This window comes from Pristis pectinata, chromosome 6 (genome assembly GCF_009764475.1).
Source record: "Pristis pectinata isolate sPriPec2 chromosome 6, sPriPec2.1.pri, whole genome shotgun sequence".
NCBI lineage: Eukaryota > Metazoa > Chordata > Chondrichthyes > Rhinopristiformes > Pristidae > Pristis > Pristis pectinata.
Window position 1 is genome coordinate 108,736,479 of NC_067410.1, and position 133,272 is coordinate 108,869,750.

The following is a 133,272-nucleotide window of genomic DNA, read 5'->3' on the forward strand; positions in this document are numbered from 1 at the left end:
TGGGCAGCCAGAACTGCACATGTTACTCCAAGTGTGGTCTCACCAATGACTTGTAATAACTTTCCCATGAACTAGAAATAAATTCATGCTTTGAACTATAGAGATTAATTTTTTTTGTTCTGTATCAACGATGGAATCTGGAATTGCCAGTCTATTGTTTTTCCTTCTGTATACACATAGCTTCCGTGAAGACCTGGGAATGCTGTGGGCTATTTCTGACCTCCTTATTGAGTTTCTCTAACTTGGCACAGAGAGTCAGGTTGGTGCCAAGACCAGGCTGATCTCTATAGGTCTCTAATCTCTGGAGACAATATGCGGAGAGCCCATGGGGAAACCCAACATGTTCAATGATGTGGAGGTCCTACTGAATTGGAAGATCTCACCCAATAGGTTTCAACCATTTCTGACTGATTAATGATCGGAATCTAGACATGAGGAGTGCAACCATAAATCCTTGGAGATACTTCCCTGTAATCAGGAGGGAGGGAGTTATAACTCTATAACACTGGTTAGGTGGAGGAATGATGTCGTGGGGAAGGGTTTGGAGGGAGGATAACCACGTTTCTCAGAGGGCCAAGCTAATCCTCCCTTGTGGGGTAGAATTTGTAGTAAGTGGGGATGAAGGGGTGCAGTTTCCTGCTCTTACAGACATACAAGCCACGGTATGAAAGGCACTTGGATTCTGTACTTGCAGTCCAACTACCACCACTCTGTTGGCAAGTTTCCCAAGTTTCATGTTATCCAAACAAAAGCTTCAACTTATGTAATGACTGAGTATCCACTGCCCTCTGGGTTGGGAATTATGATGATTCACAACTGAGTGAAAACAATGCTCCTCGGTTCAGTCCTAAGAGGGGGATCTTGTGATTATGATGGCCCTTGTAGTAATCCCTGGTATAACCTTCTCAAGAATTTTATATTCGTCAGTGAAATCACCTCTCATTCTTCTAAGATCCACAGAATCTAGGTCAATTCAACTCAATCTCTTCCCTCTCATCCTCGGGACTTATCCAGAGATTCTTTGATTTTACCACCTCTGAAGATTGGTTTATTATTGACACATGTACTGAGGAACAGTGAAAAACTTTGTTTTGCATGCCATCCATACAGATCATTTCATTACATCAGTGCATTGAGTTAGTACAAGGGAAAACAATAATAGAATGCAGAATACAGTTACAGAGAATGTACAGTGCAGGCAGACAATAGGTGCAAGGGAATAATGTGAGGTCAAGAGTCCATCTCATCGTACTAGGGGACTGTTCAACATTCTTACAACAGTGGAATGGATAGAAGCTGTCCTTGAGCATGGTGGTACATGCTTTTGGGCTTTTGCATCTTCTGCCCGATTGGAGGGGGGAGAAGAGAGAATGTCCAGGATGGGTGGGGTCTTTGATTATGTTGGCTGCTTTACTGAGGCAGCGAGAAGTGTAGACAGAGTCCATGGAGGGGAGGCTGGTTTCCTTGATGTGCTGAGCTGTGTCCACAACTCTCTGCAGTTTCTTGCAGTCTTGGGCAGAGCAGTTGACACACCAATCCATAATATATCCAGATAGGATGCTTTCTATGGTGCATCGATAAAAACTGGTGAGGGTCAAAAGTACAGGCAGTCCCCAGGTTATGGAAAGGTTCTGTTCCTGAGAATGGTTCATAAGCCGAATTGTATGTAAGTCAGAAATGTCTGTTTTCTACAGCTACCCACATCATCTCACTTTGCATACACTTGCTATAGTGCTTCAATTTCATTGAATAATCACACTACCCATAATTAAACTAATGTATCCAGTCACTAATAAATACCATGAAACATTTTGTTATCATTATTATTATTACTAGCTTGAAAAATGCTTTGGGAGACTTTATGCAAATTCTCCCAAAATTATTTGGGAGAATTTGCATAAAGTCAGATTTCCATAAGCCAGGACATCCGTAACCCAGGGAAGCCCATGTAATCAGAACAGAGGCTTAGTTCAACTATTGAACTTCTTGCTAAAATATTGTGGGGTGGGTTGAGCCACAGTTCAGAATTTTAGCCCAAAGCCAGGACTGATAATTTAATGGAGGACAGAGAGTCTCTCATTTTGAGAATTGTCACTGGATATATGGAGTGAAGTCAAGAAGTGCTGAGCCATCTTTCTGACATCGACCTCAGTCCTGATGCAGGATCTTGACCCAAAATGCCAACCACTCCTTTGCCTCCACAGATGCTGCTTGACCCACTGACTTCCTGCAGCAATTTTTGTTTTACTCCAGATTCCAGTATCTGCAGTCTCTTGTGTCTCCTCTTACTGTAGGAGATACTCTGGATTGTTGGAGCAGGCAGCTGGATACTTTAGGAAGAAGGAAAGGTGACCTGGTGAGGAAAATCTTTGTCAAGGTGGCTGTAGGGAGAGAGTGCTATTGCCTTTGGGTGTAAGTAGCAATGTCAGTGTCACCGAGCACAGTTTTGGTCCCCTTCCTTAAATGAAGGATATACTAGCATTGAAGGCAGCCCAAAAGAGTTTCACCAGGTTAATTCCCATATGAGAGGGTTGTCCTATAAACAGATTGGAGTTTAGAAGAATGAGGGGTGAACTTATTAAGACATATAAGATCCTAAGGTGGCATGACTGGGTAGATGTTGAGATGTTTTTACTAGTGGGACAGTTTCTCACAAGGGGACATAGTTATAGTATTAGGGACCAGTCACTTCAAACTGAGATGCATAGAAATTTCTTCTCACAAAAAGTGGTGAATGCCTGAAATTCTCTGCCCAAGAGGCAGTGGCTAGATCATTAGAAATAGTGGAAGATAGAGGGAGATATGTTTTTGAAAGATCAGAGAATTGAAGGTTATGGGGAACTGGCACAGAAGAGGAGTTGAACCATAGAACCATACAGCACAAAACAGGCCCTTCGGCCCACCATGTTGTGCCGTCCATCAGACCACCCTCACACTACCTAACCCCTTCCTCCCGCATATCCCTCTATCTCACGTTCCTCCATATGCCTATCCAACAAGCTCTTGAACCTGTTCAATGTATCTGCCTCCACCACCACCCCAGGCAGTGCATTCCATGCACGAACCACTCTTTGGGTGAAAAACCTCCCTCTGACATCTCCCCTGAACCTCCCACCCATAACCTTAAAGCCATGACCTCTCATCTTCAGCATTGGTGCCCTGGGAAGGAGGCGCTGACTGTCTACTCTATCTATTCCTCTCAATATTTTATATACCTCTATCATGTCTCCTCTCATCCTCCTCCTTTCCAGTGAATAAAGCCCTAGTACCTTAAGCCTCTCCTTATATTCAATACTCTCCAATCCAGGCAGCATCCTGGTAAATCTCCTCTGCACCCTCTCCAATGCCTCCACATCCTTCCTATAACGAGGCGACCAGAACTGAACACAGTACTCTAAGTGTGGCCTAACTAGAGTTTTGTAAAGCTGCATCATAACCTCGCGGCTCTTAAACTCAATCCCGCGACTTATGCAAGCCAACATCCCATTGACCTTCTTAACTGCTCTTTCCACCTGTGAGGCAACTTTCAATGAACTGTGAATATGAATCCCCAGATCCCTCTGCTCCTCCACACTGCCAAGTACCTTGCCGTTTACCCTGTACTCTGCCCTGGAGTTTGTCCTTCCAAAGTGTACCACCTCACACTTCACTGGATTGAACTCCATCTGCCACTTGTCAGCCCAGCTCTGCATCCTATCAATATCCCTCTGTAAGCTCCGACAGCCCTTCACACTATCCACAACACCGCCTATCTTAGTTTCGTCCGCAAACTTACTAACCCAGCCCTCCACCCCCTCATCTAAGTCATCTATAAATATCACAAAAAGTAGAGGTCCCAGAACCGATCCCTGCGGGACACCACTAGTCACTGCCTTCCAATCCGAGGGCACTCCTTCCACCACAACCCTCTGCTTTCTACATGCAAGCCAATTCCTAATCCACACAGCCAAGCTTCCTTGGATCCCTTGGCCTCTGACCTTCTGAAGAAGCCTACCATGAGGAACCTTATCAAATGCCTTACTAAAATCCATGTAAACCACATCCACCACACTGCCCTCATCAATCTCCCTGGTCACCTCCTCAAAGAACTCTATCAGGCTTGTGAGGCAAGATCTTCCCTTCACAAAGCCATGCTGGCTGTCCCTAATCAGTCCATGATTCTCAAGGTGTTCATAAATCCTATCCCTTAGAATCCTTTCTAACAGCTTACCCACCACAGACGTGATACTCACCGGTCTATAATTCCCTGGCCTATCCCTATTACCTTTTTTGAACGAGGGGACCACATTCGCAACCCTCCAATCCTCCGGCACCACCCCCGTAGACAACGAGGACTCAAAGATCCTTACCAGCGGTTCAGCAATCTCCTCCCTAGCCTCTCGAAGCAGCCTGGGGAAAATCCTGTCAGGCCCCGGAGATTTATCTGTCTTAATATTATTTAACAACTTCAACACATCCTCTTTCTTGATATCAACAACCTCGAGAACATTACCCCTACCAGCACTCCCTTCCGCATCATCAAGACCCCTCTCCCTGGTGAATACCGAAGAGAAGTACTCATTCAGAACTTCTCCCACTTCCGCCGCCTCCAGGCAAATTCTCCCACCTTTGTCCTTAATTGGACCTACCTTCACCCTAGCCATCCTCCTACCCTTCACGTACTTGAAAAAGGCCTTGGGATTTTCCTTAACCCTACTAGCCAAAGCCTTTTCACGTCCCCTTCTAGCTCTCCTCAGCCCTTTCTTAAGTTCCTTCCTCGCTACCCTATATTCCTCACGGGCCCTGTCTGAACCTTGCTGCTTATACCTCACGTATGCTACCTTCTTCTCCCTAACAAGTCATTCCACCTCTCTCGTCACCCACGGTTCCTTCACCATGCCATTCCTTCTCTGCCTCACCGGGATATATTTATCCCTAACATCCTGCATAAGATCCCTGAATATCAACCACCCCATGGTACATTTTCCTTCAAAAAGGACATCCCAATTTACACTCCCAAGTTCTCTCCTTATAGCCTCGTAGTTTGCCCTTCCCCAATTGAAAAACCTCTTGTCCTCTCTGCACCTGTCCCTGTCCATGACAATTTTAAAGGTTATGGACCAATGGTCACTGTCCCCCAAATGCTCACCCACCAATAGATCCTTCACCTGTCCTGGTTCATTTCCTAAAACTAGATCTAACATGGCATTCCCTCTAGTCGGCCTGTCAACATACTGCGTCAGGAATCCCTCCAGGACACACTTAACAAATTCCGTCCCATCTAAACCTTTGGCACTAAGCAGGTTCCAGTCTATATTTGGGAAGTTGAAGTCTCCCATTATAACAACCCTGTTATTTCTGCTTCTCTCCAAACACTGCCTGCCAATCTGCTCCTCTATATCTCTACTGCTACCGGGGGGCCTATAGAATACTCCTAGTAGAGTAACTGCTCCTTTCTTGTTCCTTAACTCCACCCATACGGACTCTAGAGATGATCCTTCTACAACATCCATCTTTTCCACAGCCGTAACAGTGTCAATATAGATCAGTCATGATCATAATGAATAGCGGGGCAGGCTTAAGCGGCTCCTATGTTCTTATGTGAATTTGAGGCATACAATTTGTAATGTTCATTGATCAAATTTAGACAAGTCACTGGGGAATGAGTGATTTAATTAGCCAGTGCTGCTACACAGTCACGGTTAGATGAGAACTGAGGAAATGCTGCATCAGGAAGATGTGCCCTTGAGGCTCAAGAAAAATCTTTGCATGGCTGAAGTCACCAAGAAAATATATAATGTTATAATTTACATTTGTACAGTTGTTTGCTCTGTTCGTTATATTAGGGAGGAAGAACAAGAAATTTGCAATGCAAAAGCAGGTCCTGTCAGTCACTCTGTAACAATTGGTGACCAGATCAAATAATATTCTTCGCTGATTCAGAACCTGCCTCTTGCCTTATTACTTAGGATGATAATGTACAAATGTTTCCAATAAGGTGGAAACTTTGATCAATTGTCAAAGGAATAGATAGGAAAAATGTCATCTGATTCTCCATGTTCATTTAAACTCAGCAGGGCAAACACAATGGATGATGAATTGAATTGTCACATCACAGCAGTGTGATTAAAGCCATCTCAATCCATTCTGTGTGATGAGCTGAACAGTGTTGGTGATTTAAATGGTGTTTTTCATTTTCAACTATTTTTCAGGATTTGCGATCAGAAATGATTCCTTTGTTTCCTTATGGTCAATTTCCTACATAGTTTCTCCAAACAAAACTATAAATATGAGGGCGGTGTATCAGAAATATGCCCTGTATATAGAATATAGAACATAGAACAGATCAGAACAGGCCCTTCGGCCCACAATATTGTGCCGACGTAACTAATCCCTCCTACCTACAGAATGCCCATATCCCTCTATTTTCCTCTCATTCATGTGCCCATCCAAACCCCTCTTAAAAGCCCCCAATGAATTTGCCTCCACCACCGCATTCCAGGCATCCACCACTCCCTGAGTAAAAACGTACCTCTGATGTCTGTTCTGAACCTACCCCCTCTCACCTTAAATGCATAATTTTATGGTGTGAATTTTCAAAATGCCATCTTAAGCATCAGAATGGTTTAGACCTGCAATTTACCACGCACTCTATAACCAATATATCTTTCCAAAGGTGTGACACAAAGAACATTATTTTTACCCCCTGGGATGCGGGTGGTATTCGCAGAGTCAGTACTTATTGCTCATTCCCAGTTGATTATAGGGAGCTGCCTCCTTGAACCACTTCAGTTAATGTGGTGAAGGGACTTCCGTTGTCAGGCAGGCTGGTGACCTGGTGCAGGTTACTTGAGTGAATTCTCTACCCTTAGTGGTGGAGTATTTCTGTAGCTCTGCAGTTCCACCAGAAACCCAACAATATCATTAACAGGAAAACATGCAAAAAAGATTTGCAAGGATAAGATAAGATCTCTTTATTAGTCACATGTACGTCGAAACACACACCTTTTGCATAGAGTGTTCTGGGGGCAGCCCGCAAGTGTCGCCACGCTTCCGGCACCAACATAGCATGCCCACAACTTCCTAACCCATACGTCTTTGGAATGTGGGAGGAAACCGGAGCACCCGGAGGAAACCCACGCAGTCACGGGGAGAACGTACAAACTCCTTACAGACAGTGACCGGAATTGAACCTGGATCACTGGTGCTGTAAAGCAGTACGCTAACTGCTACACTACCGCGCCTGCCCTATGCTACCGTGCCTGCCCTAACAAGGACTACCAGGATGTTACCAGGACTGGAAGGTTTGAGTTAGAAGTGGAGGTGGATAGGCTGGGACATTTTACCCTGGAGCATAGGAGGCTGAGGGATGAACTTATAGAGGTTTATAAAATAATGAGGGACATATACAAGGTGAATAGCCACAGACTTTATTCCAGGGTAGGGGAGTCCAAAACTAGAGGGTTAAAGTGAGACGGGAAAGATCTAAAAGGGACCTGAGGGGCAACTTCTTCACACAGAGGGTGGTGCATATATGGAACGAGCTGCCAGAGGAAGTGGTTGAAACAGGTACATTAACAGCACTTAAAAGGCACTTGGACCGGTACATGGATAGGAAATGTTCAGAGGGATATGGGCCAAACACAGGCAAATGGGACTAGCTTAGGTGGGCATCTTGGTCAGCATGGACGAGTTGGGCCAAAGGGCCTGTTTCTGTGCTGTATTGCTCTGTGACTCTACCTTCAAGACTTCCACATTCAGAAAGGGTTGCACAAAAGTCCAGAACTTACAGGGAATCATTCAGGGAAATGCTAGTCCTTCCTTGCAAGGTCTAAGCAAAAATAATTCCCCCGCTACAAACTGCTTCTGTAGGTTTGCAAGGAAATGCACCAACCGACTCAGTCATTTGGTGGATATGTATGGTTTTTTACTTGTGCTCCTGAATCTCTCCTATGTTACAGAATTGTCAGGCTAAGCCTGCAGTGCTGTTGATACTAAATGTTAAACTGAAGATTATGGGGCATGCGTGGGTGGGAAAAACAGTCCTGGTGTTGAGGAGCCTTGACCAGCTGGATGTAGAGAGGATGTTTCTTTTCGAGGGAGAATCTAGCATTGAGGGTCGCTGTTAAAAAAAAAGAGGTCACCCATTGGAGACATAGACGAGGCAATTTACTCTTCTGTTCTGGGGATCATGAGATTGGAACTTCCTTCCTCAAGGGCCAAAAGCAGTGGAATATCTTGAACTTAGAGGTACATAGAACATACAACAATACAGCACAGGCCCTTTGTCCCAAGGTGTCTGTGCCAAAGACACATATGATGCCAAATTAAACTAAATCCTTTCTGCCTGTACCTGATCCATATTCCTCCATTCCCTACATATCCATGTGTCCATCTAAAAGCCTCTTAATCACCACTATTGTATCTGCTTCCACCATTACCCCCAGCAGCCCATTCTAGACACTTCCCGCTCTCTGTGTAAAAAACGCCCTGCACCTCTCCTTCAAACTTTCCCCCTCTCACCTTAATTGCATGTCCTCTAGGAATGTTGCTGGGACTGGAAGGCATTAGTTATTAGACTGGAATGCAGCACAGTAGCGTAGGGGTTAGCGTAACGCTATTATAGCGCCAGCGACCCAGGTTCAATTCCGGCCGCTGTCTGTAAGGAGTTTGTACGTTCTCCCCGTGTCTGCGTGGGTTTCCTCCGGGTGCTCCGGTTTCCTCCCACGTTCCAAAGACATACGGGTTAGGAGTTGTGGGCATGTTATGTTGCTGGAAGCGTGGCGACACTTGCGGGCTGCCCCCAGCACATTCTCAGTAACGCAAAAAGATGCATTTCACTGTGTGTTTTGATGTACATATGACTAATAAATAAATATCTTAAATAAATAAATAACTTAGGACTGAGGCTGAGGCTGTTATCCCTGGAGTGAAGGAGGCTGAGGGGTGACATTATAGAAGTTTCAAAATTTATGAGAAGCATAGATAGGGTAGATAGTCATAGTCATTTTCCCAGGGTAGGGGAGCTTAAAACTAGAGGACCACAGGTTTAAGGCAAGAGGGGAAAAGTTGAGGGGATCTGAGAGGCAATTTTTTCACACAGAGGGTGGTGGGTATGTGGAACGAGCTGCCAGAGGAGGTGATAGAGACAGATACAATTACAACATGTAAAAGACATTTGGGCAGGTACATGAATAGGAAAGGTTTAGAGGACCAAACACAGGTAAATGGGACTAGTTTAGATAGCCATATTGGTTGGCATAGATAAGTTGGCCGAAGGGCCTCTTTCTATGCTGTGTAACTATGAATGTATCTATAATATGCTTATAGCTCTATATGTCTGCTGGTAATGAAGAATTTTAATTTCCGTCTGTCACACACATTAATATTTTCTGTATATTGGAAATGCACTTTTTGTCTTTTATAGAGATCATTCTACGAGTACTAGACAAAGAACTACAAAAATACCAACAGATTAAATAGACAGAACTATAGAAACTGTTTCAGTGTCATAACCATGCAGTACACCTATCATTATATATTAAGTATGCCACTCTGGGTGGCATATTGAACTAGTTCACCCCATTGTGAGGTCAATTGCCTCAAACAGCCATCTTTGTACCCTAAATGACCTCTCAGGGTATGGGCATCTTGCCAGGTCACATTTTTTCTCTGTACCTCCTCGGTTTGGCTAAGGTGCAGACCAGGTGTGTTTTTTTTTTATCCTCCTAATGAGTAACGTCCACAGTGACAGTCACGATGCTCATGGCCCAGTCTTCTATGCATGCAAACCTTTGGGGTTTGACTAATTGGCTTTAGTCACATCCTTTCTTTTTGTTTATTGACGAATAGATTTGGCCCAGATATGAGAGAAACTTCATATCTTCAGACTCGTTCTGTTCACCTGATGAGACTGGTGAGGAGTTGATTTAATGGCGATAAAGTTGATACCACAGCATTGTCATGAGCTCAAGTCTCTAGAGTTGGATTTGAACCCATGACTCTCAGATGAGCAGGCAGAGTCCCTCTGCAATATGACATCTGTATTGCTCTAGGTAGAACAAATTAATGTTTCCTTTATTATAATTTTAATCAAATTTCCTTTAATAATATTAAAACAAATAAGAAGTCAAACCAGGGTAGGACTTTCACAGTGAATGGTAGGGGCCTGGGGAGTGTTGTAGAACAGAGGGACCTAGGAGTATAAGGGCATGAAAGTGGCATCATAGGTAGACAGGGTGGTGAAGAAGGCTTTTGGCACACTGGCCTTCATCAGTCAGGGCACTGAGTACAGAAGTTGGGATGTTATGTTGCAGTTGTACAACACATTGGTGAAGCTGCATTTGGAGTATTGTGTTCAGTTTTGGTCACCCTGCTATAGGAAGGATGCCATTAAGCTGGAAACAGTGCAGAAAAGATTTATGAGGATGTTGCCAGGATGACAGGAACTGGGTTATAGGGAGAAATTGGGAAGGCTAGGACTTTATTACTTGGACATAGGAAATTGAGGGGTGATCTTACATAAAATCATGAGAGGTATATATAGGCTGAATGTACACAGTCTTTTTCCTAGAGTTGGGGGATTAAGGTGAGGGCATAAGTTTGAGGTGAGAGGGGAGAGATTTCATGGGAAACTGAGGAGCAAGTTTTTCACACAAAGGGTGGTCCATATATGGAACGAGCTGCCAGAGGAAATGGTTGTACAATAACAATATTTAAAAGGCATTTGGACAGGTACATGGATAGGAAATGTTTAGAGGGATATGGGCTAATCGCGGGCAAATGGACCAGCTTAGATGGGCACTTTGGTTTGTATGGATGAGTTGGGCCAAAGGGCATTTTTCCATGCTGGATGACTCTATGACTCTGTGACTAAGGCAAAGAATACTTATGCAATATTTATAAGTTTAATAAGTTTCAATCTAGTCTCACTTTCTGACACTCTTCAAACACACTAAGTGGAACACGCAAACATTCATGCGTTTCTAAGCAGCCCCTGCAAAACTTGATCCACCCTGTGTCCCAGTGACCCTTTCAAATACACCTCCAGTGATCTTCACCTTGCCTCTTCTTTCAAGGAGAAGCAAATGTTGGCAAACTCTGGGAAACCCTCACACCCCCTAGAATTGGGAAACCCCAGTTCTATATCTCTCAGTTATTGCATTATTGTCACTTCAACATTCCCTTTTGAACAACTTCAGGCTGCACTGCAATCTTCACACCATTCTGTTGTTTTGCACTCATCACTGTGTTTGCTGTTGTATTTATTATCTTCACGTATACTGTTTACTCTGTGAGCTTCATGCAAGCAAGGAATTTCATTGCACCCTGATGTATATGCCTATAAACTAATCTGAATCTAAACACTGAGCTTATTAATTGAAGAGAATTTTCCAGGGAAAGTCTGTCAAAGTACTTTTAATTAATATATGTGTCACAAACAAGCAACAAAAGAAACACACTGAGCATGATTCAGTGTTAAAAACTATTTTATTAATCACTACTTATGATAATACGTAAAATAAAAGTAAAAATGTTAGTATGTTAGAATTCAAAAATGTTAAACCTCGAACGTTAACCCCAAAACTAAACTCTTCGTGTGTGTGTGTGACAAAGTCCAAAACTCCCAGTTCCTGAATGGTTCTTAAAGTTCAGTTCCGCAAGCCATAAGGTGAAACATGAGCAAGGGCTTCTTCAACAACCACCGTTGTCTGAAGATAAGATGTAGATGTAGAAAAACATAGAGAGAGTACATACGAAATCCAAATGTTCCACGATGGAACCCAAACGACACTTCAGTGTTTACTCGGTAGTGACTTCCTCACCCCGAAAAGCATCCGAACCGTGGTCGTCCACACACAAATACCTGTTTCCTTCTACAGGTCAGCAACAAAGTGAACTCCACCGGATTACTTCCAACTTCCATACATGGATTTCAGTGGCAAACACAGTTATTGTTTCTCATCCATCGATAGAGAAAACAAGCAGGCTGGTGTCTCTCTCCCTTCTCTCTCTCTCTCCTTCTTCTTCTGCCTTCTTCAACAACGTCATTACGTCCTTTATCTTCTATTGACGTAAGCACGCCCCACACACACATACACACACTCTCTATCTTAAAGGGACTTTCACTGAGTCCGTAACATATGAGATAAGCATAATCTAATAAATCACCAAGTACATATATCAGATAAAGTCCAGACTAGACTGAGTACATGCTTAGAGATTTGGCTTTTCCTTCTCATTTCACATAGGCTAAGTACTCAAAGTATTGAGAAGGTCTTGAACATACTTGAACAGAATAGAGAACAAACCTATTAATTGGAAGAATGGTGAGACTTGTGAATTGAGACAAAGTTTCATAGCATACAGAGGGACATAATGTAAGAATTAACCAACCAATTGATTAGTCTATTGTGTGTTGGATGTTAATGTCACTGAAATAACTTCTGATGCCTTGCTGGGTACGAGTGTACAAGACTGCACATGAGATTTACCCTAACTGCTAACTGATCTGTGACTTGATAGGATAATGCGTGTCTAAGCTGCAGAGAATCAGACTGAGATGACCGCATGCATTTATTGGAATCCAGTGAGACCGTGATTGGAGGAGGAAAATTCAGGTTGGCTCTCAAAAGCATACATCTCTCTCACCCAGCTTTTCTAGATCCGACCTGAGAAACTGATTAGCTGCCACTGGAGGGGGAGATTATCTGTGCCAATGAGCTCAGTAATGTCCCCACACAGGCCAACCAGATGAATTCCTGCTCCACTACTTTGTGCCCCAGGATACAGAACCAGTTCATACTAAGCACAACCTATGCTTCAGGAAATATAGCAGGTGCAGTTATACATTGTTAATCAATGGACAAACCATTCCTTCACTCACTAAACGTGGTGGGATCACCTACCGATTCTCTGCACGCATTCTATATCTTCCTTGGTTTCTATGTGCAATGTGTCACCTGGTGCAAGGCACCTGATTTGGATTCAGTAGGAGGAAACATAAACCTAAATTGATGTTTTGGGACAGTTTCTGCCCATAAGATGTCTCTTGGTGTTTTGCTCTGGTTTTAACAGGATGATGTAACACTTGGGAACAAATATGCAGATGAGCAGGCCAAAGCTTGAGGCCAAGATGGCAAAGATCTCGACTGCCACGGCGTACTTCCCAGGGGAACTGGCGTAGGCCGGGACAAACGCCAGCCACACGACGCAGAAGATCAGCATGCTGAAGGTGATGAGCTTCGCCTCATTGAAGTTGTCGGGGAGCTTCCGAGCTAAAAACGCAAGGACAAAGCTGATGCACGCCAGGAAGCCGATGTAACCCAGTACACAGCAGAACGCGGTCACCGAGCCTAAATCACACTCAAAAATAATCTTGTCCTTGTAGTATTTGGTCTGCTTCACTGGGAACGGGGCTGCCAGGAGCAGCCACACCAGGCAGGTCACCACCTGGACGGCTGTGCAGAGCAGGACACTGAGGATCTGCTGCAGGGTCCCGAACCACTTCATCAGGTTGTTGCCGGGGAGAGTTGCTTTAAACGCCATCAGCACCACCAGGGTCTTGGCCAGCACGCAGGAGATGCAGAGGACAAAACTGACTCCAAACAGCGTGTGCCTCAGCACACAGGACCATTCCGAGGGCTGCCCGATGAAGGTCAGCGAGCACAGGAAACACAGCGCCAACGAGAAGAGGAGCAGGAAGCTGAGCTCGGAGTTGTTGGCTCGGACGATGGGGGTTCTCCTGTAGTACCAGACCACTCCTGCGACACCCACCGTGCTGGCCGTTCCCAGCAGGGACACAGTTGTCAGGGTGATCCCCATGGTATCCTTAAATGAGAGGAACTCAATATGTTTTGGGATGCACTCATTCCTCAGTGGGTTGGGCCAATCTTCCGGTGCGCACGGAATACAGTTGAGAGAATCTGAGATAATATTTAAAGAGATTGTTATACAGTTTACAATCCACAATTAAACAGTACATTGGTTAAATGCAATGGACGTTTCTTTGGTTTTTAACCTTTTTGCTTGTGGTTCAATCCAATGTAATAATGTGAGATGTTGGAACCTGGAACAACACATAAGATGCTGAAGGAACTTAGCCGGGTCAGGCAGCATTTGTCGAGGGAATGGAGAGTCAATGTTTTGGGTCAAGAGCCTTCATCTGGACGGAAAGAAAGAACATAGACCATTACAGCACAGTACAGGCCCTTCGGCCCACAGTGTTGTGCCGACATTTTATCCTACTCTAAGATCTAGCTAACCCTTCCCTCCCACATAGCCCTTCATTTTACTATCATTCATGAGGGGGAGGGATGGAGCAAGAGCTAGCAAGATCTCACCTGGATCCACCTATCGCCTGCCAGCTCTTGCTCCACCCCTTCCCCTTACCTCTCTATACCGGCCATCTCCCCCTCCATCTTTCAGTGCAGATGAAGGGTCTCGACCCGAAACGTCGACTGTCCATTTCCCTCCACAGATGCTGCCCGACCCGCTTGAGTTCCTCCAGCATCTTGTGTTACATAATAATGAGTCTATTTTGATGAATTATGGACTTTGATAAGCAAGTGACTTACTCCTTAGAAAACACTGTTTTATCAACACCTTCAGGTAGGGCAGGTTTGGCACCATATCCTAAACTAGTCCCAGGTGTGTATTCTATATTATTGCAGGGGAGCTTGCTCTTTGTGTGTTGTGATGTCCCTGAGTGTTATTTGTCTCCCAAACCCACCATTGAGAAAGACCAGGGCATCAGATACACGGGAACAGCACAGCAATGTTGTGGTGCCCAATACATCAATACAATGTCTGCACAATATGTCACGGGCACATCCCTCCCCACCATCGGTAGTATCTACAGGAGGCGCTGCCTCAAGAAGGCAACATCCATCATCAAAGATCCCCACCATCCGGACCATGCCATTTTCTCACAGCTACCATCGGGCAGGAGGTAGAGAAGCCTGAAGTCCCACACCACCAGGTTCAAGAACAGCTACTTCCCTTCAAACATTCAGTTCTTGAACCAACTGGCAAAACCCTAATCACTACAGTTTAGCAACTTTGCACTAAAGTGGACTTTGTTTTTTTTTGGTTCTAATTGTGTTCTTTCTTGTAAAACATGTATCATTTATGATTAATTTATGTTTTTCTTGTGAATGCTGCTTATCTGATGCTATGTGTCTGTGATGCTGCTGCAAGTAAGTTTTTCATTGCACCTATGCATCTGACAATAAACTCGACTTCGACTTTGTTGTACACCATCCTGACTTGGAAAAATATTATTGGTCCTTCATCATCACTGGGTCTAAGTCCTGGGACTCACTACCCAATGGTGCTGTGAGAGTGCCTTCACCAGAGGGACTGCACTTGTTCAAGTCGACAGTTCACAACCTCATCTGAGGGCAATTAGGGATGGGGCCTTGGCAATGAAGCCCCCACCCCATAAACAGACAAACTAAATGTTATATTGTTTGCAACAATTTAAATTAATTAGAGGAGATTTTAGGATAGGAAACACAAGATCTGAGGTGAATACATTCAAGCTCCCATCTAAGAAAACAAGTGCAATCTCTGAACATGACTTAACTCCTGATTTTAAATTGCATGGTGCAGCAGACAGAAAAATTTTACTTACACTGAAATGAGTTGGGTGTTGAGGAAGAATGCAGAATGCTTTAGCAAAAGCAGGGTGTGGAATAGGATTCGCAGAAGCAAGCCAAGTTCAAGGGAGATATCAGAGGAAGGTTTTTTACCCAGAGAGTGGTTGGGGAATGGAATGCGCTGCCTGGGGTGGTGGTGGAGGCAGGTACATTGATCAAATTCAAGGGATTACTAGATAAACATATGGAGGAATTTAAAATAGAGGGATATGTGGGAGGAAGGTGTTGGATAGTCTTAGGCGAGGTTTAAAGGTCAGCACAACATTGTGGGCCGAAAGGCCTGTATTGTGCTATGTTCTATGTAAGCCAAGTTCATGTTTCGTCTATGTGAGCTTATGTTGACTGTGGCCAAGTTATCAAACCAGGATGTGATTGCGCTGGAGAGGAGATTCACCAGGATGTTTCCTGGATTGGAGGACTTTAGTTGTTGGGAGAGATTGGATAGTTTGGGCTTGTTTACCCTGGAGTGAAGGACTCCGAGAGGTGGCCTGATAAAAGTATGTAAGATAGGGTAGAGAGTCAGAATCTTTTTCCCATGGTAGGAGAATCAAAAACAAGAGGGAATAGGTTTAAGGTGAGCGGAATGAGTTTTAAGGGGTATCTGAGGGGCAACTCTTCTTTACATGGAGAGTAGTTGATGTCTGGAATGTGCTACCAGAGGAGGTGGTGGAGTCAGGTACAATTACCACATTTAAGAGGCATTCAGACACTTAAGTAGGCAAGGCACAGCAGGAAAAGGTTACATTTGCCCCTCTATGTACATTAATCCCATAGAAGGATATAGTAGGACTGTATCCTTCTACAGGGATAGTCTAGATGGGCAGAAGGGTAAGCATGGACATAATGGGCTGAAAGGTCAATTCCTGTGCTGTACAATGTTCTATGATTCTATGACTCTATGACAAGCACAGGTACAAATGAACCAAATCTAGCCCTCAAAATACAACCATGTATATTAACTTTAGACTTGATTTGTGATTATATTTTTGAATCCTATTCAACTGTTCTCTCAGTACCACTCTTGTTGACAGCCTAACTGGGCTGAGCTAACATAGCACAGATTAAATACTGTGTTCAGTTCTGGTCTCCTCACTACAGGAAGGATGTGGAAGCCATAGAGAGGGTGCAGAGGAGACTCACAAGGATGCTGCCTGGATTGGGGAGCATGCCTTATGAAAACAGGTTGAGTGGACTCGGCCTTTTCTCCTTGGAGCGACGGAGGATGAGAGGTGACCTGATAGAGGTGTATAAGATGATGAGAGGTATTGATCGTGTGGATAGTCAGAGGCTTTTCCCCAGGGCTGAAATGGTTGCCACAAGAGGACACAGGTTTAAGGTGCTGGGGAGTAGGTACAGAGGAGATGTCAGGGGTAAGTTTTTTACTCAGAGAGTGGTGAGTGTGTGGAATGGGCTGCCAGGCAACGGTGGTGGAGGCAGATACGACAGGGTCTTTTAAGAGACTTTTGGATAGGTACATGGAGCTTAGAAAAATAGAAGACTATGGGTAAGCCTAGTAATTTCTAAGGTAGGGGCATGTTCGGCACAACTTTATGGACCGAAGGACCTGAATTGTGCTGTAGGTTTTCTATGTTTCTATGTTTAAACTCCAGACTACTCACTATACAGACACCTAGTAAGGATATTTTAGTCCACGCAAGACTGTAGCATTGATTTAGCAGAATGATAAGTGGGGAGCACAGAAACTGGAGTTCACATGATTAGGGGGGTGATTTGATCATAATGTAGGGTATTAGAGGGTACTGATGGGGTGGATTGCGGGGAACTATTGCTGCAGGTCAGGAGTTCAGGACCACAAGGCATAGCTAAAAAATTAAAACCAAGCCTTGTCACAAATGAAGTTCGGAAGATCTGCTTCACAGCGAGTGGTAGATAGTTGGAGCTCCCTCCCATAAAGCAAGATGTCGCCGGAGCGTGGCAACTCATTGTAAGCTGCTCTCTACAGACCTACTCATTACCCTTACTATAATCGTTCTACACTTTTTACTCTGTACTAACCCAATGTAACTGCACTGTGTAATGAATTGATTTGTACGATCGGTATGTAAGACAAGTTTTTCACTGTACCTCGGTACAAGTGACAATAATAAACCAATACCAATACCACAAACAGCAGTTCATTCACATTATGTTAATTTTAAATCTGAGTTTGATTTTTCTTAATCAAAGGTACTAATGAATTCAGGAAAAATATCAATCCCATCTCCTTCACCACCAGCTCGTAGAGCTGCTGCCTCACAGTGCCAGTGACCCAGGTTCAAAACTGAGCCAAATCACATGTGTATGTTATGTATAATTTATGTTAATTTAACTGTATGTTAACTTATGTTTGTCCTCAGCTAGTAATGTACTGTGCTACTGCTGCAATAAGCTAATTTTCATTGCATTTATACCCTGTGTATGTATGCCTGTGACAACGATAAACTTGAACTTGAAGATCTGCAAATTTAAACTAAGATCATTATTTGCAGAGCAGACTAAAGAGGACTTGAACTTGAACTTGAGGTCCAGTTCTGTCTGTGTGGAGTTTGCACGTTCTCCCTGTGACCCCACGGGTTTCCTCAGGGTGCTCCGGTTTCTTCCCACATCCCAAAAACATGTGGGTTGAGAGGTTAATTGGCTGCTGTAAGTTGCTGCCAGTGTGTAGGTGAGTGGCGGAGTGTTACAGTTGGGAGGCAGAGAGTTGACAGGAGTGTGGGAAGAATAGGTTACGGGAAAATTAGTGGGAGAATGGGAATGCTTTGAGAGTCAGCATGGATAAACAGGCTGAACGTCCTTCTACGTTAGAAGGAAATATAGAAATGTAGCCCTAAAATATATTCCTCCAGGCATCTGTCTAACTCCTTGAATCTGCATGCACTAATCTTTTAGGCAGCTTATTTCACGTCATAATGTAGTGCATCAAATGTTCTCTTCAGCTGTACTCTTGGCCGATAAATTGGCACCAGGAGTTATTACTGAGAGAAATACAGCATCAGGAGATAAGTCTTACCTGTTTCATTGCTAATCTCACCATCAGCACACGGTAGGCAGTCAAAGCAGCAGATCTGTTCTCCGCTCCGAGTCACTTTCCTTGTTGCCGGGGGACAACTTTTACTGCAGAATGACTCTGGAGCCTGATATATTAACAAAAAGGCAAAAGAAGAATGTGTGTCTGATTTTAGCACAGTCCGTAATCTGAAGAGCTGGTTAGTTTCCAGCAATCTTATGCAAAAACGGTGAGCGTAACGCTGTTACAGCACCAGCGACCTTGGTTCAATTCCTGCCGCTGTCTGTAAGGAGTTTGTACGTTCTCCCCATGTGTCTGCGTGGGTTTCCTCCAGGTGTTCCGGTTTCCTCCCACATTCCACAAACGTACGGGTTAGGAAGTTGTGGGCGTGCTATGCTGGCGCCAGAAGCGTGGCTTCACTTGCGGGCTGCCCCCAGAACACTCTACGCAAAAGATGCGTTTCACTGTGTGTTTCGATGTACATGTGACTAATAAATCTTAAATCAAACTTCATTACCGCTCTGCTGGTTGTAACTGGAATTGTTTGTTCACGTAATTTGTAAGTAACTATCCTCTGCACTGCATCTTAATGGAACAAAATTAGCCTGTTTCTTATTGTTGTAGTTTCTCTTTACTCTTACTTAGGAATAAATTAACTGCTGCTCAATAAAACAATTGCATCATGTGCCCCAACCCATTCCCCATTCTCTTCTCACGCAATGTTATTTCTGAAATTAATTTGCAGAATTTCAAATGTAAAACATCGTGGATCTTCTCAATCAGGAAAATTAATAGAATGTAGTCACTTCTTTTAACTTCTTTTAGTTAAGGTGTAATTCCCCAATATATTTGAACAATTACCTTGGCAAATTGATTAATAGTCCTGTAATTCATATTATTATTAAAACAAGTATTTTAATAAGTATATTCAGATCAACACCATGGGTAATCTCATTAAATTCACTCACAATTACTTCAATTGGATGATACTGAACAATTAAGATTAATTAGTGTAATCATTAGTTTTCTAGTTAATTATTTTTTAATGTGAGAAAGCTGTGTGCTTCAAAAACTGTCGAACTTGAAGAACTTCTCAGAATTCATGTAACCAGGGAAAGGGAAGCAAGAACTAGAGTGCATAGGTTTAAGGGAAGAGGGGAAAGATTTAAAAGGGGCCAGAGGGGCAACTTCACACAGAGGGTGGTCGGTATATGGAATGAGCTGGCAGGGGAAGTGGTTGAGGCAGGTAAATTAACAATATTTAAAAGGCATTTGGACAGGCAAATGGATAGGAAAGGTTTAGAGGGATATCGGCCAAATGCAGGCAAATGGGACTAACTGAGATAGGCATCTTGATCGGCATGGACAAGTTGGGCCAAAGGTCCTGCTTCCATGCCGTATAACTCTTTCATTCTGTCTATGCCTCTGCAACCAGCAGAACATAAGTTCTTGTCAACATAGACCAACCACACAAATTTTTCCGATGCAGATTACAAAAGAAGGAATTAAATTGTCAGCTGTATTTTTGTAGAGATAACAGATATTAGAGATAATCATGCTGCTCATCAAGAGATGGTTTAACCGCTCTTTAAAGTTAGCACGTCTGAGACACCTGAAGGAACATTCAATAGAATCAAACCATCGACTGCTACTGGATACCAGACCCAACATAAATCACACATGGACTCTGTAGGTTAATTACAATATTAATATACCTTCAAAATAGGTGAACACAGAACATAGAACAGGAAGCGGCCCTTCGGCCCACAATGTTATGCTGAACTAAGTAAACTAATAATTAAACACCAAACAAAACTATTCCCTTCTCCTACACAAGGTCCATATCCCTCCATTCTCTGCACATTCATGTGCTTGTCTAAGAGCCTCTTAAATACCTCTTTTGTACTTCCCTCCACCACCACCACTGGGAGCGCATTCGAGGCACCCATCACTCTCTGTGACCTGCGCATCTCCTTTGAACTTACCCCCCCCCCCGTCACCTTAAGAAGAATTAGAGTGAAAAGTTAGAGTGGTTTACCTCAGTCTTTCCACCAGTCCAAACGATAGCCTTTTCATTTAGTTCGAGATCACGGCCTGTGCCTGAAGCAGCATCAAAACGTCCAATCTGTACAAATTTGACTGAGCCATCTTCATTTCTCTGCCAGTTCACAATGTCGTACGTCGCCATAATATCACCATTTTCATCAAAGTAAATCTCTTCTCCAAGCTTATTGGTGTATCGCACTCCCCTCAGGTAATGTAAGAGCTTAGCAAAAAGTTAGGGCAGATTGACAATGTCTTTACAGAACCAACTGATAAAACAAAAAGTTACTGTTTCACTTTTCTTTGTCAATTCATTGTTTAAAACGTTTTCATTTCTACCATCATTCACAGAGCCACATGGAACTTACAGCGCAGAAACAGGCCACTTTGTTTAACTGATACACAAGAGTCCCCTCCTTCCACTTCACTCTGTGTATGCTTCTTCGTTTTCTCCTTCATCTGTTATCCAGCTTTCCTTATATTATCTACAGTATATTCTCTCAATGCTACGTTCTAGTGAGCTCCATGTTATTACCAGTAAGAAGCTGCAGAGAGTAGTGGACTCTGCCCAATACATCAGGGGCGCATCCCTCCCCACCATCGGTAGTGTCTACAGGAGGTGCAGCCTCAAGAAGGCAACATCTATCATCAAAGGTCCCTGCCATCTGGGCCATGCCATCTTCTCGCAGCTACCATCGGGCAGGAGGTACAGAAAGCCTGAAGTCCCGCACCACCAGCTTCAAGAACAGCTACTTCCCTTCAACCATTCGGTTTCTTGAAACAACCGGCACGACCCTAATCTCTACAGTTTAGCAACACTATGACCAGTTTGCACTAAAATGGACTTTTTTTTTTGTTCTAATTGTGTTCTTTTTTGTAAAAATTGTGTATAATTTATGTTTAGGTTCATGTTTTTCTTGTGAATGTTGTGTATCTGATGCTACGTGCCTGTGATGCTGCTGCAAGTAAGTAGGCACAATACTGTAAGCAGGCACAGTAGTGTAGTGGTTAGCTTAACACTTTACAGCACCAGCGACCCAGGTTCAATTCCCGCCACTGTCTGTAAGGAGTTTGTACGTTCTCCCCATGTCTGCGTAGGTTTCCCCCGGATGCTCTGGTTTCCTCCCACATTCCAAAGACGTACGGGTTAGGGAGTTGTGGGCATGCTATGTTGGCGCCAGAAGCGTGGTGATACCTGCGGGCTGCCCCCAGAACACTCTACACAAAAGATGCATTTCACTGTGTGTTTCAATGTACGTGTGACGAATAAAGATATCTTATCTTATCTTATCTAAGTATTTCATTGCACCTGTGTAATGTGCACATGACAATAAACTCAACTTTGACTTTTCACTTCAACTACCATACTGTAACTAGAGAGAATTCCCCTGGGGTGGCACAGTGGTGCTGCCAGGTAGTACCGTGACCAGCTGAACCCTGCCCCTCCAATTTCCAACCTGACTTGTTCCATTGTCTCCTCGTTCTCTCTGCCTCTTCTCAGTGTTATTGATAACATGACCCAGGTACTGTGCACAGACTTCAAAATTCTTTTAAAATTCCTCAAATGCCTTACCTGCCACGGTTGAAGATTGAAGATATTTGCACATGTTCCGATTGTCAAACGGGCCTCTATTACTTTTGCAGGCATGTAAATTGTGAAGGGCGTGAGCTATTGCATACACTGCCTTATACACATTGTATGAAATTCTTAATTCTGAAACATCGGAATATATATTGTAGGTACTGTTTAATTCTTCCAACCCAGTGCATTTTTTCGGAGATGACATTGCTTCTCCCTCTGCCCCTTGCGCTCAACCTGAGGTCCTGAGGGAGCATTTAAATATCGTCTCCCACAAACTCCTTCACAAAGAGATTGTTCGGAGTTTTTGAATGGATGGGCTTCAAGAAGGAAATTCCTCAGGCCTGGGATCTCAACCTCTGCGAATTGCGAACCCTATTGTCCCAGTCAGGGAGAGAGGAGATTCTCTCTGGCTGCGCTCAACGCAGAGGTGGACCCAGCCTCGCTTGCTATCCATTGTCTTCCAGTGATATTTTGCTTCACAATTTCTCTGATTAAAGGATACGCATCTCCCTCGATGGCAAACATGACGATGACCCTGGCAGTCGATGCTTTGATCACCTCTGTGATTTGAAGGATCTTTTGCCTGGAGTACACTTTTGGAATGACTTCAGTGAAAGCAATGCAAACACCCAGCCTTCTGACTTCGTCACTGAACGCCTGAATGCCGTTGCGGCCGTAGTCGTCATCGCTGGCCACCGATCCCACCCACGTCCAACCAAACCGATGCACCAGCTGGGCCACACCTTGGGCCTGGTAGGCATCGCTCGGGATGGTCCTGAAGAAGGCTGGGAATTTGTCCCTGTTGGCGAGGCAGGTGCAGGATGAGAAATAGCTGACCTGGAGAAAACACACGCCAAAGACATCATGTAACACTTCATGTACGATCGCAGAATTAAAATAGATATGCCACTTGGAAGTACAGCACCTAAATGTTAAATCTTTAATTTAAAACCACGTCAGTGGTGAAATGAGAAGGACGGGGTTTTGACCCGAAACATCGACAATTTACTTCCCCCCACAAACGCTGCTCGACCCACTGAGTTCCTTCAGCATCCAAACAAAGCAGGCTGCTTGATTCGCACCCCATGTACCACTCTAAATATTCTTTCCTTCCACCACCAGCTCACAGTGCCTGCAGAGTGTAGCATCCACAAAATGCACTACAGTTATAGTCATAGACCAATACAGCATGGATACAAGCCATTCAGCCCAACCAGTCCATGCCGACCACGGTGCCCACCCAGCAAGTCCCAATTTCCTGTGTTCGGCCCATATCTCTCCAAGCCCCACCCCTCCATGTACCTATCCAAGTGCTTCTTAAATGATACTGTTGTACCTGCCTCACCCACTTCCTCTGGCAGCTCGTTCCACATACTCACCACCCTCTATGCGGAAAAGTTACCCCTCAGATCCCTTTTAAATCTTTCCCCTCTCACTCTAAACCTATGCCCCCAAGTTTTGGACTCCCCTACCCTGGGGAAAAGACTGTTACTGTCCACTTTATCTATGCCTCTCATAATTTTAAACGCTTCCATAAGGTCGCCCCTCATTCTCCTACGTTCCAAGGAATAAAGACCTTGCCTGGCCAACCTCTCTCCATAACTTTAGTCCTGGCAACATCCTCGTAAAAGTTGCTTGCCTGGACCACTCTGACAGCACCTCCCAAACCTGTGATCTCTGCCACCAAGAATGACAAAGGGCAGAAGGTGCTTGGGAAAACCACAGGTCACGCATCATACTTACTTGGGAAAAGTATCACCAGTTCTTCATTATCAATGGGATGATAAGGGTGTCACAGAAATGGAGAGCCTGCAAAAAGATTTATGAGGATGCAGCCGAGGCTGGAGGCTTGGGTTATAAGGAGAGACTGGATAGGTTGGGACCGCTTCCCCTGGAGCGTAGGAGGCTGAGGGATGACATTATAGAGGTTTATAGAATTATGAGGGGTAGAGATAAGGTGAATAACCAAAGTCTATACTCCAGGGTACAGGAGTCGAAAACTAGAGGGTACAGGTTTAAAGTGAGAGGGGAAAGGTTTAAAAGGGACCTGAGGGGCAACTTTTTCACACAGATGGTGGTGCATATATGGAACGAGCTGCCAGAGGAAGTGGTTGAGGCGGATACAGTTACAACATTTAAAAGGCATTTGGACAGGTACATGGATAGGAAAGGTTTAGGGGGATACGGGCCAAATGTAGGCAAAAGGGATTAGCTCAGTTAAGCAACTTGGTTGGCACAGATAAGTTGGGCCAAAGGGCCTGTTTCCATGCTGTGTAGCTATGACTCTTATCCAGCATATCTCTCTCCAAGAACACTAAGAGAGGATCTACACCAGAAGCACTGAAATAAAAACAAAAAATACTGGAAAAACTCAGTGGGTAAGGCAGCATCTGTGATGAGGGTAGCAATTATAATGAAGGGTCTTCAACCTGAAACGTTAATTGTTTTCCAGCATTTTCTGTGTTTATTTCAGATTTCCAGCATCTGCAGTTTTTTTTTGGTTTTCATTTACCAGCAACACAGCCATGGGTCAGTATGCCAGCTCATCACCAGCTTCCCAAGAGTGTAATTGCTGGCAATCCCAACAATGCCAACATCCAAAAGAATGAAAAAAAATAGGATTTGTTGAACGGTTAAGGACCAATGCACATCTAATCTGCTTTCTGCAGCTAATGAAGAGATCATGCATTGATGAAGGAGTTTACAAAGTCAAAGTCAAAGTCAAGTTTATTGTCAGATGCACAAGTCCATGTGTGCACAGGTGCAATGAAAAACCTACTTGCAGCAGCATCACAAGGGTCTTTCAAGAGACTGTTAGATCGGTATATGGAGCTGAGTAAAGTAGAAGGCTATGGGTAAGCCTAGTGATTTCTAGGGTAGGGACATGTTCGGCACAGCTTTGTGGGCCGAAAGGCCTGAATTGTGCTGTAATTGTTCTATGTTCTATGTTCTATAAGCACGTAGCATCAGATAAGCAGCACTCACAAGAAAACAATAATTAAACAAATTATATGAAAATTTACAAGAAAGAACACAATTAGAACAACAAAGACAAAGTCCATTTTAAAGTTGTTGACCAGTCATAGCACTCAATGCCTAATACCTGGTTACAATGATCTCATGGCATAAGGAAGATCCCAGTGAATGAATGCAGAATTAGTTGCACATTTGCCCAACAACAATGACTACACATTAAAAATAATTGCTTTATGGCATCCTGAGCAAATTCTTTTCTTCTTTCTATGATGGCCCATGTTCTAAAGTTCTCACACACACACACCACACACACACACACCACACACACACACACACACACACCACACACACACACACACACACACACACACACTTGGAATCTTACCATTGGGACTTTGAAAGGCATCATTGTGTTTGCCACGACCAGAGACTGGGTTGACCCAGAGTCACCAACAATCACAGGAATGGATGAGGCTCCCTTGCAGTTGTAATTGGAGACACCTTCATTTGGTTCACTGGCTAACGTCAATGCTGCTCTCAGTGAATGAACTGGAGTAGTGCACGTGTCGTAAATATTATAGCCCAATGTTATGTTTGGCAGGAGGGACGGGTCTTTGTTTATTTCTTGCAATGTAAAGAGCATTGTCTGCATCCAGCGAAAGGACCTAGAATTAAAACTAAAAAGTAGATGTTCATTTGGTTGGACACTTTTATAATGTCCGAAGAATAGAGCATTTTAAATAAATTGGTAAATTGGTTTATTATTGTCACATGTACCGAGGTACAGTGAAAAACTTTGCATGCCATCCATACAGATCATTTAATCACAGTGCATTGAGGTAGTACAAGGAAAAACAATTAAGCGTATGAGAGGTCCATTCGAGACAACTATAAACCAATTACCAATTCATTTTGATCCCAAGTGCTGAACACATATCATTTGTGCTCATCTCCACACAGTCAGTTCCATTAAGTTACAAGAGGCGAGTACAATCTGCAATCTTTTAAATGTTTAGCATTTTAGACCAGAGGCAATGCTTTTCATCGATAAATGTTGAGTTTAATCGCCCTGGAGATAGTGAGGAAGGCTCAGTGGTGCAGCGGTTAGTGCTGCTGCCGCACACCTCTAGCGACCCAAGTTCAGTCCTGAGGCTCAACCCAGGTCCTGACACAGGGTTTTGACCCGAAACGACGACAATTCCTTCCCCCCCCCCCCCCCACAGATGTTGCTCGAGCCGCTGAGTTCCTCCAGCTGACTGCTTGTTGCTCCAGATTCCAGCGTCTGCAGTCTCCTGTATCTCCAGGTTCAGTACTGTCTGTGTGCCGTTTGTACATTCTCCCTGTGACTGAGTGGATTTCTGAGCATTTTGATTGTCTCCCACATCCCCAAGACAAGGTGATGGGTGGGTTATTTGGCCACTGTAAATTGGTATTAGTTTATTATTGTCGCACGAATCGAGATACAGTGAAAAGCTTTTGTTTGCATACCATCCAGACAGATCATGCCATACATAATTATGTTGAGGTAGTAAAAGTAAAACAGAATGCAGAATATAGTGTTACAGTTACAGAGAAAATGCAGTGCAGGCAGACAAATAAAGTACAAGGGCCACGATGAGGTAGATTGGAAGATCAAGACTTCAAGAGATAATCTTTTAGGATATGAGAGTCTGACAGCAGCGGGATAGAAGCTATCCTTGAGTCTGGTGGTTTGTGCTCTTAAGCTTTTGTATCTTCTGCCCGACGGGAGAGGGGAGAAGAGAGAATGACCGGGGTGCGAGGGGTCCTTGATTATGTTGGCTGCTTTCCTAAGGCAGCGGGAAGTGTAGATGGAGTCAATGGAGGGGAGGCAGGTGTGCGTGATGGACTGGGCTGTGTTCACAACTCTCTGCAATTTCTTGCGGTCTTGGGATGAGCAGTTGCCGTACCAAGAAGTGATGCATCCGGTTAGGATGCTTTCTATGGTGCATCTGTAAAAGATTGGCTGGAGTGTAGGTAGCTGGTAGGAGAATCAGGGGCAGTTGCTGAGCATAGAGTCATAGAGATAAACAACACAGAAACAGGCCCTTTGGCCCAATGTGTCCATGCTGACCTTTTCTCCCATCTACACTGATCCCATTTCCCCACATAGGACCATATCCTTCTATACCTTGCTTATTCTAAGTAGCCATCAAAATGCCTCTTAAACAAACTGATTGTATCTGATTCCACCAGCCCCTCGCAGTGCATGTGATAAAGAATAAGGTACAAGGAAGTAACAGAGAGAATGGGAATGCTCTAGGGACTGGCATAGACTTGATAGGCTGAATGGCCTCCTTCTGTGTCATAGAAAATACATATAAAATGTTTCGATTGACACTTCAGTGCCGTGCTAGAATGATGCTGCTAGAATCACAGAAAGTTTATGACATAGGAGGCAATTTGATGCATCGCGTCCAAGTCAGTCATAGATGTCTCCAGCCTGATCCCACCTTCCAGCACCAGGTCTACAGCCTTGCAGTTCCTGACACTTTGCCTGTACGGCCAAGAACAGTCTGAATGTGATGAGGGATTCTGTCTCTACCAACCTTTCAGGCAGTGAGATCCGGATCCCCATCGCTGTCGAGGTGAAAAATCTTTCCCTCATCTCCCCCCATATCTGACCAATTACTTCAAAACCGTTGCCCTTTGATTATTGATTCCTTACTGTGTGTGCTGCCTCTTGGATGAGTTGCTTAATCAGGGCTCTGTTCAGGAGGATGCAACTTTCAAAGACAACAGGTGAGTTATCCTGGACAACATCCATCCCAATAAAACCAAATTAACTAGCAAACCATCCCCCTCTCTGACCCCGGGCTGCTCTTGTGTGTAGATTATCTCCTACTTATATACGAAAACATATGAAAGTTGCTTTGAAGTGATTTGTGATCTCCTGAAGGAAATAATTGTGGCTTTCCACCTGATTGTATCAGGCATCCTAATAATCTTTAAGAAAATTCATCCTCATTTGCCTGTTCTAAACACACAATGTTGTTTCAGCTTCACAGTTCTGAAATTCAGTTCCATTAAGCCAAATTCCAAACCTGGCACATGATGTACTTAACACAAGTAACCAACAGCAAATTTCTACCTCCCCCAGTTTAAAGATCAAGGCCAGTGGAAACACCCAAAAGTTGTCAGAAGGAATCACTGCATAATACTGTAAAAAATTACAGATGGAAACAAATTATTCACCCCACAGATCATTACTAAAATTTAAGCTCAGCTTCAAACTTTCTTTCAGTTAACCACATGAAACTACCCTTTTATTCCTTTCCTCATAAATACCTCCCCAAAATTTCATCCATACTATTTTTATATGTTCAACAAGTTATTTTAAAATGGATAAGATATCTTTATTAGTCACATGTACATTGAAACACACAGTGAAATGCATCCTTTAGGTAGAGTGTTCTGGGGGCAGCCCGCAAGTGTCGCCATGCTTCCGGCGCCAACATAGCATGCCCACAACTTCCTAACCCGTACGTCTTTGGAATGTGGGAGGAATCATGGGCACATCCCTCCCCATTATCGGTACTATCTAATGATCTGCCTCAAGAAGGCAACATCCATCATCAAAGATCCCCACCATCCGGACTATGCCATCTTCTTGCAGTTACCATCAGGCAGGAGGTACAGAAGCCTGAAGTCCCACACCACTGGGTTCAAGAACAGCTACTTCCCTTCAACTATTTGGTTCTTGAACCAAACAGCAAAACCCTAATCACTACAATTTAGTAACACTGTGACCACTTTGATCACTTTGCACTAAAATGGACTTTTTTTTGGTTCTAGTTGGGTTTTTTCTTGGAAAAATTGTGTATAATTTATGTTTAATTTATGTTTTTTTCTTGTGAATGCTGCTTATATTGGACTATGTGCCTGTGACGCTGCCGCAAGTAAGTTTTTCATTGCACCTGTGCATACACATACTTGTGCATCTGACAATAAACTTGACTTTGACTTTAATGAAAGGTCTGCAACCCAAAATGTTAACTCTGTTTCTCTCTCCACAGATACTGCCTGACCCATTAAGTGTTTAAAGCATTTTCTGTTGTTATCTCAAGTAATGATACATCTTTTCCTTAAAATTCAACTTTCAAGCCTTAAAGTTGAGTTCACCCATTTCAGATTATGATCCTGCTTTTCAACGTACAGATTCATCCTTAGTTATTTTATGTACCCCTATTATCTACTTTTGCCTTGTATTACCATCACTTTTCCCATGTCATCTTCTCATAGACCTTCTCCTTGGCTTTTTCCTCCTAATCACAGTTTCTGCACCTCTTTGAACATCTTTATCACTAACTTTTTTCTATTCCTAATGAAAGGTTATCGCCCTGAATCACCTGTTCCTCTCTCCGTAGGTGTTACCTGACTTGCTGAATATTTCCAGCATTTTCTATCCTCACCAATTTCCCAGGTCTTCCCTGTCACTAAGTTGTTTCTACGACGTTATCACATATCTCTTTCCCAGTCACTTGCCGTAAAGAATTTAATTTCCTAAATTTCACTTGTGTGAAAAAATTTCCTTCTAACCTTTTCATTAGATGGACTCTTGGCCTCATAATCTACCTGAACATGACCTTGCACCCTACTGTCTGCCTGCTCTGCACTTTCTGTGTAACAGTAACACTTTATTCTGCATTCTGTTATTGTTTTCCCTTGTACGACCTTAATGCACAGTTGTAATGAAATGATCTGTATGGACGGCATGCAAAACAAGTTTTTCACTGTACCTCAGTACATGTGACAATAATAGACCTATTTACCAATTTAATCTCCCAATTTACCATTGTTATTAAGTGCTAACATTCAGCATAGAGGAAGTAATCTGTTGCAGTTTGTACTAACTTAATGTGTTAATGATCTTAATACCACCTAGAAGTATCTACTCAAATTAGTTGAGCTGATTGAATAGTTTAAGCAAATAGCAGCGCTCCCAGTTTCTGACTTACCCATGGCAGAATGGTTGTTCTGGTTCAGACCTGAAGGAGACATTGGGTTGAATTATCGTAAAATGAATAGGAAATAAGCCATTCAAGACAACATCCCCTTCCATGGAAACACCAGAAAGATCAAACTTCCCTTGGTGCCTGCACATCTTTTCACCCGTTCCAGCAGGGTGCTGCATCAGAAGGAAGAAACTCAAAGACAAAAGGAGATGCATTGTCATCCCAGTGTAGCAGTTGTGATTCTGCCCATTTCCTTCCCATTTTATACCCCCTTCGTTGATTAGTTAATGTCAGGTGAATAAATGGATGACTAAATATTGTAAGTAAATGGACGTGAGCAGCTTAGTGCAGGTTTAATCACTGAAGCCTTCATTACACATGAGAATAGATAATAATTGGGGAATGTACATTGTTATCATTTACGTCTCGATGGTTAAGGACATTTGGGAACTTGCCTTCACATTAGGTTTTAAAATCTCATTAAGTGAGATGTAAGACTTCTCACCCTCCCCACATCAGTCACAAACAGCCACTCCCCAAAGCTACCCACACTAACGCCAACAACATTGATCAACCACAAGAATAAGAGGGTTTACTCGACAGAACAAAGGCAGGAGAGGGCCAAAGTGGATCTGCATCCAAACGATTTTCCCAACTCAAGATGATTGCAGGGCTAAATTAGGAGGAAAGGTTGCATTCTAGGCTTGAATCTGCTTGAGTATAGACGATAAGGTAGTTGGATATCAGAAGTGTCTAAGGTGATAAAGGAAGTGGTAGGATAGATTGAGAGGAAGAAACTGCTTTTGAATGGCAAGGATACCCAGGTCTGTTGCCTCCGTCACTTGGGAAGTCAAAACAGGGGAGGATAACTCAAAGTGTTACGGACTCAGTGAAAGTCCCTTTAAGATAGAGAGTGTGTGTGTATGTGTGTGTGGGGCGTGCTTACGTCAATAGAAGATAAAGGACATAATGACATTGTTGAAGAAGGTAGTAGAAGAAGGAGAGAGAGAGAGAAGGGAGAGAGACACCAGCCTGCTAGTTTTCTCTATCGATGGATGAGAAACAATAACTGTGTTTGCCACTGAAATCCATGTATGGAAGTTGGAAGTAATCCGGTGGAGTTCACTTTGTTGCTGACCTGTAGAAGGAAACAGGTATTTGTGTGTGGACGACCACGGTTCGGATGCTTTTCGGGGTGAGGAAGTCACTACCGAGTAAACACTGAAGTGTCGTTTGGGTTCCATCGTGGAACATTTGGATTTCGTATGTACTCTCTCTATGTTTTTCTACATCTACATCTTATCTTCAGACAACGGTGGTTGTTGAAGAAGCCCTTGCTCATGTTTCACCTTATGGCTTGCGGAACTGAACTTTAAGAACCATTCCGGAACTGGGAGTTTTGGACTTTGTCACACACACACACGAAGAGTTTAGGTTTGGGGTTAACGTTCGAGGTTTAACATTTTTGAATTCTAACATACTAACATTTTTTTTTAACTTTTACTTTACGTATTATCATAAGTAGTGATTAATAAAATAGTTTTTAACACTAAATCATGCTCAGTGTGTTTCTTTTGTTGCTGGTTTGTGACAAAAGTTAGAGTCAGGTTATTTGGGGCTGTTATCAAGAAGTATAATCATGCAAAGGGGAATGGATGCTGGAATCTCACCCCACCCCTCAAGAAAATTGTTGAGACTGGGGTCAACTGAATAGTTCAAAACAGATTTTGAAATTTCTCACAACCACTCACTCACTCCACCACCAACACACAGTAACAGCAGTTTGGACCATCTAGAGGATGCACTGCAGCAACTCACCAAGACAGCACCTTCCAAACCAACAAGCTCTACCAGATAGAAGGACAAGGGAAGCAAAAGCCCGGGGAACACCACTCCCTGGAAGTTGCCCTCCAAGCAGAAATATATCGCCGTTCCTTCACCGTCGCTGGGTCAAAATCCTGGAACTCCCTCCCTAACAGCGCTGTGGGTGCACCCACACCTCAATGACTGCAGTGGGTTCAAGAAGGCAGCTCACCACCACCTTCTCAAGGGGCAACTAGGGACAGGCAATTAAATGCTGGCTTATCCTGTTAATGCCACATCCACAAATGAACAAAAAGAAGAGATTTTTGGTGGGTAAAGGATTAAGAAAAGCAGACAGTAGCTGGAACACCAGTACAAATCAAATTAAGTGCCAAAACAATCTCAAGGTACTGAGAACTCTCCTTAGGATACTGAAAGATCTCGGATTTAGAAGCAGTGAGGAGTCAGTAAGAGAACTGACCAGAATAGGCTACAGTTAAGATTAACCAACATGCGGAGAGTTTTGTAGCCTTGACCAACAAACTACAAGACGTGGAAGTCAAAGATGAATCAATTGACCCAACACCAATCCAACAGAAAATGCCAGAAATACTCAGTAGGTCAGGCAGCATCTTTGGAAAGAGGAATAGTTAATATTTCAGGTCAGAGACCCTTGTCAGTTCTGAAGAGGAACTTGAAGTGTGCAAGGAATGCACTCCGTGTGGGAACCAGTGACATTGGTCTAAGAAGGTGGACCTATTGAAGGCTAGAGTTCAAATTTAAAAGCAGGATTATAAAGGTAACATTTTCTGGATTGCTACCTGTCTCACATGCAAATTGGCAAATAAAAGCGGGGAGTTGAATGGCTGAGAGAATTGTGTGGGAGAGAATGGGTTCAATTCTGGCACCACCTTTTTTCATTGAGATGGATTTCAGTTGAATTGAACCAGACAAGTGTCCCAGAGACTCAGACACCTAGGGATGTAGCTAAGTCTTTAAACTAACTGGTGGGTCAGTGGGGGCAGGGAAACAAGATTGATGAACTGATGGCACAAGTAGACAAAGATGGTTGAGGGAGTGGTTGAAGCTGGATCGCTGAGAGCATTTAAGAACCAGAATCAGGTTTATTATCACTGACTTACATGTCATGAAATGTGTTGTTATGAAGCAGCAGGGCAGCGCAAGATATAAAAATCTATAAATTATGAAATAAATAAATAGTGCAAAAAAAAAGGAATAACGAGGTAGTGTTCATGGGTTCGTGGACCATTCAGAAATCTGATGGCAGAGGGGAAGGAGTTGTTCTTAAGTCATTGAGTGTGGGTCTTCAGGCTCCTGTACCTCCTCCCCAATGGTAGTAATGAGAAAAGAGCATGCCCCAGATGGTGAGGGTCCTTAGTGATGGATGCCGCCTTCTTGAGGCACCGCCTCTTGAAGATGTCCTCGATGGTGGGGAGTCTACAACCCTCTGCAGCCTCTTGTGATCCTGTACATTGGAGCCTCTGTACCAGGAGGTGATGCAACCAGTCAGAATACTCTCCACCGTACATCTACAGAAATTTGCAAGAGTCTTTGGTAACAGACCAAATCTCCTCAAACTCCTAACAAAGTAGAGCCGCTGGTGTGCCTTCTTTGTGATTGCATCCTCCTCTCTCCCATTGGACAGAAGATAGAAAAGCTTGAGAGCACGTACAACCAGGCTCAAGGACAGCTTCTATCACACTGTTATCAGACTCATACACTAACGGATGAACTTTTGATCTCCCAGTCTACCTTGATGTAGTCCTTGAACTTTATTTGTTTAGCTGCACTGCACTTTCTCTGTAACAGCAACACTATATTCTGCATTCTTGATGTAATTATGTATGGTAGGATCAGCCTGGATGGTACACATGGCATGCAAAACAAGAAGCTTTTCGCCGTATCTCAGTACATGTGACAATAATAAACCAATCCGGTACAAATCTGGCAGCAAGCAGGCTCAGCTTTATCTAGTGAGCTGCAGTAATGGAACTGCAATAATGTTCCATTTTGAATGTTTTGGCTTCCCTGCTGGTTTTTAATGCATGACCAAGATTATCGACTTCAGGGCATCAACACCATAAGATTCTCATTACAGCTGTTACCTCGGTGAGTACTCAATCAACCTAGAGCAAAATTTACTCAGCAATTGGAATTGGAATTCATTTATTATTGTCACCTGTACCAAAGTACAGTGAAAAAATTGTTTTGCATACCATTCATACAGGTCAATTCATTAGTCAGTGCTTTAAAGTGGTACATTTAGGTAAAACAATACAGAATACAGAGTAAAGTGTCACAGCTACAGAGAAAGTGCAGTGCAGGCAGATAATAAGGTGCAAGTCATAACAAGGTAGATTGTGAGGTCAAGAGTCCATCTTATTGTACTAGGGAATCATTCAATAGCCTTATAACAGTGGGATAGAAGCTGTCCTTGAACCTGGTGGTACGTGTTTGCAGGCTTTTGTATCTTCTGCCCAATAGGAGAGGGGAGAAGAGAGAATGTCCGGGGTGGGTGGGGTCTTTGATTATGTTGGCTGCTTTACTGAGGCAGCAAGAAGTGTAGACAGAGTCCATGGAGGGGAGGCTGGTTTCGTGATGTGCTGAGCTGTGTCCACAACTCTCTGCAGTTTCTTGCGGTCCTGGCAGAGCAGTTGCCGTACCAAGCTGTGATACATCCAGGTAGAATGCTTTCTATGGTATATCGATGAAAGTTGGTGAGTGTCAAAGGGGACATGCCAAATTTCTTTAGCCTCCGGAGGAACTAGAGGCGCTGGTGAGCTTTCTTGGCCATGGTGTCTACGTGGTTGGACCAGGACAGGCTATTGGCAACTTGAAGCTCTCTCACCCTCAGCACCATTGATGTAGACAGGAGCATGTGCATTGCCCCCCTTCCTGAAGTCCATAACCAGCTGTTTTGTTTTGCTTACATTGAGGGAAAGGTTGTTGTCATGACCTCATGTCACTAAGCTCTCTATCTCCTTCCTGTACTCTAACTCATCGTTCTTTGAGATACTGCCTACTATGATGGTATTTTTTGTCTGTTCTTTACTATACACACCAGTTGTAAGCTGGATGTGGAAAGACGGATGGAGATTTGAGTAGATCATAAAACCTGTCGGATTCCTTGGGATGAATGTGGAGTTTTTTTGCCAGAACTGTAAAAGATTTCAAGGCAAATTCAAGCCACACCAATTGAATTCAATTCCCGGTCTGTGATGCAATGTGTTCTGTCCACCAGATGGGTTTGCTGTCGTTTGAAGCAGAACAAATCGCCCAAGAGCTCCTGTTCCTACTCTCTGATCTGCGACCTGCAACTCCAATGCATTTTTGTTCCCCTCCCATTGGGCCTGGATGCTGAGGCCAGTCACGCCCCCATCTGAGGTCAGCTAACTCAGCAGTGAGCAATCCCTGCACCCATTCTAAAAGCTGGAAGCAGCGGAGGTCCAAGGAGATTTAAAGGACCAGGTCGGTAGGCCATGAAGTTGTCATGGACACCACAGAACAAAAAGACGAATGAAATGTTTTATTTCTGGAACACATGAACACATAAGAGCAGGGGTTTTAGTCCATCTGGACAAAGCCCACCTTAAACTCTTTCTCAGCTATCACCTCCAACACTGCTACCCTTCCAACTCTCAAGGTGAACTCCTTAGACAAAGAAACCCAGTGGAGTCGGACACCATCACAACCCTCCTCCCTCTCCACCCAGGTGAAAATCTCCATAAGACACAGGAGCAGAATTAGGCCATTCGACCCATCGATTTTGCTCCACCATTCCATCATGGCTGTTTTTTTCAACCCCATTCTCTCACCTTCTCCCCATAACCCTTAGCCCCTTTATCTTCTTATCCACTTTCATACAACTCAGTCAACTCAGTTCACATTGAGTCAAATCCTTGCACCTTAACCTAGTGCTCTCTGTTAGCCACAGGTCTACTTTTTATCAGTAGCCTATCCTTTACTCAAAGGGTGGATTAATGAGATAATACAAGATGAGATAAGACATCTTTATTAATCACACGTACATCGAAACACACAGTGAAAAGCATCTTTTGCGTAGTGTTCTGGGGGCAGCCCGCAAGTGTCACCACACTTCCGGCACCAACATAGCATGCCCACAACTTCCTAACCCGTATGTCTTTGGAACGTGGGAAGAAACTGGAGCACCCGGAGGAAACCCACACAGACACGGGGAGAACATACAAACTCCGTACAGACAGCGGCTGGAATTGATCCCGGGTCGCTGGCGCTTTAATAGCATCTCGGGTTTAATTCCCACCGCTGTCTGTAAGGAGCTTGCACATTCTCCCCATGTCTGCATGGATTTTTATTCCAGTGTTTCCAGCTGCTCAGTAATTTACCTTGTACACATAACTTACTTCCTTCATAAAGCCCTGTCTGTTACACAAGTGCCAAGAGGTTGCCCTGTGAATTCATCGAAAATCTGATTCAGAATATTCATTGGTCAGGAATGCACTGAGAGCTCAACAGGTTAAAGCTCAGGACCTGGAAAGCTACCACGATTCCACGAGGGTTCAGCCAAACCGTTCCTCCCCTGTGGTACACCTCTAATGAGCAAAGAGTGGACAGATGGTAAACCCACAGGGCCTTCCCAGAACTTTGATTAGGGTTGTTACAGTAGCGTAGTGGTTAGCGTAACGCTATTACAGCGCCAGCCCAGCGAGGTCAGTTCCATCAGGATGATGCAGGACTGCCTCTGCGGTCATGTGTTCAGGTCCGTTGAATGTATTTTAAGCGATCTGACCCATCGATCAGAAGCGTGCATGTAACAAGATGGATCACATTTCCACCCCCAGAGTAAATGACTTTGCTAACATTAAATAATATGATTTGTTAGTGTTGCATAATTTGTTAATTAGGGTATGCCACTTAAAAATAAATCTAGGAGAGGTAAATTGGTAGAATACGTGGGTAACATATGACATCTAGAGACACAAGAGACTGCAGATGCTGGAATCTGGAGCAAAAAACGAGCTGCTGGAGGAACTCAGTGGGTCAGGCAGCATCTGTGGTGGCAGAGGGATAGTCAACGGTTCAGCAGCTTCAGGTAAACTGCACTCTTGTTGTTTCCCACTGCTTAGGTCCCTTTCTCACCCTATTCTTTAAAATGCCTCACCAGCATAGGTCAGTACTCATGCTCCTTATCACTGATCTCCATGTTGTTTCTTTGACTTACACCGCAGTCCTGCCCCCAAACTGTGCTTCATAAACGGAAACCCCTCCACACCAACCCCCCCCCCTCAGTTCTGAGGAAGATGCCCATCTAAGCCAGTCCCTCTAAACCTTGACCCATATCCCTCTAAACCTTTCCTATCCATGGACCTGTCCAAGTGTCTATTAAATGTTGTTATTGTACCTGCCTCACTACGACACTGGAGGAACTCAGCAGGCCAGGCAGCATCTGTGGAGAAAAGCAGACAGTCAACATTTCAGGTCAGGACCCTTCTTCAGGACTGAAGATAGGAAAAGGGGAAGCCCAACATATAGGAGGGAAAAGCAGAGCAGTGATAGGTAGACAAAAGAGGGGAGGTGGGTGGGCACTGTGTCTTGGTGATCAAGTGCGAATCCGAGATCATGATTCCGGCACATGGTCCATGCAAGAGGAAGTAAATCCACATTCATAACCAGATCCAGACGGAGCGAGGGACACCTCTGAAGAACCGTGTGGATCTACGACCACAAGCTCCAACCCATGGCTGTGACCCGTCCCCTGTCAGTACACCAAAGGGGCCAGTATATGGAGAAAATGAACACGTGGACCAGAGTACCCAGGAAAACACCAATAGTAATGCAGCAATTGAAAGCAACACCCCTGCGAAAACAAGTACCAGACCAAAAAGGACCATTAAACCACCTCAGAGACTGATTGAAAGCTGCTGAGTGGACAAGGGTTCTTGGCAAAGTACTGTGTTTGTTTTTCTTTAAGGGGGAAAGTGTGTTATTATGTAGTTACAATAAAGAACTACAGTTCCCAGTAGGGAAAGCAAGGGGTCACATGGGGGAACAGGAGGTGGCTATAAAAAGATAAGGAAAGCGAGCCAGTCTGGTGTTGGTTAATAAAAATGTTCAGACGTTAAACCCACATGAAGTTTGTCCTTTGAAGAACAAACATAACAGGCACAAGGTGGTGATAGGTAGATGCAGGTAAGAGACAGTGATAGGCAGGTGCGGGGGAGGAGGGGAGAGCAGATCCACCGGGGGATGGGTCAAAGGTAAGGAGGGCTCTTACCCGAGCCCTTGACTGGTTTCTCTTCCCACAGATGTTGCTGGACCTGGCCAAGTTCTTCCAGCATTTTCTGTTTTTGTCCCGGATTCCAGCACCTTCAGTTTTATTTGTTTCCCCACCAGCTGTGGCGAGACAGATGTAATGTTTCAGCGTTCATCGGAGCTGGGAAAATCCGAGAGAGAGCAAGATCCAGAGAAAGTGGGCGGCAGAGCAGACGGCAAGAGGGAAGTCTGTGATATTGTGGCCGGCAGGAGAGATTAAATGACAAGGTTTGTGGCGAGGGACACGGAAGAAGGTCTTGAAGTCATCACAGATGACTTTTTGTTCTGCTCTTCCTTCCCCTTACTCTACGTAATACTGATGCTTGACTTTATAGAGGTATATTGGCCATATAGAGGTTTATAAACTCATGAGGGGCATAGATAGGGTGAAGGCATGCAGTCTTTTTCCCAGGGAAGGTGAGAGGGGAAAGACTTAAAAGGGATCCAAGCAGCAACTTCTTTACGCAGAGAGTGGTGGGTGTGTGGAACAAGTTACCAGAGGAAGCATGTTCTACATACCCACCCCTCCACACCCACCATGCCTCTTTTCTTCCTTTTCCTAATCTCTCTCTTTTTTTCTAACCTTGTACTGCACTTTCTCTGTAACTGTAACACTTTATTCTGCATTCTGTTATTGTTTTTCCTTGTACTACCTCAATGCACTCTTGTAACTGGAACTGGACTGGAAAATCGCAAAAAGTCACTCCACTCTTTAAGAAGAGAGGGAGGCAAAGGACAGGAAATTAAAGGCCGGTTAACCTGACTTCAGTGGTTGGTAAGACGTTAGAGTCCATTATTAAGAATGAGGTTTCGGAGTACTTTGAAGCTCGATAAGATAGGCCAGTCAGCATGGTTTCCTTCAGGGGGGATCTTGCCTGACAAATCTACTGAGGAAGTAACAAGCAGGAGAGACAAAAGAGAGTCAGCAGATGTTATTTACTTGGATTTTCAGAAGGCCTCTGACAAGGTGCTGCGTATGAGGCTGCTAACCAAGATAGGAGCCCATGGTACTACGGGAAAGGTACTAGCATGGATAGAAGATTGGCTAACTGGCAGAAGGCAAAGAGTCAGAATAAAAGAGGCCTTTTCTGATTGGCTGCCGGTGACTAGTGGTGTTCCGCAGAGGTCGGTGTTGGGTCCGCTACTTTTCACGTTATATGTTAACGATCTGGATGATGGAATTGGGGGCTTTGTGGCCAAGTTTGCGGATGATACAAAGACAGGTGGAGGGGCAGGTAGTGTTGAGGAAGCAGGGAATCTGCAGAAGGACTTAGACAGGTTGGGAGAATGGGCAAAGACGTGACAGATGGAATACAGCGTAGGGAAGTGTACGGTCATGCACTTTCGTGGAAGGAATAAAGGTGTAGACTATTTTCTAAATGGGGAGTGAATTCAGAAATCGGAGGTGCAAAAGGGACTTGGGAGTCCTAGTGCAGGATTCCCTAAAGGTTAACTTGCAGGTTGAGTCGGTAGTAAGGAAGGCAAATGCAACATTAGCATTCATTTCCAGAGGAGTAAAATATAAAATATCGCATGCAAGGCTTATTGAGAAAGTAAGGAGGCATGGGATCCAAGGGGACATTGCTTTGTGGATCCAGAACTGGCTGGCCCACAGAAGGCAAAGAGTGGTTGTTGAAGGGTCAATTTCTGCATGGAGGTCCGTGACGTCAGGGATCTGTTCTGGGACCCTTGCTCTTTGTGATTTTTATAAATGACCTGGATGAGGAAGTGGAGGGATGGGTTGGCAAGTTTGCGGATGACACAAAGGTTGGAGGTGTTGTGGATAGTATGGAGGGCTGTCAGAGTTTACAGTGGGACATAGATAGGATACAAAACTGGGCTGAGAAGTGGAAGATGCAGTTCAACCCAGATAAGTGTAAAGTGGTTCATTTTGGTAGGTCAAATATGATGGCAGAGTATAGTATTAATGGTAGGACTCTTGACAGTGTGGAGGACCAGAGGGGTCTTGGGGTCCGAGTCCATAGGACGCTCAAAGCAGCTGCACAGGTTGACTCTGTGGTTAAGAAGGCATATAGTGTATTGTCCTTCATCAACTGTGGAATTGAATTTAGGGGCCGAGAGGTAATGTTGCAGCTATATAGGATACTGGTCAGACCCCACTTGGAGTACTGTACTCAGTTCTTGTCACCTCACTACAGGAGGGATGTGGAAGCCATAGAAAGGGTGCAGAGGAGATTTACAAGGATGCTGCCTGGAATGTGGAGCATGCCTTATGAAAACAGGTTGAGGGAACTCAGCCTTTTCTCCTTGGAGCGACGGAGGATGAGGTGGGGCCTGATAGAGGTGTATGATTATGAGGCATTGATCATGTTGATAGTCACAGGCTTTTTTCCAGGGCTGAAATGGTGGCCACAAGAGGACATAGGTTTCGTAAGTTTTTTCACTCAGAGTTGTGAGTGTGTGGAATGGGCGGCCGGCAATGGTGGTGGAGGCAGATACGATAGGGTCTTTTAAGAAGCTTTTGGATAGGTACATGGAACTGAGAAAGATAGAGGGCTATGGGTAAGCCTAGTGATTTCTAAGGTAGGGATGTGTTTGGCACAACTTTGTGGGCCGAAGGGCCTGTATTGCGCTGTAGATTTTCTATGTTTCTGAAAGCAAGGATGTAATGCAGAGGCTTTATAAGGCATTGGTCAGACCACATTTGTTGCATTGTGAGCAGTTTTGTGCCCCATATTGGAAGGATGGATGTGCTGGCGTTGGAAATGGTCAAGAGGAGGTTTACAAGAATGATCCCGGGAACGAAAGGGTTAATGTATGAGGAGCATTTGATGATTCTGGGCCTGTACTGGCTGGAGTTTGGAAGGATGAGGGGGATCTTATTGAAATCTACCAACTATTGAACAGACTGGATAGAGCGGACATGGAGAGGATGTTTCCATCAGTGGGGGAGTCTAGGACCAGAGGGCACAGGCTCAGAATAGAAGGACGTCCCTTTAGAACAGAGATGAGGAGGAATTTCTTTAGCCAGAGGGTGGTGAATCTGTGAAATTCATTTCCAAAGACAGCTGCAGAGGCAAGTCATTGGGTATATTTAAAGCAGAGGTTGATAGGTTCTTGTGGGCGTCAAAGGTTACAGGGAGAATGGGGTTGAGGGGGAAAAAATAAATCAGCCATGATCAAATGGCAGAGCAGACTTGAAGGGCCGAATGGCCTAATTCTGCTCCTATGTCTTAAGGTAATGAAATTATCTGTATGGATGGCCTGCAAAACAAAGATACTTCACTGTACCTCAGTACATGTGACAATAATAAACCAATTCACCAATTATTTCTACAAGGTGCAAGTAAGGGGAGTGATGGAATACTCTCCAGATGCTTGCTCCAACACTGTCAAGAACTGCAACAGCATCCAGACTTAAGCAGCCTGCTAGATTCGTAACTCATCATCTGCCCTGAACATTCATTCTTACACTCACTGGTGGACAGTGGCTGAAGTGCGGACCATCGACAAAGTGTACTACATTTACTCACCCGGGTTGCTTCGACAGCACCTGCCAAACCCTGACCACTACCACTAGAAAGAGCAAGAGAAGCAGGCACAAAGGAACGCGACCCCGCTCCAAGTCACGCACCGCTGCGATTTGGAAACACATTGCTAGTCCTTCAGCGTCACCAGGTTGAAATTCTGGAACAACACTTGGAGAGAACCGTCACAAGGACTGCAGCGGTGAACTTGTGGAATTCATTATGACAGAGGGCTGTGGAGGTCGTCGCTGATTATATTTAAGGAGAAGACAGGTTTCCAGACAAAAATGAAAGTATCGAGGAGCATGGGGAGAGTGAGAATAAGATATTGCAGTAGACAATCAGCCATAATTGCTCCAGATACATCCAACATCTGCAGAATTTCTTGTCCGTAACCCCACTCCATTTTTTCTTCTCCCACTCCTCTGTCTTCCCTTATTCCCATAGCTCCCTTCCCCTGCCTTGATGACCTGCCCACCTCCTCCCCCCCTCCATCCTTTATTCCATGGTTCACGGCCCTCTCCCACCGGATTCCTTCTTCCTCAGCCCTTGGCCTCTTCTACCTGTCACCTCTCAGTTTGTTACATCTTGCCCTTCGATGTACATGTGTTACGGACTAGGTGAATGTCCCTTTAAGATGGAGCATAGTGGTGTGTGTGTGTGTGTGTGTGTGTGTGTGTGTGTGTGTGTGGCGTGCTTACGTCAACAGAAGATAAAGGACGTAATGACGTTGTTGAAGAAGTCAGTCGAAGGGAGAGAGAGAAAAAAGGGAGAGAGACACCAGCCTGCTAGTTTCTCTATCGATGGATGAGAAACAATAACTGTGTCTGCCACTGAAATCCATGTATGGAAATTGGAAGTAATCCGGTGGAGTTCACTTTGTTGCTGACCTGTAGAGGGAAACAGGTATTTGTGTGGAGAACCACGAGTCGGATGCTTTTCGGGTGAGGAAGTTACTACCGAGTAAACACTGAGGTGTCATTTGGGTTCCATCGTGGAACATTTGGATTTCGTAATTTCTCTCTCTATGTTCTCTCTACATCTATGTTTTATCTTCAGACAACGGTGGTTGTTGAAGAAGCCTTTGCTCATGTTTCACCTTATGGCTTGCGGAACTGAACTTTAAGAACCATTCCTGGTATTATCCTAAGTAGTTATTAATAAAGTAGTCTTTAACACTGAATCATGACTCAGTGTTTCTTTTGTTGCTGGTTCGTAACACGTGACTAATAAAGATATCTTGTTTTATCCCCCACCTACCTACCTTCCCCCTCTCACCTGGACTCACCCATCCCCTGCCTGCATGTGCTCCTCCCCCCACCTTCCTATTCTGGTTTCTGCCCTCTTCCTTTCCAGTCCTGATGAAGGGTCTCGGCCCGAAACATCGACCGTTTATTTCCCTCCGTGGATGCTGCCTGACCTGCTGAGTTCCTCCAGCACTTTTTGTGTATTGCTCCAGGTACATCCAGCATCTGCAGAATTTCTTGTGTCACCATAATTGTAAATGAAAGATTCACCCTTTTCTATCAGAACAATAAGCAATAGTTCCCACACTGTTCTTGCCTTTTAAACAAGAGTGCCATAAGCCATTAACCAGTCCACTGCCACTTTATCCAACTTGCATTAAACGTAACTGTGTCTTTGCTATCTCTTCACAATCTTTTTTTTAAACATACATGGACACAAGAGACAGCAGATGTCGGAACCTGGAGCAACACACAATCTGCTGGAGGAACTCAACGGGTCGAGCAACATCTGTGGGAGGAAAGGAATCGTCGATGTTTCGGGTCAAAACCCTGCGTCAGGACTCAGAGTTAGTACTATGGCGGTTAGTGTACTTGGAATGGCAGCCAGCAATCTAGAACACTGAGACATGAGTTCTAGTCCCACAACAGAAGGGAAAGAGGAGTTCAAGTAATTAAGTAAACCTGGAAATACAGTAATGGTGATCATGGAAATAGAGTTATTAAAATATCTGGTTCATTAATGTCCTTCAGGGATGAAAATCTGCCATCCTTACCTAGTCAGGCCCATTTGTGATTCCAGACTCATCAAGGTGGGTTGGATATTAAATGTATTAAATCCCTTCTCAGGTAGGTACACCTAGAGATATAGGTAAAACGCTGGAATTGCAGGTGATATCCACATGCTAAAAATAAATGTTAAAAATTTCTCATTATCAAGTTTCATAATTAAAACTCTCTCGCTTCCTTGTTCTGTGAATGGACTGCACAACTTTGACACAACTATCGAATCCCTATTTATTTTCTTCGCTGTCAGAAGAGCCCTGATGACTCCAGTCCATCCACATAGATCACCTCATCACTGGTACCACTCCAGTACATCTCCTCCGCATTTTTTCCAACATTATCCTAAAGTAAGGTAATGGAACAAAGCACCCTGTGTGTCCTTACAGTTGAAGGAATCTGGCACAGTTGTTTTGATTTTGTACTTGGTTATTCTATTTGTAAAACAAAGGGATTCAGAGGTTTTATTGTTAATCTTTTTCCTTAGCTTCTGACTTAGACCCAGGCACAGTAGTGTAGCAGTTAGCGTAACATTTTTACAGCACCAGCGACCCGGGTTCGATTCCAGCCACTGTCTGTAAGGAGTTTGTACATTCTCCTGGTGTCTGCGTGGGTTTCCTCTGGGTGCTCCGGTTTCCTCCCACATTCCAAAAGACATACGGGTTAGGAAGTTGTGGGCATGCTATGTTGGCGCCGGAAGCATGGTGACACTTGCGGGCTGCCCCCAGAACACTCTACGTAAAAGATGTATTTCACCGTGTGTTTCGATGTACGTGTCTAATAAAGATATCTTATGTACAACAGGCCCCATTGTTTTTGCTGGTACACTCTTTAAAACTTATATTGCTTTTCTTCATTTTTCACAGAAAATGTATCACTTCACCTTGCTGAATTCATCTGCCAGGTATCTGGCCATTTCATCAGTCCACATCGTCCTAAAGTATATTACTCACTCTAAGTCCAAGTTTCATATCATCTACAAATTTTCAAATGGTACCCTGCATTCCCAAGTTCAGGACACTTCTAAAAAAAGTGCTCCCTCAAATGAATGCTGGTAGACCCCAAAGCACATTTCCAGTGTAAAAGAAATGCAAATTTCTAGCCCTCAGTTAACTTGTTGACCATAGTCCCTGCCCTGTTAATGCCATTTGACATTTACAAACGAGCGATCTGGTTCTTCTGCAAATGCCTTTTGACAGACCACGTACATAATGACTGAACTAATCTCATCAGCTCTCCACAGGTCCTCACGAAAGAGCTCTATCAAGTTAGTCAAACACAATTTGCTTCAGACTTTTCTGGGTTCCTTACATTAGATGTGAAGCCCATGGAGATGTTACAGGAGAGAATCAATGTGAAACGGGATGGAGGACTTTCAGGATCAATGATTAAAAAAAATGCTGGTTTCATTCATTAGGGCTGTGTGCACAATTGCAAGGGGTTTTGGAGAAGCAAATCAGAAAAAAAAACAAATTTCACGAATTGGCAAATCATCAGAGGATATAAACACAAGGCTATCAAAAAAAATGAAAAATTAGACATTGTTTTAAAACATATGTGACTTTGACGTATTGGAATGACATCAGAAGCAGAATCAAGATAGCCATTCGAGGTAGGGCGGATCAGTATTTGACCAGGAAAAGGAATGGGAAATAGCAGACAAAGTGGGGGTATTGACTCTCTCAATGTTCTTGGCAGAAATGTCCTCCTCCTATAATTTAAAATGATGGCCCAGATCTTGCCAACTGGGTCCCCAGCTTGCAATCACCACCTTGGATCTTCCTACACTTGCAGTTATCAGGTCCAGGTGCGGACGGCTAGCTTGCTATCCTGAAGCCACCAAGTCTCCAGCGGCGAAGCCTGAGGAGCAGCAGTGCCTCTGGTGGAGTAGTGACAAAGTGGTGCACTTGAAGCTTTGACAGCCTGCAGAGCATTCCCCACACTTCGGCCGATTGTAAAAATTGAGTGAATGGGGAAGCGCGATGTTTTCAGTGCTGCCACCAACACCACAGATAGGTGAAGTTTTTAACTTATTCATTGCTTCATTTTCATTTTTTTTTAATATTACATTTTCCAGAAATTTGCACTTTTATTTAGTTTATTCTTTTTAAAAAAACTCAGATTGGGGTCTAGTTTCAGAAAATTCTTTGCAGGATTTTTAAAATTGTAAGCATTTTTATTGAATTCATTTGCAATATTAAGCAGGACAGTAACTATATAACCAGATGTGGCCATTAAAATATCACACAGTATAACTTGCAGAGATTTTCCACAGCCCAAGACTTCCTTCCATGCCTTCAGCCCTTCCTGTAAGGTTGGGAAAGAAAGCCCGCTGCAATTACTCAAGGAAGGATATTTTTGCCTTTGAGGGGTTTACTAGATACTCGGCATGAAAGAAAATTATTCCACTTGTTTCCTTGTGGTTTACCTGCCTGCCTGTTCCAGATTTCTCCCAGTGCTTCCTAGGGTGGTGCATTTTAGTACAAAACACAAACATTTAACTGCTACAGATATTCTCTGATAGTTTTAATCATTTATATTTCAGAACAAACTGTGCATGCAGCTTTATCTGAAATTGTTTTGGTTTAAGATTTTTTTTGTTGATCATAGTTTAAATACGGAATCATACAAAGATAAGCAATGTACAAAAATGTAAACTACTGGTTACATGCACAGCTTCAATGATCACAATTTTGGTTCAGTGTGCTGCTTATACAAGATTCAGGAAAATAAATACAACAAACATCTTACATTACAATAGCTAGGTATTGTACATCTGTAAATATTTTATGATTACCACTGCAGTTATATTGACAAGACAATAGAAAATCTCCCTTGATTTTGAGGTAAATATTGGGAAAATGTCCATGTAATAACGTAGTTGCGGGCAATCACAAGACTACTTCTTCAACCGGATGCCTCTTTGGGTTAAGGTGGTAGTGGCATTGTACGTGGTCAAGTGTATGTTGATAATGGGACAGACCATCCATCTTAAATTAAGATTGCTACTCTGTTCAACTCACTGAGAACAAAATACCTTTTTCTTCAGCTTTCCAGATATGTGTGGTCAAAATATACATATGTACACAATCTAATAACGAAGTACCTGATTCAAAACAAGGCTTTTTCCAGCTCCAATTCCTGACTTTGCATTATTTGAACCATATCCCTTTATATACAAGTTTAAGTATAAGCAACATTTTGAAATATTGCATAATAACTACATAGCATTTGTAGAAATTGTGTAAATCTCATAAAAGAATTACAAAATACAACAACTGGAATGGAAACATAGAATTACTCTTTATTTCACAGTATTGTATCTTTTGAACCTCTTTATATGGATTTTAATGTTTATGCTGTATCAACACTATACTAGTATTCAAAGGTTTAATTGGGCAAGGGGAAACACCCTACCCAGTTAAGCAGTGGGTTATTGGAAGCATTATTGCACTGTGTAGATACCACACCATGTACAGTATATCTTTTGCACAAAATGCGCATCAAATGTTCTTAGTTGTGTGGCTCATGTCCAGTGTCCTTGGATAACGTACACGGGAGCTGAGCTGTCACTGGCCAAACACTGCAGATGCATTACCTGACAACCAACAACAACCCTGGTGCCCACCACCCCCAAACCACTTTAAAGAAACATACAATGTTTGGATCATTATAGTCAAGTTTGATATCAATATACCTCAAAGAAATTGTTACATAAATCATTATTACTTGCAGGTCAAAATGGAACCATGATTTGAGTTGTTGGTAGTCACATTTCAGATAAATCCAGACACTATTTACTGTAGCCTTTTTAAAAACATGGAAACTACACAAAATGTACACCAGCATAGTTTATGAAATAAGCAAGACTTTAACACATTACCCTCCCAACACTTTTGTATCTCAAACCCCATGGGCATGCAAAGGTAAATAAGACAATGCATTGTTTTATTTTGGGGCAAAACTTGTGTATAACACTGATAGCTTTCCAATGCCATTAACTCCAAGATTCACATTTGCCATTTACCTTTTAATGCAGCAAGGTGACAGAGCATTTACCAAACTATTCACTCAATTCAGACATCTCTCAAGAACAGTATTCTATAGCCCTGGCTACTGACTTAGGCCATTTTTTTTTGTTTAATCAAAAAGACATAAGATTCAGATTTGTACAAATATGCACTGTATTATCATTTCAGCACAACTAAAACAATTCTCATTCACACAAAATGTCACAGCACTTAGTAGCTCGTGTTGTAGAAAATTGGTTCAAAATTAAGCCAAACAGTACAGCAAATACAGTATTACAAAGTTATGTATAAAACCACACAAAAGGCTCACAAATAAAAACAAACTACTATAGCAGTAGGACAACAACTGTGAAGAGAGAAAGAGGGTTAAACATTTCAAGTAGTTCACCATTAGTAGAACAGTTCTCAGTAAGGTTATTGACTGAAAAGTTAACTTTGCTGCTCTCTCCACAGATGCTGCTGATCTGGTGAGTGATTCCAGATTTATTTCAGATTTACGGCATCTGTCGTTTTTGATTTTTGAATAGATGCATAATGTTATCTCCATCATAACTGAACTGTTCGCAACAGAATTTAAAGCTATACAGGTTAATCTATCTAAATAAAGGAAGTATGTTGTGTACCTCATCTATAAACTATATCTGAGAAATTAAATCATTTCCCTAAAATCTTGCTACTCAATTATCCTACATGAGTACTTATCAGTTCCAATATAGCAGCAAAACACTTCTTAAATGAATATAATAAAGCTAATATTAAAAAAAGTGACACACAAGTAAAAGAAAGGAATGTAGTCAAAAAAAGAACAAAATGAATGAAAGGATCAAAGGATTAGCTAAAATATTAACACTGTATACATGGTAACACCATGAGGAAAGACCATGTCTGCGTGGGTTTCCTCCAACATTCCAAAGACGTATGGGTTAGGAAGTTGTGGGCATGTTACGTTGGCGCCAGAAGCGTAGCGTCACTTGCGGGCTGCCCCCAGAACACTCCACGCAAAAGATGCATTTCACTGTGTGTTTCGATGTACATGTGACTAATAAAGATATCTTAAATTTCAAAGCAATCTGAGCATGCAAGCATATAAGTACATTCTAATATTACATATTAATTGTAGGTAAATTGCTATGAATTTTGGCACAGCTAAAGCCAAATACTCATTAAAATTAGTAATTACTATTAATCATGTATCCAACAAATAGACTCACGTTATTACAAGGTCCAATGGTATCATATTAATGTTGCAGGTAAACAACTTCAGACAATTTCAATATAGTAAGTCAGGTGGGGAGATGCTAAAGTCAATAATATTAAAGCAAGCTGCTGAATGAAAATTAAAATAAGTGCTGGGATTTTCTTTTCCTCAAAAAAAACTGATAAATGTTTGGAAACATTTAGCGTTTAGAATCTAACTGAATGTGTTAAAGGGCATTTTAGGCTGCCAGAGAAGTGATCTTTTCCTTTCCACAGTTTTTCTCACCTGTAAAGAAATCTTCACATATGAAGTGACCACATTGAATCACAAACACTTGTTTGTAAATGTGTCCAAAGTGTTTGATATAACTAAGCCAAGAGTAAACAGGGTTACTATTTCAGCACAACATGTGACTGGACAATTACTGGTTAAATGATCAGATACAGAAAAAAAACTACTGCAGGGCATCAACTCATTTGACTTTACAAATTGCTTCGGACAGATGCAACAAAACTTAATACATCTTCTGCAAGATTAAGTTGTGCATCTTACCAGCAGGCTCTCCAATCCCTTGTTCATTGTACATTTATTGTAAAAGAAAAGCATACACTGCCTCATAATATAGGCCATTCAGCCCTCAAGTCTATGCCTCTCAGAACAGATTACTCCCCAATTCTATTAACTGGGTACAAGTAATACTCATTAATACTCATGCAGAAATTGGATTTAGGCAACGAGAAATGTCAAAAACTTGTTCATTAATGCAACCAAAACCACTTCATTTTGAGCCAGCCTTACAACACAAGGCAAGGGTTTATCTTTTCTCCAAGTAATGTGAAGCCTGACATATAAAAGGAGAGACCTTAGTGTCTTTTTGCCCCTCCACCAAAAATCAAATTATTTGATAACCTGACCTTCTGTAGTGGACTGGAAGTGGAAAACAAAACAACACACTGCTTGCTTTACCGACCAGGTCTGAACTTACACAATGATAGTGATAGGAAATATTTTTCAAACAAGTGAACATTTTGAATGATATAAAAATGTAATTATATTTTCAATGAATCTGGCAAATTAATTTATATACTTGGCACTTTAGATGCTTTGGCCTTGAATTTCACCGTTGCTCATTTCCCAAGGGGCCACATTTTCAGAGTACTGGATGATGCTGAATCTTTATAAATGCATTTATGAATTTTCTACAGCCAATCTCCTATAATGGAGACACAAGAGACTGCAGATGCTGGAATCCAAAGCAACAAACCTGGGGGAACTCATCAGGTCAGGTAGTATCTGCAGAGATGCTACCTGACCTGCTGAGTTCCTCCAGCTTCTTGTTTGAATTGCCTACGATCTGTAGTACTGATTATGAAAGGCATTTCTGGCAATGTAGTTTGTGTTCAATTACATTCATATGGGACAAGAATGTTTTACTTATTCCAACATAACTGTCCTAATGCAGGAAGGCAGAGAAATGAGTGAAGGCTCATTTATCACCTGATAAAAATCTAATGGACCCACTGAAACACAAAATGATTCAAACCCTTCATTGAAGTCTACTTTGAGCAGTGTAAAACTAACAATCCCATTCACACCCTAGTTCCAAAAATAAAAGCGCACTTGGATTTAGCTGAAAACACAATGCTCTTGTTTGCAAACTCTTTTGGATTAATGTTCTTACTCAAAAGAACTCTATTCTTGCCGGTTTGAAATTGGATGAACTAATTACTGCAGACTGCAAGGAACTTGAAACAAACTAAAGCTGCTTAAGCAGGAATGTGCTATAAAGGCAGGTAATGATACTGTCACGTAGGTCCAAATTTCTCAGCTCTACAAATGTCACTTTGTGTTCTACTGATGCTAGTGATATCTTCAATACTAACTAGCTAGCTTTAATTTTTTTTTATACGTGCATAAAGTTTCAGTAAATTGTTCAAATGTGGAGGTATCACAATTCAATCTAAACCTGTCGTCTTTCCATATTTCCAAGCAAAAAGGGATGTATAAAGATTCTAACACTTCTTTTCTTTTCCTGCTACAGAAAATCTTAATAGCAATTGCTGTATAAAACTTTAAATCAGGCCACACGTGGAGTACCGTGTGCAATTCTGGTCGCCCCATTATCGGAAAGATGTGGAGACTGTGGAAAGGGTGCAGAAGAGATTTACCCCGATCCTGCCTAGATTAGAGGGTGTGAGCTCTGAGCTATAAGGAGAGGTTGGACAAATGTGGGTTGTTCTCCCTAGAGCTTTGGAGGCTGAGACCTGATGGAGGTTTTTAAAATTATGAGAGATATAGATAAGGTAGACAGTCAGAATATTTTCCCCAGGATAGAAATGTCAAATACCAGAGGATACGCTTTTAAGGTTAGAGGGGGGAAAGTTTAAAAGGTGACATGAGGGGCAATTTTTATTATGCAGAGAATGGTGGATGCCTGGAATGGGTTAGCAGGGGTAGTAGTCGAAGCAGGCAGTTTGGTGGAGTTTAAGAAGCTTTTAGATAGACACATGAACATGAAGGGAATGGAGGGATATGGATGATACACAGGAAGAAGACATTTAGTATAAATTGGCTTCAAGATCAGCACAATATCATGGGCTGAATGGCCTTTCCAGTGCTATACTGTTCTATGTTTTATGTTGTCCCATGTTTATTGGCTAAAATCAGAAAAAAGGAATCAAATCTACGACCACCGTGATTTAAACGTTATCTCCTCCTTTTGATTTCCTTGCTGCCAAGCAGTGCTGATTATAACAGAAGAATTAAATTAGCTTCACGCAGAGAAAACAAGATTAAAGACATCAAAAAGTTTGTATTTGTGCTTTCACGGTACCGTCCTGCAACAGTCACTGTGCTTCCTGCCGAATCTTACAACAAAGTCATGTAAAATGTTAGAAGTTTTCACTGATGAACAAGGAATATTATATCTCCATACTACTTTTTCCACAAAGTAAATGGAAAAGCAAAGAATCCTATAACTGTGGTGTTCAATTTAACTCCAGTGTTAACTTTTAAGATAATGAGTTAATTTTGTTAGCTGAATAATCAGATTCAAAATTTGTGTCTCACAAACAAATCATTTGTTTTCACATTATTTTGTTGATTTAATCGTCTATCTGTATTTTTGAAGTTGTGGTACTTTTAAATTCAACCCACAAGTCACCGTTACACAGGAAAAGAATGCAACAGTAACTTTAGCAGTTAAGAGCACCCTTACTAACAGATAGTACTGTCCTTTAAATGCTGGTGTTAGGTAAATTTATGCCAAGAGGAACCTTTTATATACAAAAAGTCAAGTTCTTTTAATGGCAAAGAATCTATCTGAACTATAGTCATATAAATATTTGCCAAGTGATACAAATTTTCATATCCCTTCATGTGCCTTGGATCAAAGTACAGAAACCGTGAAGTAAAACATGAAACAATAGATCAAGCCAATAGGAAACTCATTCAAATAGCAGTCCTCCGTCTCTGTCACCATGAAAATCAAGACTGCCAAACCTCCACTGATTGATACCTTAACTGGTGTGGAAGGGACAACAAGGCATTAAGTTTTAAAACAATGAATTCTGAATAGGAGTTAAAACAATAAAATGGTTAGTTACTTATCACACCAGCATCCACGTGGTAATGTCACGCAATATTGAATCTGAATGGTGCAATCTAAATTTGTGTCACTATAGCAGCAGAAAAGAGGTAATGCTCAGATCAATAATTTTAAAGCAAGTTGACAATAAAATAATCCCTTTGTCCATGTGTATTATATATATTTAAGCATACAAGTTGTATCTGCAGTGAAAAGCCAGTGTACCAGTAGATTCAACAGCTGCATTAACACCAATATCGTTGAGTATTTTGGTTTCCAAATGTCCATTTATTCTTTTCTTTCAGTTTCAGCTATTATTTTAGAGAAGTGATCAAACGTTTGTCATTGGTCACTGTAAAATCAATTAAAGTGATTTGTTACAGACAACACACTCCCTGTCGTATAGACCAAGGTGCGAAACTGATGTTGCGTTGGCTAATTTCAACTGCCTCAAAGGGTCTGCAATTAGCCTTACCTCCCCCAGTTTACAAGGGGGCAAACCAGTCAAGGATCTACTTCTGATTAATGCCCAATGGCCCTTCAGTTGCAAGAGACATTTGTGGATCTCGAGAGCACACAACCAGGCTCAAGTGTGAATGGTTTAAAGAGTCTAATAGCACTCAATGGCATGGCTCCCATCCAGCAAGTTGCAAAGGAAATGGTATCCTCAGGCAACAGTGCCTCAGGAACCAGTGCAGTCCACTCAAGAAAGCGTAGGGAAATAAGGAAAGAACCTGTAGAAAAAAAAAAGCTTGTTCATATTAAATGAACTATTTTTTAAGAGGAAACTATGCAAAACCATAGCCATGCCTGCTACAGTTTATATATTTCACACTTTCTGGATAAATCGAATTGGATGTAATAATTTAGGGATCACATATGCCTTTTGAAAAGAGAACTCCAAGGCCTTTGTAATCTCTTTGTTTGCAAATCACATCCCTTTGGACCATCCAAAGTTAAACCTTCCCCTCCCCGCCCCCCGGCTTGCCCTGTATATTGGAGCGATCGATGCAGAGGAACTGAGGGGTAGGAGCAGCAATAAGGAACACATGCAAATCCAGAGAATAAAGTTTGAAGTTTTCTGAACAACCGAACTGCAATAAATTACAAAACAAGTTTCCTGCATATTGTGCAAATATGAAGTCAACAGGATTCGGCAACGAACAAAGCACTGGGACCGATGCAATTGGTGATTTTAACAAAAGCCATTTATAAAGGCAATGGGAAAGAGCACAGAGAACAAGTTCTGATGTTTAACTGGCTCTACATGCATATAAATTTTCAAAAGTTATCAAATAACATATCTCCCATGCTTAGCCATTTTATTGTGTAGATATAGAACGTGTGCATTATATATATATATATACAAAACTCAATTAGTTTGAACTTTGCTTTCTAGATTTTTGCTCTAAACTGAATTACAATTAACTCCAGTCTCTCCAAAACAATTGTTATTCAGTTGCACAGATTCCTTTCAGTGTAGATTTAAGACTTGAATTCACCAATCTCTTTTGTAAGTAATTCTAAAAAATTACTTCACATAAAATTGCTGGTGCCTCAGAGGAGATTTTGTTCTCATCAGTCTGCTACAGAGTTCACCTCAGTGCCAGCTTTATTTCTGGAAGTTTCTAAGATCTGAAGTTTCAGTTCCTTTACCATAGCTTCCAGTTTCTCTCGTGCTTCACGCTCACATCTCAGCTCTTCTTGAAGTTCTCGGCGATCTGCTTCTGCTCGGTCCAGCCTTTGTCTCAACTCGGCTAACTGTACACAATGAAGGAAGAAAGGGGAAGGTGTGGGGAAGAAAAAAATAAACTGATGTTAAAGCTGGACCTGTATTCACATAGGTTGACTTCAGCACCACCTCCAAGTTATTTGTCAAGGATATTCCAATCACCTCAAGTCCACAGCCTCTACAACCTAGAACAGCACTACATAACAAAGGTCTGGATCAATCATTCAAATGACTTCTGAGAATCACATATACAGTATGAGAATCACACACACATAACCTTGTACTGATAGCTTGTCCGTGTTTTTAAAAAGAAATACTAGAATTTATTGCCAATCTACTCCTGTTCAGATTGCTTCTTATAATAGTAGTCATCGATGTTATCATTAATTGGTAAAATGGCAATTGCTTTATTATCGTCACATGTACCAAGATACAGTGAAAAGCTTTGTTTGCATGCCAGACAGAGTAAATAAAGGAAATTGCTGCAAATAAAGCCTTGGTCCTGTCAACTTCCATAAGACCATAAGAGATAGGGAGCAGAATTAGGCCATTCAGCCCATCATCTGCTCCACCATTCAATCACAGCTGACTTGTTAACCCCATTCTTCCAACTTCTCGCCATAAACCCCTTACCAATCAAGAACCCTATCAACCCCAGTGGACTCGGCCCCCACCACCCTCTGTGGCAACAAATTCCACAGATTCACCACCCTCTGGCTGAAAAAATTCCTCCTCATCTCTGTTTTAAAGGGACATCCCTTTATTCTGAGGCTGTGTCCTCGGATCCTAGACTGTCCTACTAACGGACACATCCTCTCCACATCCACTCTATCCAGGCCTTTCAGTATCTGGTAGGTCAAGCTTTCTATCAAGTTTACAAATTGGCTGAAAGAGGTTGGGACCACTAAAATGCCAATCTGACTGCTGTCAAATTTAATCAACCTGGAATGATTCACAAAAAGAAAATAAAATTCTGTCTACTCCCAATGCCAAAAACTCAAGTGTCCTCAATAGTTCTGATGCTTCATAGCTCCAGCAACCTGGTTTCAATGATGATCTCCAGTTGTGTGTGGAATTTGCATGTTCACCCTGTGAGTGTGTGGATTTCTCCTGGATGCCCTGGTTCCATTCCAAAATGTGTTTGGTAGGTTAATTGGCCCAAAAAAAATATCAAAAGGGACTTTCAGGGGATGTGAGGGGGGGATCAGTTACAGGGAAATAAGAGAGGAATGGTTTTGATGGGATTGCTCTGCTGAGAGACAGCACAGACCCAACTGGCAGAAAGGCCTCCTCCTTTGCCCTTGCTTTGATTGCTCCTTCTCCCAACAGCCCTCCATGCTCAGACTGTGTGAACATCATTTTCAATGACATGGCTCAGCAATCAACAACGAAGATAGCACAACCCTCCCCACCATCAATGACATATTCAAGGAGCGGTGCCTCAAGAAGGAGGCATCCATCACTAAGGACCCTCACCAGCTGGGACATGCCCTCTTCTCAGTACTACCATCAGGGAGGAGGTACAGAAGCCTGAAGACCCACACGCAACGATTTAGGAACAGCTTCTTTCCCACTGCCATCAGATTTCTGAACGGTCCACGAATGCTACCTCATTATTCCTTTTTTTTTGCACTACTTATTTTGTAATTAATAGTAACTTTATGTCTTTGCATTGTACTGCTGCCACATAACAGCAGAAGTCATGACACAAGTCAGTGATAATAAAGCTCATTCTGATTTTTCACCTTCAATTCTCTATCTGGCCACATTTTGGACTAAAGCACTTTGTAGCTTTGCTTAATATAAAAGCTCAGCTTTAAAATACTACAAAATATCACCGATCATAACTATATAATTCCGCTCTGGTTTCCTCGCCTGACCTGTGCAAACTGACTTTTATCAAGACATGGTTAGACAATTCAGATTGCAGGTGACACTAAAAATAGGCGGTGTCATTGACAGTGAAGATGGTAATCAGGTTTTACAGAGGGATCAGCTGGGTAACTGGGCCGAGAAATGGCAAAAGGAGTTTAATTTGGATAAATGTGAGGTGTTGTATTTTGGGGAAGACAATGCAACAGCTCGCATTTATCCAAGTTAGTGCCCTGGAGAGTGTTGTAGAACAGAGAGACCTCAGAGCACAAGTACATGGCTCCCTGAAAGAGGCATCGCAGGTAGACAGGGTGGTGAGCTTTTGGTATGCTAACCTTCATCAGTCAGGGCATTAAGTATAGGAGTTGGGATGTTATGTTGCAGTTGTACAAGACGTTGGTGAGGCCACATTTGGTATAGTGTGTTCAGTTTTGGTCACCCTGCTATAGGAAAGATGCTATTAAGCTGGAAAGAGTGCAGAGGAGATTTACGAGGATGTTGCCGAGACTCGAGGGACTGAGTTATAGAGAGAGGTTGAGCAGGTTGGGACTTCTTACTCTGGAGTGTAGTATGAAGTGTAATCTTATAGAAGTGTATAAAATTATGAGGGGTATATACAAGGTGAATGCACACAGTCTATCTCCCCACCCCGAACTCAAGAACTAGAGGGCATAGGTTTAAGCTGAGAGGGGAGAGATTTAATAGGAACCTGAGAACCAACTTTTTCAACCACAAGTGTCAGTATATGGAAATGAGCTGCCGGAGGAAGTGGTTGAGACAGGTACGATAACAGTATTTAAAAGGTACTTGCACAGGTACGTGGACAGTGAAGGTTTAGAAGGATATGGGCCAACATGAACAAATGGGACTAGCTTAGATGGGAATCTTGGTCAGCATTGGACCAACTGGGCTGCAGAGCCTGTTTCTGTGCTGTATGACTCTATAATTCAAATCCCACAACCACAACCCCACCACCACCCTCCCTCCCCAGATATCCAAGTCTGAGATGCATCTCATTTGGTCCTCCTGAGTTAACCACTCCACCATTTGCATGCATATTGTCACAACCAGGGCTCCAAGCTCTGGATTCCCACAATGAACTTCTCTGCTCTCTTTTCTTTACAATGCTTAAAACCCAACTTTGGCCAAGCATTTGGTCATCTATCCTAATATTTCCTTATCTTACATGGTCTCAATTTATATTTGACAAGATCCTGTGCAGCAACTTGAGACATTTTGCTATATACTTCTTGTTATGGTGATAATCCCTAAATGCACCATATCTCCTTCCATAATCCCCCTTTAACTGCCGTTGCAAATTCTTACCAGCACTTTAATCACTTAATGTATTAATTTCAAAATCCTTCTCCATTAACTCAGGAATCAGAGATGGTATAAAAACAAAGCTACACAAAGAAACATTATGAAAAACTCACACTGTTCCCACATGTATGTTATACAAGAGGTTTAATATACTGAGAGATTATATGATTTTACTGACCCATCCTGTGACAGAGAACCTAAGCCACCAGCCATGCTAACTGATAAATACATAAATATACACAGAAGTTATAACATGCAGTCTGGCCCCTTAGTCCAACCAGTTGTGCTAATTGCCCAGGATGCAAGTAAACAGCTCCAATTTGATTCATCCACTCTGTTCATTTACACCATCAGTTTTTTTTTACCTTCATTGATTTATGCACTTTAACACAGTGGCACTTTTTGTAAACTCAACCAGAAACTCAGATGATGATTGCCTGTGAAATTCCAACCTTTTAGAATTAGGTAGTCTCCATCTGTATTCTGATGTAGACTTCGGAGATCACATTACAGTACATGCTACTGCACCTCTTTACTTTAGAAGGTCTTTTAAAGTATGGATATATAGATCCTGAATATATCTTAGATTGAGAATTTACAGATAGCCATATGTCCATCTGCAGGCTATCAGAAATTTCCGAACTGTCCCTTATACAGTGCGCTACATCAATTGAGTGTTTATATATTATTTTTAATGAACTGAGATTAATACACCCCGTTTTCTTATTTCTGCTGTGGGCAACACCTTCAACAAATATACCTGTGCAGTGTACTCAGCCTCTTGGCTCTTTTCTGTAGTACGATCACACAAACAGCCTTGCTTCAGCTGCTCCAGCCGCCATTCTAAGTCTGCCTGTTCATCGTGAGCTGCACTCATTCTCTGTGCATGGTCAGACTGCAGAGAATCCAGCTCTTGCTGCAGCCCGAGCTTCTCCTCAGTCAATTCTTTGAGTTTCATCCTCTTTGTCACTTGCAATAATTCCACTTCCTGAGCAGAAAAGAAAGCCAGACTTAAATCATGGTACCAATGGGCTAAGTAAACACAGGCTGGGTTTTCCTCTGCCCGTGACTTCTTTTGATTCATTCACAGGATATTTCTGTCTCTGGCTATGGTGACATCAGGGGACCTGTTTAGTTTTAATGTTAACCCAATAGCTTCATGATTAGGATGGACACTATGTGTCTTTCTACATGCTGTTTCTTGCATTTTCTGTTTTTATTTCACATTTCCAGCGAATGGCCAGGTCAGGTAAATTGCTGAGTTTGTTTACCAATTGGGAAATATTGCTTTAGTAATCGATAATAATCCTTAAATAGTTGCAGAGTGCATCACTCCTTGACTATGGGACCAGCATAGTCTCAGAGATTTGTCCCATTGACCATCTTTACTGCAGCAGTGGCGATTTCAAATACTAACATCAGTTTTAAAATATTAGTGTGCCCTATTATTGAACAGATTTCCTTAATATATCATCTGGAATCGGATGGTTTCCAATGATTTTTTAAATGTACAATAGCTCCATTGCACACAAGCTAATCATTAAAAATCAAGATGGATGAATAAGCTTCGGCAAAATCCTTAAAGTTCAGGATTTTTGTTTAAACTTATTTGTAGATAGGATGCTGCTACTAACATGGCTGCCATCCTGCTTGAAACTGTAAGTTGCTGCTGTGTTTTCCCAGTCCTTTGAAAGTATCCAGTGAAGTTTCCAGTTTCAGTTAGCCTATGCCCCGTGTTCATTCCGTCTCCTGTTGCAGTGGGGTTCTCCCCCCCCCCTCGGTCCACCTTTTCCATTGCCCGTCCCCATTACCCACCCGCCTGGGTTTCCTTTCACTTGGCCTACCTTTCCTATCCTCTCCCCCACCTCGTTCCATCTGCTCACAGTTCCTTCCTCATCTCGTTTCACTTACCATCTTCCAGCCTCTAACTTCTCCCGCCCCTCCCTCCACCTGACTCCATCTGTTCATTATTTATCTGTTTCTACCTATCACCTACCAGCATGTCTCAAAGCACCCACGTCGTTCCATTTGCCATCAGCCCTACCTCACCTTGTTCACCGACAGTTCTCGTCTCACCCTCCCTTTGACCTCCCTACACTCTACTCTCTCTCTAGTCATGATTGTGTGGCTGGGCAAACTTCAAACGCCATCCACAAATTCGCCAATGACACCACTGTTGTTGGCAGAATCTCAGATGGCGATGAAGCATCGTACAGGAGTGAGCGAGATTGGCTGGTTGACTGGTGGCACAACAACAACCTCACACTCAATGGCAGCAAGAACAAGGAATTGATTGTGGACTTCAGGAAGGGGAAGTCGGGAGAAACACGCACTGGGTCTTCATTGAGGGGTCAGTGGTGGAAAGGGTGAGCAGTTCCAAGTTCCTGGGCGCCAACATCTCAGAGGATCTATCTTGGGCCCAACACATTTTGCAATCATGAAGGCGGCACACCAGCAGCTCTACTTCATTAGGAATTTGAGGAGATTTGGTCTGTCACCAAAGACTCTTGCAAATTTTTTTTTACAGATGTACAGTGGAGAGCATTCTGACTGGTTGCATCACCACCTGGTATGGAGGCTCCAATGTGCAGGATCGAAAGAGGCTGCAGAGGATCGTAGACTCAGCCAGTTCCATCACGGGCACAACCCTCCCCGGGGCCTCAAGAAGGCAGCATCCATCAGTAAGGACACTCACCATCTGAGACATGCCCTCTTCACTTTACTACCATCAGGGAGGAGGTACAGGAGCCTGAAGACCCACACTCAACGTTTCAGGAACAGCTTCTTCCCATCTGCCATCAGATTTCTGAACGGTCCGTGAACCCATGAACACTACCTCGTTATTCCTTTCTTGCACTATTTATTTATTTTTGTAACTTATAGTAATTTTTATGTCTTGCACTGTACTGCTGCTGCAAAACAACATATTTTATGACATATGTCAGTGATAATAAACTTGATTCAGAACCTCTTTATACTGGATCTTCCCTCCACACTCTCAGTCCTGATACACCGTTTCAATCTGAAATGTCACCATCCCTCTGCCTCCATGGATGCTGCCTGACCCTCTGAGTTCCTCCAGTGGTTTGTTTTTTTGCTTTTAAAGTGTAGTCACTGTTGCATTGTAGAAAATGCAACGTCCAACTTATGTGGAGAAGTACCCAAGAACAGCAATGTTATACAGCCTATACACGGATTTAGTGGGTTGAGTGATAAAGATTAGCCCAGGCGTAGGGATAACTCCACTGCTCTTCCGAGTAATTGCAAAGCTGATAGCCCCGACTTCTCATCTAACCACTGGAATCTCCAACAGTGCAGTTCTCTCCCTGGTTTTATTTTCGTGCTCAAGCGCCAGGAATGGAAAAGGAATTCATAACTTTCTGGCTCAGAAATGAGAGAACTAACACTTCACCAAGGCTGATGTTTTCATGTGAACACCTTTGTATATTTGTTATTTACTTGACGCTTCCTTTCCTTTTGTGAAATACTGTAACATTGGCCATACCATCAAGTTATAAGAAGGGAAATATAAATGCTGCTAACCCCATAATCACATCAATAATTACAAAGAGTAAAGACAAGTTTATCTTTTTGATGTTAACACTTATAAGGACTATTTTCAAATACAATGGCTATATTCTAACAAAGTCTTACAGCAAGGAAACAGGCTCTTCAACCTACCGCCTGCCCTGGTCATCAACAATTCATCGACACTCATACTAATCCCATTTTATTGTCCCCACATTCCCATCAACTTCTCCCACCATTACTCCCCTCACACCCACATCAGGGGCAATTTAGAGCAGCCAGTTGAACTGCCAACCTATGTAGTTGGTAGGTCTTTGGTTTGTGGGAGGAAACTAGAGCACCCAGATGAAACGCATGCAATCACAGGCAGACAGTAGAAGTTAGGATTGAACCCAGATTACTAGCTGCACCACTGTGCCACCCATATCTAGCTTTTCTTCCAGCTTTGCTCCTTAACACCAAACGCCTTCATCAGCAACATTCCCAACAGATCTCATTTATCCTCTCTTTTTCTTCCCATTATTAGCAATAAAGGATTTCACAGGTTGGTTAACAAGGTTAGACCTTTTGGAGTGGAGAGTTATATAGTAACATGGATCAACAATTGGTTATCGGACAGCAAACAGAGGGAACGAACAGATCTTGCTCAGGCTATGGATAGGTACTGCAGGGATTGGTGTTGGGACACTAGCTATTCACGAACTCCATCAATGAGTCGCTTTAAGGGACAAAATGTCATATTTCCAAGTTCAATATACTGGGTGGGATTGAGAGTCGGGAATAGGATGTAAAGAGGCTGCAAGGGTACACGGGTACCCATCTAGTGAGTAGATGGGAATGTGGCAGATTGACTTTAATATGGGAAAATGCAAAGCTATCCACTAAAGAGAAAGGCAGAGTATTTTCAAATGCTGAGAAATTAGGTAATGTTGATATTTGAAGGGATGTAGGTGTTCTTGTCCAGAAGTCACTGAAAACTAACATGCAGGTACAGCAAGGAAAGCAATTGTATATAGACCTTTATTCTGAGATTTGTGTATGAGGGCAAAGATGTCTTACTGCAGTTACAAGGGTTTTGGTGAAACCTTACCTGGAGCATTACAACAGCTTTAGTCCCCTGACCTACAAAAGGATATACCTGTCATAGAGGGTGCTGGGATGGCAGGTTTGCCATATGAGGAGAGATTGAGTAGATTAAGCCTGTAATATCTCAAACTTGGAATCAGATCTCTTTGAAATTTACAAAATTCTTACAGGGCTCAACAAGCTGGATGCAGGGACAATGCTCCTCCTGGCTGAGCAGTCTCAGGATAAGGGTAGACAGACAAAAGGAGAAATTTCTTCATCCAAAGTAGCAAATCTTTAAAATTCTCTACCCAAGAAGGCTGTGGAGGTCAGTCATCGAGTTTATTCAAAACAGAGACGGAGAGATTTCTGGATATTAATAGAATTAAGGGATATGGGAATAGTGCAGTGAGATTGAAGATTAGCCATGGTATTGAGGAAGATCAGCCATGACCTTGATAAATGGTGGAGCAGACTTAAAGGACAAATGACTCATTCCTGTTTCTATTTCTTATGTATTCAAATTACCAGCCACATTTCCCACATTACAACAGTAAGGACATTTCAGAAATATTTTACTATCTGTCATGCATTTTGGGGAGCTCTCAGGTCATGTCAAGTACTAACATATGCATGTATTCCTTTTCTCTAATAGCAATGCAGTAAGAGTAGACTAAGTCTACAGCAGACCAAAACTGTTTGCTCACTAGAGTCCAGCGCCTTTTTCATTTTTCTTTTAGTGCAATCTACAGTTGAAGTGTTTATGTTTAAGATAGAACGTAGGACAGTACAGCACAGGAACAGACCCTTCAACCCATGATGTCTGTGCTGACCATGATTTCAAATTAAACTAAACCTATCTGCCTGTGTGTGATCCACATCCCTCCATTAAACCGTTTTGCTTCTTTACCATTTGCAAATGCTTCTTCTGGTGAACAGTGGTATTCAACTTCTCCTGCTGTTTACAGTACGTTTTCATGATTTGTTCCACTATTTTTTCATTCTCCTCTTCTGTGCTCATTCCGATGTGCAGAGAAGAATTACGAGTCTCTTTATCAATACTTGATGAATTGCAATTTAGGTCCATGAGAATCCCCTCCTTATTTTTGTTGCTGAAACTTTCAGATTTGATGTACTCTTCATCTGCAATGGAAGACTCTGAAGCTTGGTGACCTATTCAGGAGACAAAGAAATGAAAACTTTAATATTAAATCTTTAATTAGACAGTCTTATACACATATGTATCAAGGAATTATTTGAAAGAGCAATATAAAATAAAACCACTGAATGTATTATTTACAATAACATACTAAAATAAAAATTGAAGCTCCAAGATTTCATGAAAGCTCTTTAAAAAAATAATGCTTATAAATGACCAAACAAATAGAAATTATGGTAAAAATCAGAGTGAACAAAGATTCAAATTATAATTTGTGTTTCAAGGTGGGAACATAGGAATCAGCCTTTTGAGCCTGTCCACCATCTCAGTTTGACCATGGCCCAATTCTACTTCTACTTAAATGCACTACTCCCATATCCCTTGATAGCACATTTCTACTGGCTTCTATGTGGGAAAACTGCTTTCTCGTTTCACTCCCAAGTCACCCAGCTTTGATAGTAAGATTATGCGTCCTTTTGGTATATTCTCCCACTGGAAGAAACAGTTACCTTTATCATTTAAATACTTGAGTGGATAATTCCTTGGCCTTCTAAATGGAAAGAAATAAAATCTCTGTCCACTATTTAACCCTTAAAGTCCTGGTATCAACTCTGGTGGATATGCACTTCCCAAATCAGAGTCAGTGCCCAAAACACAAGATGTGGAGTCTGCCCAAGATTCTGCACCACTGAAGCATCACTTTTCACTGCTGAATTCCAACCACATTGAATTAAGGATTGGATTCCATCTACCTTTAAGAATGTTTCTTGTAACTGTGCACCACACTTGAATTATTTAGAAACTTGGATGCTTATATCACTTTGCTCTTCCATCGGCTCTTGTCTCTCACCAGTAAGAAAATAGCCTAATAGCCTAGAGTCATTCTCCGATCCAAGTAGATGTCTCACTACCTTACCTTGAACTCCATCTTCCATTCTTCTCCCGTCATAATCTAGGACCCTCCTCATTTCTACAAAATTTACTGTTCCTTCTAGTCTAATGTCAACTGCAAACTTGGATGTACAATTCTATACTTTCACCCAGACTATTCATACATGTAGTGAAAAGGCTAAAGCCCCAGAACACTGGCGAACATTATTTGTCACATTTCAGCAACTCAAGCATGAAACGTTTATCTTCATTATCTGCCTACCCTAAAATTTACTAGCCCTTGACAGCACATTCCAATTCCATACACTTATTTTTTGTTAATAGTCTCTTATGAGGTAGTTCCTGTGATGTGTTTGGTCAAAAACTACATTTTGCAAAGTTTTTAATAAAAAAAAGTTTGGAATCTTTTTGTTTTTAACGTTGTCAAAGAAACTGAGCTCAATCTCACAAACAAACTTTCAAATTCCCAGTTAAAGAGAGTCTTGAAAATTAAAGCATCCATAATGACGCTTAAAAAAGAAGTTAAAATGGTGCTTTACTCCAAGACATATTGCAATATCTAATCAACACATTGAACTCACATGAACTGTAAGAATCTGCAAGTGAAGTGTTGCTTCCTTCCTCCTCTGGAGATGATGCATAATAGGAATTCAGCTTCTTATTCACATTTTCCTTCTGATGTTTCACCTCCTCTTCCAAACTTGTTGACGTGTCCATCACGGATTCTTTATTCACCGACTTGGTGGCATCTCTGCATCGTTGTAAAGGTGGAGCCAATGAAACATTTGGAGCTATCACCTTATCGTACATATATAAAAGACAGCTGCAGAATTTCAAAACACAGGTTTAGTGAAGATCAAATACATGTATCATTGTGAAATGTGTACTTATACCTTCAATATAGTTCAGTGTGAAATTTTGATTAATAATGCTTCATGAAGCCTTTAGCACATTGGACAATATTAAAATATATAAATGCAAAAGCAAAGAAGTGCAGATGCTGGAGGTTTGAAATTACTGGAAATACTCATCTCAGACAGAACTATTCCAATACTGACCAAAACCTCCTCTCTGGTTCTCCCTCACCAGATACTGACTGATCTGTTCCAGCATTTTCTCCTTTATGTTTATATAAGTTCTTGTTCGTATTCTTCTGAATATTGGTTAAAATCTGATGTCTTCTTTATATTGAATCGTTAATAATTACATAAATAGACACTTTGCTATGCAGGTGTTAATTGCATTTAAAAATTCTGAAAATTGTTCCAGGATACTCACAATGTGGATTGTCCAACCCAAATACAGATGTTTTACTGTGTGCATTAGTTAGCTGGCCGGTATGCATACAGTGCCACATAATAGCCTAAAGTTAGCATGTCTTTTCAATTATTTTGCAGTGAAGTCTTTCAAATCCAATGATTCATACAAGTATAAGCAGACTAAAAGCAGATTCATTTGCAGGTTTTTTGGTTCTTACCAAATGCTGAAGGCTGGTCAAACAAGAGACTTCAAAGTATGTGGCACATAGTTCATATAAAATTTCTCACCCAAAAGATATGGCTCATTATTTGGTAACATTAATTACCACAAACCAGAGAAGATGAGACTGATAGCATCCAATGTGCCAATGTGCTGCCCTTGAGCTAGTGAGGAGGCAAGATACATTACAAATTCCTTTCCAACAGCGCTATAATCTTCTATTGGATTAAACTAAGAGGATATGTTTTCATCTTGGTACATAGACATAAAGCTGAAGTTACAAATTTGCTGCCAATTAGAGAGACCATCCAACCTTCATATCGAGAATCAAATCTCAAGACTCATACTGGAGGTGGTGTTGGCAATCCACAGCAAGATGAAAATTAACCAGAGGGTGCTTTGTAATTGTATTCAGTTACTTCACTGCCAAATGTATGTGTAATATTTTGTGTTTCTATAAGGAGTGTGGAAATACAAGACTGCATGGCTGTACTGGAGTTAGCAAATCCACAGATTCATGCAGTCTATAATTAAACAAAAAAGCCTTATAGATGTTGTGTTCAGGCCATTGAACTTGAGAACGGCACGACAATACCTGAAGCTGCAGCAGCCAGTTTTATTATAAGTTGAAATTTATTCCTGAAGGATTTATTTTGCAGTTCTCACTCTATAATATCTGAAATATAAGGTAACATCTTTGCATCTTATTGCAACTAACAGCCCCTCAGTCTCCGACCAACCGTAGAAAACACTCCAGGTTTGTCCAACCTCTCCTTATAGCTATTACACTCCAATCCAGGCAACAGCCCGGTGAACCTCTTCTGTATGTTCTCCAAAGCCTCCACATCCTTTGTATAGTGTGGTAACCAGAAATGCACACAATATCTTATCTTATATCCAAATGTGGCCTAACTGAGTTTTATACAGCTGCAACATGACTTGCCAACATTTATACTCATTGCCCCGACCAATGAAGACAAACATGCTGTACACTTTTTTTCACCACCCGATCTACTTGTGTTGCCACTTCCAGGGAACTATGGACTTGTACTCCAAGATCCCTCCGTACATCAATGCCGCTCAGGGTCCTGCCATTTACTGCATACTTTCCTCTTGCATTGGACCTCCCAAAATGCAACAACTCACATTTCTCTGCCCAAATTTCCAACAGATATATATCAAGCTGCATCCTTTGACAATCTTCCTCACTATCCACAACTCCTCCAACTTGTGTCATCTGCAAACTATCAGACCACCTACATTTTCACCCAGATCATTACATATATCACAACCGAAGTCCCTGCACTTGATTTTATGCATGCCCAGAAGCCAAGACACAAGCCACTGTCAACTCGTGCGCTGAAACGTACAAGAGATTTCCTCAATACACATGTGAGCAAAATCATTCAGGCTTCAGCCACAAGGGGGCATCCAAGTGCCATCATCTCATCACACCACATGAAAAATGTTTAAAATGAAAGAATAAACCAGCTTATTTAAATTGTCAGCAAGAAGCAGACATGAATTTAATTTATAAAAAACTACATGCATATGAAAGACTTCTGGTTGCATTAAAATGTGGCAGGAAGGTGTGGTAAAATCAGTACTGAAAATTCTGTTACATAAATTATTGGTATTGGTTTATTATTGTCACTTGTACCGAGGTACAGTGAAAAACTTGTCTTGCAAACTGTTCGTATAGATCAATTCATTACACAGTGCAGATACATTGAGTTAGGATAGAGTGCATTAAGGTATTACAGGTAAAAACAATAACAGAGTACAGAGTAAAGTGTCACAGCTACAGGGAAGTGCATTGCAGGTAGACAATAAGGTGCAAAGTCACAACAAGGTAGATTGTGAGGTCAAGAGTTCATCTCATCATATAAGGGAACTGTTCAATAGTCTTATCACAGTGGGGTAGAAGCTGTCCTTGGGCCTGGTGGTACGTGCCCTCAGGCTCCTGTATCTTCTACCTGATGGGAGAGGAGAGAAGAGAGAATGACCCAGGTGAGTGGACCTTTGATTATGCTGGCTGCTTCACCAAGGCAGAGTCCATAGAGGGGAGGCTGGTTTCCGTGACGCGCTGGGCTGTGTCCACAACTCTCTGCAGTTTCTTGCGGTCCTGGGCAGAGCAGTTGCCATACCCATCTAGTAAGATATAAAGCTCCTCAAGAAAACGTGCGTACAGGTTCAGCAGCACATATTGTTCCAACCAGGCTTCCACATAGCATGAAAAGAGCAAAATTACATTGCAAACTAAGTTATAAATGAAGATAAGATGTTGAATGTAATGGGATTGCCAGCTTGTGTCAGTCAGCAAGTATGGGCAGGTTATAAAAGAGGTATGAGTTATGCCCAGCAGACCAGCCTATACTGGTAGAGAGAGAAAAACTGAGCCAAAATCACTGATGGATGACTAGCAGAAATGGTCATTTTGACTTAGTTTTTCTCTTTCTACTAGTGTAGCCTGGCTTGCTGGGCACATCCCCACAGCCCTGTTATCAGCAGCATTTAATATAGACAAAGAAACATACAGTGCTTCCGAATGCCACATCAACTCATTTGGTCTCACCCTAACCGTGATGTTTCCTTTGTTCTACCAATCCCTTCCCTACCTTCGCTGCTACTGAACCTTGTTTCCTCCTTCCCAGTTCTGACAAAGGGTCTCAGAACTGACACTTTAATTCTGTTTCCCTCTCCACAGATGCTGCCTGACCTGAGTATTTCCAACATTTTCTGTTTCCAATCACAGATTTTTGGCATCTGAAGTTTTTTTTTATTTTCGAGGATTGGCATAATGTGTAAGCATTACAATAAAGAAGTGTACAAGAAGCAGCATTTTGAACAAGACACAGCTTATTGAGACAACAATAAGTTGAGTACTAAGACCAGAAGTGATAAGGACTTCCATTTCAGCAATGAATTATACGCAATACAGGCCACTGCTGTGGGATTGGAAGCAAGCCACCCAAGAAACAGAAAGGGTGTAGGAATCCAAGCTCAATTCTGATTTAAATATGCCAAGAATGCAAGTCATGCTCTTCAAAAATGGGGGAAAGTGTTTAAAAACAAAAGTAAGACAGTCAAGATGAAAATTCACCTCAAATGATGTGGCAGGAATGAATCAGTGACAAGGGAGCTCCATTTGTGGTAGAAATCAAAAACAATGGTTTTGGTCTGACTGCTAACAGGTCAAATTCTACGATGCCATCTGGTTCACTACAGTTCTCTTTTACTAATAGACGTTGAATGCTCTAAAACTTCACTAACAAGCTTTGAAGATGCGGATAAAAATCTGCATCAATTTACTGGCATCACACTTCTGTTATCTTATTATTTCTACCTGAGTAATATCATCAAAATCCCAAGTATATACCATTCCAAACTGAAGTTAAAATGCCTGAAAAAGTGGGGGTCTCAAGGTCATTTTCTATTAAGTGTACAAATAATCCATTTGGATTGATGGCCACTTGCTTGACCCAACAAGCAGGAGCTTCCAAAGACGGATATTGATGGAACATGATGAGTAACAAGTTCAGTTCACTGTCTTCTCTGCACATCTTAAAGAACTTAACGACAGCTTCTACCCCACTGTGATAAGACTATTGAACGGTTCCCTTATACAATGAGATGGACTCTGACCTCACGATCTAACTTGTTGTGACCTTGCACCTTATTGCACTGCAATCCCTCTGTAGCTGTGGCACTTTATTCTGTACTGTTATTGTTTTTACCTGTACTACCTCAATGCACTCTGTACTAACTCAATGTAACTGTACTGTGTAATGAATTGACCTGTATGATCGGTGTGCAAGACAAGTTTTTCACTGTACCTCGGTACAAGTGACAATAATAAACCAATACCAAGTTACAAGGATTCAAAATTCTTCCAACCTTCACTTCAGTCACTGAACAACTGACTTGTATCAACTCAAGAATACAAGAAGCTAGCACAACCTTGATAAAAACCAAGGTTACCTGAAATATTCACGGCAGATGAATTAAGGTTGTTGTATTTTCCCCAATAAATATAAACTGGTGAGCGCAGGTTACAACAGACTAGGTAAGTCCACTTTGATAACTCCTGCAGACTAAGTATTGGTGGACAATGGCATTATCTATTTCCATTATGAAAAAAACATCTTAACATTATCTTCTTCAGTGATCAGTGTACGAAGTAAATGTGTTCCGTATGATCTCTACCTTGGATGGATCACTGAAGGATGTGGCTGAGTCAGATGATCGACTTCTTGTTTGATGACCGGATACCAGTGCTGGAACGTCAGGGTGCGCTGAGAATCACTCTGCAAGAACAAGCGGGAAAGAAAGAAAATTAACCAATTCAGAATAAAATCAATGCAATTCATTTTTGTTTTAAATCTAAGAAATAGAAGCAGGTGTCGGCCATTCAGCCCCTCGTGCTTGTCTTGTATTTCAATGAGATCATGGCTGATCTTTTACCTCAGCCCCATTTTCCTGCACAACACCCTTAACCCTTGATTCCCTTAACATCCAAAATGTACTGATCTCTTTCTTGAAAATACTCAGCGACTCAGTCTCCACAGCACCTTAGGTAAAGAATTCCAAAGATTTATTATTTCTGGGTAAAAATTATTCTTCTCATCTCTGTCCTGAATGACCAACCCTTTATTTTGAAACTGTGACAGCTGACTCAAGTATCCCAGCCAGGGAAAACATCACCTCCTCATTTACCCTGTGAAGCTCCATAAGAATTTTGCACTTTTCAATCAGATCACCTCTCATTCTTTTGAACTCAAGAGTAATTGCCCACTCTGCCTAATGACCCCTCATACACCAAACCTATCATCACAGAAATGAACTTTTGATGCATTCGCTGTCTATCATTCGAGGTAGGGAGACCACATATGTACAAAATATTCACGATTTCTCCACGGATGCTGCCTGGCCTGCTGAGTTCCTCCAGTATCATAGTGTTTTTCATCTAGATTCCAGCATCTGCAGTCCTTTGTTTCTCTAGTATTACTGGTCCACTGTGAAGTCTCTTCAAGAATGCTCACTTTGAAGAAGTTTTCTTCCTCTTTTCTACTGGAGCTTTACGAGTCCCTCTCTCACTGCTCCACCTCGGTGATCTACTCTGCTCTCCGGCTCCTCTACCACGTGCTCACTCAGACTCAGTTCCACAGCCATGCACCACCAATGCTGCCTGGCCTGCTGAGTTCTTCTAAATAATTGGTGCAAGACATCTCTACTCTAGAACTTAAATCCTCTTTTAATAAAGGCCAAGGTAACAGTTGCCTTCCTAATTGCTTCCTCTACCCACACCAATGTTTAGTGATTGTTATACAGACACCTTGGTTCCTCTGAATATCAACACCCTTTAACTTCTCACCATTTAAAATATTCTTTTGACTATTTATCTTTTCTAAAAGGTAGAAGACCTCAAATTTTTCTACATTATGTTCCATTTGCCATGTCCTCGTCCATTCACTTAATCTGCCTGTATTGAACTTCCTCTGCATCCTCCTCACATCCCACAGCAAACTTGGATATTTTACACTTGACTCTTCATCCAAATCATAATCTAGATTATAAAAAGCTGGGGCCCCAATAAAAGAACAAATTTGAACATCACCTGTTATTTTCTTAGGGACCAGCCATTTTATGACTCTACAGTATAAGCATTTATCATCCAAGAAAAGTTACCGCTATCTATCAGCAATTCACCATATCTAATGGCACTATTTTATTAAAATGGTTATATTCTAATTGAATAGCTCAGCATTAATAACACTAATGTAAAACTGTGGGAAAAAGTTGTGCATATTTTTTGCCTTCGAATAGAATGATAGAAAAATATTTATGTAACACATTCCAGAGATTGCCTCAGTTACATAAAACAAAATTAATTACTGAATACAATTTTACAAGTTTAGAGAAAATTGAGGGACCACTGCTGGCTGTACAGGCGATTTGACACACGATCCATACATCATTCCCCAACCACCGGTCTAAATATGATTGATTTTCCCTCAAGTTTTTTTAAAATATAGAAAAGGAAAATTAATGAAAAAAAATCACGGAACTCTTGAAATCTTCTGTCTTCTCCCCTCACCAGTCCCCACCACTGCACTAAAATGAATCAGGAGTGCAGATACCTTTCTGTCAAAGCTTTTCTCAGACACTTCATCTGGAGAACCGGCATGCTCTAACTGTGCCTTCTTCGGTTGATGTTCTTCCGAGACAGACTGCTGCAAAAGAAAAATTCAAAAACTAAATCTGATGAATTTATTGAAGATCAAAACCATGCAATTCTTGCCTTCTGCAACAAAATCCCCAAGTAAATCCAAAAAAGAAAAACATATAGATCCATTAGAAGTATATTGGCAAAGAATTGCTACCACAACTTACCTCTCTTCCAGAGCCATTACCTAGGACAGGACCTATGTAGTTCTGTCTTTTCTCATTAAACAAATCAGCACACAGAAACATTGGAGAGTTTATCCACTGTTACCATAGTGTATTCATAAAAGTAAAGTACGTCAGCGCTGGGAATTTAATTTACCTTTCATTTTGGGCCCCCAGTATCAATGTGAAGTGCTGCCAGATGTGCATAAACTCTCCCTACTCAATCAAGGTCGGGATTTGCAGTCAAAGCACCTGCAGCTTCAAAGCGAGCTGCCACAAATATCAGCTATTTCTGTGGCATGGCCTTCCAAGTTAGGAAACAGTTCACTGACGTATGATATGCTGCTCAGTAAGCTTGATGCCATCACATGGAAGGCAACAAACCACAAAGTAAAAAAAAAAGCACAATTTTTGACTAATATTTTTAAACACCTTACAGAACACTTAAAACAAAAGACTGTAGCATCCATAACATTCAGAATGAAATATGAACTTTCATTTAAAAATCAGTAATATTTTGAAGTATTTACCATATAAGTGTGCATCTTACAATTACACATATGTAAAATTATTTTTTAGGAGCAGATGGCTTGCTAATTAGTAATTACGGCTTTGCATTTTGAAGTGTTGCATTTCAGTTCATGAACGTTGTCGTTTTCAGTACAGGTTATAAATAACAGATGTTTTCATCAATTCACCAATTTCTGGCGACTGTGCCAGAGAAGGCCACAAAACACCCTGCAGAGGGGCAAGGTATCTATGGCAACTACTCCTCAATTTGCATGTTTTACTGCTCAACTTCGGAATTCAGAAGTTGGCTGGCGGCAGTTTCACTTGCAATGGCAGGAAAAGGCGAGGATTTCACATCATTACAACCACAAAATCCAGGCCTATGCAGCTCAAACTCATAATCTAGCCCATTACTGCATTGATTTGGTTTTGAACTTCCAACCCTAATCATCCCAATGGCTTCTCCAGGTTAAAACAAAAACTTTGAACATACATCAAGTTACTGGAGACACAAGACACTGCAGATGCTGGAATCTGGAGCAACACACAAAGAGCTAGAGGAACTCAGCAGGTCAGTCAGCATCTGTGGAGGGGAAAGGACAGTCGATGTTTCGGGTCGAGACCCTTCATCTGGACTGAAAGATAAAGGGGAGGTAGCCGTTATAAAAAGGTGGAGGGAAGGGGTTGAGCAAGAGCTGGCAAGCGATAACTGGATCTAGGTAGTTGGTGGGGGGGTAGTGGGAGCAGTGATAGGCAGGTGGGGGAGGGGGGAAAGTGGGAATAAAGTCAGAAACTGGGAGGTGACAGGCGGAAGTGACAAAAGGCTGAAGATGATGGAATCTGATCGGTCAAATTATTAGTCAGTTTATGACTACGGTGCTGCATTTATCAATGGCTCTATTGAAACCGCTGGAGATAAGACAGTTGCAATTACCGGATAGACTTTTTGCAACAATCTGGCCTCAATCTAGTTCAGGTACACATGTTGACAAGGAGTACACCAACCCAATTATCCAATTGTGTATTGCAAATCCACAGGAGATGTGAAAATGCTTGAAATGTAGACAGAAAATTCTTCCAGAAAGTTTTATCTTAAATATAATAATTCACAATGCATTTGGGTACATAGCATAAAACTTAAAACATGTAACATATACACAACCATGATATTCAATTTCAGCATTTCGCTAAGTGAACCAAAAAATGTACAAACTGCATTTTATGGATGATGACAAGGGAACAGAGGAGAACCTTGCAAAGGTGACCTGAGTTTTCCAAGGGAAGTAACACTGTTTTCACATACTAAATCATTGTTCTTGGGGAGGGAGAAAAATTGGACAATTATCCCCAAAATGCTCCTATTCAGCCTCCGAGCAGATTAAAAAGCTTGTGAGTAACCAGTTCTTAGTTCTATAATCAGTAATTATAGCACAATAAATCTTAAATGGAAATGCAATTCCTATGATTTTTTTGACAGATTAGAATTGGATGGTGACTCAACATTGTAACGGAGTACAGGCTAAAGTTAATGGTTAATTGTAGGCAAAGGTGGTGACTCAGATTTCAATTTAGGTAATGAAAGATAATTCAAATGCTATATATCATGAAATGCTAGGTCATCTCATAGGCAGAGATTAAACTTGTTAATCAAACCGTTAATGCACTACAACTGCAATGAATGCTTGATCAGATTAATCCGCTAAAGTTGGTGTGTTAAGTAGCTCAAACTAAAATATGCCCTCGATTTCAAATGCATCTGAATTTATCATTTCTTAATACATCCCATAATCCAAGTCATAACAAAGGAGAGGATATAAGAACATCTCAACCAACCCTTATCATTCTACTTTAGAGTAAGCTTGGAAGCAAATGATCCACATGGAATTCCCAGTCACTTAACACAATTGACGAAGAATTCCCTCTTCCTAAAGTCAAGAGTAGTATTTTATAATGGCACAGGAAACTTGCAGAAGTAATCTTGTACTAGTGCCGTAATGTTTATTTTGTTTATTTAGGTTTATTTTAATTTAAATTTAAGTGTGTTAATTTAGGTTTGTCCTTGTCTTGTAATGTACTGCGCTGCTGCTGCAATAAGCTAATTTTCATGACATGTGTATTATGACAACAATAAACTTGAACATGAAGATTTGCAAACTTGAACTAAAGTCATTATTTGTAAAGCATGATAAAGGGGAGACAGACATTTCCAATATTTTTCTTCAAAACACTTTGGATTATCAATAACTTAAAGAACTGTACATCCATGGCACCGATGATACTCATGGATATCTGCATTGGTATTTGAAGTTTCAATGGTACTGAATAAGCTTTAACCATTAAAATAACTTAGTAGCTTACAATATTTGTAGATCTATCTGACGAAATCATGAGGATGCAGTATTTCCCAAAAGCCACCTACTCCAACACAGGGTGAGAATTCAGAAAATGAAGAGGACATTGGGAGTTCTACACAAAATGCCTGTTCATGAAGCTGTTTTTTTCTTCATCGTCAAGTCTTCCAGCTTTTGCATTCCACAAACAAAACTGTAATATGAGCTATTCCTATCGGAAAAGTTATCACACACCAGAATTAAAATTTGCTCCTGAGAAATCCAGACAAATGTCTTGGACCATAAGGCCATAGATTCTTGAAGGTGGCAACACAAGTAGATGTGGTTAGGAAGGCAGTGAATAACAAAGAATGGAATCTTAGATACTCTGGAACCATCATACAGTAAGGGGAAAACAGGGCTACAGATAGAGATGACCGTCAATACAATTTCTGCATTGCCAACCTTCCTCACATCACAGAGTAAATACTAACAAAAAAATATTGAACATTTTGGGACACTTACAACTAAAACAAAAATATCGAAAGACATCATATGAAGTAGAAGCAAACATAGTGGCAGAATATGAATCTAATCAATGCCACTGAGATGGAAATGAACCCAATGTACTATTCCTCTGGTCATAAAATCTCCATTCATGTTGTGCAACAGGTTGAAAACTACACAAGAAAAATCTAAAAAGGAATTTTGTGAAGTGGTATCACAGGTCTGTATCGACATGCAGGCCAATAAAGGAAACTTAAACATGGGACAATTGGTGGAATGGACAGGAAGAGGAGGCTTGAGGTCAGTGCAAGCCTAAGAATTTTTCAAAATAGGGCAATGAAAGTGATATCAAGGATACAAAATTAGAGCCTATTATCAACAATTTTGTATTTTCACATTGAATGATTAAAAATATTTCACCCAACTGATATTTAGAATTCATTGATTTGTCTTTTCTTTGTACTAACAGTTTCTCTGTGCATAGTAACACTTTGCACATGGTTCCTGACATTCAACCACACATGCCGAACAATATCCAGCATTAGAAAAGCACATGGTCTGAAATGGGAGGTTGCATTTCCCAAGGTTTGCTACCAACAGAAATATGCAATAGAAAGCAGTGGGAAACGTGGGGTGCACCTAGTCAATAACTGGGTTGTTAAAGCAGATGCACAATATTGAGCCATTAATCTTCAGTTTGGGAATACTCACCTTAAGCTCTCACTATTCACTGATTCATTCATAAATGCATTGTGTCCAGCATTATGCCATTGCTGAGCATCATCTACTGAAGACAATGAGATCTATAAAGATCCCAAAGTATAAGACTATTACTGTTGGCCAAAGGGCTAAGATAGCAAAGAGATAATTAATCAGTTTTATCATATAATTTATATTTCTTGAGCTATGGATAGTAAAAATTAACCTTTCTTAAGAGTACTTGTTTAAAATTGTATGTTGACACTGCTTTAGTGTTGAGGCTCAAATATAATTAAGTTCTCAAAACATGTTAAGTAAAACTAATTATAAAATTCAAAGTAATTTGTGGATGTTAGACATTGATTAATACCTCCAATTAAATATGCTGTCATTACCAGTGCTGCAAATTCCACACGGCATTCATCAGAAATATTTCCAATTACTGTGCCAAAACATTTGTCTGACAGCGTCTCCATGGAATCAGTTCCCATTAGGTTTACTTCTCCCAAATGGAGAACCTCACTTGATGCAAAGATAAATATATATACACAAACTGAGTAAGAATTTTTATTTTTTGATGTAATCCCTTTAGTAATAGACTTCCAGAATTGATAATCTGCAGTCATTTAGCGTAATTCCTGATGGTTCCGCATATATGGTATTTATATCGTTTGAGATCAACAATGTTTGGATGATACATTATAACTTTTGAAGTTCCAAAACCATCATCTGGTTACATAATGTCTTAAATAAATTCAGATAAAATTACCATAGCATTTCCCAGAAATACACATGTTAAAGCAAAGCACAAGAATTAGCAGAGATAACCAAAGGCATAGTTGAATTTGAAAAGACATTTAAAAGCATGGTGAAAGCATACCTCAGCAAGGAGATCTTTCCAAGCATCAAGATCTCAGCCCTGGTATTCTAAATTCATAATGCTGTGTATTCCGCACTACCAAGCAGCATGCTTCATATATTCCCACAAGCAACTATCTACTACATTAATAATCGTAAAGTAGCAGAAAGAACCTAGAACAGCTGCAACAGCAAACACATCAAGGATGACCAACAGAGGGGAACCTATCTGAGAAATGGCATGAGGTTTCCATAACAGGGAAATTCTCTAGTTGCCAGTTTCGGAAATTTTCTCAGTATAGTTGAGAAGAAGCTGATACTAATTTTCAAAATACGAAATGATTAAAATCCAACTGCGACAATATTCTAAATCAACTAGTTGAACTAGTTGAACAGCCCAGCGCATCACGGACACCAGCCTCAATTCCATGGACTCTGTCTTTACTTCTCGCTGTGTTGGTGAAGCATCCAGAGTAATCAAAGACCCCACCTACCCGGGTCATACAGAAGCCTGAGGGCACGTACCACCAGACTTAAGGACAGCTTCTACCCCACTGTGAAAAGACCATTAAACAGTTCCCTTGTATGATAAGATAGACTCTGACCCTACAATCTACCTTGTTGTGACCTTGCACCTTACTGCACTGCACTTTCTCTGTAGCTGTGACACTTTACTCTGTACTGTTATTGTTTTTACCTGTACTACATCAATGCACTCTGTACTAACTCAATGTAACTGCACTGTGTAATGAATTGACCTGTACGATCGGTATGCATGACAGGTTTTTCACTGTACCTCGGTACAAGTGACAATAATAAACCAATATCAAGTTTGAATTTTTCCAAATGTTCTGTAAATGACAACTGAAATCTAAATTAGCAACCCAATCGAGGAAAGCAATCCCGTGCCTCAGGAGTGCTGCACTATTGTATGTGCTGTCTTTTGGATGAAATAGCAAATTGAGGCATGTCAGTCTCTCAAGGTGAAAGCAGAACATCCCATAGTACTATGTTAAAGCTTACTAAAACCCTTCAACATTACTAAAACCAAGTACATTCTAATTATCACATAATTGCTGGTCGGAGCAGCTTCTGCTCTTCCGATATGACAACGTGGACTACAATTCAAAAATAGTTCATTGTCTGCAAGTCTTTGGGATGTCCTTTAAAAAAAAGGCACAAAAGCTGCTTTTTCACTGCAAATCAGTTTGCTCTAATTAGTTCTTGTTCCTGTTGTATTCTGATGTACATTCTCAAATGTTACACTGTTCCCTTACAATCTTTTTTAATCTTTCTTTTTGCAATTTTTTGGGGTTACTCTCTTCCCCATTTCACACTTTCATTCTTGACTACACAGCTGTTTTTTTTTCCTGAGAATGCAAAAAAGAACAAATATACAGGGCTAAACTGACAGAGAAAATCATAAACTGCACCTAGCCTTTTATCATGAGAAACCTAGGCTATGGGGATACATTCAAACTTTACGGTGCAGCTAGATGCATAAATTATACCCTTAGGATTGCAACCCAGTACTGTAATGGAAAAAGCACGTCAGTTTAGATTCTGAGAATATCTTTCCAAACTGAAACCTGCAGATTTTCAAGGAAAATGTACAGTTGATCGATGTATAATCTTTAATTCATGTTTGATGTCAGTACCTTGAGCGAATCATTTATCACAACCAAGAACGAGTAAAGTTATTGTTTCAAGGTGAAGCAGTTGGCAACTTCAGATTGCAGAATCATGCAAGATGAGCTTAATCCCATAGCATCAGTGCTACAATAACTCCTTACTTCCACCTCCATAAATATTGTTCACTTTCACACGTTTCAGTCCATCTGCTACTGTAACTCATCTACACCTGGACACCCTCCCATACTCTTCCTTGTATAATTCCAGCGTATCCAAAGTTGTTCCTATATCCTATTGTGCACCAAGTTTAGCTGATTCATTGCTTCTGTTCTCAGTAACAAATACATTTAGTATAAATTGGCATCAATACGGGCACAACATCATGGGCTGAAGGGCTTGTCCAGTGATATACCGTTCTGTGTTACCATGGAACAGTACAGCACAGTACAGGCCCTTCAGTCACCACGTTATGCCAACCTATACAAACCATATCCACATTCAATCTGTCCCCCTCTCTACTTCACCTCCCATTAACCTGTTTTTCTTTCATCCATGTGCCTATCTAAGGGTCTCTTAAATGAACCTATCATATTGGCCCCTACCACCACCCCCAGAAGTGAATTCCAGGCACCCACCACTGTGTAAAAAGACCTACCTCTGACATCTCCTCTGAACTTCCCTCCACGCACCTTAAACAGATGACTTCTAGTACTGGCCATAACCATCCTGGGGAAAAGATGCTGGCTGTCCAGTCTGTCTATGCCTCTCATAATCTTATATACCTCTATCAAGTAGCCTCTCATCCTCCGTCGCTCCAAAGAGAAAAGTCCCAACTCGCTCAACCTCTCCTCATATGACATGTTCCCCAATCCAGGCAGCATCCTTTTAAATCTCCTCTGCACCCCTTCCAAAACTTCCACATCCTTCCTATAATGTGGCGACCAGAATTGAACACAATTTTCCAAGCGTGGTCTAACCAGAGTTTATAGAGCTGCAACATTACCTCTCGGCTCTTGAACTCAATCCCCTGGCTAATGAAGGCCAGCACACCATACTCCTTCTTAACCACCCTATCAATCTGCACATCAACTTTGAGGGATCTACGTACTTTGACTTCAAGATCTTTGTTCCTCCACACTGCTAAGAATCCTGCCATTAACCTTGTACTCTGCCTTCAAGCTCAATCTTCCAAAGTATATCAATTCACACTTCTCCAGATTGAACTCCATCTCCACTTCTCCACCCAGTCTGCATTCTGTCTATATCCTGTTGCAACCTACAGCAACCTTCTGCACTATCTACTACACCACCAACCTTCGTGTCATCTGCAAACTTACCAACCCACCCTTCCACTTCTTCATCCACATCATCTATAAAAATCCTAACAACAAAAAATGCATGTTCTATGTTTTTTTAGTTCTAATAACTGACACATGTTCCCAAACTTCAAATACTTCCAACTTAAACTTGGGATCTTCATAGTTAAACTTTGTGAACTTATTCGCCATCATTATTACCTCATCCAGCCCTTCAACTCTCCAGAACAAATTTTACTACATTCCACCTTAACCCATTGATTCACCCCACCATTGGCAGCCACGTCTTCAGCTGTTGTGGTCATGCTCAAATTCTCTCCTACCGTTTTAGTGGGACAAATTAATAGAAAAGTGAAAGCTGAAGGGAGAATTCAGTCTGCTGTTCTATTTGGAATTAAAACTCACTAATGCAGTGGAAATACAAGAGACTGCAGATGCTGGAATCTGGAGCAGCAAACAAGATGCTGGAGAAGCTCAGCAGATCAGCCAGCTGAGTCAACCAGTATAAAGTCAAAGTCAAGTTTATTGTCATATACACAAAAGATGAAGGGAAGGGGTGCAGCAGAAGCCCATCACCCACACACTCCTCCCACTGGTTCCCCTTCCCCATTGTTTCCCTCTGCCCTCCCCACCTCCCTCACTTGATTCCATGCACCACCTTCCTTTCCTATCAGATTCCATCATCTCCCCTTTGTTACCTCCACCTATCATCTCCCAGCCTGTCACTATTTTCACCCTCCCCTCCTCCATCTGCCTATCACCCCATCCTTACCTGGATCCATCTACCACTTGCTAGCTCTAGCTCCACCTTCCCCCCCCCACCCCCCCACCTTTTTATACTGGCTACCCCCCTTCTATCTTTCAGTCCAGATGAAGGATCTCGACCCGAAACATTGACTGTCCATTTCCCTCTATACATGCTGCCTGACCTGCCGAGTATCTCCAGCATCTTCCGTGTTGCTCACTAATACAGTAATAACTTAAAGTAAATTTGACTCAGTTTTTTCAATTTTAATCACATGGAGGGTAAAATTAAATATAAATAATGTTCAATTTCTATTTAAGTGATGCTAAATCTTGACATATTTAGGAATTCCCTCAATCACAGACCTTATTTAAGTGGGGGTAGTTAACATATCACAGGAAATGAGGTAATATCTTTCACAGTTGCTGAATCATTAACCCTACTATTTACAGGCAGAAAGGAGTCATGGGCAGAAACTTCAATGCAGGTTTTCCCCAGAGGTTCTGTAGAATTTAACAGCAAAACCTAGTTTACATTTTCTGATTTTTGTGGCCAGTGAACAGGAGGCTCTGAGAAAATAACAGTCAGATTTGATTCCTAATTCATGTTAGCAATCAGGACCTTAAATTTATCACAAAGTTAAGAATAAGTACCATTCACTGTAAAAACTGTTTTCTCAAGTGAAGCGTTGGCAACCTCAGATTTCAATGTTATGCATGCTGAGCTCCATCCCTCAAACCTCTGAGCTACAATAACTCCCACAATATCACCTAACTTCACACTTGTTTCGACCCATCTGCTACTGATACTCTCATCCAACGTGGACACCTTGTATAAATTCCAGCTCACCCAAAACTGTGGCACATATCCTTAAATTCAGCTTATTACTTCTTTTCTTGATGAGCTACATGTCCTCCCTTCACATCTTCCAAAATTCCCAACTTATATTTGGGATTTTCATGTTTAATTCTCCTCCTGGTTTTCTATCTTAATAACTTCCTCTAATTGTACAAAACCCCCCCAAAAAAACTCTGAACTCTCCTGCATTCCACCTCAATCCCTTTCTTCATCCCACTACTAGCAGACATGCCTTCAATTGTCTGTCTGCCATCCCACCCATTGCCCATCCTTAAAACCCAGCTCTCTAACCAAGCCTGAGGTCAGCTTTCCTAATCTAGCATGACTACTCTCATCGTCAGATTATATTTTATTTATAAAGCACCTGAAAGTGTGTTCTATTTAAGAGATGCTATACAAGTGCAGTTGTTAATAATACTCTAGCACTGTCTTGTTCCTTAACATGTATACAATAGGACTTATGCCAAGGAAATGATCTAGATGCTGCCCGAGCCCCAAAGGCATTGTACAAATAGCTGACAACATCCTTACACTCAGAGATATAAATCTAGAGGGCAAAGATTTAAGGTGAGGGGAGAAAGTTTAAAGATTCAAAGTTTTTTTGTACAAAGAGTGGTAGGTCCCTAGAACGCACCGTCAGGGGAAGTGGTGGAAGCAGATACAAAAGCAACATTTAAGAGGCATCAGACAGGCACATGAACAGGCAGGGGAAAAAATTGGCATCATGGCACAGACATCATGAGCCAAAGGGCCTGTTCCTGTGCTGTACAGTTCCATGTTCCATTTTCAGTCATTCAAAATAATTCAAAAAGTGAAGGTAGATACCAGCTTTCATGTACCCATCATTTAAACCTAAATAATGCAACACATTTGTGTAGGTGAATGGCAGTTGAATTAGGAGGGGGAGTTGCTGGGCATGAGTGAGAATAGTTACAGGGGAATAAGTGAGGGTAAGGGATGATGGACGTTCTCTGAAAGTCAGCACAGACTCGATGGACCATACACCTTCCTTCAGTGATGTGAAAAATGTGGGGGGGTTTTTTAACCGAAACCAGCTGAGGCAGAAAGGAGTTTTTATTTACAAATTTAAAATAATATTCTTGCCAGGGCAAAAGAAATTCAATTTAGAAACTTTTTTTTAAATTGAGTCTCATTCTTGACGGACACTCTGGAAATCCCACAACGTCAGCTGAAAGCAGGGTTGTTAACAATCTGCGAGATCGCAAAGGAAATGATATCTTCCCACGGCTGCTGATATTTCGGGGGGTGAAAGATGTAGCAGACCAAAAACTCAAAGTGCAGATTTCCTGGAAGTTCTGTCAAATTTAAAACATCATTTACATATTGTTTGATGTCTCCCAGGCAGAAAAGTCAGCAACCAGAGAAACTCCCCTGATAATTTCTGATAAAAAATGGTCAGTTTTCAAAAGTTCTGATGACTCAAAAGGCATTTGATAAAATCCCACACAAAAGGCTGGTGAGCCAAACTGAAGTTGATGGAACTGAAGGGTCAACCTGACAGGAAATTGGTTTAAAGGCAGAAAGCAAAAAAAATGCTGAACAGTTATTTTTCTAGATGAAAGAATGCTAGACTGCGTAGTTCCCCTGCAGTGTCAAGAACACAATGGGAGCAGAAGAGTAGGCCACTGGTCCCCTCAAGCCTGTCCCACCATCATGGCTGATCTATGCTGGCCTCATTGTCTGTTTAGTGTCAGCTCCTCATAACCGTTACGCACAGGATAAAATTTCCAAATTCACGTAAGACAAACATGGAGGTATGGTAAACAATGAGTTTAGCCTGCAAGGGGCAGGAAAGTAGCAGCTGAAACTTAATACATAAATATGAAGAGATGCTATCCGTCCTTATTCCTTGTGCAAAGAGTACAGACTATGTGACAGTTTAAAAAGGTATAGAGTGTAACGTGGCATAAATCTTTGAAAGTGGCAGGGCACCAAACGAGGTTTCTGCTGTTAAACGATTTGTAAGTGAAGCATATGGGATCCACAGATTCATAAATTTAAAAAATGCAGTATAAAAACAGGCAGATTGCAATGAACATTAATATAACACTGGTTAGGCCACAACTGGAGTATTGCAACCAATTCTGGTCACTCCATTTTAGGAAGGATGTGACAGTCTTAAATAAAATGCAGTAAAGATTTATTAGAATGGTCCCAGGAATGAGGTATCACAGTTACTAGATTGGGGAATTTGGGATTATTCTCCCTGAGCAAAGAAGGTTGAAGGGAAATTTGAGAGCTATAATAGATCAAGGGGTTTAGATGGGTTAACTAGAGAGAATGAGCTTCAAGGACCAATGGCACTGATTTAAAATTTTGAAAAAAGGTTTAATGGGGGATGTGAGGAAAAGGATTTCCTTGAATTTAGATGATCTGGAACTCAATACTTTTAATGGTATTAGAGTGAGCAATTTTACAAAGAGGTAGAGAAAGAGAGATCTGGGAGTGTATGAGCATAAATCATTGAAAGTAACAATAGCTTGAAACATATGGGATCTTGGGCTTTATTCAAAAGGCACAGCATTCAACAGTAGGAAATCATGACAAACCTTTATAAAACAGCAGTCCAGCCAAAACCAGGAATACTATCTCTGGTTCTGGACACTAAACAATAAGAAAGATGCAAAGGCCTCAGAGAAGGTGCAGAAAATATTTACTTTGCAATAGTTTGTTAAATCTGTTGATTGATTTTTATTTAAATCTCCTACTGATTGCAGCTCATTGAAACTCGGGTCCATAAGCCAATCTTTTAATTGCTTTTCTATCTGCGAAACTAGATTATTAATGATTTTTTTCCACTATTGATTTCAAAACTATCTGTAACTATACACCGTTACAATTTATGTATAATGGTAAACATATCATCAGTTGTACATAAAACAATATTTAAACAAAAATGTATCATTCGAAAATATTAAAATTTCAATTTTTCTAAATTATTAATTTATAATGTTGAATGACAGTGAAGTATAATTCCATAAGCACAGCCCATAAGTCTATACTATAACATGCAAAATTTTTCTGTTATATTCTGCTGATAACTATTTTCAGGTTTAGACAATCTCTTGCAGGGATAAGGGGTTTAAAACTAGCTTATGCTTGACCACCACCTAGGGTCAATAATCTTCAATGCAGTAACATCTAAAACAAAGCATTAGTCCATGTAACTGGGATTGGGAAGATTCTGGCGCAGGCAGCATAATAAGTGTCCGACAGTAATGACAAAGATATAAGCACAAAAGTTGTCCTCGAACAGAGGCCCAACCAGTTCCCCTCCACCAACACTCTCATGCTGAAGAAAAACAACTTCTTCACATCCACCGCCCCCCCCAAACCTTTCTCCAGATTAAAGGTGCAGCTATGAGCAATCGGAAGGACCCAAGCAGTCTAAATGTTGGATACATGAAACAGTCCTATTTCAGTCATACTCAAGCCTCTCCCTCAACTCTTTTTAGGCGACGAGAAACAAAGGACTGCAGATGCTGGAATCTAGATGAAAAACACTATGATACTGGAGGAACTCAGCAGGCCAGGCAGCATCCGTGGAGAAAAACAGGCGGTCAATGTTGTCTGCCTGTTTTTCTCCACGAATGCTGCCTGGCCGGCTGAGTCCCTCCAGCACCATGGTGCTTTTCATCTTTTTAGGCAATCTCCTGCACCCATAAAGAAGATAAAAATACATTACCTTTGCAGTCAAGTTTCATCTTGTTCTCACTTTCACATTGTTCATCTCCAACTCTCCCCTGAATTTCTCTGTCACTATCTGAGGGGACAGGTTAGCAACCAATATCTATTACAAGCCCACAGACTCTCAGCTAGCTTCACTATACTTCCTCCCATCCTGCTGCCTGTAAGAATTCCATTCCATTCTCCCAGTTCCTTCTCCTCCTTCATATCTATCGTGATAATGAGACTTTCCGAGATGTGTTTCTTACTCCTTAACCATGGCTTCCACTCTCCCATAATTGACAGAACCCTCAACCAACTCTCAACTATATTCCACACGTCTGCTCAAGCCCCACAACAGAACAAGAAGAGGATTCCCTGATCCTTACCTTCTATTCTACCAGCTTCCACATTCAACGGATCATCTTTTGCAATTTCCGCCACCTTCCAGATTCCAGCACCAGGCACGTCTTCTCCTCCCTCCCAGCATTCCAAAGGGATCGGTCCATCTGCAATTCTGTGGCCTGGTCTTTCATTGCCCTCAAATACTCCCCTTTTCATCCACTTTCCCATTCAACCACAGGAGATCATTTAACTTTGTCCCTTCCCGCCGTCCAGGACCCCAAGGAATCTCTTCAGGTGAAGCACCTGGTGAATCATCCAAATTAATGTATTGCATTTAGTTCCCACAATGTGGTTTCTTCTGCACTTGAGAAACCAAATGTAGATTGGGTGACCACATGGCAGAACACCTCCACTCAGTCCATAAGGGCAACCCCAAGCTACCAAATGCCTCAGTGCCCTTTGCTTTCCTCCTTGAACAAAAATTAGTCATCCTCCAACTGGCTGAACTGTTCTCATATTATACAACCCACACATTTCCTCCAAGTAAAAGATGTTACTATGGGAACCTGCATGTATCAACTTATGCCTGTCTCTAGAACATGTGAAGCATTCTTTCTTTTGTTCACACACACGTCCCCATCCTGATCTGTTATTCATTTACACAGATGACTGTAACTTAGAAAATTCCTTCAACACTGCTGCCAACTTCCAGCCTTCCTGATCTCCATGTCGATCTCCAAATCTTTCCTTGCTTGCCTTTTCCAAGTGATAGGCTAGGTTCCAGCTTTCTTTACACCACCACCATTATTATCACTACAGTTCCTCCCACCTTGCATCATACAACTTCTCCATTCCATTCTCTGCAGCATACGCTCTCACAATGTCACCTTCCACATTGGGGCTCCAGATGCCCTTCCACCAGAGTTGACAGGGACAAAAAGTGCTGGAAATAGCCAGCAGCTGAGGGAGCTTCTATAGAGGGAGAGTAAGAATTAATGTTTCATGTTAATGAGCTATCGCATAAACTAGGAAAAGTTTGATATACCAGAGATGCTGAGAAAGTGTGAAGGGGAAGAGAGAATACAAGGGCAGGTTTATGTTAAAGTAGATTGCAGGAAAGATTAAATGAGAAAAAATATTGCATCAGTTTTATTTCCCAGCATTTCTACTCTTAACTCTCCCCCCCCCCCCCCCCCATCCTAGAACTGCACAAAGGTCCTCAGCCTCCACATGCAACAAATCATCTTCTACAATTTGAAACATCTCTACTGAAAAGCCTCTGCAAAACACATTTTCTTCTCACTCTTCAGTATCCCAGAGTCTATTCCCTCCTGGACACTCTGGTTCACTCTACAATAACCACTTTGCTTCCCATGTTACTTTGCTGTGCAACAATAGGAAATGTAACATCTGCCCTGTAATATCTTCCCTTCCTAGTTTCCAAAGTTCCAAACATTCAGTAAAAGAGAAACAGCAACGTCCTTGTATTTGTGTCAGTCTGGTATACTGTAGTCACTACACACAATGCAATTTACTCTACACTGAGGAACAACTTTCTGGAACACCTCCACTCTGTCTGCAAACGTAAATTCAATCTTCTGGCCATTAATTCTCTGCCCCACTGATCTCTTCAACTTTGGCCTCATTCTCTGATCAACATAAATTCGTGGAATAGCATCTCACCTTTGGATGAGGCACACTGCAGCCTACAGGATTGTATAGTGAGTTCAATTTGAGATTTTTGAGCAGTTCCTGTTTTTACCTCAGTACCCACAGTATTTTTCCAATTGCAATTTCAGATAATGATGATTTGACTTCTCCCATTTATATTGGACTGATTTTTTGTTTCACTACTTACCCCATTGCCAATCTCTTATTCATTGCTCCAGTATATTTTTTCTCAGTTAATCTTTCTTGCAATCTACCTTAACTAAACCTGCCCTTGTATTCTCTCTTCCCCTTCACACTTTCTCAGCATTTCTGGTATATCAAACTTTTCCTAGTTTATGCGATAGCTCATTAACATGAAACACTAATTCTTACTCTCCCTCTACAGAAGCTCCCTCAGCTGCTGGCTATTTCCAGCATTTTTTGTTATTTCACATTCTTCGTAATATTCTTCAGTAGTGTAGCGGTTAGCATAACATTTCACTGCGCCAGCAACCTGGGTTCAAATCCAGCCATTGTCTGTAAGGAGTTTGTACGTTCTCCCAGTGTCTGCGTGGGTTTCCTCCGGGTGCTCCGGTTTCCTCCCACATTCCAAAGACATATGGGTTAGGAAGTTGTGGGCGTGCTGTGTTGGCGCCGGAAGCGTGGCGACACTTGCGGGCTGCCCCCAGAACACTCTACTCAAAAAAGATGCATTTCACTGTGTGTTTCGATGTACATGTGACTAATAAAGATATCTTATCTTATAATATCAGTCTCTCAATTTATGTTGCATTCTCTCCTATGGAAAACAGACTGCTTTAAAATGTGTCATTGGAAAAAAATTACGAACACTCAACCGAGAAAAACAGAAATCATAAGCAATATAAAACAAGCATTCATTCCAAGAAACATTTTTCCCTGATCTATTGTGCTTGCTGCTGGAAATTTGGTTTAATGAAGCAACACCAGACTTTTTTTTCCATTTTGTCATCACATTATGAGATTTAAATTGATTTCAGCTTTATAAAGATAAATCAGCAAAACCATTTTCATACAGATTATATCTGGTAATATCTTGGCATGTACAAGATAGCTACCGGTGCTCCCTCCAGCTCCAGATATAATGCAAAATAATTCAGGAAATAATGCATGGGTAAAGTTCAACCGCATGGTACATCTTTTACAGCATTTATTTTATTAACGTGAAGTACAAAAACAAAGCAATAAGATTATAGTGAGAGCTTCAGAATAAATACTGTATAGCTACCTTCCATAAGAGGGATAGGAGAGAAATAAAAGGTGGGTGGGGGCGGGGAGTGGCATTGCTAATCAGGGATAGTGTCACAGCTGCAGAAAGGGACGGTGTCATGAAGGGATCATCTAGTGAGTCAAGTGTGGGTGGAAGTCAAAACAGGAAGGGAGCAATTACACTATTGGGAGTGTTCTATGGGCTCCCTCAATGGCCACCGGGACACTGAGCAGATAAGTAGGCAGATTTTGGAAAGGTGCAAAAATACTAGGGCTGTTATCATGGGTTCAACTTTTCTAATATAGACTGGCACCTCCTTAATGCAAAAGGTTTAGATGGGGCAGATTTTGTTAAGTGTGTCCAGGAAGGAGTCCTGACACAGTATGTGGACTGACCGACCAGAGAGGCCATACTGGATCTAGTACTAGGCAATGAACCTGGTCAGGTGACAGACCTCTCGGTGGGCGAGCATATCGGAGACAGTGACCACAACTCCCTGACCTTTAGCATAGCCATGGATAAGGATAGGAGCAGAATATATGGGAAAGTTGTTAATTGGGGGAGGGCTTATTAGACAGGAACTTGGGAGCGTAAACTGGGAACAAATGCTCTCAGGGAATGCACAGCAGAAATGTGGAGGCTGCTTAGGGAATATTTGCATGGGATTCAGGATAGGTTTGTCCTACTGAGACAGGGAAAGGGTAAAGAAACCATGTTTGACAAGGGAGGAGAAACATTTATTAGAGGAAGAAGGAAGCATACTTAAGTTTAAGAAGCAAAAATCAGACAGGCCTCTTGAGAATTATAAAGTAGCCAGGAAGGAGCTTAAGAAAGGACTCAGGAGAGCTAGAAGGGGACATGAGAAATTTTTGGCAAGTAGAATTAAGGAAAACCCCAAGGCGGAGGATGATCAGAGTGAGAGTAGGACCGCTCAGGGATACAGGGAGAAATGTGCGCCTGGAGGAGGAAGTGGTAGGGGAGGTCCTTAAAGAGTACTTTGCTTCAGTGTTCACTAGAGAGAGAGACTGACGAATGTGAGGTCAGAGTAGAACAGGCTAATGCGCTGGAGCATGTTGAGGTTAAGCAAGAGGGAGTGCTGGAGCTTCTGAAAAACAGTAGGATAGATAAGTCCCTGGGACCAGACAGGATATACCCCTGGTTACTATGGGAAGCGAGGGAAGAGATTGCTGGGGTTTTGATGATATTTGCGTCCTTCCTGGCCACGGGAGTGGCACCAGAGGATTGGAGGATGGCAAATGTTGTTCCCTTGTTCAAGAAAGGTAATAGGGATAATCCTGGGAATTATAGACCAGTGAGTCTTACATCAGTGGAAAGCAAGCTATTGGAGAGGATTCTTAGGGATAGGATTTACAAGCATTTGGAGAAGTATAGTCTTAGTAGGGATAATCAGCATTGCTTTGTGAGAGACAGGTCATGCCTCACTAGTCTAATTGAGTTTTTCAAGAAGGTGACAAAACAAATTGATGAAGAAAGAGCGGTGGACGTGGCATATATGGACTTTAGCAAGGTATTTGACAAGGTTCCCCATAGTAAGCTCATCCAGAAAGTCATGACGCACGAGATCCATGGAGACTTGGCTGCGTGGATTCGGAATTGGCTTACTCATAGAAGACAGAAGGTGGTAGTAGATGGACAGTATTCTGCCTGGTGGTCGGTGACTAGTGGTGTTCCGCAAGGTTGTGTTCTGGAACCGCTGCTTTTGTGATTTTTATAAATGACTTGGATGAGAAAGTGGAGGGATGGGTTAGTAAGTTTGCAGATGACACGGAGGTTGAAGGTGTTGTGGATAGTATAGAAGATTATCATAGCTTCCAACAGGATACAAACAAGATGCAGAGTTGGGCGGAGAAGTGGCAGATGGAGTTCAATCCGGAAAGGTGTAAAGTAATACACTTTGGAAGATTAAATTGGAAGACGGAGTACAAGGTTAATGGCAGGATTCTTAGCAGTGTGGAGGAACAGGGGGATCTTAGGGTCCAAGTCCATAGATCCCTCAAAGCTGCCACGCAAGTTTATAGGGTGGTTAAGAACACGCAAGGTGTGTTGGCCTTCATTAGTCAGAGGATTGAATTCAAGAGCTACAAGGTAATGTTGCTGCTCTATAAAACTCTGGCTAGACCACACTCTATTCACTTTAGGTCGCCTCATTATAGAAAGGATGTAGAAGCTTTGGAGGGGGTGCAGAGGAGATTTACCAGGATGCTGCCTGGATTACAGAACATGTCTTATAAGGAAAGGTTGAGTGAACTAGGGTTCTTCGCTTTGGAGCGATGCAGGATGAGAGGCAACTTGATAGAGGTACATAAGATTATGAAGAGCAAAGATAGAGTGGACAGCAAGCACCTTTTCCCTAGGGTGGCAACGGCCAATACCAGAGGACATCAGTTTAAGATCAGAGGAGGAGAGTTTAGGGGAGATGTCAGATGTAAGTTTTTTTCGTTTTACACAGAGTGGTGGGTGCCTGCAATGCACTGCCGGGAGTGGTGGTAGAGGCTGATACAATAAGAACATTTAAGAGACTCTTGGATAGGCACATGGATGTATGAAAAATGGAGAGCTATGGGCTGTGTAGGAAGGAAGGAAGGGTTAGATTGATCATGGACTAGGTTTATCATGGGCCGAAGGGCCAATACAGTGCTCTAAGAAATATCCATATGCACACTAATTTAGCTGCACCCATTTCTAAGCCAGACATTAATATCTGTGTTACTAAACTTCCTGTACAAAACTGAGAAAAGCCACAAGCATCCAAAATCCCAGGGACACAAAGCCCCTGCAGAACTTAACAGCAGGAACATTTCAGTATTTTTAAACTGTATTTCCCATAGAGCAGACAAATGAATGGAAAGTCCATCCAGCAGATCTGAAAAAAAGACCAAAGGCAGAAAGCCACAGCTAGAAACCCTTGAAGATGTTCTCTAGCAACTGGGGGCATAGAAAAGCTTGCCAAATGCAACATGGGAGAGAAGCTGCAATTGTGAGAGGTGCAAGGCCACAAGTGAGAGATAGACAGCAATCAGAAGGGAAGAAGCCAAAAAACAGTAGGTTGAGCAAGGTCAGCAATTGGGACATGGTGAGGATAAATGATGCGCAGGAATAAAACAAATTAACATCATGGGAGAGAAGTTCAGTTTTTCTCTTTTCCCCTCTTCCTCCAGAAGGAGAGCTAGACATCTGCTTCCCTTTCAAAACCAGGTATCCTGACCTCCAGGAAGCAAGATTTTCTGATGGATGCAGAAGTTAACTTTGAATGAGAGCAGTTCCAGCAATTCCAATGCAGTAGGAGCAAAAGGATAGACTTCCTTACCCTATAGAGACTAAAATCTGGAGTAACACAAAAGGCACTGGAGGAACGCAGTGGGTCAGGCAACTGACTGAGTCCAGATGAAAGGTCTTGACCCAAAATGTCAACTGTCCATTTCCCTCCATAGATGCTGCCTGATCTGCTGAGTTCCTCCAGTGCCTTTTATGTTGTTCCTTACCTTATATCCCATTTTCATTTAAAATTCATAATCTTCTAACTTTTTTTTAATGTATTCATTCTGTGCGATCCACACATCATCAGCAATGCCAACATGCATTGCCTTTGAGAAGGGTCACCACCTGGAGCCACTGAAATCCTAGTGAAGGTGCTGCTGGGTACGGAGCTCCAGATTTAGACTGAATGACATTGTAGGAACAGCGTTATACTTCCAAGTCACAATGGTATGAAACTTAGACAAAAACTTGCAGCTGGTGATGCTGCTATGCACCTGCTGCCCTTGCCCTTTTTGGTAGTGGAAACAGCAGAACTGGGAAGTGCTGCCAGAGAAGTTTAGGTACAGAATAGCTGTGCATTCTGTAGATGGTGCACACTGCAAGCACTGTGCGCTAGTGGTAGAAGAAATGAATGTACAGGGGGGTAGGTCAGGTATACATCAAGCAGGCTGCTCGCTCCTATATAGTGTCAAGCTTCCAGAGTATTTTTGGACCTGCATTCATCCAAGTAAGCAGAGTATTTATCTTACTTCTGATGCAGGCCTTATAGACAATGAAAAGACTTGAGTGTCAGGAAGAGACTGATTTCCCATAGTTCACACAGCTTCTGACCCACTCTTATAGTCACATATTTGTGTGGCTGGTCCAACTGAATTTTTAGTCGGTGATGACACCTTGTATTTTGATGACACGAGACTTGCAGATAATAATGTTCGGTGATAACCTCGCCCTTTATGGAGATGGCCATTGTCTGGCACATTTTTGTTCATGTGTTACTTGCCAATTATTAGCGCATGTCTGAATGCTGCCAGAGTCTTGCTACCAGTGGAGTCTAATGCTCCATGCAGAGGAGACATAAATGAATATTGCAGAATCAGTGGCAAACAGCTCCAGTTACAAGATCACAGAAGCTAGGTCATTGATGAAATACCTGAAGATGGTTGAGCCTTGGACAGTCTTGAGGAACACCTACAATAATGCCCTGGGGTGGGATCATAGACCTCCTACAACCACAACCATCTTCCTTTCACCAACAAACAACTCCAGCTATTGGAGTGTTTTCACTTGCTGTTCACTGACTTTAGTTTTACCGAGGTAAATGATGCTACCAGGTCAAAAGTGTCTTGATATCAAGGGCAGTCACTGTCACTTCACCTCTGGAATTCAGCTCTTCCGCAGGTGTTTAGACTAAGATTGTGATGAGGTTGGGTGAGAAGTGGTCCTCAGGAAACCCAAATTGGGCATCAGTAAGAACACATTTTCACATATCATTCAAAGTCTGGTTTCTGATTCCCAAATATATTTATTGCTGAGAAAGCTATGAACTGAATCTTCCACTATCCAATCACCTGCTCTCTGAACATACACCTTTTTTGAATAGGCACCCGAGTGCAATCTTCCATTGGAAATTCACCTCCCAGGCCTTCAGCAAGGTCAAGCAAAGATCAGGGCTTCTCCAAGTAAAGATGGCAGATCGTGACAATAAAGTTGACAGCCAGCGAGACTCTCACAGGCTTACCAGCTGTCAAAACTGCCGCTGAATTTGCTCAAAAATTAAATAATATTAAATATGAAATAATTTAAATTTTGAATTAAAACATACAGAATAATAAAAACAAATGCAAACTATAAAATCAAATAAAAAGGAAGCCTTGCACTCTTCCATTCCAGACTTTCTCCCCCACACCCCTTCATATCAAAGGGCCTGCTGGACTTATGCCAAGTAAAACTGGCATAGATCCACTGGACAGATTTCCCAGCCTAAGTGATGGGAATAATGAAAATTTTACACTCCTTATCTCCATCAGGAGTTCAACGGCAGAACACTACTGGCCCGGGGTTAATGGCTTGGTAAAAGCAGAGGGAAACTGCTGGCTTTTTAAGCAGAAAATCTGCCTTGCATCTTCTGATAACTAATATAGCCTTGTTTCCTAATACATTATGTTATCAATCAGTGTGGAACTGTTCAGCAAATTGAAAGGCTCTTAATAAAGTCTTTGTGGTCTTTTTAAAGCATTTGAGCCCTGCAGATTATAATTTAATGAGTTTTGAAACAAGGGGGGTTAATTAAAAGCTATTACAGGTTCCTCAAATGCTCACAACAGAAGCAATTCTAAATTTATTTCACATTTGAAAAAATTCTGCTGATAATCCTTTGTGGTAATACCTAAAACGGAATTTGTTAACGCGAGTTCAGTGCCTTTGCACATGCTCAGGTGTGAATTACGTTGTATTAATATCCAGTCTAATCGGGCAATCGTATTAACCCAGAAACAAAATGCAGATGATGACTAGGAGCTGAAGCAGAAACAGATATTGCTGGAAACTCTCAGCAGGTCTGGCACTGGAAACTTAGTTCTGATGAAAGGTAATTGACCTTAAGTGTAACTTCCCTTCTTCTCTCCACAGATGCTGTCTGACCTGCTGACTATTTCCTAATTGTATAACAATATAACACATCTTCATTAAGGCTTAAAAGCCAAATGAGAGTGTTGTGCAGAAGGAACCTCCTAGTAAACAAGCACACTAATAAAAGTGGTCAAGAGTACCAAATATGAATAAAATTCATGCAGCATTCCTAAAGCTGAAGGAGGCTACGCTATAATGGAATGAAGATAGTATTAAGATTAACACCAAGCGCTGATTCACTACTGAGTTGTACCTCTTACACTGGAAGAATAAAATCCCCTGACATCAGTATAGTCACAGAATAATTGAGGTTTGCACCAAAACAAAGGGGTCTTTGTAGTCACACCCCTTATTAAGAATGGAATGCTGCACCAGGAACACAACTGTAAACTGCAAATGTGATTTCTACCAACAACAGGATCCTAATGAGTTCTGTCATTAACAGAGAATTATGTTGGTATTGATGGCCCTTTACATCTAGACACATAATTGATACAATATTTCTTGTACTACATAAACTATATTAGCAAAACTGAGTTTATACAAAAATGAATGAAGGAAAAAAGATGTTATATTTACGTAGTATTATTTTACAATCCTGAACTGCTTTTAGTTAATGAAATTCTTTGTCTGTACAGCCACTGTTATAAGGTATGCAACGCTACAGGTACCTTGTATCCACTTTTTTTGTCCCCCATTTTATGGGATCTAAGCCTCGCTTTATTACCATCTCTAACTGGCCTTGAGGTGGTAATAAGAAGCTGCTGCAATGGTCCTGGTCAAGGTGCTGTTGGATGGAGTTCCAGGGTTAAGATCCTGGGGCAATGAAATACTAGCAATATGTTCCCAAACTACAGTGGTATGCATGTAACTTGAAAGGGAACCTGAATGTGGTGGTTATTCCATGCAAAGCTGTCCTTCTTGCTGATAAGAGATCATGAATTTGGGAGGAGCTGTCAGGTCTACCTGACCAAGTTACTGCAATGCATTTGTATACAGGTGGAAGAAGAAATAAATGTTTAGGGTGAGTGATGGGGTACAGATCAAAAAAATGTTGCACTATCCTAGATGGCACTGTACTTCTTGGGAATTGTTGAAAGTACACTCTTGCAGGGACTTTGCACACAAGGTCCCAGAAATAATTAATTGATAAATGGCCATTTTCAGAAGGCCTTCAATCTTGTGACACATGGACTCCATGAAAAATGTGCACAGACAAATCTTGCATTTCATCCAGGATAGATAAACCACCTCCAAGGTATGGCAGCGAAACCCTTGCTCTCAGAAAAAAAGGCCAGAATACCTTAACTAACAAGATTGGTGTGTCTATTGCAAGAAATTCAGATGGAAAGGGAACACGCCCTAACGCCTCTGGAAAGTTCAATTTTCATTAGCTGGAAAATACAAAATGTCTTCCCAAATTGTTGATTCATTGAAGTAACTGGGAATTCTGCAGATGTCAATGCTACACCCAAATAAAACTTTTGAATTTAGAGTCATTTTGGTACTCATTGTCCCAATGTTCACACTTCGTAAATATTTTAAATCTCTGTCAAATAGAGATCCTGTAAGTATGCTTGTGTCTTGTAATAAGAAAGGTACTGGTGTATTAAGGAGTCAGTTTGCAAGGCAGAAGTACTACGCTTTCAGAATTAACAGCAAGCTTCATAATAGATAGTCAAGTACAGCTACCTGCGTTTTATGATAAGCATTGTTCATGCCAGGACTATACTTACAAAAGTAGATCATCAATTAAGACTTCAGGAATATAAAATAATAATCTCTAGCATTCCAATACACTGCATGATTTGGTTTCTCAGATACAAATGTCTTCAACTCCATTTTCATTTATGATGCAGAGTTACAAAGGAAATAACTTTTATTCACTTGGGCCTTTAATATTTTAAAGTGCAACATAAAAAGAGTGCCTATGGAGTCAAAAGAAGAAATGCAAGGAGGGGGATTAAGTGCAGAGTTAAAACACATGGTGTGTAGGAAAATTCTATAGAGGGTGGAGTGGCTTACTAGGAGGCTACCACAACCAAAATAGCAGCAAGCTTGTTGATGGCAAGCAGGCATCTGCAAAAACAGTTTTAAGAAAATATAAAAGGAAACATATAGGTATAGGCAACTAAGATTGAGGGAGTCTCTTGAGGAATAGAGAATGTGTAGGACAGAACTTAAAAAAAAATTGAGAGGGCAAAAAGGGGTAATGAAATATCCTTGGCATATAAGATTAAACAGAATCCCAAGACATTCTCTATCAGGAGCAAGAAGGTAATCAGGGAAAGAGGGGGTCCCTTTAGGAACCAAAAGGTATAATGTTCGTATGGAGTCAAAGCCATCTGGGCAGAAAATTCCAAAAAATCACCAGCCTCTGGAAGAACCTTCTTCTCATTTCAGTCCTGAATGGCCAACCCCTAATTTTGGGAATGTAACCCTTGGTTCTGGACAACTCCATCTCCACAGGTAAAGCCCCATAAGAATTTTGTACATTTCGATGAGATCACCTCTCATTCTACCTCATTAAAGATTGCATTATCCCTCCCATACCATCAACCCACCTTTTTATGTCATAACAAGATATGAGAAATAGATGATGCTAGATGATAAATTAAGTAGATGTGCATTAAAATAGATGATAAATTAATTCAGGAATTAATCTGATGAACTTTCACTACAGTTCCTCTATCGCAAGTATATCCTTCCTTTGGTAAAATTCCTGATGAGCTCTCACCAGGTCCTTGTAAAATTAAAACATCTCTACTTTCGTACTCAAATCATCTTGCAATAAAGTACAACATACCATCTGTCTTCCTAATTTTTGCTGTACTCATAATTTAGCTCTCAGTGAAACAATGTTATGATCAAATATACTTAGACACATCGGTGTTTTAGCAGTGTTAGGCACACCAAAGAACCATGGACTTTCATAGTAAAAATTGAACGTTAGTGACAGTGACACCAAAACGAATCCCATTCTCCAGTACTTTTCTTTTATCCCTTTTGTTTTTACTTTAAGTATGCACCCACCATTTATTTCAAAGGCGCACTCAAGTCTATATTCATTGCTTTCTTTGACAAAGCTTTCCATAGTTCAAAAATTCCAAGAGTTAAGAAATTTCTTCTGGATACTCATCTGACTTTTCATTCAACAAGTTTAAATGGATGGCAATCCATCATTGATTTTGCAACCAGGTAAAATATTATCTCTTTAAATCTCCATCAAAATTATTACTATTAATTGGAAAGCTCTCTTCTCTAATACTTCTCCACTATCATCTCAAGTTTCTCCTCATAAATAAATTGTTTAATTTCCAGTATCATATGAGAGAATTTTCAATGTGTCATCTGTTGTAGATTCAATGAGTTTTCCACAAGGTAAATATCTGGTAGAAAAAGAAGAGAATTTGAGGTCAAAAATCAAATCAGCCATAATCTTACTGAATGATCGTGCAGGTTCAAAGGGCCACATGGCCTACTCCTGTTCTGGCTCGTATTTTCTATGTCTCCCCCCCCCCACCCCCATTCACATTAAGCATTAATTCTGTAAAAGTTTTGAAAGCAAGTTTGAATCAACTTTAACATTTTTCCTTCTACTGGATCAAACAAATGCTCTTCACAGAATGCTTTTACATAAGCACTGATATTTCAATGTTCCCCCCAATAAAACTGCAATATTGTTGCATAGAAATTAAGTATATTCCAATATGCACCCTCTCACTTAATTTTAAAATCATAAAATTTTGTTTCAGTCAGAAAAACATGACTTTCAGACAACTGCCGTTTAACCATCGCAACGCTGACTGGAAAGCACCGTGTGACAGATGCAATGGAAAAAGTGATCAGAAGTTTTAGAATAAATGGATGATAAATATAATTCATAAAGATAATTTACTGGAAGGAAATTAATAACTGATCATTAATACCAACTCACGAACAGAAATGGATTTCCTCAAAGTCCCAGTGCTTTTAGGACTACTTTAAAAATCATCTGTGCTTAGATGGTAGATGCAGATAAATGAGGAACGGGAGGAAAATGAATGGATTCACACTTGTAAACAAAGCAGCAATTTATAGTTAAACTCACCTATAGCAACACCAATGACATCAAAACCCAAGTAAAGACAAACATTTAAACTAGCACCTCTAAAAAAAACCTTCTTCCTAGAGAACTACGCATTCCTGATTCTTGCATTTTAGGTACTGCCTTCAAACCCAGCCCAAACAACTAATCCTCAATTCCAAACCCCTCCCCACGCATTGAAGCTTGAAACTGCACCTTTGGCAGGGCCAAAGTCACATTCTCTGGAATTCCCTGCTTAAACTACTCTACTCATCTAACTCTATCTAATCTTTTAAGAACGTCCATAAAATGCATCTCCGGAACCAAGCTTTGCTTCATCATTCCTGACTGCAATTTCATTTAAAAAGTAGGACTTTTAAAATGCACACATACCATCTGCATACAATTTCTATTGACTTGACCACATTGGGCTAAAAAAATTAGTTCTGCAAAACTTTCAAGAAACCAATACTTTTGAAGCACCACTTCGGTAGCCCCAAGTGCTCATCAGCCATTGCACAGTATTGAGCCAAATAACCAGATTGATTCCAGTTATGATCCCTAGTATATATTGATTTTGCAAATCTCAGCAGAGGTGATTAACGTCTAGCAACCTGAAGAACATGAGGCTGAGCTGTACAGATCAGTAAAGTCAAATTGATGGCTGGCAACTTGGTTTCTGACACAATATGTCAAAGGCTGCCTGTGGAATTTAAAAGTTTTTACTTATAAAGCAAACCCACCATCCCAGGAACCTGCCTCATTAATCTTTCTGCACTCCACCTATGCCAAGGATATTTTTGTTTCAGTAAAGTGACCAAAACAATACTCCTGTTACAATCTTTCTAAGGCTTTATTTAATTGCAGTAAGATACCTTTAGTCCTATATTCATATCCTCTCGTAACAAAGGACAACACATCATTTGCCTTCCTAAATGTTCCCTGCATCTACATATTAACCTTCAATGACTTGTATACAGACACCTAGATACCTTTGCACATCAACATTTCCCAATCTCTCACTGTTTTAAAACTCTGCTTTTCTGTTTTGTGCAACACAGATGAAAACATATTTTTCTGCATTATATTCCATCTACCATGTTCTCAACCACTCAATTAGCTTCTCTATACTACCTGAAGCCTCTTCACATTCTCCTCCCACCTAGTTTTATATCATTAATAAACTTCGAAGGGAAACGAAAGACGGGGGTATTATTTTTTAGTGAACATTTCCCATTTAATAGAGGAAACTATAAGCTTAAAAGAGTTTTGCTTTGAGTCTTTTTTTCAAAAGCTTCAATTTTCTCATCGGCTATATTCCATGATGTCATCAAACTAGTACAACCTCCAGCATAAGTAATTACAGGAAGGAAGATCACAGGAATTTAGGTGCAGCGGTAGGTCATTCAGTCACCTAAACCGGTTTTGCCATTTAATTAGGCTGACTGATCTGTATCTTATTAGTTAGTTCCTTATCTGACCAAAATTTACTAGTATCATATTGAAATTTTCATTTGACCTCACCAGGTGTTTGGGCAAGAACGTCCCAGTTTGCCCTACCCTGTGTGGAAAGCATTCCCTATTATAAGAGTCCTCTTAAATCTACATGACTGATCAAGTGCCGAGTAACCTTTTAAAGCATTTTCCAGTTTGATCCAAATTTGGATTCTTTTATGATGCCACAATTGAGCAAGTTTTCTATAATTTATCATTTCCATGATTACACTTTATAAAGTCTTAAGACCTTAGAAAATTAGAAACGGAGCTCAGGTTGACACGGTCCACACAGTGCTGTTGCATTAATGCACTATTCCATTATTCAGTACAGGGTCATGCTCTCAGATCCCACTTATAGACACCTTAAACACTGGCATGTTTTAGATGAAAGAACAGAATATAATCTATTCCCCAGAAAGAAGATTTGGGAGAGAACGAGGGAGGTCTACCCGATGAAGCACTTGCATTCCTGTTTGTACCAGGAATCGTTATGCTTTCTCATCCAGGGATAGCATATCCCAAGAGAAACACAAAGATTAAAAGAATTACAAATACTATGCATAAATACTTAAATAGAGCCAGGTTCAAAAATATTTTCAGCTACCCTTTCTTGTAAATATAAACTGTGTGGTCTTCTATACACGTAGTAGATTTGCAAATGCTTGAGGCGTCAGAGCAGCTGTACAATTTTGCATGCCCATGATCAGCTCTGTTCCAACTCTGCATGACAAATTGCAAAAGCAAAACAAATCATACCATTGTATGACACTGTGATAGGTACAGAATTAACTAGTCATATCCTACACACTTAGTATAAGGGATAACGACAGGGGTTCAAACTGCTATAAATTTTGAATGGGTTCCCCCAGGATATAATTAGAGTTCTCCCCAGGATAGAATTAGATTTCTATCTGATTTCCTCTTTTCATACAATTTTAATATCCTCCCCTAGAAGACTGATCAAAGGATGAGGATGGCAAATCACAGTCACTAGTGAGAAGATACAGTACTTGTGATGAGATGCCATTATGTAAGCATTTTTATAATTGTGTATGCAGCAATTTAAAATCATGGCTGTTACCAGAACGGGAAAATTTCAAGAGAAATATTGCAGCATTTTGAATAATACATGATGGAAAGAGGAGCAATTATATCATTAAAATTTAAAATAAAATTAAACAATTAATCAATTTCAATTTAATTGTGGTTAAAGAATTTTTAATTAAAAACAAAGCCATGGTAAAGCTGATTTGAGAAAAGCCTAAATGAATAGTATCATACATTGAACTGAATTGCTCATCTCTCACATGACTGACAATCTTTCCTCAATCAGACAGGAATCATCGTGGGGGAGGGGAAATGCTAATACAATGCTCTATTAAGAGCTGGAAATGCCAGTGATGTCAGCAGAACCCGTATCTGTGGGGCAGGATGAAGAGACCGGATTTCAGGTAGGTGGTAAAGGACAATATTGAGTCATTCCTTCTCACTTATTTCCACGCAAAAAAAAATTTGTGGTTGTCACAGCCTTAACCGCTGGTTACACATCAGGCCCACAGAGATTACTTACTGACACTTGTGCTTCCTGTTCTTCTTTTGCACTGTCAACCACAAGAACATTTTTACACCTTTACAGCACCTTTAAAAAGAAAATTACAGTATCTTCAGCTTCTAAACAAGGGCCCACTGAACCTCCCTGGGGCACCCCGATGTCACTCAACCAATCTAGTTGAACTTAAGAATTCTTGATTTGATGTAGAGTCATCAATCTGAAATGTTAAGTGTTTCTCCCTCCATAGATGCTGCCTGACCTGCTATTTCCAACATTATCAAATTTCATTTGAGTTCTTTTTACTTTTGCAACTTTCAATTCCAGATGTACTCTTCCAAAAATAGCTTCTTCAATATCTCACTTTCTGTCCACTACTTCCAACTGTTTTATAAACACCTAGGTCCCAAAGTGCTTTCATTATGTTGATCAGGAATTTTCGTCATACTGTAGCCTCTATGTAACCAGCTTCAGCCTCAATCTGGCTGAGACTGTTTGCCCATACAGCAAGTATTAGGCACACAATGTCCGCAAATGTGCAGCGATGGATGGCCACTAAGCATTGAATTTGTTCCAATAGAGATATCTCAAAGGCCAATGAACACCACTGAGTTTGTCACTACTGAGCAAAAACTGTTCTGCAACTGGTGCTTTTAAGTTGTAAAGCTGTCAGTCTTTATATTGTTGCTGAGTCACCAACCATAGAGTCAGTGTCATACAGCACAGAAACATGTCCACGCTACCCATCAAGTACCCATTTACACTAATCTTATGTACCAGCACTTGATCCTTAGGTTTCTATGCCTTGGCGATTCAAGTGCTTGTCTATACACTTCTTAAATGTTGTGAGTGTACCTCCCTCCAACACATCCTTGCGCAGTACACTCCAGATTCCAACCACCCACTGGATGACAAAAATTCCTCCTCAGATCCCTTCTAAACCTCTTACCCCTTACCCTAAACCTAGGCCCTGCAATTTTAGACACCTCTACTATGGGGTTATCTTCAAAATAATATATGGAAACTGTTGCAGGCACAAAAATCAAGACAAGACATTGCGTTTCACAAAGCATTGTTTCAAGCTTTGTATTAGCAATGCATCAGAAAATCACTTAATTGTTTTCAGTAGAATACCAAACTCAACAGAATCAAATATTCTAAATCAGAACAGATCTCAAAACAGAAAGCTTGAATCACCAAATTGAATACAGTTAATGGATATGTCCAGTAAGAGGTTACTAATGCCAAAATAATATTTTCTACTTCCCTGTTATAAATGAATGCAAAACAAGCCTTTAAATCAGCACATTTCACTAGTATAACTAAAAGCTGTCAAGCTCCAGTTCATCAGAGACAAAGCTCTACAGTAACACAGCAAAAGCAGCATAAATTGTATTATGCTATGAGCATTATCTCAGTTCAGAGCTTAGGGGAACCAGTCATCACATACTAGTATTAGTCCACTGCTAAATAGTCTTAGCCTACAGATCAACGGTAATTTTGACATGTGCTAATGCATGAACATATTCAAATGTCATTATAAAAAACTTACACTCACTGTGACTTATAAAGAAATTCTGGCAAAATTTAAAGCAATAAAAACAGTTAAATAAATTATTTTTCATAAATTGTACTGCACAGTTTGTAAAACACTTCTAAAAATATTAACCATCCTTCCATTTGTCAGTGATAAATCAATTCCTTTAACAATTACCAGTGAGACGTAACTTTACGAAGCAGGGTCAAGAAATTCACTGAAACTGCAATGATTATTGAAGTGCCTTTCTGTCCAGACAACTTAGGACATTAGGCAAAAGCAGACAACTCAAAACAATGCCCTGTGCAGAGGTCAGCAATTAAGAAATAGTTAAAGGGTAATGAAAGTACACTACTTTAAGCTCGAAATACTGAGAAAAACAGTCAATAAAACTGTTAAGCTACATTTCTGTTTTTGCACTAATGATCCAAATGTAACCCGACTGCTTAAGAAAGGAGAGAGAGAGAAAATTGGGAATGACAGTCCAGTTAGTCAACCTCAGTGGCAGGGAAATTGCTGGAATCTATTATTAAGGATGTGGAGACAAAAATAAGTATGATCAGGCAGAGGATTTATGATAGGGAGATCAAGCTTGACAATTCATGTTTGAATTATAACAGGCAGAAAAGATGAATGAACCAGTTGGTGATGTATATGAACTTCAGAAGGCCTCTGAAATGATGCCACACAACATTATTAGAGTACACAGTATTAGGGACAATGGCATGGATTGAGGAAACAGTGGGAATAAACAGGTCAGTCCACATAGGAAGTGGTCAGTGGGGTACCTCAGGAATCACTTCTGGGGGCCCCCATGCTACTCACAACCTATATCATTGATTTTGATGAAGGGATCAGGTGCAAGATATCCAAGTTTGCTGATACAAAGCTAGGTGGCAGTGTGGACTGTGAAGAGGAGGCAGAGAGCCCTCATGGGGACTAAAGACACATGAGATGATTGAGCAAGAACATGGCAGGTGGAATATAATGTAGAAAAATGTGAGGTCATCCAGCTTGCTAGAAAAAAATTAGAAAGGCAAAGTATTTCTTTTAATGGAGCAACACACAAAAGTGCTGGAGGAACTCAGCAGGTCAGGCAGCATCTATGGAGGGAAGTGGACAGTCGATGTTTTGGGTTGAAACCCTTCATCTGGACCGAAGAGAAAGAGGGGTAATAGCTAGTATAAAAAGATAGAAGGAAGGGGTGGAGCAAGAGCTGGCAGTTGGATTGAGGTGAGGGGGGTGATAGGGAGATGAGGGAAGGAGGAGAATGGGAATGATGTCGGAAACTGGGAGTGATAGATGGAAGTGACAAAGGGCTGAAGAAGATGGAATCTGATGAGAGAGGACGGTGGAGCATGGAACAAACGGAGGCAGGTGGGGATGGAAACCAGTGGGAGGAGTGTGTGGGTGATGGGCAGATAGAGAATTTTTTTTTAATGGTGCAAGATTGAATGGTGTTGCTGTTCAGAAGGACCTGGCTGCCTTTGTACAGGAATCACTAAAAATTAACATACAGGGTTATAGCAAGCAGCTGGGAAGAAATACATCACTTAGAGTACTGTGTCCAGTTCTGGTCGCCTCATTATAGGAAGGATGTGGAGGCGTTGGAAAGGGTGCAGAGGAGATTTACCAGGATGCTGCCTGGATTAGAGAGTATGCATTATGAGGAGAGACTAAAGGAGCTAGGGCTTTACTCATTGGAGGAGGAGGATGAGGGGAGACATGACAGAGGTGTACAAAATATTAAGAGGAATAGATAGAGTGGACAGCCAGCACCTCTTTCCCAGGGCACCAATGCTCAATACAAGAGGGCATGACTTTAAGGTAATGGGTGGGAAGTTCAAGGGAGACATCAGAGGGAGGTTTTTCACTCAGAGAGTGGTTGGTGCATGAAATGCACTGCCTGGGGTAGTGGTGGAGGCTGATACGTTGGTCAAGTTCAAGAAATTGTTAGATAAGCATACGGAGGAATTTAAGATAGAGGGATATGTGGGAGGAAGGGGTTAGATAGTCTTAGGAGTGGTTTGAAGGTCAGCACAACATTGTAGGCCGAAGGGCCTGCATTGTGCTGCATTGTTTCTATGGAAACTATGGAAACATCCAGAATGCCGGCTTTTATTGCAAGAGGATTTGAGAACATTTTGCTCCAATGTTATAAGGTCCTGATGAGGCTACATCTGGAATTGTGTGTGCAGGACTGGTATCCCTACCCATGGAAGGATATGCTTATGATAAAGGGAGAACACAAAGATTCACCAAATTAATTCCAGGGATGGCAGGATTGGAACAAGATTAAGCAGAGTGAGTTTATGTGTGGGATGTTTTACTCTCGAGTTTAGAAGACTGGGATGCAATCTCATTGAAACATCCAAAAATACTTAAGGGGCCTGACAGGGTAGATGTAGAGTTGACATTTCCTCTGGCTGACTTCCTCAGGGATCAGAGTCTCAGAATAAGGGGATGATCATTCAGGACTGAAATGAAAAAGTTCTTCACCCACACAGAGGTGAATCTTTGGTATTCTCTACCGAACAGGGCTGTGGAGGCTCAATCACTTATTTGAGACAAATTATGGATCTTTATTTAGATATTAAGGTAATCAAGTTATATGAGATTGAATGAGAAAGTGATACAGAGGTAAAAGATCAGCCATGATCTTGTTGAATTGTATAGCAAGCAGAAGGGGTCAATGGTCTATTCCTGCTTCTCTTTCTTGCTATGTTCTTATTAAGGTTATGTTATCTATTGTATCCAGACTCTTCAATGTGACTAAGATATTATGCAGTCACCAACACAGGTCTCAAATTTACCTGTAAAGTCTAGTTCCTTCCAACTTCCCAAAGACATGCTGGTAGGTGAACTGGCTATGGTAACTACTCCTTAAGTGGCAAAAAAAAGAGTTCATGGACATGAGAGAGAGAGAACATTGCAGAGCTACAAGGGAATGAGATTGATGGAATGACTCAATTGACAGCTGCCATAAACCTGATGGGCCAAATGGCCTCCCGTGTTGGTAAGTTAAAACTTGAAACACACAGAACAATAAACAGACTAAGCAATTAGTAGTTCAAGAATTGGCTTTGCAGCGTGATAGTCAATTTAATTATACTGGTGGTATGAACAGAACCATTCTCAGGCATTACTAGATCTAGAGCAAAAATATTACTAGAAACTCTTAAGTCAACTTCTACTACATGGATTACACAAAAGGAAATGGACTAACACTACAGTACAAAAGCAAAATCCTAGCTAATACTGGAGAAAATCAAGCAGTTTTGTAAGTGTTGTGTGAATTTTGCCAATTACCACTGCCATTTAAGAGTGTGTTGCCTGTCAAAAGATCCAATATTCTTTTGTAGTTGAGCTCTCATTCAATTATATACTGCAAATGAAAGTTAGCTGCAACCCTATCCTCAGCTTCAGAAACAAATAAGCACTGTACTAAAACCTAAATGAAGAGTGCATCAATGTCACCATGATCTAGGACTTCTAAGAAATCGAGGGAATAGCATTGTAAACAACTGCAAGAAACATTTCAAATTAGCTTAGTCTTCACAAAAATGTCCCATTCACAAAATAAAACACATCAGTTGTTCAACCATTCTGAACAGAGGAAGTAATCGAAGAACCATTCAATCAGAAGCTTTAAAAAATTATACCAGTCCATCTTCATGATCCTTTGACCTTAATAATGATCTCACTGATAATTGATCCTGATACAGTTTTGAAACTTTCTTTTAGAAGCCAAGTTTATACAGACAATAATGCTAATCATGAAATATGTGGAAACACTTGTACCTCAAGGCTTTGACAAAACAGCAGCTGAAGAAGTACTGTGTACCATTTGATCTCCTTAATAGAAGAAAGGTATTGTTTGGAGAGGCTATAATGAAGGTTCAGTAGATTGACTGCAAAGAGGAGCAGACTCTCCTTCAAGAATAAACAGCATTGAAATGGGCCTACATGGTCCAGAGTTTAGAAGACCAAGCAAAAGCTATGCTGACACAATTGGATGAAGCAAAGTGCAAAAAGGCCCAAACTGAGCAAAAAAAAAGTACCAGCAAGGACCATTTTGAGTAAAATGACCCATGTCTTGCTGGACACAATTCTCTCCAAGTAATTCTAAATATTCAGGGTACCAATGGGATTAGTTGAAGACCTGACACATGAAAAGATGTTTCTTTCATAGAGTTGTCCTTTAATTGGCATCAGGGGTCAATAAATCTGTGTAGCCATAATTTACTCCCCAGCCCATTGGAGTCAAGGCATATTGTTTACAAAATATTGTATATTGTTCAATGTCAAGCACACCTGTGAATTGCAACCTCATTATAGAAAAGACTTCTACAGTGCCTTTAATATCCCTTTCAGTACATTCCAAAGTGGTTTACAGTCAATTAAGTCAGCTATTGGTACAATATAGTAAACATGGCAGTCAATACTGGCCATGTAATTTATTATAGCAATATTGAATGAGGCATAAATGATGGTGAGAATAAGTCACCATTCTTATACTGGCAATTAAGTGCATTCTTTATGCATCTTACTAAATGAACTGCCCTATCCCATTTTATACTATTCCAAACCATGGGTCTCTCCCTAATCCTAGTTGCACTGGATTGCATTCATTGGATTACGTGGCATGTGCAGCACAAAAAGAACCTCAGTCCAACCAGCCCAAGCCACCATTTACACTCCACTCCAGCCTCTTCCTGTCTTTCCTCATCTAAATCTACGCATACCCCTCTATTCCAGAAGAACATGAGCAACAGAAGCAGAAACAGGCCATCCAGTTCTTTGAGCCTGTTTCAACATTCATCGTGGCTTATCTTTATACTGATTCCTTTAAGATACAGAAATCCATTGATCACTATTTTGAATAAAACAATGACTGAACCTCTACTGCCCTCCAAAGCTTCACAGCCCTTGAGCGAAGAATGTTTCATCACTTCAGTCCTAACAGCTTTCCCTTTATTCTTAAACTGTCTCCCAGTCCTAGACTCCTCAGTCAGGGGAAACATTCTCCTAACACCTAGTCTGTCAAGCCATAGTAACACCTAGCATGGAAATAGGCCCTTTAGCCCACCAGATGTGTCAACCAGTACCTATTGATTCTAATACCATTTTTCACCACTGTAGCCTCTACGCCATGGTATATCAGGTGCTCATCCAAATACTTCCTAAATGTTTTGAGGGTGCCTGCCTCTACCACCTTCTCAGGCAGTGTTCTAGATTTCAACCAACCTCTGGGTAAAAAAAAACTTTCTCAAATCCCCTCTAAATCTTATATCCTCTATCTTAAGTCTATACCCTCTTCCTATAGACACCTCTGTTATGGAGAAGACTTTATCACTATGTACACCACCCATAATTATCTGTATCTCAATCAGATCCCTCCTTGGCCTTCTCCATGCTAAAGAAAACAACCTGTCCAGTCTCTCCTCGTAACCAAAACCCTCCCTCTCAGGCAGCATCCGAGTGAATCTCCACTGCATCCTCTAGCATGCAATCATATCCTGCCTATAGTGCGGCAACCAGATTAGTACACAGTACTCCAACTGTGGCCTAATTAATGATATGTACAATTGTACGATAACCTCCCTACTTTTATATAGTATGCTTTGATAATGAAAGCAAGTACCCCATATGCTTTCTTAATCATCTTATCTCGCTGTGCTAGTGCCTTCAGGGAGCCATGGACATGTACACCAAGGTCCTCTGTTCCTCAGTACTTCCTAACATCTTACCATTCATTGTGTACATCCTAGCCTTATTAGTCCTCCCAAAGATCATTTCTCATTTTTCCAGATTGAATACGATCTGCCACTACCCATCTTTCTAACACATCAATATCATTCTGTACCAACGATCACCCTCCTCGCTATCAACACTAGCGCTAATCTTTGCGTCATCTGCCAACTTACTAGTCATACTTCCTACATTCATATCCAGATCATTACTGTATATAACAAAGAGCAAGATTCCCAGTATCGGTCCCTGCAGTTCACAGGCTTCCAATTGCAAAAAAACAATCTTCAACCATCACTTTCTGGTACCACCAAGCCAATTTCAGATGCAATTTGCCAATTTACCTTGGATCCCCTGGGGTCCTACCTTTCATACCTATTTTCTACATGGGACCTTATGTAAGGCCCTATCAAGTTCCAAGAAGCCTACTTCATAAACACAGTCAAAAAATTCAGTCAACTTAAACATACAGGACCTTTCCTTAAAACCATGCTGACTATCCCTGCCTCTCCAAGTGCCAATTAATCCTGTCTATCACATTTTTCAATAATTTCCTACCACTGACATTATCCATGCTGCCCTTCTTGAACAAAGTTACCACAATCACCATCCTTCAGTCATCTGGCACCTTGAAAAGTTTTGTACATTTCAATAAGATTTCACCTGATTTTTCTAAACTCCAGAGAATACAGTCCCAATCTCCTCAACCTGTCCTCGTATGGCACACCTGCCATCCCTGGAACCAGTCTAGTGAGGCTTTCTGTACTCCTTTTATGGCAAGTACATCCCTTCTTAGTTATGGAGACCAAAACTCTAAACAAAACTCTAGGTGCATTCTCATCAAGACCCTATACAACTGCAGTACGACTTCCTTACTACTATAATCTCCTTACTACTACTAAACTCTCATATTACAAAGCTCAACATACCATTTGCCTTCCTAATCCCCTCCTCTTCCTATACATTAGCTTTCAGTGACTTGTATACAAGGACACCTAAATCTCTTTGAATATCAACATTTCACAATCTCTTACCTTTCAACAAACACTCTGCTTTTCTGTAATGTTCTTCAAAATGGATGACCTCACATTCTTCCATATCATATTAAATCTGCCGTATTCTCACAAACTCATTCAACTTGTCCATACTCCCAAAGCCTCTTTAAATTTCCATTCTCACAATCCTGTCTAGTTTTGTATCATCAACAAACTTGAAAATATGGCATTTGGTCCCCTCGGCCAAATCATTGATATAGATTGTGAATACCTGGGTCACAAGCACTGATCTCTGTGGTACCCCACTGGTCACAGTCAGTCAACCGAAGAAGGATCAGTTTATTCCCACACTTTGCTTTCTGTCCAATAACCAATTTTCTATGGAAGTATATTACCCCCATATCATGTGCTCTAACATTGTTAACCCACCTCCAGTGTGGAACAATATTAAAAGCCTTATGAAAAGCTATACCACACCCATTTCACCTTATCAACTTTACTAGTCACATCCGCAATGGAATTTAAGATTAGTCGAACACTATATTCTTTGCATAAATCAATGTTCACTCTGCTCAATTGTATTATTCTTCACAAGGTTCTGTTATATAGGAATAAATAAAGTGAATGTTCACGGTCTTTTTCCCCAGAGTAGGGGAGTCTAAAGCTGGAGGGCATAGATTTAAGGTGAAAGGGGAAAGATTTAAAAGGGACCTGAGGGGCAAATTTTTCACACAGAGGGTGGGGGTACATGGAACAAGCTACCAGAGGAAGCTATAGAAGTGGGTACAATTACAACATTTAAAAGATATTTAGACAGGTACATGGACAGGAAATGTTTAAAGGGGTATGGGCCTAACACAGGCAAATTGGACTACCATAGGTAGACAACTTGGTTGGCATGGACCGGTAGGGCCAAAAGGGCTCGTTTTAATGCTGTATAAACTCTATGACCCTGTTACGTCCTTCATGATAGATTCCCTTCTCTTTCATACTCTTCTCCAGTCTCCCCTTAAATGGATAGCAAGTTTCACATTCCCACTGCTCTTTGGGAAAGGAGTTTCTTCTGAATTCTCTATCAGATTCCTTGAGGACTATCTTAATAGTCTATAATTATCCTCTTCTCCACAATGAAACATTCTATCTGCACGTTCTTTATCAAATCCTTTCATAATTTTAAAGACCTCCATTAGGGCACCCCTCAGCTTTCTTTATTCTTGAGAAGAGATCCATTCTTTTCATCCTTTTCCCGATAAGTATACCCTTGCATTTCTGCTATTATCTTTATAAGCCCACCCTGCACCCTCTCTGTGCCTAAATATCCCTTTTAGAAATATGGTAGCCAGAACTGCATGCAATGCTTAACTGCAATACAGGTTTAGCAGGACCTCCTTACTCTTCAACTGTATTCATATAAACTAATGCTTGGTGTGTTTTTTTCCTTCCATCCACAGTCTTGCCAACCAGCGACACAGACTTAAGCAACTGATTTGTGCTCCAAATATTCCTTTGTTTCTCTGTCCCATCTAAACTTGCATCCTCCATTCTTCCTACCAGAACGTACTACCTTACTTGTGCTGAACTTTATTTACAATTATTTGCTTATTCTGCATTTATGAACGTCTGTGATTTATCGCAGTCAAGGGGCCAAGCCTACTCCTGCTCCTAATTCACAAGATCACAAGACAAAGGAGCAGAAGTAGGCCATTCGGCCCATCGAGTCTGCTCCGCTACCTCACCATGAGCTAAACTATTCTCCCATCTAGCCCCCATTCCCGGCCTTCTCCCCATATCCCTTGATACCTTGACTAATTAGATACCTATCAATCTCCTCCTTAAACACCCCCACAACTGTATGTGGCAACAAATTCCATAAATGCACGACCCTCTGGCTAAAGAAATTTCTCATTTCCGTTCTAAATGGGTACCCTCTAATTCTAAGACTGTGCCCTCTAGTCCTGGACTCACCCACCAAGGGAAACAACTTAGCCACATCTACTCTGTGCAGTCCTTTCAACATTCGAAATGTTCCTATGACGTCCCCTCTCATTCTTCTGTACTCCAGTGAGTACAGTCTAAGAGCCGACAATCGCTCATTGTAAGTAAGCCCTTATTCAGTATCAACTACCCCCTCCGCTCCCCCACCCCATCCACTGATCCACCACCCAATTGTTAACATCAATATTTTAAGAAATTGTGCTTTAATTCCAGGGTCTGACTCATCAATACAAATTGTGAACTGCAGTTGTCCCAGCATTGACCCTTACACCCACCTTCTTTCACTGTGAGTATCCTACCTTTATTGGCTTTCTGTCCTGATGCCAGCTGCCAATCCCTTCTACCTGTCCCAACTCCATATTTTCTGACCATATTCAATGGTCTATTATTGAAGGTTTTTTTGAAAATATAGATAAATTACATCTACTGATTACATTTGTCGATCCTCTGTTGATGCATTCTGGACAGTCAAGTAGGGGTAGAATATATAGAGTAAACGGTGGGCTCAAAGGAATGTTGATGAACAGAGAGATCTTGGAGTTCAAGTCCACGGTTCCCCAAAAGTGGAAGCACAGGTAGATAGGGGGTATGAGGCACACTTACCTTCATAGATCAAGGCACAGAATTGGGACGTTAAATTGCCTGTTTAGGCCGTACTTGGAGTACTGTGGGCAGTTCTGGTCGCTGCGCTACAGGAAGGATGTGATTACACTGGAGAGAGTGCAGAGGAAGTTCACCAAGATGTTGTCTGAATTGAAAGACCTGAGTTGTGGGGAGAGATTGAATAGGCTGAGCTTGCTTCCCCCCGGAGCAAAGGAAGCTGAAGGGTGACCTGATACAGGTACATAAAATCAGAAGAGGCACAGATAGCGTAGATAGTCAGAAACTTTTTCCCATGGTAGAGGTATCAGAAACAAAAGGGTGTAGGTTTACAGTGAGAGGAAGTAGTTTTAAAGGAGATTTGAGGGGAAAGATCTTTTTTGCACACAAAGTGATTGATATATGGAACACTGCTGGGGAGGTGGTGGAGTGAGATACAGTCTCTATGTTTAGGGCATATTTAAGAAGGCACGTAAATAGGCAAGAAGGTACAGATCTAATGCAGGCAGATGGGATGAGTGTAGATGGGCAAAAAGTATAGCAAAGACTTGGTGGGCTGAAGGGTCCATTTCTGTGCTGTACAACTGACTCGATTGCATTCCCATCTCCAAAAATCAAAACGAAAAGCAGGATTTCCCTTATGACAAGTGTACAGAGGAGATTTTTGTTTCTAAGTGTTCCTCTTTCCTTATATTTCCATTATATTTCCTATTACTCATATTAAAATGACTGATCTATAATTCCCTGGACACATTCTAGCCATCTTAAATATAGGTATTACATTAGCTATCCAGCAATCCTCAGATACCAAGTTTTTTTCCAACAAATATGTAATAATCCCTCTGCTACCTCTTCTCTAGATTCTGTCAAAATGAATATCTGCAATGAGGAATGGAACTCTTCTCATTTCAAGTACCCACTATTAGCGTCAAGCTCTCCTAGGTCACCTTAGATCTGGAATGCCACATGCAGATGGATAGTAGATATCCCCCTTTTCCTTAACAAGCCTCAGCTGCAATTCCAAGAAAGTGTGATGTTCTTTTTATCATTCTCCACAAGTGGTCGTGTGATTGCTGATTAGTGACAGCTTTATGGAGAAGACTCATCCTTAAAAGAAACTGACTGAGACAGTCCAAAGTACTTTTGACATAGGATGGTTTAGTCAGCTGATTAATTTGCAGAGACTTGAATAACGTTACCTTGGGCTGGATTTCTCTGAGATGAAAGGCCAAGGTCAAATCCACTGCACCAGCCAGTTTACAAATGGTACAGACATGTGTTATTTTAGACAATGGTAAGAACTTGCATTGATACAGTGCCTTTCATAGCCTCACATCATCGTAAAGCAATTAGGTACTTATAGAGCATTGTCACATTTGTAAAATAGGGAAACAAGGCAGCCAGTGTAAGAAGATCCAATTAACAGCAATGAGGAACATGGCCAGATAAACTCCTTTAGTATGTTGATTGAGCAATAAACATGGACCAGAAAGTACTTGCTCGAGTTATTTACATGAAGCATCCAATAGGGATCAGTGAGTTGTACTCATTCCCCTTAGCCAGACCATTATGGGTTCAAGTCCCATCCAGAACCTAGACCACAAGAATCTATGCTCATATCCACTGCAGCAGAGAAGGTGCTGCAGGCAAAGAAATGTTAAACCATGGCCCTGTTTGCTCGCACAGTGAACGTAAATAATCCCATGCCACAATTCTCTGTAACAGGTCAATACTTAGCCATTCCTCTCAACATCATTAAAAGAGCTTTCCTGCCCATTATCATATTGCTGCTTGTGGGAGTTTGCTCTGCTTATTAAATTAGCTGCCACATTTCCAATATCAGACCAGTGACTACAATGCAAAAATACTTCACTGGGTATACAGCGCTCGGAAACATCCTGAAAGGCGCTACATAAGTGCACTTACACCTTTTCTCGCTTAACTCGAATTTAAATTTTGAACATACCTTCACAAGCGTCCTTTTTCGCTGGTTACTGAAGTTGAAACGCTCTTTCATTTCTTCAAGATATTGTTTAAAAAATGTTTCATCAGCTGTTTCTGCATATTTACGGCTCAGCTGCACATAGCAGCGCCATTTGGCGGAATCAAAGCCCCAGTGGCAGGTTCTCTTATCTGGCAACCTGTGCGAATGCAACACAAACTTCTGGGGAGAAAACATCATGTGGCAGTCCAGACACTGAATACAGGCAGCATCGGGGTGATTGTAAAAATGTGGCACAAATAAACCTTGGCATTTCCCAAGACACCAATGCTCCACCTCAAAGCTGGAACCATTCTGTAGCTGGGAAAGGCACGCTTTTCCCGGGAGTCTGTTGGCTTCAGGGGGGAGGATACCAGGATGAACAAGGGCATTACATAACCTCTGAGCATCAGTCTGGGTTATAAGTCCACATGATGGAGCATTAAAAGGCAAGATACCCAGGACCTTGAGAATCTGTAGTTGTTCTGCTGAACACCTTGAGCAATAAATGTACAATTCATCACAGACAGCGTTGATCTGTTGTAGAGAGAAGTCTCGAAGCACTGAATTTAAGACCTGTGGCAAACATAGTCTCTTCTCTCCACCGACCACGAAGCACGAAATAGTCTCCCTCTCCAGTAAGGTGTGCGTGAGTTCAGTTGAACTGTCCGAGGGTATAAGCAGTGGGCCTGGCAGTGCAGGGGGTGATCTCATGGGGACAAGCACTCCTGGTGACATACATTCTTGGGAACAACGTGCTGAAAATGCTGCTGGGCCACCAAGAGAGCTCTGACTGCTCAAATGGAACTGTGCCAACGTGTGTTTCAGGGCTGGGTTAAGATCCAATGGACGGACTCCAGACAGCAGGCACGCTTTAGACATAATCATATCTGTACATGTTGTCTCCTCCTCTCCCGGGGCTTGTCCATATTCCTGCTTTACCCCGTGGGCTTTGGGCACATTTGTAATTCTACCATTCAATTCCTTTCCTGTGTTGCTTCTCTCTCCTACTGCATCACAAAGGGGCTCTTTTTTCACCATTACTTCACCCAAGGTTATTCCATCCATCACTCTCAAAGCTCCTTGTACACTTGCCATCTTCACTGGGAAAACAGCCAGACAATGTGCTGTTCAGATTTCCAGACACAATATTAAGTGCCGCGTTCCTGCAAGAATCAGCAGACAATGATCTGCGTGTGTTTCATCATATTGTGGTCACACATCATTGACAAAGACTTGAAGGCTGCGAACAATTTCTCAACAGTTTCTATGTTACTTCAGCCAAAGGATCAGATTTGACTGCTCCCACCTTGAAATATCTTCGTTGTATTAATCCAATCCCACCACCGATACACGGACTAGTACAAAGACCACACACACATGCAGACACACAAACACGATCTGCTCAGCAGGTGGCGAACCAACCTGTCCTTATATTAGATTTCTCAGCATTGATTTTGATCCGGGGCCAGACAGAAGGAAACACACCTTCTAACCAGAAAGCACTTGGATCCGAAGCACTTATTTCACGTGGGATGTGACAAATGCACGCCGAGCAGTCCCTCTCCTGAATTTAAATGATCCTTCTCCTTTTTCTTTTGCACGGCTGACTTTTAAGACGTTTCCATCCCAACCAGCTCTGGCTGCAGGTCACTGACGGCTGACACTGGATGAGGACCCGGGGGTGGTTGGTGGTGGTGGAGGCAGTGGGAGTGATCTTCTCCTTCTTCTTCCTTGCAGGGTCAATCCCTCCAGCTGTCTGCTGATGCTGGGCTTGTATTCCCAACAGGAATCCCTTCTGGCTCCCAATGGAGGGAGTGGGTTGGTTGGGGTTGGGGGGGGGGGATGGGTTGGTTGGGGGGGGGGATGGGTTGGTTGGGGGGGGTGGGTTTGTGGGGGAAGGGGGTGGGTTGGAGGGGAAGAGGAGGGGGAGGTGGAGGGGGTGGGGAGGATGGGGTGGGTTGGAGGGGGAAGGGAGGAGGGGGAGGTGGAGAGGGTGGGGGAAGGAGGGAGAGGTGGAGGGGGTGGGTTGGAGGGGAAGAGAGGAGGGGAGGTGGAGGGGAGGTGGAGGGGAGTGGAGGGGAGGTGGAGGGAGGGGAGGGGAGGTGGAGGGGAGGTGGAGGGAGGGGAGGGGAGGTGGAGGGAGGTGGAGGGAGGGGAGGGGAGGTGGAGGGAGGTGGAGGGAGGGGAGGGGAGGTGGAGGGGAGGGGAGGTGGAGGGGAGGTGGAGGGGAGGGGAGGTGGAGGGGGAGGTTGGAGGTGGAGGGGAAGGGAGGTTGGAGGGGGAAGGGAGGTGGGAGAGGTGGAGGGGGAAGGTTAGGGGTGGGAGGGGGGGAAGGTTAGGGGTGGGAGGGGGGGAAGGTTAGGGGTGGGAGGGGGGAAAGGTGGGGGTAGGGGTGGGAGGGGGAAGCCTGCTGATTGACGTCCGACAGCCGGATGATGCGCCCCTCCGCACGGCTGCCGCCGGCCCCCGGGAGTCTGTCACCACCCGCGTCCCCCCCCCCCCCAACCTCCTTTCTGGAACCTTCGTCAGTCGTCGCCGCCGCCTGCGGGCTGTGGAGACCGTCCCCTCGCCGTGGGCACAAAGCCTCGGATGGCGCCGGCTTTCCTCCCCCCCCCACCCGCCCCCCGTTCCCCTCCCCTCAGCCACACGCTCGCACCTTCTCCTCAGCCGCGGCCATTGACACCGCTGATGTCACCGCCGCACAGAAAGCGCCGACGTCAGCGCCCGCCCACGCTCGAAACGCCTACGTCGCACGCAAAGGGCGTCGCGGGGTCCCGGCTCGCTGACGCGCACGGCGTGAGGGGGGGGGGGGGGGAGACCCCGCCGCCGGGTCACGTGACCGTTAAAGGGGACCTGCTCTGCATGGCTGCGGGAGGTTCCTGTAACAGGAGAGGAGGTTTCCAAGGCAAACAGGGGTAATTCCCCTGGTCAACCCCGCTGGCAATGATTAAGACTGATTTGGTGCACATAATTTGCATGTAACACTTTGGCAATTTCCCAGACTCACAGTCAGGACACTTCCAACAGCAGGGTCTGAGAAATTGCCAAAGTGTTACATGCAAGTTATGTGCACCAACTGCGCAGCAACATAAGAAGCTGCAGAGACCAGCGGACTCTGCCCAGTACATCACGGGCACATCCCTCCCCACCTGGTTGAGCGGTGCCATGACCGCAACCTCTCGTTCAACGTCAGTGAAACTAAAGAGCTGATCGCCAGACCACATCTGGGGATTGGCAATGGAGAGGGTCAGCAGCTTTAACCTCCTGGGCGCTAACATATCGGATGACTTGTCCTGGGCCCAACACCATAGATGCAAACACAAGGAAGGCGCGCCAGCGTCTTTACTTTCTTAAAAGGTTAAGGAGGTTCGGCATGTCACCAAACAAGCTTCCACAGATGTACTGTTGAAAGTGTCCTGACTGGTTGCATCATGGTCTGGTACGGCAATTTGAATGCACAGGAACATAAGAAGCTGCAGAGAGTAGTGGACTCTGCCCAATACATCACGGGCATATCCTTCCCCATCATCGGTAGTATCTACAGGAGGCACTGCCTCTAGAAGGCGACATCTATCATCAAAGATCCCCATCATCAAAGATCCCCACCATCAGGGCCATGCCATCTTCTCGCAGCTACCATCGGGCAGGAGGTTCAGAAGCCTGAAGTCCCACACCACCAGGTTCAAGAACAGCAAATTCCCTCCAACCATTCAGTCTTGAACCAACCTGCACAACCCTAATCACTACCTCAGGACAGCAACATTATGACCACTTTGCACTACATTGGACTTTGTTCTTTTGTTCTAACTGTGTTCTTTCTTGTATAATTTTGTTTATGTTTTTTCTTGAGAATGTTGTGTATCTGATGCTGTGTGCCTGTGATGCTGCTGCAAATTTTTCATTGCACCTGTGCATACATTTACATGTGCATATGACAATAAATCCAACTTTGACTTTGTGACCCAACTATGACTTGGTTCCACTCCAGTTCTGTGGGCTTGGAGATTGTTGAAAACTCATCCACAGGGCAGCAATGTGGTGCTCGATGGGGCAAGCTTATGGCTCCACATGACACCCACTGGATGCTCCTTCTCCATTTTGAGTGGTCACGGTTCAGTGACCTGTCACTGGGGATGTTGCATTCATTTCCAAGGAGGTTTTGTGGAATTTTCAGATGATTTCCCTTGGAAATTTCTTGCTGTGGTGGGGCTTGTTTCAGGACTCTGGTATCAGACATCAGATCAGACCAGAGTCACTTGAGCATGGTTAGAGCCTTGACGTTGGGAATGTTGACCTGAGAGAAGTTTATCTTTTCTACCAATGGATTTTGAAGACTTTATCTAGAGAATTTATAATATCTGTCCATTGCTTTGTAGGCTGTCCATACCACCAGGTGTAGCCATGAGGATAACAGCTAAATCTTTTCAAGTCAAGCAGCAGACAAACTGCTGAAGTAACTCAGCAGGTCGGGCAGCATCTATAGAGGGAAATGGACAGTGAACGTTTCGGGTCGGGACCCTTGATCTGGACCAAAACGCCGACTGTCCATTTCCCTCCTTAGACGCTGTCTGACTTGCTGAATTCCTCCAGTGTTTTGTGTGTTGCTCCAGATTCCAGCATCTGCAGTCTCATGTGTCTCCCAGTCAAGTCGAGGTTATTGCCATGTGAACAAGTACAGTGAGGTACGGGTACAATGAAAAATTTGCTGCAGAAGCATCACAGGCACGTAGGTACAGACAACACACAGAATATAAATTAAATATAAATTAGACATGACGGTGAAGAAAGAGGGAGAAAATACTGTGCAAAAACAAAACTTTAGTGCAAAAAAAAAGACAAAAAGACACAACCACAGACAACTAGATGTTAGTGCATGATGGGAAAGGAAGTTAACTTTACGAGAACACTGGGGAAAGGAGTCACCTTTATATCAACTCTCCAGGCTGGTACAAAGAGGAAATGCAACTAGACAGCAGCCTCACTTCACCAAGCTGATTGTGAAAGGTTTCTCAACCTCAGTGGAAGCCCGGGTCACTAAATAAAATGGAAATGGGAACAATGGAGCAGATGTGTCTAGTCGACCCAACCCTTGGATGAGTGACCTCAGAGTCATGAGGGTCCTGGGCAGGATTATGCCATCGAATCTTCTGGGGGGTCAGAAGGCACCATATAAAAGAGGGACCATCAAGGATATCGGTGTCAACAACCTGGGAACCACCGTTGCAAAGTCAAAGTGGAGTTTATTGTCATATGCACAAGTTCATGTGTGCAAAGGTGCAACAGTAAGCTTACTTGCAGCAGCATCACAGGCACATAGCATCAGATAACATCGTATAAGCAGCATTCACAAGGAAAACGTAAACACAATTTTTACAAGAAAGAACACAATTAGAAAAATCAAAGTCCATTTTAGTGCAAAGTGCTCAAAGTAAATTGGCAAATTGGTTTATTATTGTCACATGTACCGAGGTACAGTGAAAAACTTGTCTTGCATACCGTTCATACTGATCAATTCATTACCACAGTGCATTGAGGTAGTACAAGGTAAAACAATACAGAATGCAGAATACAGTGTTACAGTTACAGAGAAAGCGCAGTGCAGGCAGACAATAAGGTGCAAGGTCATAACGAGGGAGATTGTAAGGTCATAAGTCCACCTTATCATTGCTAAACTCTAATGATTAGGGTTGTGCAGGTTGGTTCAAGAAGCAAATGGTTGAAGGGAAGTAGCTGTTCTTGAACCTGGTGGTGTGGGACGTCAGGCTTCTGTACTTCCTGCCCGATGGTAGCTGTGAGAAGATGGCATGGCCCGGAAGGTGGGGAGCTTTGATGATGGATGTTGCCTTCTTGAGGCAGCGTCTCCTGTAGATACTACCGATGGTGGGGAGGGATGTGACTGTGATGTATTGGGCAGAGTCCACCACTCTCTGCAGCTTCTTACGCTCCTGCACATTCAAATTGCAGAAGGAAGACCCTGAGTTTGGAACTCAGAGAAGATTACAACCCCCACTGGACTGAGCCTGGCCAGTTCACCTGTCATGGGTAGTATTTAATCCCAACCGTGAGTCTTGTAATTTAGTGTAATGAGTGATAAGTTAGAACAGTGAATCAAATGTGTTATTGGAAATTAATTGTACATCAGCATGTCCAATTAACTTGAGTACCAATAAAGACTAAACCTTAGTTTGAGAATTTCTTTATTCAACATGTCAGTTGATACCCTGCAGAGGTAATAGGGTCAACACCTGGTATACAGCAGGGCAGAGAGAAGTGGACTCTGCCCAATACATCACGGGCACATCCCTCCTCACCATCGGTAGTATCTACAGGAGGCGCTGCCTCAAGAAGGCAACATCCGTCATCAAAGATCCCCACCTTCCGGGCCATGCCATCTTCTCGCAGCTACCATTGGGTATGGTATACCTGGTATACGTCAGGGCAGTGATTATCACTGCTTAGTAGATTATGAGCTTGATGGGTTTGGAGCATCGGTATTACAACATTATTTTCCTCTGTTAGACGAGGCTATGCTGGCATGTTGGAGGAGACAGTGAATTCCATCATGAAAATCTGTCTTAACTGAATGGTGGGTTCCCTTTAGAAAATGATATGTTCTAGGGTCTTGTTGTGTATCTTGATGGTCAGGGTGGCTGTGAATTGCAATGGGGGAAGAATAGTTGAGTTCTTTGGTCTTTCAGGTGTTTAGTGTAAGGGGCATCCTCTTATATACTTCAGTGAAGAACCAACAGTAACTTAGAGCTTGGTCTTCCAATATGACGATTGAGGTTGGAGTGACCTTGGTTCTGGAGTGGAGGCAATGAAGGTTGAACTCCTTCCATTTCATATTGTAGATTGACTCCATTTCCAGCAAGGAGCTTGCTGAAGGTGAAGTGCGGTGTTGCAGTGAGGAAAATTGAGAAAACCTTTGGGGCGATGGCACAGCCTGTCTCGATCCCCATCAGTGGTGTGGCCAAAGACCCAATGCAGCTTCCATCCTTCAAGAGGAACAATAGGCATGATCTTCACAGTGATGAAAACTGAAGGGTGCAGCCCCACTTTCTGGACCCCATAGAAGAAGACTGCCATCACCGGAGATGGATAATGGAGAATCCTTTCCAACTGTGGCCATCCTCACAAATTCTTTACCATTCAACATTTCCTACATGATGTCATGTAAGTCACTGTCCTAACAAATCCACCACAGACCCAATCCCAGTGCATACAGGAGTCAAACAAGACCACGCCCTTGCCCCAACCCTTTGTAATTATCCTCTCCTCGCTACACTTCTTCTGTAGAAATTACCCTACATTTATCAGAAGTTGCTGCAGTTTCACTGATTCTGTTTCATTCCCTCCTTAAACAAGCTCAGTTTTCTGAACAGACACAAGAGACCGCAGACGCTGGGATCTGGAGCTAAAGACAAGCTGCTGGACAAACCCAGCAGGTCAGGCAGCATCTGTGGAGGCAGAGGGATAGTCAACGTTTCGGGTCAAGACCCTGCATCAGGATCTGTTACCCATTTCAACTCCCCTCCCCGTTCCCTCACTGGCTTGTCTGTCCTCAGCCTTCTCCACTGCCAGACTGAGGCCAAACGCAAACAAGAGGAACAGCACCTCATATTCCGCCTGGGTAGTCTCCAACCCAATGGTATGAACATTGTATTCTCCAATTTCAGGTAACCCACACCCCCTCTGTTCCTTTCTCTCTGCATCTGATCCCCCCAGGTCCTCTTGCACACCTGCTTCGTTCCTACCCACTCCCAGCCTCCTGTCTCCCAATTTCTTTCCCCTCCCCCACCTGATTCTATCTGCCTATCACCCACCCACTCAGTCCCCTATCCCCTCCCCTCCTCCTCTGCTGTTCCCTTTGGCCCAACATCTCTACCTTATCTGGTTCTACTCATCAACCTCTTTTCTTATCAGAGTCCATAAAAGTCCTGGTGCATCGACCGTCCCTCTGCCTCCACGGATGCTGCCTGACCCGCTGAGTTCCTCCAGCAGCTCGTTTTCAGCTTCAATTTTCTGAATAAATTGATTTTGTTTTCTTCGAGCTCAGATATCTCCTTCATCACACCTCATTTAGCCTCCAACCCATGCACAGTCGCAATGATATCAATAAAACATCTGAACATAGGAAAGTATTGCATTTATACAGTGTGTTACGAACCAGCAACAAAAGAAACGCACCGAGTCATGATTTAGTGCTAAAAACTACTTTATTAATAACTACTTATGATAATAAGAAAAATAGAAGTAAAAATGTTAGAATGTTAGAAGTCAAAATGTTAAACCTTGAACATTAACCCCAAAACTAAACTCGTCGCGTGTGTGTGGCAAAGTCCCAAACTCCAAGTCCAGGGATGGTTCTTAAAGTTCTGTTCCGCAAGCCATAAGGTGAAACATGAGCAAAGGCTTCTTCAACAACCACCGTTGTCTGAAGATAAAATGTAGATGTAGAGAGAACATAGAGAGTAATTACGAAATCCAAATATTCCACAATGGAACCCAAATGACACCTCAGTGTTTACTCGGTAGTGACTTCCTCACCCCGAAAAGCATCCGAATCATGGTCGTCCACACAAATACCTGTTTCCCTCTACAGGTCAGCAACAAAATGAAATCCACCGGATTACTCCCAACTTCCATACGTGGATTGTAGTGACAGACACAGTTATTGTTTCTCATCCATCGATAGAGAAACTAGCAGGCTGGTGTCTCTCGTTCTCCTCTCTCTCTCTCTCTTCTGACTGACTCCTTCAACAACGCCATTCCGTCCTTTATCTTTTGTTGACGCAAGAACGCCACACACGCACGCGCACACACACACACGCACGCACGCACACACACACACACACACACACACACACACACACACACACACGCATGCCACACGCACGCACGCACACACCATTTTGCTCTATCTTAAAGGGACATTCACCAGTAGTAACCTAGTCCGTAACAAGTGCCTCTCAGGTCCCTTTCAGAACATGGCAGCGAATGACATCTTTTTATAAAATGTGATCGTTATTTTATAGGAAAGGTGCAGCCAATTGAGCATAGCAAGATCCTACAAACAGCACCATGAAAATAACCAGATAACCCCCTATACTGATGTTGATTGAGGGATAAACATTGTATATCAATGTTTAGCATGTACCATCAGGCTCAAGGACAGCTCCTATCTCGCTGTTATAAAAATATCGAATGGTCCCTTGGAATGATAAGATGGACTCAGCCTCACAATCTACCTCGTTATGACCCTTACACCTTATTGTCTGCCTACACTGCACTTTCTCTGTAACTGTAACACTTTATTCTGCATTCTGTTATTGTTTTCCCTTGTACTACCTCAATGCACTGATGTGATAAATTGATCTGTATGGATAGCATGCAAAACAAATTTTCACTGTACCTCGGTACATGTGACAATAATAGACCAATTTACCAATTTACCTTGTCTGAATTACTTCAGCCAGGTTTCTGCCTGCGGTAGAATTAAAGCAAAGTTACAAATGAGAACACAGGAATTTAAGAACAGGAGAGTAGTCACCCTCTGAGCCTGCTCCACTCTTCAATGAGGACAGGGCAGTCTACAACCTGACGGCGTGAACACTGAATTCTCCAATTTCAGGTAACCTGCTCCCTCTCAGTCCCTTTCACTCTCCTTCTGATCTACAGCTCCTCTCACACACCCGCTTTTTTCCAAACGCACCACCCCGGCCCCCTATCACCCAGTTTCTTTCCCCTACCCCACCGATTCCATCCACCCATCACCCACACATTCCTCCCACTGGGTCCCCTATTTCCTCCCCCCACTGTGCCCATCTGCCGACCATCCCTCCCTCCATCTGCTTCCACTCTCCCATTCTTAGCAGATTCCATAACCTGCAGCCCTTTGTTGTCGCCACCAATCACCTCCCGGCATCCATCGCTATCTCCGCCCTTCCCTCTCCCAACTGACTCCAACTGCCAATCACCTCTTCTCACCTGTATCCACCAATCACTTTCCAGCTCTTACCCTGCCCCCTAACCCTCACCTCTTTATACGGTCTATCTTTTAGACCAGATGTAGCGTCTTGACCTGAAATGTCGACGGTCCATTTCCCTCTACAGATGCTGCCTGACCCGCTGAGTTCTTCTAGCACGTCTTTTTTTTTGCTCCACTGTTCAGTGAGATCTGCAATCTAATTCAAAGTACCAGCTCCAAGTATTAACATTCAAGTAGGACAGTTACTGGCAGGACCCTTAACAACATTGATGTACGGAAGAATCTTGGGGTGCAAGTCCATTGTTCCCTGAAAGTGGCCACACAAGTAGATAGGGTGGTAAATAAGCTATGCTTGCCTTCATCACGAGGGACACAGAGTATAAGAGTCAGGAAGTTATGCTGCAGTTGTATAAAACTCTGGTTAGGCCGCACTTGGAATATTACAAGCAGTTTGGTCACGCCATTGCAAGAAGGACGTGGAGTCTTTGGAGAGGGTTCAGAAGAGGTTCACCAGGATTGGAATTGGAATTGGAATTGGTTTATTATTGTGACTTATATCGAGGTACAGTGAAAAACTTGTCTTGCACACCGTTCATACAGATCAATTCATTACACAGTGCATTGAGGTAGTGCAGGGTAAAACAATACAGAATGCAGAGTAAAGTGTCACAGCTACAGAGAAAGTGCAGTGCAGGCAGAATATGGTGCAAGGTCATGACGAGGTAGATTGTGAGGTCAGAGTCTATCTCATTGTATAAGGGAACTGTTCAATAGTCTTATAACAGCGGGATAGAAGCTGTCCTTGAGCCTGGTGGTACATGCTTTCAGGCTTTTGTATCTTCTGCCCAATGGGGGTGGGGAGGGTGGGGGGGTGAGGGGAGAAGAGAGAATGTCTGGGGGTAGGTGGGGTCTTTGATTATGCTGGCTACTTTACCGAGGCAGTGAGAAGTATAGACAGAGTCCATGGAGGGGAGGCTGGTTTCCGTGATGTGCTGAGCAGTGTCCACAACTCTCTGTGGTTTCTTGCAGTCTCGGGCAAAGCAGCTGCCATACCAAGCCGTGATGCATCTGGATAGGATGCTTCCGATGGTGCATCAATAAAAATTGGTGTGTGTCAAAAAGGACATGCCAAATTTCTTTAGCCTCCTGATACTGCCTGGATTAGAGGGTATTGGCTATAAGGAGAGGTTGGACAAACTTGTGTTGTTTTCTCTGGAGCGGTGGAGGCTGAGGGGAGACCTGATAGAAGTTTATAAAATGATGAGAGGCACAGACAGCCAGAATCTTTACCCCAGGGTAGAAACATCGAATGCTAAAGGGCATCACTTTAAGGTGAGAGGGGGAAAGTTTAAATGAGATGTGCAGGAAAAGTTTTCTTACACAAAGCATCATGGGTGCCTGGAACATGCTGCCAGTACTGGTAGTCGAAGCAGGTATGGTAGTGGCGTTCAAGAGGCTTTTGATAGGCACATGAAAACGCAGGGAATGCAGGAATATGGATCATAAGATAAGATCTTTATTAGTCACATGTATATCGAAACACAGTGAAATACATCTTTTGCGTAGAGTGTTCTGGGGGGAACCTGCAAGTGTCGCCATGCTTCTGGCGCCAACATAGTATGCCCACAACTTCCTAACCCATACATCTTTGGAATGTGGGAGAAAACCGGAGCACCCGGAGGAAACCCATGCAGACATGGGGAGAACGTACAAACTTCTTACAGACGGTGGCCGGAATTGAACCCGGGTCGCTGGCACTGTAATAGCGTTATGCTACCACTATACTACCTTGCCTTCCCTGTGCAGGCAGATGGGATTAGTTTAGTTTGGCATCATGCTCTGCACAGACATCATGGGCCGAAGGGCCTGTTTTTGTGCTGTTCTGCTCTATGTTCAATGTTCCCCAACCAATAGAAATAGTTTCTTTCCTTCTACCTTATATTCCCCTTAAATTCTTTAAACTGCAATCAAATCATCCTTCATCCTTTCAAGCTCCACAAAAAATATTCCTAGTTCTCTTACAATTGATCATCAGAGTCCGGATTCACTTTGGTAAATATATAAAATATACACTGTGCTCCATCCTAGACCAATACATCCACCCTTTGCTGTGGTTCCCACAACATTCCTGGTGTTCTAGTTGTGGTTTAACCACACCTTTGTCTCACCGAAGCTTAAATTCTACCTCCTTATGCTGCTGCCTTCTGAGTACAATAGGCCAGCTTCTCCTTAGTGTTTTGGATTACTTCTGTACCTGTTCATGACAATTTAATGGTCTATGAACATAAACATCAAAGCCTGCATGGACTAATGCTTCCAGCTTAGAAGGTCCTCTGTGGCATCAGTGGTTGGTACAGTAAATCTTTCTCATTCATTTTATGGGAAAGAAATTTGGGATGATTCAAAGGAGGCACAAGAGACTGCAGATGCTGGAATCTGGAGCAACAAACAATCTGCTGGTCCAGCAGCATCTGTGGGGGGGGGGGGAAGAAATCGTTGACATTTCGGGTCAAAACCCTATCCAACACTTGGAGTATTGTATTCAGTTCTGGTCGCCTCATTATAGGAAGAAAGCTTTAAAGAGGGTGCAGAGGAGATTTACCAGGATGTTGCCTGGATTGGAGAGCATGTCTTATGAGGATAGGTTGAGTGAGCTTGGACTTTTGTCTTTGGAGAGAAGGAGGATGAGAGGTGACTTGATAGAGGTGCACAAGATGATAAGAGGCATAGATCGAGTGGACAGTCAGAGACTTTTTCCAGGGTGACAATGGCTAACACAAGGGGGCATAACTTTAAGGTGATTGGAGGAAGATATAAGGGGGATGTCAGGGGTACGTTTTTTTACAAAGAGAGTGGTGGGTGCGTGGAACGCACTACTGGCAGAGGTTGTGGGGGCAGATACATTAGGGACATTTAAGAGACTCTTAGATAGATACGTGAATGATAGAGAAATGGAGAGCTATGTGGGAGGGAAGGGTTAGATAGATCTTAGAGCAGGATAAAATGTCAGCACAACATTGTGGGCCGAAGGGCCTGTGCTGTGCTGTAATGTTTTATGTTCTAATTCCTTTCCCCCCACTGATGGTCCTCAACCTCCTGAGTTCCTCCTGCTGTTACAAGACTCTTCCCACGGTTATAAGATTCTTGAATGGACCTCTTATACAATAAAGATGAACTTTGATCTCTCAATCTACCTCGTCATGTCCCTTACACCTTACTTGTCTACCTGCACTGCACTTTCTTTGTAACTGTAACACTATAGTCTGCATTCTGTTTTTTCCATTAGTACTATCTCGATATACTGAGGTATGGAACAACCTGCCTGGATGGCGTGCAAACAAAAGTTGTTCACTACACCTCAGCACATGTGACAATAATAAACCAATTATCAATTACCAGCAGATTGTTTGTTGCTTGGGATAGCTCAAATCCAGCTCCTGATTTGTCATCACCAATTCCCCTAACCAACATCTGTGGGAAATTATTCTAATTTTCTTTACTTCACTAAGTTTAAATTCCTCATGGCCACAGTGGGATTTACCCTGGTCTCCAGATCATGAGTCTGGTAACATAACTACTATGCTACCAAATGCCACATTGGGATATTCAGTTGCTATTTGCAGTACCTTGCTGTGTTCACATTAGCAGCTGTGTTTCCTGTCATAAGAACAGTGATTTCAATTCAAATTAATCCATTGCTAGACAAAACATTTATTGTGAATCCTCAAGATGGTGTGCTAAATAAATGCACATTCCTTCTTTCAGAGTATGTTTGAGCTTCATAGACTTGCATTTTAATGGACTAGAGCTGCAAACTTACTTAAGGTTTTCATTCTGTTTGTGGAGGAAGCTCATCCTGGAGTATTTCAGACCATTATATTGGGACTGTTTTAATGTGGGTTATGAGAAGTCAGTATCTTGGTGCTGGCTGGTTGTGTTTGTACTGTTTAATCTCTTCATCCTGCTACACTGGCATTCATTACCTCTGTCCTTAAACATAGTCATTGACCCCTCTCGTCTGGTCAACTAACACATCACACAATTATATATATTTTTAAGGCTCTTTATTACTATTCACTACTTAGCTTAAACACAATTTGGAACACTTCAGCGATAGTTTCATGGATTCAGACCCAGATCTTACCCAATCCAGAGGAAATGGCCTGGTCCCCGATGACCTGCTCCAATATTTATGGATACACTCTGGTCTCTATCCGGATGCATCCCAGCTTGTTATAGCAACTGCTCTGCCCAAGACTGCAAAAAATTACAGAGAATTCTGAACACAGCCCAGTCCATCACGAAAACCAGCCTCCCCTCCGTTGACTCTGTCTACCCTTCCCGCTGTCTTGGGAAATCAACCAACATAATCAAGGGCCCCTACTACTCCGGTCATTTTCTCTTCTCCCCCTCCTGTCGGGCAGAAGATACAAAAGCTTGAGAACACGTACCACCAGGCTCAAGGACAGCTTCTATCCTGCTGTTATGACTCTTGAACAGACCTCATGTACGTTAAAGATGAACTTTTGATCTCTCAGTCTACCTTGTCACGGCCCTTGCATCTTATATGTCTTCCTGCACTGAACTTTCCCTGTGACTGTAACACTATATTCTACATTCTGCTGTTGCTTTTCCTTTTGTACTACCTCTATGTACTTATGTCTGGAATGATTGGTCTGGATGGCTCGCAAACAAAAGCTCTTCATTGTACCTTAGCACATCAGAATCAGAATCAGGTTTATTATCGCTGACATATGTCCTGAAATTTGTTGTTTTGCAGCAGCAGTACAGTGCAAGACATAAAAATTACTATAAGTTACAAAAGTAAATAAATAGTGCAAAAGAGGAATAACGAGGTAGTGTTCATGGGTTCATGAACTGTTCAGGAACCTGATGGCTGAGGGGAAGAAGCTGTTCCTGAAACGTTGAGCGTGGGTCTTCAAGCTCCTGCACCTCCTCCCCAGTGGTAGTAATGTGAAGAGGGCATGTCCCGGATGGTGAGGGTCCCTAATGATGGATGCCGCCTTCTTGAGGCACCACCTCTTGAAGACATTGTGACAATAGTAAACCAATTACCACTCCTAGGGTGACTGGTCTTCTCTGAATCCTAAGGGTCCTCTTCCTCCTGATGATTTGTCCCATGTTATCACTAGTCATATTTCTTTTATACATTTCAGAATGTTCAATGACATGCCAATGACTGGACACTCATGACTCTTCTGAGATCATCTGTCCAAGGGAGTGTAGACAGGACACATCTGTCCTACTGTTTTCCTTCCAGGCTCCTGATTTAGCAACCGTTGTAACCACAAAGGTTGAGGGAGCTGTAGCACCCGGCATAGCTTAATCAGCTGTCTAGTTTCACTTCCCTTCTTGCAATAGACTGGTGCTTACAATATGGTCGGCTTCTTATCCCAATATCCTTTGAGTTCTAACAGTCAGCCACATGGCTACAGATACCTATACATGAAGAACCGAATATTAATGGACTGAATGTACAAAACCCTATAAAAATGATGAGCTAAGTTGCCAACGTTGCCCATGTTTTATTTGGAGCTGGACCACTGGGGAAAATGGAAGTAAGTATTACGTCAGTTGAGGAACATTTGATGGCTCTGGGCCTGTACTCAATGGAGTTCAGAAGGATGAGGGGGGGATTGCATTGAAACCCACCGGATACTGAAAGGCCTGGACAGAGTGGACGTGGAGAGGATGTTTCCAATTGTGGGAGAGTCTACGATCTGAGGGCACAGCCTCAGAAAAAAGGGACGTCCCTTTCTAACTGAGATCAGGAGGAATTTCTTCAGCTAGAAGCTGGTTAACCTGTGGAATTTGTTGCCACAGAGCGCTGAGGTGGCCAAGTCACTGGGTGTATTTAAGGCAGAGATTGATAGGTTTTTGATTGGTAAGGGGGTTAAGGGTTACAGGGAGAAGGCAGGAGAATGGGGTTGAGAAAAAAAATTCAGACACGATTGAATGTCAGAGTAGAATCGATGGACCAAATGGCCTAATTCTGCTTCCATATCTTATGGTCTTATGGTCTTACATTCCCTCTCTTCAATGTATGCCTTGATCACTTCGTCCATCTTGTACATTTGCCCTGCTCGTTATACACAACATGTTATGGATCCTCCCCATTGTCTACCACCCATTACACACAGGGTATTATACATTCCCAGAAGAAACCTTCTCTCCTCCTTGTGAAATCCCAACTCTTCCCTCAAGTGTTCGTGGAAATTCCCAGGAAAATCAAAATCTTGTAGATCCTGGAAAGCTGAAATAAAATGCAGTAAACACTAGGCAGATCAGGTACCATCTGTGGAGAGAGAAACAGAGTTAATGTTTCAGATCCAAGACCCTTCACCAAACTGGGAAAGAGAGAAAACACAACACGAGAGAGAATGCAGATGCTGGAAATCTGGAGCAACACACAAAGGAGCTGGAGGTCCTGATGAGGGATCTTGACCCGAAACGTCCATTTCCCTCCATAGATGCTGCTTAACCCACTGAGTTCCTCCAGCATTTCCTATGTTGCAAAGAGAGAAAACAAGAAAGTTTCAATCCATAACGTTGACTCACTTTTCCTCTCTCTCTAGAGCATGGTTGGACCAGCTGTGCACTTCCTACAGCTCTGTACTTCTCAGCCTTTACATTTTTTATGTTCATTTTGTTTAAGGACATAGATAATGAGTGTCAATATAGCAGGAGGAAGGGAATAAACAGTACAAACACAACCAGCTAGCACCAAAATACTGATGCATCACACAAAAAGCTGGAGGAACTCAGCAGGTCAGGCAGCATCTGTGGAGGGAAATGGACAGTAAACGTTTCGGGTCGAGGCCCTTCATCTGGACTGGAAAGAAAGAGGGGACATACTCGGAGGGGGGAATGGGTGGAGCAAGAGCTGGCAGGTGATAGTGGATCCAAGTGAGAGGGGGTGATAGGCAGATGAGGGAGTGGGAAGAGTGGGAACGATCTAAGCAGCTGGGAGATGATATGTGGAAGTGACAAAGGGCTGAAGAAGATGGCCATTTTAATTCCACTTCCCATTCCCACACCACTTCCCAATTCCACAGCCTCCTCTACTGCCAAGTTGAGGCTAGATGCAGATTAGAGGAACAGCACCTCACTTACGCCTTGGTAGTCTCCAGCCTGACGGCATCAACACCAATTTCTTTAACTTTCGGTAACCACTCTGTCCCTTCCTGATTTTTCCCCTTAACACACCAGCCCCCATCACCCTGCCTCTTTCCCCTCCTCTGCCCTCTCCATGTGCCCATCGCCCACACCTTCCTCCCACTGGTTCCCCTCCCCACCTCCTTCCCTTTATTCCATGTCCACTGTCCTCTCCTATCAGATTCCATCTTCTTCAGACCTTTATCACTTGCACCTATCACTTGCCAGCTTCTTACATCATTCCCGCCCTCCCCCTTCCCTCATCTGCCTACCACCCCCCCACAGAGTTAAGAGTCACACAACACTTGATAAAACTGGGCAAACTTGAGTGATTTTGTCTCAGTCTATCAGAAGCCACGCTCTGATCCGCCTGAGTGGTGAAGTGGTGTCTGCTGGAACTATCGTACCTAAATTTTAACGGTTAATTCAATTGGCCAAACCTAACCCTGGGAAGCTGGTGATGATGTAAGGTTGTGAAGCAGATTGTGGGAAGAGGAAGCAAGTAAGCTTCAGTGATGTTACATTTAATCAGCTTCAGGAATATCCCCTTGAGGTTAAGTCTCAGCGAAGTTGGTTATAGTATTTCTATACCACAGCCCTTTCTTAAAAGTGCACTTTCTTGTATTATGTCAATTTCCTGCTGCTGACATTTGGAAATCCCCCCCCCCCCCCCCCCCCCTTGTTCTTCCAGGTATTCGCTGGCAGTGTCGACTTGCACCTAGTCCCATTCCCTTCCCACCGCTTGCTCAGTGGACTTCATTGGCTCCTCGTCTGCCAATCATCTGATCTCCCCCCATATGATCAAATGCTTCCATTGACCAAAGTCTAACCACATCTAACTCTGAGACGTCTGTCACACAAGAGATTCTGCAGATGCTGGAATCTGGAGCAAAACACACAAAATGCTGGAGGAACTCAGCAGGTCAGGCAATATCTATGGAGGGAAATTAAACTTCGAGTCCTGATGAAGGGTCTCGACTCGACTCGCCGACTGTTTATTTCCCTCCATAGATGCTGCCTGACCTGCTGAGTTCCTCCAGCATTTTCTCTGTTGCTTAGGATTCACAAAAATGTGTTGTCCAGAAATTGATTAATTTCAATTGAAAATACTGTTCTTATAACTGGAAACACAGCTGCTAATGTGAACACAGGAAGTTACCACAAACAGAAATGCTGTTTTCTCTCTCCAACTCTCCTCATTAACCTTTCAACCAAATAACTTTTTATCAACAGCTTACATTCTGGCCTCACCCTTTCAGAGATAAGTTCTCCTCCCCACTCTCCCTGCAACTTTAACTTAACCTGTTTTCTTTCTTCCCAGTTCTGATGAAACATTAATGCTGTTTCTCTTTCCACAGATGCTGTCTGAACTGCTGAGTGTTTACAGCAGTTTCTCTTTCCATTATATAAGACCTTATGCAAATTTTATAGAGAATATTAACTAAGGGAAGGAGTATTAGACTCTGAATCTCTTAACATCCAGAACAATAGCAATCTGGTTGATTCTTATTTGCTCTCTAAAATGATCTGGCAAGCTAAAACTCCTGTCTACTATTGGAATGCTTTCACCACATGAACTGTCGCTGTTGAAGAAGTTGGCACACTACCACCTTATAATGATGACTTATTGACAGGGAATAAACGCCGTCCTGCCAATACACTCACACTCTTTGTATCAATAATACATTTTTTTATCCCCCTTGTACGATAAGGCAGACTCTCGATCTCACAATCTACT

The 133,272-nt window shown here is 42.1% G+C and overlaps 2 protein-coding genes across 3 annotated transcripts; both read right to left on the reverse strand.

Moving 5' to 3' along the window:
- Positions 1 to 12,987: 12,987 nt before the first annotated feature.
- On the reverse strand, positions 12,988 to 30,368 carry LOC127571903 (extracellular calcium-sensing receptor-like). The gene is given in 9 exon segments (XM_052018652.1): positions 12,988 to 13,904; positions 18,649 to 18,772; positions 20,708 to 20,911; positions 22,262 to 22,297; positions 22,299 to 22,441; positions 22,625 to 22,687; positions 22,690 to 23,107; positions 25,632 to 25,923; positions 30,223 to 30,368. Coding segments are annotated over 9 exon segments (2,343 nt in total).
- Positions 30,369 to 46,360: 15,992 nt separating this feature from the next.
- Positions 46,361 to 116,205, reverse strand: skila (SKI-like proto-oncogene a). Of its 2 annotated transcripts, XM_052017653.1 has the most exons (8): positions 115,856 to 116,205; positions 114,353 to 115,533; positions 71,854 to 71,946; positions 69,920 to 70,020; positions 64,816 to 65,057; positions 63,095 to 63,357; positions 58,352 to 58,579; positions 46,361 to 54,425 (listed from the first exon to the last, which is right to left on the reverse strand). In XM_052017653.1, exons 2-8 carry the CDS (start codon positions 115,463 to 115,465, stop codon positions 54,243 to 54,245), a joined length of 2,223 nt encoding a protein of 740 aa, XP_051873613.1. In that variant the 5' UTR covers positions 115,466 to 115,533; positions 115,856 to 116,205; the 3' UTR covers positions 46,361 to 54,242. The 2 variants fall into 2 exon arrangements, with proteins under 2 accessions (XP_051873613.1, XP_051873615.1); XM_052017655.1 differs by having other exon boundaries at positions 64,816 to 64,985; positions 114,353 to 116,205.
- Between the last annotated feature and the right edge of the window lie 17,067 nt (positions 116,206 to 133,272).

Bases quoted from the DNA above. Each gene is read 5' to 3' on its own strand.
- skila (XM_052017653.1), bottom strand. From the start codon at position 115,465: ATGGCAAGTGTACAAGGAGCTTTGAGAGTGATGGATGGAATAACCTTG. The intron at 65,058-69,919 runs GTAGAGATCATA...GAAATTCTGCAG, and splicing joins CCTTCAGTGATCCATCCAAG to CTGTCTTTTATATATGTACG. The intron at 58,580-63,094 runs GTAAAGAAGCAA...TTTTCTGCTCAG, and splicing joins AGAAGAAGCATTTGCAAATG to GAAGTGGAATTATTGCAAGT.